At 42.6% G+C, this 144,179-nt stretch overlaps 2 protein-coding genes across 10 annotated transcripts in view; one reads left to right on the top strand and one right to left on the bottom strand.

Moving 5' to 3' along the window:
- The window catches only part of INPP4A (inositol polyphosphate-4-phosphatase type I A), a 220,965-nt gene extending 192,665 nt beyond the window's left edge, over window positions 1-28,300 (top strand). For 4 of the 6 annotated variants that reach the window (XM_068268175.1, XM_068268176.1, XM_068268174.1 and 1 more), the window contains 9 exons: window positions 6,466-6,495; window positions 8,783-8,955; window positions 10,087-10,210; window positions 10,620-10,746; window positions 12,722-12,862; window positions 13,184-13,281; window positions 13,372-13,484; window positions 15,502-15,656; window positions 24,296-28,300. In XM_068268175.1, coding sequence (XP_068124276.1) covers window positions 6,466-6,495; window positions 8,783-8,955; window positions 10,087-10,210; window positions 10,620-10,746; window positions 12,722-12,862; window positions 13,184-13,281; window positions 13,372-13,484; window positions 15,502-15,656; window positions 24,296-24,428 — 1,094 coding nt within the window. In that variant the 3' untranslated portion in view covers window positions 24,429-28,300. The remainder of the gene's footprint in view (window positions 1-6,465; window positions 6,496-8,782; window positions 8,956-10,086; window positions 10,211-10,619; window positions 10,747-12,721; window positions 12,863-13,183; window positions 13,282-13,371; window positions 13,485-15,501; window positions 15,657-24,295) is intronic. The other 2 variants (XM_068268178.1, XM_068268177.1) reach the window with 1 other exon arrangement.
- A 52,681-nt stretch (window positions 28,301-80,981) lies between these two features.
- On the bottom strand, window positions 80,982-142,845 carry UBE3A (ubiquitin protein ligase E3A). Of its 4 annotated transcripts, XM_068268171.1 has the most exons (12): window positions 142,305-142,394; window positions 135,278-135,373; window positions 124,635-124,679; window positions 113,992-114,299; window positions 108,024-109,270; window positions 93,294-93,438; window positions 92,644-92,849; window positions 88,512-88,676; window positions 84,336-84,491; window positions 84,167-84,240; window positions 83,116-83,259; window positions 80,982-82,234 (listed from the first exon to the last, which is right to left on the bottom strand). In XM_068268171.1, exons 2-12 carry the CDS (start codon window positions 135,331-135,333, stop codon window positions 82,114-82,116), a joined length of 2,667 nt encoding a protein of 888 aa, XP_068124272.1. In that variant the 5' UTR covers window positions 135,334-135,373; window positions 142,305-142,394; the 3' UTR covers window positions 80,982-82,113. The 4 variants fall into 4 exon arrangements, with proteins under 4 accessions (XP_068124272.1, XP_068124273.1, XP_068124271.1 ...); XM_068268172.1 differs by lacking the exons at window positions 135,278-135,373; window positions 142,305-142,394 and adding an exon at window positions 142,824-142,845; XM_068268170.1 differs by lacking the exon at window positions 135,278-135,373 and having other exon boundaries at window positions 142,305-142,784.
- Between the last annotated feature and the right edge of the window lie 1,334 nt (window positions 142,846-144,179).

Below are 144,179 nucleotides of genomic sequence, written 5' to 3'. Positions count from 1 at the left end.
GGATAAACCCAGGGGCCTCAGATGACGAGGCTGTGTTGTCACCCACATCATCTCCATCTCCTGCATGCCATCCTTCCCGGTTGACAAGTGCGTATGACTGTGACATCCCCTTCCCAGCATCTCTGCTCCTTCTGCACTAACCTTCCTATAGCAGAAAGGCTAACAGTGGTGAGCTCATTATGCTTCTAGCACAGAGCATTAGTCTGTTCTCAATGCATGCTGCCTAGTGATCATTTTGTTGTTCTAATTCACCATTGACGCTTCCAGTTGTAACTGTACTGCCCACAGCAAGTAATTCCTATTTAATCGAGTTACTTTTTTCCTCTGCAGTTTGTAAACTTAAAGGACAACTAAAGAGAGGAATATGGAAGCTGCCATATTTATTTCTTTTTAGGCAATACCTGTTGCCTGGCTATCCTGCTGATCCTCCGCCTCCAATACTTTTAGCCATAGACCCTGAACAAGCATAAACAGATCAGGCGTTTCTGATATTATTGTCGTATATGGCAAGATTAGCTGCCTGCTTGTTTCTGGTGTTAGTTAGACACTACTGCAGCCAAATAGATCAGCAGGGCTGCCAGGCAACTGGTATTGTTTAAAAGGAAATAAATATGGCAGCTTCCATATAGTTCTCACTTTACTTATCCTTTAAATGTTTGCATCAGTGGTCAGATCCATTTCCCCTCTTTTCAGTGACTTAGTGAATAACTCACTTGAAACAGAGACAGGTCCAGACTGCAGACTTCACTGACGCCATAGCTGAAATGGGTCAGTAACTCAGTATGCACTGAAGCCAAAGGTTTGGCATATCAAGGTTTTAGCAACTTGAAGTCATCAAGGGAATTGTCCTATTTCCCGAAGCACTAGCTCAATTTGTTAGGTCGAACACAGGCCCCAATAACATAAGTAATTTTTGTAATTTTTTTCATATGAATGTATCTGGGGAAGAAGAAATAAAAGCTGAACACTTTAGAGCAGTTGAAGAAGGAAAATGGAAGAATACAAAATTGAGTAATTACTCAAACACTCAACTCTCATTATGGCTACTAATGCTATACTGTATATATGCTAGGTTTCCACTTTATCCATATAGAATGCCTGTGCTGCTGCACATGTGAAACAATCACTCTAGTACATGTAGCCTTCCACTGATTTTAGAATGCAGCTGTGAGTAGGTATTGAAAAAACATTTCAGGCTTATATAGTGAGGTTTCTGCTTTCAGTTGTGTCTTGTGCTAGATTTGATTCCTGAATCACTCATAATCCATTTACCACCATTCAGTTATTACTGTGTGTGAGTTTAAGAATTGATCACATGTTATTATCACTTTATTGTACTGTTCATATTTATCAGAACATTTCTGTTTAATAGTTTTTAAAGAGATGTCTCACTTTAGGTAGTTTTTATAATGAAGCCTTATTACATTTTAACATGTCAGTCCATTTATAGAGCTCATCAGTATCCTGTGAGCATGGGTTGTTAAAAAAAATTTTCTTATATGGTTTATGGATTTAAATGCAACCAATGGCAGTCCTAGTGATCTGTTATTAGTGCGTGCGGTGTAGTTTAAGGCAGAGCAAGTGAGGAACACTGAGTGCTTGTGCTGCGGAGCCTGCTGCACTACTCTACAGCCTGATTTATTTACAATGAAGGTGCTTAAATTGTACATAACTGATGCAGTCTGGTGGTTTTTTTGAACTGTATAAGAAGTACTTTGGGAAATGAGTTTAAGAATGATTGCATAGATCATTCCATCCATTATTCTGATAATGTGTTACTCCAGAATCTTGCTTTTGAAGGGTCCATCCACTTGGTTTAAATGAAGGTTTTGAATCTACTTCTGTCATTCTAAAAAACAGCTGTATTTTATACCGTGAGGACTACAAATCCACTAATGCCCTCAAATGAGACAGCTGTTTTCTCATAGGCATTTTTTATATATGTCATAGGAGATCTGCTCTGAATTCTGTGTGTGAACGTTGAAAAATGTGTGCCAATGTGATTACAGGGTCAGGAACCAATGAAAACGGCTCCTAACCTGCTCATGGAGCTCTGCTGTCATAGCGATTGCAGGGCGATTTGTCTGCAGCAACGGGAGAGTGGTGTGATCAGCGGTAGTGGTTGGTCTGTCCGGGGTGCTAATTGAAATCTACGTCCTGGCAGGGATAACAGGTCCCATACAGGCTGTATATTTTAGCATTGTCCAGAAGTGGTTAAAAAGTAAAATGCTTGTACTGGTGACAAAACATTTTAGAACAAAAAGGTGTCCAGTGGATACTTCCTTATGTTTGCTTTGGATGTACTATGATCTAAATAAATGAGTTCCTTCACAGACCTAGTTCTAAGGTTTTTACCTCCTTCACGGATGCTAAACCAGGCATTTAACTGCTCATTAACTAACCTACACCTGCATGAAAGTGGTATTTGGCCTAGCTAGTATATGTAGTCTCGATCACCAGAAAGTAATGAAATTATTACAGTTGCTTTGTAGCATTTTGAACAAATGCTTAAAGATATAGTAAGATCAGAGTTGATATAGGCTTATCAGCTATTGAGTTCTCATGATGATGAGAGTGTTGGTGTTTGGATTCAGCATAATGAATTCAGAACACCTGAATAATGCTGACCATCACACTTCAGCACCATGTCAGTACTGAACAAGCGGACAGGGTAGGATGGAGTTCAGTACTTGCACCTCCTGATGCATTTCACAGGACTCTGATGCTTCCCCCTTCCAAGTCCAGATGGAGGAAGTATCTAGGTCATGTTAAGAGCAAGTAGTGACTAACTCCTGACCCTGTCTGTGGTGTTCGGAATTATTCGGGTGTTCCGAATTCATTTTGTCAAAATCCAACACCAACACTGAGTCAGTAACTCCGCACACATGTACTGTATAATCAGGAAACATTATTTTGCCACCAGAGCAGGGTTTTGGAAATGGAATGTGCTTTGGTGGTGTCTAAAACTAATCATATAGCTCACCTGATTAGTGGTGATGGTCAGTAGACTAATGCATCTGGTCTGATTCTTGAACCTTTTCTGTGCTGCACTTGAGCGTTGTATTTCTTTCACCTTTCTCATGAGGCATGCTATAATCAAACTCAAAACAAGCAAACTTGGCTAACCATAATATGCTGAACTCATTATGTAAAATGGTCCTGCCTAAATGTTAAATGGCTTTGTAGATGCGCTAAAACAAGCAATTATTGACAAACAGAAAGAGGCATTGCACAGCTCCCGATTCCTACTCAGCAATGAGCAATGAAATGCCGCAACACTGAGTAGTTCTCCAGTTTCATGTAATTGTACTCAGACCTGCCAGCGATATTATTAATGTATATTCACTTGCTGTATTCCAAGAACCATTGTTTGTGGACCTGATTCTGTTGGGAACACCTGACAAATAAAATCTGAAAACTGAGTGCCCTTTCCCACTATCGCGAATCCGCATGCGTTGTCCGCATGCGGATTCGCATAGGCAATACAAGTGGATGGCCCTGTTTCCACTTGTCAGTAATCATGAGCGTTTTTCTGTGCGGGAGAAATCTGCACGGAAGAGCCCGCAGAATTCGCACCCCGCACACTGCTATGCGAATCGCCGCTAATGTATTTAATAGGGAAATCGCATGCGGTTTTGGCATGCGTATTTTACCGCAATTTCGCATGCGATTTCGCATAGAAACTAATGTTAAATCACACAGGCAGTGACATGGTTAAAATCGCATAAATACTAACCTATGCAAAATCGTGGTAAAATACGCATGCGGAATCGCATCCACATGCGATTTTGTCAGCGGGGAATCAGCGGCGATTCCGCACAAGTGGAAACGGGCCCTGAAGCCCACTGCATTAATGCTTTCACTGTTTGGAAAGCACTCCACCAATCATAAACTAGTCTTCCTGTAAATAAATGATTAAAAAAAATCCTATTCACAAAAATAGGGAAAGGAAAAAATAAAATACAGCTGAGATAATTTGTGATTATCAACATACACACACAGTGAAGGAATAAAGTGTGTGATCCCCTGCTTATTTTGCTTGTTTGCTTTCTGACCAGGAAATAATCAGTTTATGATTGTACTGGTGGGTTGTTGTAGCTGTAAGAGCTGGTGCACACCAGAAAAGTTTTGCTAAGCGCTTGTGATTTTAAAAGCTCCTGCTAATGTTATCCAATGTGTGTGTTCTCACTGGAGCGATGTGGTTTTGTAAAAATCCCCCATAGCATTGCATTAGCAAGAGCTTTTAAAATCTCTAGCATTTAAAAAGCTCTTGAAGTGTGCACCAGCCCTGAGACACAGAACCCTCAAAAGCCCACTGTCCCAAAATCAGAGCTTGATATTCATTGTAATGAGGGAAATAAGGTCCTTTTGGCTTGTGTGACACTTGGTGATTGGTTAGTGTTACTGTACAGTTTGCAGCGTTTAGTTCTCCTGTTAATGATTTTATAATCCGAATGAACCTTTCTGCTAACCAGGTTCTGTGATTACTGGTATGCGTTTGTCTGTAGGCCAGTAAGTGGGTTGTTATTCCTTGATAATTTTACATACATGTTCTAGTCCTCGACAGTGGGTAGCTACCATCGGTAAACGTGTGCTTGTTTTTCTCTCTATTTTGCCAAAGCTTTTTCCTGTGATTTCCTAATGTCATTTCTTAAGCCTTCTTCTGAGCAGGACTAAGGGAAATATCTGCTATAAAGGCAAAATGTGCTAAAGCATTGGAAACAAAAACAAAAAATAGTCTTTCTGAAATTGTACCTTTAAAGAGAACCCGAGGTGGGTTTGAAGAATATTATCTGCATACAAAGGCTGGATCTGCCTATACAGCCCAGCCTCTGTTGCTATCCCAAACCCCCCTAAGGTCCCCCTGCACTCTGCAATCCCTCATAAATCACAGCCACGCTGCTGACAAACAGCTTGTCAGAGCTGGCTGTGTTTATCTCTATAGTGTCAGTCTGCTGCTCTCCCCGCCTCCTGCAGAACTCCGGTCCCCGCCTGCATCCCTTCCCTCTCTACTGATTGGAGGGAAGGGACGGGGGCAGGGACCGGAGCTATGCAGGAGGCGGGGGAGCAGCTGAGACTGACACTACAGATGTAAACACAGCCTCACAGCACTGCTGTGATTTATGAGGGATTGCAGAGTGCAGGGGGACCTTAGTGGGGTTTGGGATAGCAACAGAGGCTGGGCTGTATAGGCAGATCCAGCCTCTGTATGCAGATAACATTCTTTAAAACACACCTCGGGTTCTCTTTAAGACCTCATTCACGCTATAAACCATGGTACATGTTTTTTTCTATAAGGGTTTTTCAATGCATACAGTGTGTGTTCATGCACACATTTTCAGACCTGTTTTTGGATGCTGATGATGCATTTTAGTCCATAATGCAGATGGACTTGTGAAGTGACTGACATAATGTATGAGGCCTTAAAGGAAACCTTAACTGAGAGGGATATGGATGTTTCCTTTTAAACAATACCCGTTGCTTGGCAGTCCTGCTGATCTCTTTGGCTGCAGTAGTGGCTGAATTACACACCTGAAACAAGCATGCAGCTAATCCAGTCTGACTTTAGTCAGAGCACCTGATCTGCATGCTTGTTGAGGGGCTGTGGCTAAAAGTATTAGAGACACAGGATCAGCAGGAGAGTCAGGCAACTGGTATTATTTTAAAAGGGAAAAATCCATATCCTTCTCAGTTTAGGTTCCCTTTCAAGGGAACCTGTGGTGAGAGGGAAAAGGAGGCTGATATGTTTATTTCCTTTTAAACAATGCACATTGCCTGGTTGTCCTGCTGACCCTCTGCCTCTAATACTTTAAGCCATAGACCCTGAACAAGCATGTAGATCAGATGTCTATGCATGCTTGTTTCAGGTGTTGGACTTAGACGCTACTGACCAGAAAGATTAGCAGGACTGCCAGGTAACTGGTATTGTTTAAAAGAAAATAAATATGGCAGCTCCCATAGGTTTTATACCTCAGGTTCCTTTTAAAGTGCTTTTCAACTTTTTAACTTTTTTTTTTTTTTTTTTTTGCTGAGTGCTGACTTGTTTTGTTTTTAACAAATAAATTCCTTGAAAGTTTGAGATGCTGTAGTAAATTTATCAAAAATATGGGTTGGACACATTGTTGTTCCTATATGTCACAGTTAAGTGATGCTAAATAATCTCACTTCACTGATATCCGCTTTCCCCTGAGAGCTGTGCCTCCTTGCTTGCATATTAGCTGTATCAGCCCCTTTATGCAAACACAGACCTTGTAAGGAAGCAGTCTTACCATGCACTGCATGCAGCCACAGCTGAGTTCTGCAAACTTTGCTTATCTGCTTTCTACTTCTGCAAGCTTTAACCCAATGTGAGGCTTACACTTAATTTGCTTGCAAGTGGGATTTTTTTTTATTTATTTTTATTTTCTTGAAGAGTTTTGTTTGCTGCCCCTTAATCATGCATGTTGCACCTCCATTTCTGTGCAGATAGCTGCTTGACAGAAGAAGTCGGATCAGGTATGTGCTACTTTCCATTCATTGCTATTCTTTTCATTCTGTAATTCTGTTTTCTCCCTAGCTTTATTTGCTTCTGCAGGACCTGCTACTTTCATTGATTTTTTATGTATATTAGTTAATTTGTAAAGAGAAGAAGTGGCTGAAATAGCCCTTTTTGGTTGTGTCTGTATGGTAAAACTTGTCACATCCAATCTCCTATTTCCTTGTGAAGATTTAAAGAAGAATGGATTGCGCTAGTTGTGTGCAGTGGTGAGGTGCGATCAAGTAAGGGCAGCTGTTTTGCCGATCACAAGAGCACTGCGATTTGCGTGTAAATCAGGGTGCTCATTTCCCACTAGTGTGTGTCGCTTTTTCTCCACACGCAAATGTCGAGCTGCACGATTTTCGCCATGATCGCATTCCGTTCCTGGCGGCTACTGAGAAAACGCAAGTAGTGGAAATTTGGTTGCGATTGCACTTCCCAGTGAAAGAGGGCCCCAACACTCAGTCCATCAAAGCCCTTATTTAGTTGTCAGCAAGGATGATACAATCATAGTTAATTGTTTTGGAGATGAATAAAATCTCTTTTCTCAATGTAAAGTCAGCATTACAGTAATAAAGGGAATTTAGATATCCCCAAAATCGGCAGTGACTGTACCATTTTTGGTGATATATAAAGATGTATAAAGAATGGCTGTAAAGAGGACCTAAACTCTTGCACAGGACAGAAGGAAAACATAGAAAATTGCACCCTGTATGTATTTAGAGCGTTTACCCTGTCTAATTCCCCCTTATCTGTGTCTAATCACAAGTTGTAATTTGATCTCTTCCCTGTGTCACCTGACTGCCATGGCAGATAAGCTCATTTAAAAGCACAGGATGTTAACAGTATGTCTGCTTCCATGAAAGCAGGAAGTAGAAATTATGCAGACTTATTTTAGGATTTGTATCCGCTGTAACAAATAAATGCTTTTCTTTAAAGGTTCTTATGCGGTTGCGTATTTTGTAGAGCAGAGAGGAAGTGCTGAGTTCAGGTCCGCTTTAATAAAATAAATGTGTGGACCTTCAACTTACTTTATATGATTTAGAGAAACTGCATGCAGACTTGTTCAAGCTCATTGGGAACATTGATTTGTCATTTATCATCGACCCCCTGATATCCATTCTCTGATGAAACACATCTGAAAGTCTAGCGTCCCAAAATCAGAACCTCTGTCCAAGAGTATCTTGGCCCACACGCTGCCACCGCACTTCTGTTCACAGATTTAGTTTCTTTTGTCGTTTAGCCAATTGGATAGATGTTTGTCACCAGTTTCTCCTATGTTTTCCTACTCTTCTTGTGAAGTGACTTAGCCATTTCCATGGTGACATATCTATTCAGCAGAGGAGGGAGGGGGAGCAGAGAGAAGTCACCAGGCAGAAAGCTTATTACAGTTATTACAACTGCAGATTTGTACTGATCTCTGCTGTGAAAGTTAAAATTTTTATACACAGAAGAAAAGTTCAAATGTTCTTTTATATATCTAAGAGTAGGTACTTAAATTTTAGTTTAATCCCACCTTAACAAGACACATAAAGTAGAGAGCCCTGCTCTTACAAGCTTACAATCTAAAGGTGATGCTAATACCAGCACTATTTTAGTGAATAGTAAATCAATCTGCTACATTTGCTACATCCTTGCAGCAGAAGTTGTGATGTCCCAATAGTTAAAAAAAACTACAGTTATTCAGATAATCTGCCAGTTTTTTATTTATGTTTCAACATATAATTGACTAGTATCTGTAAATTTTGCTCCAGCACTGTAATAACGACAATTATAAGATACTGTATGTATTCCTTTGTATATGTTATTTCAGAATACAGGTACAGACAGTACCTTTTATGAAATTGTGAAAGGTAGTACAGTATTTAGTTGTAGCAGTTTGAACCTAAAGTGTTACTGCAGCGAGGAGGCTCTGAGAACTGCCATATTTATTTCCTTTTAAACAAGGCTGACTGCCTGGTTGTCCTGCTGATCCTCAGCCTCTGATACTTTCAGCCACAGACAGAGTGAGTATGAGACCAAGTCTCCTTACTAAAGTTTGACCACACAGGCTGCATTCTTGTTTTAGGCATGTGGTTCAGACACTGATGTTGCCAGAAAGACCAACAGGACAGCAAGGAAATTGGCATAGTTTAACAGGAGAGAAATATGGCGGCTTCCATATCCTTTTCATTACAGGGTCACTTTAAAGGAATTTTCATTGTTACATCCATATGGAATATGTATTTGATATTAAGTATGTTGACTCCTGTTTTCTTACCTTAGGGGAATGGAGTGAGGCACTGTACCCCTTGTTAAGTACATTGACAGACTGTGTAGCCATGATGAGTGATAAAGCAAAGAAAGCCATGGTGTTCCTCTTAATGCAGGACAGTGCTCCTACTATTGCCCTGTGCTTGAGCCTCCAGTACAGACGGGACGTTGTCTTCTGTCAAACGGTATGTCCCTATCTCTTTCCAAACAGCTTTTCTTCTAAATACAGCTACAGAACACAGCGCAGATTGCAGGGACTGGTGGAGTAGATGTAAACTGATTAACTTGGGATACTTAGAGGTATGTAGATGTGTCTTCTGTTCCGCAAAGCAGGTCCATGCAGTTTTCCACCTTGCACAGTCAGTGGCGTAGGTATGGAGCTCGGGGCCCCGGTGCGTGTTTTACATTGGGCCCCCCCCCCCCCAAGCACTCTATACTTAACACATGATACAGCGCAACAAAACCTGCCAAGGTCATCTACAGTATTAGAGGTGCAAGAAGGGGATGAGGAACAGTGTGTTAATGATTACTACCATTCAAAGCATCTATAGAAGTGATTATTACCACCACAGGACTAATAAACAGCTTATACTTTGGTTTAGTAAGGGCCCCATGGGGCCCCTCTGGCCCAAGGGCCCTGATGAGGTCGCTACCTCTGCAGCCCCTAATGCTAAGCCCCTGTGTACAGTGTATGTGAAATAAACATAGCTTTTTATAGCCATTATTATTAATTATTTTTTTAATTAGGCATGGTAAGTGAGATAGAAATAATACGGAGTTGATGCAGGTTTGTGCAAATGTTGTATGCAAATTTATGCAGCTTGAATATGGACCATTCGAATTCCACCTTGGTGGGATTCAATTGGTCCATTTTCAATCTGCATAGATTTACATATAATAATCCTAACATTTATATAGCGCTTTTCTCCTGACTGACTCAAAGTGCTCGAGAGCTGCAGCCACTAAGTGTGCCCTGCAGTGTTAGGAAGTCTTGCCCAAGGACTTCTTACTGCATAGGTACTGACCTTAGCCAGGATTCGAACCCTGGTCTCCCATGTCTCTGGTACATTACTTACCTGGGGCTTCCTTAAGCCCCATTAGGGCTGCTCGTCCCTCGCCATCTCCCTGGATGACTCCTGTCACCCACAATTGTCCCCGAAAGCCTGGCCGAGTCGTGCTGCGTTGTGCGTGCGTGGCCAGGCGCACTGCCCCTCCGTGCTCCCTTTCCTGGGAGCGATCTGCTCCTGCGCAGTACTTCTGCTTTTTTTTTAGATTTTGGAAAGAAATCTATGTAAGACTTTTGTTGTTGTTTTTAGTTAACAGCATTGATATGTGGCTTCATCATCAAGCTGAGGAACTGTCTTCATGACGATGGTTTCTTGCGACAGCTGTACACCATTGGCCTTCTGGCTCAGTTTGAAAGCCTACTCAGCACATATGGTAAGTCCTCTCTGCATACGTTGTCTTGTGCCAAGAACCTTCTTTACCATCCATTGTTCATCGCAAACTCTTGCAGCTTGCTTGTATGAATAAAGTTGCATAGTTATAAGGATAACTTATAGCTAAATGAGTATAAACAAAAGATAAATTAAGCTTTAGGTAATTAAATGATGTAAGGAGAAATAGTGCTTTGCTAGTTATGAATATTACTGTACATACAGAGGCAAAGAAGTCTGACCAGACCAGAATATGTGTGTGTGGCTGCTATCGGCATATTATGTTGGTATGCTAATGCACTGTTTGTATGCCTGAGAAGGTAAAATGAGGCCAATGTCATCCTATTTTTTTTTCTGCACTACGAAGGGTAAAATCAATAAGGTTATCCAATATATGTCCTTCTTTGTTTCAGGTGAAGAGCTAGCCATGTTGGAAGATATGAGTCTGGGAATTATGGACTTAAGGAACGTAACATTTAAAGTCACTCAAGCAATATCAAACGCATCAAATGATATGCTGCCAGTTATAACAGGGAATCGGTAAGCAGGTTTGCATTTGCTTGTTTACTTAGATTATGCTGATGCAATGAAAAAATCAGACATATGATACAGTCTGCAGAGTGTGTAAACTGAGAAGAAAAAAAGTCTTGTTTATCAGTTGTCTGCCCTCATGCTGATGTGCGGGGTCAGGTTTGTGGTCATTGGTTTTAAATGCACAACTTTTGACATTTATTTTCTGTGAACATGCTGCCACTTAGATTCCTAAAGGCGCTCATAAGAAGTCGGTGGAAAGGGCAATGGGGCTGTGCTGAGTGTAGCAGCCAACCAGCTTCAATTAAGTTGGTTATGTGAAAAATTAATTTTGATTGGCTGCTGAGAGTTATTGCATACACAGATTTGCTCTACTGCTATAGGTGTATAGCAGTAGCAATCACATGAGGGCTAGAAGGGTTATTGTGTAACCAGAAATAAACTGACCACATATGCACACAGAAAAAGCAATTGTACTTTGTAGTTGTGTAATTACTTTTTATATGAGTATCGCACTTTGGACCTTCTCATAAAGCTATTCTGATAATGTCTTGAGAAATATTTAGCATGGAAAAAAAGGAATCTGCACTGACACTAATTAGATTGGACCATTCCTCATTGGTAATATACGAGGGGTGTTTTTAATACACAGAGCAAAAATAGAAAAGAAGGGCAAACATTTCATGTATTTCCCATTATTGTCTATTCTTCAATAAACCAGACACGTTAACAAAAAAAAAACTAGAAAAAAGAAAGGATAAAGTGATGTAGGAGATGCTGGTTGGCCCGCTCTACTGCATTTTTTAAAGTAGATAACACTGATTTGCTTGGATCCATTTGTAAATCAGAGCAGCGTATTTGGAAGTCAAATCAGTGTTAGGCAGCAAACACACTTGCCACATTCGCACACATTTTGCATTTTAAAGCACAAGTAAACCCAAAACTTGACAGGACAGATGTAATCACATTAATGGACTTAATCTCCCGTCCCGTGCATCACGGCCACCAGAGCGGCGCAATATTACCACTGGCACTTTAACCTGTGCCTGGGACAGAGCAGATGGTGGATTGCATTTTAAGGGGGGGTTAGGGAGCATCCCCCACCCCCCCCCCCCCCCCCCCCATCCCTAAAGTAGGTAAATTCTTACAGCCCCAATAACCCACACCATTTGCCAATTTCCCTTAGGGGGAGGCTCGTCCTACCTAATAAAAGCCCTGGGATCTGAAGCAGGTGGTTATGACGCTCAGTGCCAAGCTCTGAAACTAGGTGTCGCTATAGCAGTAATGCTATAGTGTGCGGGGCAGGTAAGGGTAATTCAGGGTTCCGGCAATCACTGGACCACAAATTACATCTCCCTCCAAGTTGCTGCGACACGGAGGGGAAATAGTATTTAACGCTGCCGGGAATATGTACCCCTGGGATCTGCGTCAGTGGCCTGCATCTGCGTCAGGTGCTGATTGTGCAGGCGCAGAGCTGCGGCTGTTTTTGCTTAATGGACTAGTTTGTTATATTTTTTTATTCATGGTGTTAAGATCAATTTAACGCCTCCCCGCCTGTTATTTCACACTTTTCCTGTGAACTACAAAATTCCACCTCTTTTTAGAAACATGGTTTCCACCATGCAGTGAGTCTGCTAAATGTAGCTTTGTCCTCTATTGTTCTTCCTAGTTTGAGTGTCACGCGGTCATATTATTGACTCACCCAGCAGCTGAAACCTTAGAGGACAGAAAGCAACAGTTGTAGAAAGCAGTTTTGGCACATGAAATGGTTGTTCTTTCCAGATGAATGTTTATTATTACACTTTTTCATGCTGCTTCTCAGGCTTTTCTGATGCAGCTGTGCACCAGCTGAATCAAAAACAACCCACCATTGGGGATGTTTTTGGTTCAGCATTTAAAACAGAAGTGCAGATACTTTCCAAAAGGTTTTTCTTGGAATAAAAATGTATTTAACCAAGTTTTATCTTATTTCATATTTTCATAGGGATGGATTTAATGTTCGAATTCCACTGCCAAGCATTTTATTCGATGTTCTTCCTCGTGAAATTCAGAGCGGAATGTTGCTCAGGGTCCAGCCAGTCCTTTTCAATGTTGGGATCAATGAACAGCAGACACTGGCAGAAAAGTAAGGTCTTACTTGTTGTCCCATATATATATATATATATATATATATATATATATATATATATATATATATATATATACACATATATATATTGTTTTAGAAGACCTAGCAACTTTTAATGCCAGCTTTAGCAGTATGTTTCCTAGCCTGTACAGAGGATGCTACCAAGTTTTCCATGTTGATAAGTTCTGTTGTTCACTTGAAGAGTGAGCCCTGTGAAACACTAGTTCACACTCAGAATATTACGGATTGATTCCACTATGCTGTAAGTATAAATGCATTGCACTGTTTGTAGCGTTATGTTCCCATTTATCTTTACAGGTTTGGAGACACATCACTGCAAGAAGTCATCAATATTGAGAGCTTGGTCAGACTTAATTCATATTATGAACAGTTCAAAGAAGTCTTACCAGAGGACTGTAAGTTTACACCTAACAGTTTTGCTTAATAATTTTTATTTCATGCACCACCTATCTACCCTTTCAGTTATTTTTTTTTCCCCATTGTAGGTCTTCCTCGGTCTCGGAGTCAGACATGCCTCCCTGAACTGCTCAGGTTCCTTGGGCAGAATGTGAATGCACGGAAAAACAAAAATGTTGACATCCTTTGGCAAGCTGCTGAGGTACTGCACAGCGTCACTTGTGAGAAGTTCTGAAAATGTCCTGCTATAGTGCGTTATCCATTCTTATGTACAATGCCTTACAAAAACTTGGAAACGTTAGCCTTGATAGACAAGTATATACACCAATGGTCACATTTTGCACATCTAGGGATTTGGCTCAGTACACTTATGGATAAGGTTACAGTCTGGCCTATTCTTAGTTAAATGGATGATCAACATTGATCACTGAAGTGTGAGGAAGACGCCTATGACTGAATTGGGTCTACAGTGAAGTGTATGAACTGGGCCATGAATGTCCAGAAAGGGTTTACACCATAAGCTAATCATACTTCCAGTTCCCAGTGCATGGATTGTAATTTTCCCTCCTGGAATAGTCAGTTATTTATAAGCTTTATTACTGTTAAAAAATAGTTGCATATCCTTGCAGGCCTCATCCCTTTTATAAGTGGTGATTACCATCTTAATGGAATTGTCTTTACTGTCAGGTCACCAAATTGGCTGACAGGCAAAATGGGTGAGTCTGAAACTGGTCGCCTGTTTTTCTTTTCCAGAATTCTAATCAAAATATTTGTAAGAAAACTGTGTAATGTTTAGCATAGGGGTCCACAAACTTTAACACAAATTCACTATCCTTTCACATATGGGGGCTAAACACTGGCCCTCTCCTGGTCTTTGTGTCACACCACCATTTTAGTATTCCTTATTTACATTTTGTCTTTTTTTTTTTTTTTAAATCAACCTGCATATGGCCAGCATTCGTGTACCTTTCTTTAAGTGTGCTCAAGCTGTCTTAAAATTGGCCATTATACATGTATTGTTGATTTTTTAGCCATGGTTTAGGATATAAGCATTTAACTCCTAGTGCATACGTTAACAACTGACCACTGACTTTGCCCTTAGTGCTGAAGTGCTAATTACAATACTTTTTTTTTCTTTAGCTTTGGATATTGTTGCAAGGGGTTAAAAACTGTGTGTGCGCCCATGTCTGTGTCTGTGTGTGTGATTATTGTTGTCTGTTTCCCCATTAGAGAGATTTTTCCCACAGTCCCTCTTCCCCGATTATTAGAAAGTATGACTTAAAAACGACAGCTAGTATTCCCAGGAATAAGAAAGTGCAGTTGTGATAACTTGTCAGAGAACTGACAACATTTCTCGACTATACAAAAAATGTTTTTCTGATCCTTTTATGCTTCTAGAAATGTCTCCACCTCCTGTCTAGATAATAAAGGATATAAATTGTAACGGAGGAAGATGCAGGACCGTAATAAGAACCTGAAAGGGACTCTAACCCGCTACAGTATCCAAAGCTGAAATAAAAATGTAATGGATCTGGACTTCAAACTTCCACTAAAACAAATAAAGCATTATTGATCATTGTCCAGTTTTAAGACATTTTAACTACAGCTGAGTAAAAGTACACTACTGCCATAAAGACTTATATAATGTGGAACATCTGCTTCATTTGTAACTAATACTGTATGTTTAATTATGACTTTTAAAGGGAAGGTTCAGGGACCGTTGAAAAAAAATAAAAATCCGCATCCACTTACCTGGGGCTTCCTCCAGCCCGTGGCAGGCAGGAGGTGCCCTCGGCGCCGCTCCGCAGGCTCCCGGTGGCCAACCCGACCTGGCCAGGCCGGCGGCCAGGTCGGGCTTCTTCTGCGTTCCAAAATGCGCCTCACGGCGGCGCGCTGACGTCATCGGACGTCCTCCGGGCTGTACTGCGCAGGCTCAGTAGTTCTGAGCCTGCGCAGTACAGCCCGGAGGACGTCCGATGACGTCAGCGCGCCGCCGTGAGGCGCATTTTGGAACGCAGAAGAAGCCCGACCTGGCCACCGGCCTGGCCAGGTCGGGTCGGCCACCGGAGACCACCGGGAGCCTGCGGAGCGGCGCCGAGGGCACCTCCTGCCTGCCACGGGCTGAAGTAAGCCCCAGGTAAGTGGATGCGGATTTTTATTTTTTTTCAACGGTCCCTGAACGTTCCCTTTAAGCTCAGTTTTTCATATTTCTTATCTAGATATGCCGACGACTTAATGGTGTTCGCTTCACCAGTTGTAAAAGTGCAAAGGATCGTACTGCCATGTCAGTGACGCTGGAGCAGTGCCTAATTCTGCAGCATGAACATGGAATGGCCCCACAGGTCTTCACACAGGCTTTAGAGTGTATGAGAAGGTAAGGAAGGTTTCTGTTATTCGATGCTTCAGCACAAGAACTGGGTGAGCTACAGATGTGGGTTCCCCAACACAAAAATAAGATTAAACAAAGAAACAAAAACAGAGGCTTATTTTCTAACAGATCACTGTGGATACTTTTTAGAGAAGATAAAATGTCAAGATTTTTTTTTCCAAAACTCTTATTCATATGCATAACTATACCACATACAGCGAGAATTGAGTTTTTGAAGGGTACTCACTTTTCAATAGTTTGGGAAACATGTGACTTAAAATGTGAGCTGTGCTTCATATAAGCCTTAAAACTACCGGTAATAAAATCCAATTAAGCAAATGAGTCCATACCATATGATCATTTCAGTTGTTGGGGGAGAGGGGGGGGGGAATAAAAAAAAATATATATACAGTATTTGTGTGATACCCTGGGAGATTTCAAGAAATTCCAACAAATTCTCTCTTGCATTTGCATATATAATTCATAAACCCTCTGTTAGAAAACAGAACACCTGCCACTAAAAGCCACCCAAAAAAAGATGTCCATTGCCGGTTTGCCAAGGACTATGTAGGTAGGGTCATTTGCTGTTGAAATAAGGTTCAGTGGACCAATGTAGAACTTTTCTTGGTATGAATTTAATGTTCTGTAACATGACAAATACTGCATATTAAAACCAGAATAGGATTAAGATGAAATGGGGTCCTAGGCAAGATAGCAGATTTTTTTTTACCACTGATGATGATCATCTGGTTTTTTTAGCTAGATTTGGTGGGGGCTAGTATCCACCAGGCCCCTAGACTCTCTCCAGGCACTAGGCAACTGTCTTAGTTTGCCTTGTGGATGATCCGGCTCTAATTAGAACCCTTTCTATTAGCCTCAGTACTATGATGACTTGTCATCGCTTAGGCTCAATTCACATTTTGTCCATTTTACGGATCAGCAAACTTTCATGTAGACAAATCCTATATTATTATTAATATGATCTGTTCATGCGTGCCATTTTGCAACGGATCCAAGGTGATATGCTAAGCCCTGACCTGGACAAATTTTCAGGACAAAGGATACATTTCCAGACTCTAGATGGACCACAATAGACAACCAGAGGGGATACTGCACTGTCTGCTCTAGCTGGCTGTTGGAGATCCAGCACAAGTGTGGATTGAGCCTAATGGCGCTATGAATTCTGAATTGTAATAGAAAATTCAACAGGAAAATGCCAGTTTATCAGTCAGTGAACGGAGAATCAAGAGAAACTTGGTCATGCAGCAAAACAACAACCCTAAACACACAAGTTTACCTACCAAAGAATGTTTAAAGCCCTAGTTCAGCTATGTTCAACTCAGTATGTAAGGAAGCCCACTAACATGGGTTTTGAATTTGTTTTGTAAGAAGGTATGGGCTGAAATGCCTTAAAGCCAGTATGTTGAATAGATCAACAGATACCAGGAATGAATAAGTGCAGTTATTGCCACTCAAGTAGTGACATCTGCAACTGAGCTCGGTTGAACTCGATGGACGTATATCCTTTTTCAACCCAAATGACTATGTAACTATATAAATAACTATGAAGCTGCTGTTATCTACCCTTGTCACATACAGATATAACTTGACTGGAAATTTTCCTGAATAAATAAATGAACAATCACAACCCTCTGGACTTGTTTGTCTAATTGGATGCTCATTACTTACTTAGTTTTTGGACTTTAATGAAAAACGCCACATTTCAGGGTGTATTTATTTTGTAATATTGAAAATTTCACAAGGGTTCAGATACTTTCATGCACCACTGTACTTAAATCGATAAGGAGTTACAACTTTATGTCTTTAAAAAGTGTCACAAACCACTTTGACTTTTACGATCATTGGGAACACATCTGCAGATTATGCTGGTTCTTCTACGGCTACACCATAAAGCATAGGTTGGCAACCTTTGGTTTTCCACACAGTGTGCTAACATCAGACAGCCAATGATGCTGGGTCTTGAACAGTTGGAAAACCATAGTTTGCCTCCTTTTGCTATAAAACACTCCAGCTTTGACTCATTAGGACACCCCTGCTATGTGGATGTTTGCCATGACTTGCCCTCCCTCACCATGTCTCTCTGTTGGTATGACCTTCCTGCATTCATGTTTTATGTGCAGAAACAGCTGTGAAATATAAAAAACGTTAACAAAAAGCAGTATATTATTTCCTCTCAATGTGTTCATATGAACATAACATTCATATCTAACCCTGCACATCACATGCTTCAAGAAAGAATAATCTACAGTTCTGCAGCCTCTCCCCTGTGTAGACCTGAGATGGCCCTCCGGCTTTATTTCCTGTATTGTCTTTTTGTGTCTTTGTTCTCCTCCTACTACTCTGTTCCATCTTATTGTTTTTGTTCAGTTCTTTTGGTTGACCCTTTCTTAGATTTAGTACACAAATATAAAATACCAGCAGACCTGCAGAAGGTATAAGAAGCAAACATTTAGATTTAATAATTAAGCTGCACCTTGAACTGAGGTGACTGTCTCAGAATAAATTCAGTTTATTATATTCTTATAAACCTTCAACTCGCAGTCCAAGCACTTTGGGGTACTCACTGTATCTCACTGTATACTGATTAGTAATCAACTAGTAGAAAGGCCAGTTAAAAAATGTGCACTAGGCCTCGGCTAACTCCCCACCCACCCACAAAATGCGCACTGGGGCGGTCTGCCCATGACACCGCCTGAATGTGGTTTGGCAGTGACAGGAGAGCGGCATCCTGTCCGTCCTCCCTCCCTGCCGCTCGTTTTACCTTCAGAGTCAGCGGTAGCCTCTTCTAGGACAGTCCCCAGTCCTCCTCACTGCTACAAGACCTCAGATCATCAGCGACCTGCTGGCTCCGCTAATCTGTGGCAGAGCACTAAACTTCACAGGGCAGTAGTACACACTCTTCACAAATGCCTACGATTGTCACGGCTTACTGTTCTCTAGTTTGTGTATAAGGCTTATAGCTTCCAGAACCAAATCACAATGTTTGGGACAAATGTAGTGTTTTCCCGAACACAGACATTTTTATTACAAGAAGTGATATAGCATTTTGCACTAAACTGTGTTAAGCAGAATAACATGCATAAAGTCTTACCACAGGGTGAGTAGAGCAGACTGCATTATGCTCTACTCATCGCGTGTAAGACTTTACGCACCCAATTCTGCCTAAACGCTGTTGAGTGCATATACCCCATAGTCACATTCACTCTAGAGCAGAGGTGTCAAACTCAAAAATAAAATGGGAAATTGAACACTGAAACAGAGTCATGGACCAACCCCAATGTCTAGTGGCCACCTCCCTGCCTTATAAAGTTCCCTGGTGTCTAATGGCCCTCCTCCCACCTCTATACAGTTCGCTGGTGCCTAGGGACCCTCTCCTTCCTCTGTACAGTTCCCTTGTGTCCAATGCTGCCTCCCGCTCCTGTACAGTGCACTGGTGAGCAGGGCTTCCCCCTCCCCCCTGCCTTCCTCTATACTGTTCCATGGTGTCTAATGCCTTTCCCCACCCCTACGCAGTTCCCTGGTGTCTAGTGGTCCTCCCTTCCCTACACATTTACCTGGTGTGTAGTGCAGCCCTCCCTCCTCTATACAGTTTGCTGGTGTGTAGTGCAGCCCTCCCTCCTCTATACAGTTTGCTGGTGTGTAGTGAAGCCCTCCCTCCTCTATACAGTTTGCTGGTGTGTAGTGCAGCCCTCCCTCACCTATACTGTTCCCTGGTGTCTAGTGCTTTCTCCTCCCTCCCCCATATGGCTTACCTGATGATCTCGGGTATACCGCCAATATACTGTAGCTTCCCTGGTGATCTAGAGTGGGCTAAACATAATGTAAAGTAAAGAAACCAAATTTGATGGCTCTGTGGGTCACAGTCTGACATGTATGCTCTAGAGACATTGCAGTGCTATCAGTGCTATGTTGAATAACAGCAGTGGCAACATTATGGTCACTGCTTTTTTAGGACTTGTGAATGCAGATAAGCAACACAAGAGGCTAAATGGACTTTATAAATAGACCTGTTAGTCTAAAAGAGCAGAAAAGTACCAGTAACCCACCTAATGTTAAGCAGAATAATGTAGCAGAGACACCTTTATAACTAGTGTAATGTCCCTCATTAGCCGAATATTTGCTATTTTTAGCTAGGACACAGCAGTATCTTCTTATTTCACAACCAGAAGTTACAAATCTGTCATCTTCTGACTGAAAGGGTCAAATCCTGTAAAGGTTGATCATGTCCTCCTGCATTTCGGATTGCCACTTTTTGTCAGCATGTCGCTGCATGGCAGCATGGACTAGTGGCTGCTACAAGTAGATAAACATGAAAACCTGCCAAACGTCTATTTATTTTATTCTTCAATCACTAGTTTACAATGCTTTTTTCTTATGTTTTCTCTTTCTGTTCTCTCTTTTCCCTCCTTTTTACTCTGTATTGATTTGCTAACCTTATTTTATTTCTACCACTCCTGTGTGTTACAAATAAACTTTCTCATTTTTACCATGTTTTCTTTACGTTGCGTCCTCCCTTTTGCTTCTTTAATTGTCTTCATTGTACGTTACTCGATTTTTCATTTAACTCCCCTAAACCTTTTATTTTGCCACACCCTAAACGTTCTCCTCTTTGCAGCATTGGAACGCGAGAAATAGTCACCCAGAAGAACTTGAGTGGCTTGGTTCCGATCCGAGATCTGAGGCTGGACCCCAGCCTCCTTTACTCTCTCCCTTTGCTAGCATTCAGCCCAAACCTACTTATAGTGTGGCTGTTCCTGAGCATAGCATACCTGATGGCCAGATTTCGTTGCAAATGAAGACTGGGCAGAGTTCTTAAGGCCTGAAAATATGCATTTCCCTGGAGACAGGAAAAGTGACTCCTAACAGGAACAAATCAACTGTCCTATACCTATGCCTTACTATTTTACATATTGAAATTCTTCTTGAATCTAGGAGAGGGTAGAACAGACTGGAGCAGACAATTCTTGTACCTATAGCTTCCCCATAACCACTTACCTCATGTGTTGATGCTGCTCTGTAATTGCATAGTCATGCAAGTGAGTGCATACAGCTATCCATGTAGCAGATACCAGAATCAAATGGATTTTGTATCTCACACGCTGTTGCCATTGCATGTGACATCAGGCATACAGTAGTTCATAGTTGCTTGCCAAAGCAAAGTTTGCCAATCTTGGAAACATTTATTTTGTTTTAAATTGTGGAGCATGTTATGGCTCTGTAGATTTAATAGTGCTCTTACTTCAAATTAAACCCCCTTTCCTATGCATGCTGCTTTAGAATTCTCTTTTTTTCTAAACCTTTTTTTTTTTAGCATAAGGGATCAAGCTGATCTTCTCAGCTTCCTGTATACTGTGCTTCCATGTTTACTAGTATCTAGATCTAGTCCTGCAATGCTGCTCATACACCCTTGTGATTTCTCCACTTCATGGGACATCTGTGCTGTTGTGAGGTTCAGCACAGACTCACAAGGAATCCAATGTGAGATCTCTTGCTCTTGACGTGGATACTGAGGCCACGGTATGTTTCCCTACAAGTGCCTTCTGCACAGAACTAAATGATCATTCCAGCCTGTGATGTATTATTTCCATATTCCTAGAGGATGCCATAGTAAGCAATGACACTAAAAAGAATACATTTTACATATATATGCAAGCCAGCACAAATCTGAAAAGCCGATTTAAGTTGGATTTATATTAGTTGAGGGTTCATCTTTATAGCTTATGGGCAGTTTACAACAGCTATGTATTTCTCATCAATTTGAGGTAGCACTGGTCATAATGTGTGCTGCAGAGGTTAATATGTTTTTGTTTACATGCCAAGCAATGGTACGATGATGGGAATGTATATTATGCTTTTTGACCACACACAATGGAATACAAAGGGCAGATCTGATTTCTTGAGTAGCAACTCAGCAGCAGTTCTAGCCATGCAGCTGGGTGTATACTTTGTCATGCATGTGAGGTCTCGGGGATTAATTACATCATAAGATGTACTTAGTCACAATGAAGCAAAAAAGAACTTGAAGTGTGCTGGGCCCATAACCCAGAGGTTGATGGATCAAAACCATCCTCTGCTAGGCATGATTTCATTTTTGCACCTCGCTTTATCGCATGGGCAAAACGGTTTCCATAGCCCTGTAAGAGAAAGTGTTATAAGGGTCCTGCCGTAACATAGATATTACGATAACTACGACTACTCCTGGGCCTTTCTTGTAGTTGAAGAGAGTGAAGTGTGACACCACACTTAAAAACAAAACAAAAGAAAAAAAAAAGCAAACAGAGAAGCTTCCCCATATTGGAACATTGGATTTGGTAAAGTCTTAAGCAACTCACCACACAGCCCTGCACCCAGCATGTGTCTCGTATGACTGTCTATAGGATCATTCATCACACAGCCCTGCACCCGGCATGTGTCTCATATGACTGTCTATAAGTAAGCTGTAGGTTAGCAGGAATGGTTGCATGGCCACCTAGCTTTTCATCCTTCCCACCCTTGCCCTGGAATCTTCCAGACTTCAAAGTGCTGTCCTTTGCTGTGTGTGGGGTTGGTGGTATAGTGGTGAGCATAGCTGGCCTCCATGCAGTTGACCTGGGTTCGATTCCTGGCCAAAGTATGTGAGCTTGCTTTTGACATACTACAAATCTCTGAGAGAGAGAGAGAGATGGTGGTGGTCTTTTTGCCACCGAACTTGTAATCCGGATTCAGATAGCTGGGAGAAATCCGCGGATATCCGGGTAGGCCGTCAAACTATCTGCAGATAGCTATCCGGATCTCTGCCTAACTATCCGGAATCCGGATCTGGCCGGATAGTGGAAAAATGGTCGGATATCCGAGTTACCCAGATATCCGAAATCCGGATGAGCCTCACTGGGCAGAGGATCCGCAGGAGAGCGGGCAATGTGTATTGTTTAAAATAAAACCATTATGGTGTCCCTCTCACTTCAGGTGTCATTTAATACAGATCACAGCTTCTCTATATTATTTTTTTCTGTAGTCAAAATTAGTTAAAGCGCTTGTATGCATTCAAATCATCCCTATTGCAAAATTACCATATAGCTTAACGATAGGTAAGAAAAGGAAAATAATTGGAGGTACAGAGTTAGTGGCTGCTGTGCTGACTTTTTCTATTCAGAGAGTATTGATGTAATAGACTTGGAGTCAGGCCATGGATCACTTTATTTACAATATATGCAGTAATTTTATGAGCAAGAACTGCAGAATTTTTTGAAATAATAATAAGAAGCTACAGATTCTACCCTGACCACACTGAAAGCTGCACTGCCCCATCCCTGTGACTTGAGACCCTTTAACCTCAACTAAATCCAACATTGAACAAGGCAGATTCTGAAAGTAACCTTTTAGAACTAAACTTTTCCAATAAAAAATCCATGAAGTTGATTTACTTGTCTGAAACTGTGCTTCCATCCATACAGAATCCAGGCTTCTAGCGTTTGTTACTTCCTGTTACTAGAATTGAGGTCTTAAAATTAGTCAGACCTACTTCCTGTGAAATACAAAGTATGTCTGCTCATGTACATATGATTTCTATTGTAATGCAGTGAATCTGGTAGTCGGGAATCTATTTTTCCTACTAATAATAATAATAATGGCAGTATTTGTATAGCGCCTTTCTCCTGTCGGACTCAAAGCGCTTGCGAGGCAGCCACTAGAGCGCACTCAGTAGGCAGTAGCAGTGTTAGGGAGTCTTGCCCAATGAACTCCTTACTGAATTACTGGCTTACTGAACAGGCAGAGCAGAGATTCGAACCCAGGTCTCCCATGTCAGAGGCAGAGCCCTTAACCAGTACACCATCCAGCCACTATAGTGTAACATGATCACACATGACTGGCCCACCAGCAGCTGAGTACAGAGAGGACAGAAAGCTGGTTAGTAGGCTGGCCCCGGATGAATCTAAGGAGAAATACCAGAAGCCAATGGTGCACACTGCAGTCAACACCTAATAATCCTAGGACCAAGAGGTGTAAGCCAACTTCTTCCTCTCCTTTTTACCATTTTAATTGTTTTATCTTTTTGGGGTGCCTCCATCCACCAGTAATTTATAGAAAGCAGGTTTTACTGCAGTGACAAGTTAATGACACAGGTATTCTGTCCACTGCTTTGCTTCTGTACACAGTTTATATTCATTAATTGTTATTGGATTTTGCCATGTTTAATTCCGGGTTTAGTTGGGCTTTAAACCTTTTAAACGGTGTCTGATGAACAGGACGGAAGATCACAAATAATGTGCCAAAAATTGGGTCAGGTTGCATATGTTGCTGTTGGCTAATGTAACATCTCAGTATATTTTTTTTTTTTTTTTTCCATTTATATGCCAAGAATTTTGCTTTTTGGCCTAACACATTGATTTCTTTCTTTATTGCTCTGCTGTTGCATCATGGCTGTTTTCCCTTGCTGGTTTCATATGAACATAACACAACTCATCCCTTCCACAAGAAAACCAAACCACCCATAAGATTAGTCTGCACCTAATAAACCGCTACCTTCTAACCTGCATGCTTTAGCATCTTGATTTATTGTGCTTTTACACGCTGCTGCTTTTGCCCATGTGTCTTTGTTTTGTCCAGGTTTTATTTTTCTTTCTTTCTGCCTGTTTGTCCTTTAGTGAGGGCTGTCGTCGGGAAAACACCATGAAGAATGTGGGATGTCGCAAATACGCATTTAGCAGTCTGCAGCTGAAGGCTTTCCCAAAACATTACAGACCTCCTGAAGGAACTTATGGAAAAGTGGAATCTTAGGGCTGCTGAACATTGTCAGAGATTTCCTTTGGAACCGTTGTGTAAATATGAATGAGTTCATGCACATGACTTATTTTCTACTTTATGTTACTGGAGAAGATGCCGATGTAAACGGAGCATGCAACAGAAGATCATGTGGTACAGTATCTTAGCGTGACTTCTCCCCAAGTCTGCATAGAAACTGAACACTTGAATGAAAACTTGCTAGCAACGTCCTGAATGAGCTTGGAGGAGCAGGAGAAACTGAATTTTAGTGCCTCCCCACTTGAAGTCTTCTGTAATGATTAGAAGAATAATGCATAGCATGTTTGGACTGCAGCTGTCACCAGTAAATACAGTGAAGTAAAACTCGTTTAGCTTCATTTATGAAATAGACTGAAAGATCCCTTTCTAGTTACCATTCCGTCTTTCAAATATACTAAAGGCAGAGCTACATGTGATCATTTAAAACAGTTCTTCTTTCAGTCTTTTTCATACATGAGATCTATTGTTTTATGCATTCTAAGTAATTTGTTTGACATAGTTATTTATAGTTATATTAAAAAAATATAGTAATTGAGGAATTGGCTTCTTGCATTTTTCCACAACAATTAGTTTTGCTTCTACTGGAAAGGTCTTCTGGCTGGCATACATTTCTATCAGAAGTTATAGATCCCCTCAGCTTCTTCTTGTTCCTATTCTTAGGGTTTATTTACACCAGATTTATTATGTGTTTTCCTGCGCTTTCCAAAAAAGGAACATTGCATGGATATGAGAAAACTATTTTCGCTATGGACTCCAATAAATTGCATCAAGATGAAGTAGCATGCTGCATTTTTGGTAGGCTGACCTGGATTCCATTTGGATTGGTTAAATGGAGTTTTAGACAAATTTTAAATATGCATTAAAATGCATGTGCATTCACACATGATCAAATGCATAGTTCTGGTGTAACTAAACCCTATGGTGGAAGCCTGATCATAAACCAGTGTTCCTCAACTTTGCCTGAGATACTTGGCTTTATGCTTTCCTCGCCAGGACACAGGTGACTTGTTCACCAACTGAACTAGAGATCCCTGTGTTTATGTGAGGAGATCTACAAATAGTGGACTGTTAGTGAGCCATGGAAGTAGGTTTGAGAACTGTTTTGGTAAAACTTTATGTGCGGATTTAAAAATGGTGGTTTTCAGCAATGAGCTACAGGCTTCTGAATAACTCCTACCTATTTGTTTAATCTAAATTAGCAAATAATCCTTAACTCTCCAATCTTTAGATCTTGGAAATAGCCTTTAAAATTAGGGCACATTATACAGTATGTGTGAGTGCTTATTAATACATGGTGAACACGTGATTTCAAAGTCCATTTTAATATTGATTTAACACCATCACCTTCTGTAGTTGGGTAACATAATTCTTAAATTGTAACAACTGTCTGGACATCAAATGGCATCAGCAAATGTTTTATATAATTCTAGGCATGTGCAAATATTTATACTGTAATGCAGGATTTATAAGACAATAGAACATTGGAAATTCAAGGTAATTTATATGGGAAAAGGCTGGACAATCGGCTGTATTTTAGGAAATGCCCTTAATAGATCTCCAGCGAATAATATTAATGGACATATCAGAATAGGAATAGATTACCTACATCCAAGTTTGCATAAATTGATTTCCTATCACAATATGTCAGCGATATAGTTTGACCAGGTACGGTATAGTCCATTAGTTAAAGGCTTAATAGAGGCGCTCTGGGCTCACCTTTGGCACAGTATTTACCTCAGGAACTTAGCGTTTACCTCACAAAACACTTCTGATATCATGCAATAAATTTCTGTTTGCAAACACAAGGTTAGACATCTTTCTTAAGGTAAGCCACCTCTTGAATTTTTATTTTAGATACCTATATAAGTCAAACACTCTATTGTGCGCCTCTTATCCTCTTATCCTATGGAGCTTTGCCTAGGGAGCATTGCAGGAGAGTGATATAATCAGGGCCTTGCAAAGTCAGGGAGGGTAGACATTCCACATATAACCAGTACAAAGAAGCTTAGGCCCAGGGAGTAGGAGGACAACCGAAAAATAGTAACCTTCCAGTGATGCTATTTCATAGTCAACTTTGTGGATTTAAAAAAACAAGCATTAGGTTCCTCACCATTCATTAAAAATTATAATGTATTTTGATAGCTTGCATTTTAGCAAGTTCAATTATTTCCCATCCCATTCATATTTTGTACTTCTTAACTTTCAGGTTCCAAAATTTGCCACCAGTCCTAAGTGCAATCCTAAGTAATCACGCATTCAGATTTGCACAGTCAATTGAAGGGGAACAGAAGGAGTGATCAAATCTGCCTGAAACTGATAGAGGCCACTGCCTAGTGAGAATAGTTTGTTTTTTGGTCCTATTCTACCAGTTTTTAAGTAGCCCCATAACTTTTTAAACGCATATGGTCATGTGAGTATGACCCAACCACTGACTAGAAGGTTTTCGCAGCAGTACCCTTAACACACTGGTGTTATTTCCTCAGCTGATTGTAAAGGCTGATGCCAATGGGGTGGAGATGGAAGGACACTGCCAGACCCAATAGAATAGGTTTTCTTGTCTGCTCAATTTAACTTTTTCCGAGAGAGCAGTCCGCTAATAACATCTACCAATTTTCCTTCAATCTAAACAAAAATTGCCAGATCAGGGTGCACCATGTGTTTTTTTAAGATGTCTATGGAAACCCCTAACCTAGAAATTCTGCTATTCTTTATTGCTTTGGATCTCCTCTTAACCGTGCTACTGTAGAGTACAATTAAATAGAAAGAAAGGCTACTTTTCTCTTTGAAATACATGTTAACAATTAAGAATACAGGTCCTGAATAGATGTGATTTGGGCAACTGGTGAGAAATATAAAGGCTAGATAGAATCAGTTGCTCAGTTCATGTTCCCATGTTCTATATCCTCCTAATACCACTTTGGTGCAGGATGTGGGATTAATAGCTGAATATGCATGCTGTTGGAACCGCTGTAATCTTCCCATAATGACCTGTGTAGGTTTAAAGAGAATCTGTACTCTAAAATTCTTACAATAAAAAGCATACCATTCTATTCATTATGTTCTCCTGGGCCCCTCTGTGCTGTTTCTGCCACTCCCCACTGCAATCCTGGCTTGTAATTGCCAGTTTTAGACAGTGTTTACAAACAAAAGACATGGCTGTTACCGGCTTGTGATAGGCTGTGGAGAGGGTGTGTATAGCTTCTGCCACTAACAGCAGACAGCACATTCCTGCCTGAGCCCAACAGAGCTGACAGAGGAGAGAAGATTAGATCATATAACAGAGATAACACAGCCACTGTGCAACTAGAAAAGGCTGCAGTAAGCCAGACCACATTTGAACAGGTATAGGAACTTATAGGATAGAAGAAATAAGGCTGCAAATTTTGTTACAGAGTCTCTTTAAAGAGGCAACATAATTTGAAGTTTGTGAAACCTGCTCATGAATGACATATCCCTTAAATTTGTATTTTCACATTCGTTTTACAAAATCTAGGAGAGGTAAACAAACTGAGACGTTGCCATATCAACCACTCTGCAGCCAGTGGTTGCTATTAACAACTTTTCAAGGTTCTCATTTTTTTGTCTTCAGTTTTTTATGGTTCACCTCCACAAAGTTGGAGTTAGAGTCCTATTATAGAGTAAGAAGTGAAATTAAACTTGTTTTCAATGCATAAAACAGACTAAACCATAAGTAATTTATCTTAACCAGCAAGATAGTAAAATGTTAAACCATTGTTAAGGAGATTGTTGTTCTACAGTAAGAACTTACCGCAAAACGAAATCCATATGTTGTGGTGTTGCACTATGTTATGTATATGTACATAAAAAAATAAAAAACTTGTACTGGATGTTCTAGCTTCTCTTGACTTCTCTTAATTGACCCTTATTATGTAGAGAGGTTGGTCAGCCCACTGGCACACCAGATATGCCTAACTTTTGGGGAGTAAAGCGAGTAGAGCAACACTCTTAATCACTCAGCATTCCATCCACCTGTCTGTTAGTACCTGCATGTGCAGCCTGGGGGTCCGGAGGGTCTCGTACTGAAGAGACAAGATCAGCAGCATGACAAAAGGTCAGGCGCAGGGCATTGTTCCACATGGGGCACAAGTAATTTGTGTACTTAAAGGTGTAGATTAGAGCTTTGTCCTTGAACATCTTGTCAGGGGCCAGTAAACCCCAGCACACGTCGCAATAGACCCTCTGTTGTGTTACTTAGAAGAAATATAATGGTGATCTTCTTTTTCGGGTGTATTGAGTGACTAATCTGAAATTCTCTGAGCTCAGATTTTCAGTTGGTGAAAACTGATGTACTCGTGACTGTGACTCCACTGTGGTTGCCATGGTGAAAAATTACTGACCTAAATTAAGAGTTATAGCATTTAAGTCATGTGAGTAGTTAGCATATATCCAGCTTAACTAAAATATGAATTGTAAAACCTTCCTGTAATCTTGATGGTCATTATCAGTATCCTTATATTCCTTATTTCTTTGGAAGAATTTATTTTGATGAAAGCTTCTCACGGGTCTTAGATGTCTTTGGAAGACAGGTCTAATGTACAACTAAAATTGCCTTCTATTATTACAGTTACAGCATTATAACTGTATTTTAAGAGAATCGTATTTTGGAATTTAAAGTTGTAATGTGTCTTGCCCTTCTAAAACCTAGATGCCTTGAGCGATTGTTGCAATATATGGTTATTGTGACTATTTGCCTCTCTCTGTCCTTCTGTATGGTTCAGATGTGTAGTAGGTCCAGAATAGCATTGTAGCAGGGGGTATTTTATAGACCAGCCAAAAATATGTTTGTTCTTTACCTCATACAGATTCATATGTTCTTTTAGCAGATCCACTGGGGTCAATTAAAATAGGATGATGTAAGTGAGATGAGCCTATTTCCTTTTCTCTTCATCCCCTTCTCTTTCTCAAACACTATTTTCTCTTTCTCCTCCCATTTTTTCATCAGGAGCTCAGTACCAACCATGCTGTACAATGATCACATTTGATTTACCCTCTGTTGGTATCTGTTAATAGAGTGTCCATTTCCTAAAATTATTGGTACAGTTATTGTTAAATAGTGTTAATAGTGTGATAAATGTCAAATGTTTTTAATGTAAACTATGTAAATAATCGTATGGGGAAACTGGGAGGACACACTGTAAATCTTACTTCTATTGAGCCACATGACAAAAGCTTTCCTTGCAGTAGGCATAAAGTGGGTGATTTATTACAGGAGATCTGTAGTGATGCCAGTAGCAATTTCCACAACAGTTCTGTATATATGTTGAGACTACTCTGCAAACTCATCATTGGTGTACATTGGCCAGTGTTTGTGGGCCTTGGGCTGGTATCTATGTGGAAAGTTACCTGACTTTTCAGATGTTCTCATAAAGGTGGCCACTAATGGTCCAATTTTTTTCATTCAATTTTACCAAATCTATGTAGTATAAGGTTTAATTTCAACGAGCAGTTGAACTGTGATCTCAGCAAGCAGTTACCAGTCAGCAGCAAGCAGTTGTGAGCGTTTGAGAGGCATTTCACTACCTATCAACTGCCTATGGAAAAGAGGACTAAGGGTACATTTAGTGAATATATTGAATGGATAATTTAGACAGTCCCCCTATATTACATAGAAATTGTAAGATTGGATCATTAGTAGCCACCTTAAGTATAACACCACTTTGGCAGTCCATAGTTGCCATAGTGGAAAATATCAAATCTTCTGACTTGAATAAGGAGTTGTAGCATTTAAGTCATGAGTGGCTAGCATATACTCTGCTTCACCAAAATATGAATTGCAAAACCCACCTATTTTCTCACAAAAGCTTCACCGACATGAGGTAAAATCCACAGATTATTTTTTTTCAAAATAAGGGCAACTTTAGCGTATTCTTGTGCATGTTGTATACAGTGACTGACGTTTTTGCCTCAGTCTGTGGAAGGGGGTCTGTAAAGGCTGCTTATAAAACATTAATTTAAAGGAAACCTGAAGTGAGAGGAATATGGAGGATGCCATTGCTGACATTTGTTTAAAAATGCTATTTATTTGGATGTTGTGCTGATGCTCTTCTTCTTACATATTCTGAGTCATTGACTCAGAAGACTGGCGCTCTGACTCTACTAATTGCATGATATGTGACCCGGAAGCTAGGATCCTAAAAGGTCATCAGGGCAAACAAACCAACATCTTTTTTTTTTTTTATAGCAAGTAAAGAGGGCATCCTCCATATTGCTCTCTTCAGATTTCTATAAAGTCAGACTGTGTATAAGATCTAATGAACACAGAACCTCCAGAGGATTGCCCATTGTCTACACAGGTAGGAGATGTTGACCTGAACTTGTTTTGTAACCTTTGCTGTTGTAAAGATATTGTATGATAGACTTTTTTGTTTGTTTGATGCTTTTATACTTGCCAAGCACTATTCACATTTTCATGTAATTTAATTTGTGAGAAGTATATATATATATATCTGTATGGTTACTATTGTCGGTAATCCTTTTTTTTCCTTTTTGCTTGGTGTAATTGCTGTAAATGTGCTAATATTGAAATAAACAAATGACAAATGTCTCCAACTTCTATATATCACTGTTTTCATGGAATGTATAATGTGGTCTTTTTTTTGTTTATGCCTAAAATTGTCAAAAGTAAGAATAGCGCATAGAGGGTTGATTTAATACGTAGTACAGTGTAGATTCCTTAGACCCGGTACAGCAAGAATGCTTTTCAAATAAATGTAATGAATACTTCATCAGTTTACCACTTTAGTACCGAGTGACCTGTATAAGCAAGGCACAGCTGTAAGTTGTTTTTATAGCAGTTCCAAAGCTGTTTTGGGAGCAACAAATCTGTGGTTTCCAGGTCACGGCGCATCACATGGATAGAGAGCTAAACAGATGCTGTTACAGGACTGTTATCTCCTCTGTACTTTGCCGTAATGGAGAGAGAACAGATATCTGTGTGTGTGTATATATATATATATATTATAATTTATTTTTTTTTTTTAATAATACATTAATAAGATTTCAATGGAATGTCCATTCATAACAAAGAACGTGAATGAACGTAAAAAAAAAACTAAAAATAAACACTTCCTGGTAAACCAGGGATTGTTTCTAGCTCCATCTAGTGACTAAAGTTAAATTACACACTACAGATTTTTTTTCTTTAATTAAAAAAATATAATTAATCCACTTTTTTTATGTGTATGTCTTGAGGGTATATTACTGTTATTTTAGTACATAATGGCTTACAATTGATGGGACACACACACACACACAAAAATACACCTTTATTCCCACATAATATTTATTCCAAAATAATATACGCCATACATTGTACTAGGAACAGAACTTAAATGTTGTCATAGACTGGACTAATGGGCAAATAAAATGGATGGCTTTTATAGTAACATTGCTTATTTTAAAACTACAGGGGATGGATTTGGAGAAATAGTGTATTTTTTCTTTTCTTTTTTTTTGTATTTGCCTATAACATGCATAGAAAATGAAGAAAGGAAACACACTTCGCGCTGACCACAAATGTTGTGCACTGGATCGCCCCTCTGGAGATCAAAGATAAACTATAGCAATGCCAGAGGTAGGCGCTCACAGTGCCAGCAAAGTGTCTGGCTTTCGCCTGCCCAATTCTAAGGTGCGGATGGAAATTATCATCAACAGCATAAATAAACAAACAAATGTTCCAGGTTGCGGGGACAATGTTCCCAAATTGCACACAGTTCCAATCCAGGAGTCACGGATCTATACACATAGCATCACTCGCTCCACAATATTTTCCAGCATGTATGCTATCAGCAGCACAGTGAGTTCAAGTCCTTTAGGTGGCTATAAGTCTCCTCTCAGGAACAGATAAAAAGCCGTCACCACACCCCTGTGAGATACACTCACCAGATATTAGGACCTACTCATAGGTCATAGGAAGCCTTGGGACAGTCACCAGGTCGTCCCTCACCACATCGGCAAACCTTAATATACTTTAATCTTCCTCAGCCTTAAAACCTCAATAAGAAAAACTCCACATAGCGTAATACTGTTACTTTAATAAAACCTTTAAAAATCAGTTGCACTTACAATTTCCATGAAGTAAAAACAGCGTAGAGTTTTTATCGCGCGGGCTCTCCCCCGCTATGTTGGCCGGCTGGCACAGGTATCCCCCTGCTCTGGTGGACTTCCGACCGCCGCGCGCTCAGTCAGTTCCGTCCTCGCAGCTGCGAGACCCCGCCGTGCCGCGTGTGTGATCGTGCTGTCTCTTCCGCGTTAGGCCCCGCCTTACATGTTTCGTCACTACAGCTTCTGATGAGTCACGTAGTGACGAAACATGTAAGGCGGGGCCTAACGCGGAAGAGACAGCACGATCACACACGCGGCACGGCGGGGTCTCGCAGCTGGGAGGACGGAACTGACTGAGCGCGCGGCGGTCGGAAGTCCACCAGAGCAGGGGGATACCTGTGCCAGCCGGCCAACATAGCGGGGGAGAGCCTGCGCGATAAAAACTCTACGCTGTTTTTACTTCATGGAAATTGTAAGTGCAACTGATTTTTAAAGGTTTTATTAAAGTAACAGTATTACGCTATGTGGAGTTTTTCTTATTGAGGTTTTAAGGCTGAGGAAGATTAAAGTATATTAAGGCCGTTTGGACTTGGACTAAGGTTTGCCGATGTGGTGAGGGACGACCCGGTGACTGTCCCAAGGCTTCCTATGACCTATGAGTAGGTCCTAATATCTGGTGAGTGTATCTCACAGGGGTGTGGTGACGGCTTTTTATCTGTTCCTGAGAGGAGACTTATAGCCACCTAAAGGACTTGAACTCACTGTGCTGCTGATAGCATACATGCTGGAAAATATTGTGGAGCGAGTGATGCTATGTGTATAGATCCGTGACTCCTGGATTGGAACTGTGTGCAATTTGGGAACATTGTCCCCGCAACCTGGAACATTTGTTTGTTTATTTATGCTGTTGATGATAATTTCCATCCGCACCTTAGAATTGGGCAGGCGAAAGCCAGACACTTTGCTGGCACTGTGAGCGCCTACCTCTGGCATTGCTAATGCATAGAAAATAATTACTGAAAACAAGTATTGCCCACGAAAAGCTTAATTTGTGGCGGGGAAAAAAAGATATAGTTCATTTACGTGTGATGAGTAGTTATAAAGTTATTGGCGGATGAATTGGAATTTGCTTCCGTCCTGAAGGTGAAAACACCTGCGGACTGAAGTGGTTAAATGTGTTTGTTATGAAATCTGACTGTAAAAAAATAAAAATAATATGAATTTGGGACTTCCGGATCCGGCGCCTGCATGAACGGACGCGAGTGAAGGAAGCTCCGTGCAGCCGATCATAAAACAGTGGCTTGGCCACACTCAAACGCCCTCCAGAGACTAGAAGGGTGGCCCACAGTCCGCAGAAGCTGAACAGCACACCCTATGGACCGTCGCTTAAAGCCAGCGGGCAAAACAAACAAGGATAATCTGAAGCCTAACACTCAATCAAAGATGGCGCCGCCGGAAAAGAAGCAGGCCAGATCCCCGAGCAGTGAGAGAAATGATGATGCATGGGGCACTGACTCTGATGAGTTCGAGGAGAGACCTCACACCCAGCTTAAAGATGCTGACCACCAACACATAGCCAGAGAAGTGGTCAAACGAATCTCACCCGACTTGCAGGCAATAGTGGAGGCCGCGGTCACGAGGTCTCTGGCGGCCATCAACCACAAACTGCAGCAGCACTCTAAGCAGATCCGGGAGGCAGAGACCAGAATAGAGCGGTGTGAAACAGACTTGCAAACAGCCCAGAACACAATCAAAGATCTCACCGCAGAGAATAAAGGCTTCAAGGAGAAGCTAGACGATTTGGAAAATCGCTCCCGCCGGAACAACCTGAGAGTGGTCGGAGTGCCGGAGTCATGTAAGCCAGGAGACCTGCAACAACTATGTGAAGTAGACCTACCAGAAGCCCTGAAGTTTACTGCACCAATGAGGGTGGAAAGAGCACACAGAATAGGGCCTCCTAAAGACAACGAACCCAAAACACCAAGAACTGTAATAGTAAGATACTTAGACTACAACGACAAAATGAAGATCTTGAATGCGTACAAAGCTCTGCGAGAACCTTTCAAACTGCTAGGATTTACAATACGCATCTTCAATGACTATTCAGCAGAGGTTACAAAGAAACGGCAACTCTTTGGAGCAGCCTGCACTGAACTTTATAATAGACAAATAAAGTTTGCTCTATTATACCCAGCACTCCTTAAAGTGACCGAAGCTCAAGGTAAAGTTCTTTTCTTTCGAGAGCCAAAAGAAGCTCGCAGTTACCTCAAGAATCTCCCAACTATAGTATCGTCCGAGGGGGCTGAGGAAGCAGTTGGGTAAAGTATGAAAATCTGTACTAACTTAACCATACTCTGTTCATACCACCCTATATAGATTGGTGAACTTGGACTTGACTCTGTTACTTTAAAACTGGGGATCTCTCCCTTGAACTCTAAAAGTAAATAGTGCTTAATGTGGACGATTTGTTCTTTATAGAAGGCTGCAGGAAAGCCTAATGGCTAGTTAAACTGTGTTCATGCAGGAAAAAAGAGGAGTCTACACCGAAGTAATGGGAAATGTTAAGTATGATGCTGACACGAGATATGTAAACACTGATACAGCTTCTACTCTTATTAAGGGAAAATTTTTATTCCTCTGTCAGTTATATGTTCTTTATGCTTGGTTAATAAGGGGGGGGAGGGTTAAGGGTAAAAAAGGGAACTGCTCACTATTTGCTAATTGGTATCTATGGAAATGTGGAGTGAATGCAAGACGACATAAGCCCTATAACTTAGAACCATGGTAATCAAAATCTATTCATGGAACGTTAAGGGCCTACGAACACCTGCAAAAAGGGGCCAAATTCTAAGGCATTTAAAAAGCCTTCATGCAGACGTAGCTCTCTTGCAAGAGACACATTTGGGGAGGGCGGAAATGTCATACATGAAGAAGAAATGGGTAATGCAGGTTATAGGTTCACCAGCGGTGGGGAAAAAGGCGGGAGTAATGATTCTAATAAACAAATCCCTAAAGGCGGAAATTATAGATTCAGCCTCTGATGATGAGGGAAGATGGGCCTATGTCACCTTACGTTTACCCGGGGAAACGTATACTATATTTAACATCTATGGACCAAATACTAATCCTAAAACTTTTATACAAAAATTACAGTGGAAATTAACAGAAAAGCCATTCCCTAACCTTATAATTGGGGGTGATTTTAATGATGTCATTAGTGTGGCTGAGGACAGATCTACCAAGCCTCCAGCAAATTACAAGTCTAAATCCACTCACTTAGCCACACTGGTAAAGGACCTAGACTTAGTGGACAGTTGGCGTTTCCTACACCCTTATGACCATGAATATTCCTTTTACTCATCAGTTCATGCCTCCTCGTCACGTATCGACTATCTTTTATTATCTTCAAATTTAGTTACTAAGCTAAGAGAGGCATCAATTCATGATATGATCATTTCTGATCACGCACCTATATCCATTTACATAGAAAAAAAAATACCCCATGGCACAGATATATTATGGAGGTTCCCACAGTTTTTATATGGAGATGAGAAATTCCATCAAGATCTTATATATTGGTGGCAGGAGTATTCCTCTGATAATAAATCATACAAAGATAAACCTCATATCTTTTGGGATGCATCCAAAGCGGTCATAAGGGGAAGGATCATTTCATATGTAACAGCAAAAAAAAAGCAGAGCTTATTAGAATATGAAAAACATGTGAAAAAGGTCAGACAAGCATACACTGATTACAAGCTAACACCCAATGAGGCTAACAGACAGAAATGGCTGAATGAAAAGAAAGAGGTTGATCTCTGGTGTAAGATCCGGGAAACCTTGTCAGTACCTTACAGACAGCTCTTTTATCATAAATACGGTGAAAAATCTGGTAGGCTCCTATCCAGAATGGTTAAGGCCCAAAATACACCTTCTAATATTCACTCTCTTAGAGCCAAAGATGGAAAGCTAGTTCATTTACCTAAGGACATCAATAAGATATTCTATGAGCATTATAAACAATTCTATGGGGACTCGGGACTTATTGATAAACCACTGGGAGAATCATTTATACAAAAGGTCAAACTACGAAAACTGTCAGAACAACATCTAGAGGAACTAAATAGCTCTATCACAGAGCAAGAAGTCCTAGCCACCATTAAAGGACTACATAATCATAAGTCACCAGGCCCCGATGGCTTACCAGCCGAATATTTCAAAATACTAAAATCAGAGATAGCCCCCACCTTGACCTCCTTATATAACTCGATACTAGGAGGTAAACCTATCCAACCATCAGGAAATGAAGCTCACATTAAATTGATCTATAAAGAGGGTAAAGACCCAACTGACCCTGCTTCCTATAGGCCGATCTCCCTGATTAACCAAGATCTGAAGATACTTACAAAGCTAATGGCGAATAGGCTAGCACAATTTCTACCATTATTGATCCACCCAAATCAAGTAGGATTCGTAAAAGGAAGAGCAGCGGTGACGAATATTAGAAAGCTTATGACAGTACTAGAACAAGTCAAAGCCTACCCCAAAACGTACAAACAAGCGGCAATACTGACGCTAGACGCGGAAAAAGCCTTTGACGCAGTCCATTGGACGTGGCTAAATAAGGTTCTAGCCAAAATGGGATTTCAAGGGGAATTTATGCAATTCATTAATTCACTATATACAGCCCCTTCAGCTAGAATATATACCCCAGGATTCCTATCTCCTGCTTTTCGGCTGTACAAAGGTACAAGACAGGGTTGTCCAATGTCACCGCTGCTCTTCAATATAGCCCTAGAGCCACTGGCCATTTACCTTCTTAGCTCCTTAGAGGGAATTCAGATAGGGGAGAGACGGGTGGTGTCTGCACTTTTCGCGGATGACATCCTACTCTTTTTAAATAAACCACGATCACAAGTACCTCTTGTACTGGAAACTATCAGGGAGATTGGCCTGGAGTCAGGGTTCAAAATTAATGAACAGAAAAGCGAGCTACTCTACCTCTCAAACCAGTTACCCAGGCAAGAACAATTAAATTTAGGAGTCAAAATAGCAAATGGATACATCATGTATTTAGGACTCAAAGTTCATAGAGACCCCTCATTCTTATATATAAATAACTTCACCCCACTAATTACAAATATCATCCAACAGCTAGACAGATGGGCCAATATACCTATGGGTCTAACAGGAAGGTCAGCTTTGATAAAGATGATCAGCTTTGGGAGACTCTTATACCCAATGCAAACCCTTCCGCTTCTGATAAAACATAAAGACATAAATAGTCTTAACACAGCCTTCTCCAAATTCCTCTGGAGAGGAAAAAGAGCCAGAATACAAATAAAGCGACTTCAAATCCCTAAAACATACGGGGGCCTAAATCTCCCAGACGTGAGAAAATATAACTTAGCTTGCCTAACGCGCCATGTAAGAGATTGGGTCTCAGCCACCAATTTCTTCTCCAACTATAAACTTGAGAGCTCCCTAGCCGAACCGTGGTCCCTAGTAGGCCTGCTTCATACACCCTGGGCAAATTTGCCTAGGCGCATGAAACATAGCCAAGTTCTTAGAGATACCATAGTGACGTGGAAGGAACTAAGAAAGATGTTTAATATGCCATGGAGAATATCAAAATACACCCCCCTATGGGGCTCACCAACATTCCTACCAGGTATGATGCACAAGGAATATGCGAAATGGGAATCTAAAGGGGTTCTAAAGATTAGCAATGTGCTAAATCTAGATAAACATACCCTCCTGTCATTCAAAGAAATCCAACAAACCTATGGGATAAATAAGGCACATTTTCTAATATACGCACAAATAAAATCCTATATAAATAAAAATATTACTAATGTGGCTACTATAGCACAAATTACCCCATTTGACCGGTTTCTAAAGCCAGGAGGAGGGAGATTGTCACTTTCGGAGCTACAGAGTGCGCTAGCCCAGACACAGTGTGAGGCAATATCCAAAAAGAACTTCAAACCATGGGAAAAAATCTTTCCAGATTCAAACATTGAGAACAAAATAATAACTGGCAATAATCTCTTAAGATCGATTCTAGTAAGCGAGAAGTGGCGGGAATCACATCTGCTATTTATTTTTAAAGCTAAGTACGCCTTTAATATAAAATATAAAATCCCACCACCGCACTATGTCAATAAATGCCCAAAATGCAATCATATGGAAGCAGACCTGATGCACTGTGTCTGGGAATGCCCTGGTATCTCAAAGCTGTGGGATGACATATCTCATTTCTTAGGTAGACTCTGTAAAAGGCAGATCCCAAAAAATCCTATACTCTTTTTATTCCATTATAAAGAAGAAGGAGAAAAGGCAGGAGGCCCCTCCCATAAACTCTCTGATATAGGCCATTTGGTTCTAGCGGCTGCAAAGAAGGCCATATATAATAGATGGATATACCCGACAGTGCCCACTATACTAGATGTGCATGACGAATTATCCTTTTTATTTAAAATGGGGAGATTGGAAGCAACTTTAAATGTGGAAAAGGGCACAAAGACCTTTTTTAAAAGGTGGAAATCATATATGCTTCTGATGTATTCTGACACACAAATTGGACAGCTTATGGAGCCTTTCAAATATTCCTCTTGGTACGCCTATCAGCAACTAGCAGGTACTCTAGGACGCTTAGAAATATCAGGATCTCCACATAACTAAATAACAACACTAACTGAACGCTTTAGTTCATTGAGTCTATGGATACAAAATAAATGTAATCAAGATAAAAAAGAGAGCAGTAGAGGGGGGTGGGAAGAGGGGGGGGGGGGTCCGGGTGGGAGGTTGGAAATTTGGAAATTTACTTATCTGCTGAAATTGTTGTTGTTCCATGTCACAAAATGTAATGTTCTGTTATTAATGAAAAGCAGCTGCGTCTGCGTATCTTTAAGATATGATATGGTAAACATTATTTGTAATAGGGATAAAAACTTTGAAAACTTAATAAAATTTATTTGAAAAAAAAAAAATAATATGAATTTGTGTATGTTGGGTAAACTGTGTGAAGCTACAATTGGAAAAAGTGTCCACCACTAAAAGTAGAATAAATGCTTTGAGAGAGGTTTACCGTACTGGTGGTAGCAAAGTGCAGGAACAGGGAAAAAACATCCTTTACCCATATAAAACAGCGTCAGTTTTCCAAGCTACATCTGAGCAAGATTAACCTATTTTAGTTCCTGGACGTAGAAACTACGTCCAGGAACCATGCGCGCTCCCGCGGCCGATCGCGCGCATGCTCCCGGCCCGCGGTTCGTTAGCCAGGCAATCAGTGAATCTGGCTATGGTGCCCGATCACTGATTCCTCTCCCCCGCTGAAAAAGCGACAGCTTCTCTTGGAAGCTTTGCTTTTTCTGGCTGCAACGTCCCCCATGCGTCTCTCTAAGCGTATGTTACGCTTAGAGTGACGTCATGTAAACAAACTCATGTGGCCAAAAAGTAAAACTACAACTAAAAGTAAAAAAAAAAAAACTAAACACACATTTACATTATAAAACAATTGTTTACATCCCACCCTCCCAAAAATACCCAAATAAAATGTTTAATATAAAAAAAAAACATTACAATAAAAAAAAACATGTAAATATTTACCTAAGGGTCTAAACTTTTTAAATATCAATGTAAAGATGAAATATTTCTATCTTTTTTTTATTTTAAACTTGTGAATAGTGATAGATGCAAAACGGAAAAAATGCACCTTTATTTCCAAATAAAATATTGTCACCATACATTGTGATAGGGACATAATCTTAACGGTGTAATAACCGGGACATATGGGCAAATACAATATGTGAGTTTTAATTATGGAGGCATGTATTATTTTAAAACTATAATGGCTGAAAACTTTTTTTTTCTTATTCTTCCTGTTAAAATGCATTTACAGTAAAGTGGCTCTTATTAAAATGTACCCCCCAAAGAAAGCCTAATTGGTGGCGGAAAAAACAAGATATAGATCAGTTCATTGTGATAAGTAGTGATAACGTTATAGGCTAATGAATGGGAGGTGAACATTGCTCAAGTGAAAACGACGGAACGCAAATGGGTTAAAGTTGACCATTCATGACAATAGAATGGAGGCTGCCAATTTTTTTAAATGCTTCTTTCCTGGCATGATGTTCCTCTGCCTTTAATACTTGTTGAGTCACTGACCCAGAACAAATATGCAGATCAGGTGCTACTAATTTTGAGTCTATGCAAATCTTATGTTAAGTTTTTGGAAATACGTGCAGATCAGTTCTGGACTGATCAAATGCAGGGGTTAATGTTTTAAATTGGTCCTGTTCCAAACTGCACACATTTGCATAAAGATGGGGAAAAAAATGCATCAACCTGAAATTAATAACATCTCATTTACTATCACTGCATGCTGTTTTCCAAACTGCTCAAGCTGAAGGTTACACAAGACAGCGAAACACCGGACATTTTTATAAGCAAATGAAGATGGCAGCCTCCATACTCCCCTCCCTACAGTGTCACATTAATGATTTAGCAGGCATATAGTTCAGTGCTGTATTTAACAATTATAACAGATAGATGCTAAAATTCAACATAACAAGATAACAGTTTGGCTAAAACACAATTATTAAATCAAATAGGATCAATGTAGGGATGTAACTGTGAGGGAGAACCATGCTCTACTAAATTTCACATTACTGAAGACAGTTCAGTGCTATACAATGCCAAAACATTGTGTGGTCTGTCTGTATCAATAAGGGCTCTAAGGCTGTGTTCCCACAAAAAAAGGTGTATATGTCCAGTCCAGTACTGTCTTGTTAGTTCTGCATCAGTTTTCTATCGGTTTTACCTGACCAGACTGGAAATGTACACCTTTTATGTGTGAACACAGCTATAGAAACATACAAAACTGACAGGACTGGGCCGGATCAGAAATGTACACCTTTTATGTGTGCACTCAGCCATAGAAACGTACAAAACTGACAGGACTGGGCCGGATCAGAAATGTACACCTTTTATGTGTGCACTCAGCCATAGAAACGCATACAAAACTGACAGGACTGGACCGGATCAGAAATGTACACCTTTTATGTGTGCACTCAGCCATAGAAACGTACAAAACTGACAGGACTGGGCCGGATCAGAAATGTACACCTTTTATGTGTGCACTCAGCCATAGAAACGTACAAAACTGACAGGACTGGGCCGGATCAGAAATGTACACCTTTTATGTGTGCACTCAGCCATAGAAACGTACAAAACTGACAGGACTGGGCCGGATCAGAAATGTACACCTTTTATGTGTGCACTCAGCCATAGAAACGTACAAAACTGACAGGACTGGGCCGGATCAGAAATGTACACCTTTTATGTGTGCACTCAGCTATAGAAACGTACAAAACTGACAGGACTGGGCCGGATCAGAAATGTACACCTTTTATGTGTGCACTCAGCTATAGAAACGTACAAAACTGACAGGACTGGGCCGGATCAGAAATGTACACCTTTTATGTGTGCACTCAGCCATAGAAACGTACAAAACTGACAGGACTGGGCCGGATGAGAAATGTACACCTTTTATGTGTGCACTCAGCCATAGAAACGTACAAAACTGACAGGACTGGGCCGGATCAGAAATGTACACCTTTTATGTGTGCACTCAGCTATAGAAACGTACAAAACTGACAGGACTGGGCCGGATCAGAAATGTACACCTTTTATGTGTGCACTCAGCCATAGAAACGTACAAAACTGACAGGACTGGGCCGGATCAGAAATGTACACCTTTTATGTGTGCACTCAGCTATAGAAACATACAAAACTGACAGGACTGGGCCGGATCAGAAATGTACACCTTTTATGTGTGCACTCAGCTATAGAAACGTACAAAACTGACAGGACTGGGCCGGATCAGAAATGTACACCTTTTATGTGTGCACTCAGCTATAGAAACGTACAAAACTGACAGGACTGGGCCGGATCAGAAATGTACACCTTTTATGTGTGCACTCAGCTATAGAAACGTACAAAACTGACAGGACTGGGCCGGATCAGAAATGTACACCTTTTATGTGTGCACTCAGCTATAGAAACATACAAAACTGACAGGACTGGGCCGGATCAGAAATGTACACCTTTTATGTGTGCACTCAGCCATAGAAACGTACAAAACTGACAGGACTGGGCCGGATCAGAAATGTACACCTTTTATGTGTGCACTCAGCTATAGAAACGTACAAAACTGACAGGACTGGGCCGGATCAGAAATGTACACCTTTTATGTGTGCACTCAGCTATAGAAACACATACAAAACTGACAGGACTGGACCGTAAATACAGATTTATGTGTGAGCGCAGCCATAGAAATGCATACAAAACTGAGGCCAACTGTCAAAAACTGAGAACAGGACTGGACATTTTTTTTTACGAATAAACCAAGCCTAAAGCCCTCAGTTCCAAGGAAGACCGGTGTTTCCAGATGTGCTGTCCACATTCTTCTGCAGAAGAATGAAAACAAAACAGGAAACATGGAGAGGAAACTCATTGGTTAGTTAAGGAAACTTGGTGCAGCAGATGAAAGACATCCCTTCACAACCAGAATATGTCCATGGGCACTATCACCTCAAATCTACCAGAATGTAGTGGTAAATCTATATACACTCAGAATCAAAATAGTCAGAAGTAGACTTCATAGAGTAAGGTCACAAGGCTAAAAATCAATTCCAGTTGCCTAAATCTAAACAAAAAAAAAAAAGAACTGGTGTGCAGAAAAACAGCTGTGGGTGCTCTTGGCCGATGAGTTAATATTTACATATTTGGAAGTGGGAGGGATCACACTTTTTTTGTGCAGGGAATGCAGACAATTTCCCACAAGTGTTTTGCCGCATTTTGGGTTTGTGTTTTAACGAATGCATTTTTTTTTACAGTAGCCAGTGATTTTAATGAGAAAACGCATGCATTGGCCTCAATTCATAAAGGGCTGTGTGATTGAAAAAAAATCAGGCCATTAAAATACCGCATTCAGTATTTTAGACTTTTGTTTGATAATTCATAAAGATTTTGACAGGTGCAGTAGAAATTCAATACTTTACACCCCCAAAATGGGCTTCAATTCACAAAAACCTGTTTGGTAACAGTAGAAGTATGGAGTTGTCTCTGTTTTTTTTTGGTATGCTGTTCTCTGTGCAATGACGGCATTACAATAGTAAAAGACATCCCTTTAGATGTACATGTTTGTTATACTCCCTATGCTCCCTCTGAATCTTTCTATTAGTCTTAACACTTTTTTTTATTGCCACAGTTTATATGAACTTCTAAGAAACATTAACATGCCATGCTTAGGTGATTTCCCCACTTGCTCTTCCGCATCTTCAAACGGGAACCTAAAGGGTTAAACGTCTGAAGGGCTGCAGCGGAAATCTCTTTTGTGCCTGCTCTCTCTTCTGCAGCCCGGGGAGTAGAGAAGAACCTAGACTCTAAACCCTCGATAGAAGGTATTGGAGCGTATCACAGGTACTTGCAGGAGACAAGCTGTTCCTATTGGCTCTCTGCACCTGTCAGTCATGGGTTATCGCTCTCTGCTTCTGACAGTTATGGGCTATCTATTCTTTATGAATTGACATTTACTGACGTGTTGAGGTATTTACCGCACAAGTCAGTAATTTATCTCACTGGTCGGTAATTTCTGCTTGCCATGCGGTATCAGCCTGGAGCTAAAAGCTTGACTATCTACAGTCCTTAAGGTAGTCACACACAATACAATTTTTAAATATCTTTTCAATTCAAGAATTACAATCTATTTTTCTGACTGATTGTAACATTTCAAAAATCTGACCAATATACCACACACCTATGTTCAATGTTGCCCCAATTATGACAAAAATGATTGAAAATACAAAAAAAAATGCTTGGGGTCTGTTCATCAATTTATTGACAATCTACCCAACACCAACACTGATTGGAGGCCATTCGGAGGCGGCCTGGTGTTGTGCACGGCAGTCATGACAAGTGTCACAATTGTGACAGGGAAGGACACTTCAAAGCTGCCTAGGTGATGATGTCCTTGACTCAGGACAGGCAAGCACCCATCTTTCGGGCTGCTCGTTGGCAGAAAAGACATTGGTGACTCTGAAACTTTTAAGTAATTCATGCTTTATGAATTTATGGAAATGCTGTTTGGAATGAGTACCACACCCAATACCTTCCGGTAGGCTGTGAACAATCTGCTGGAAAGGATGGGGTGTGTACGATTTTTGCCATCAATTACCTGCAGTCATCCATGACCAAGCCAACAATTGCCAATCTGACAGGTAAACCAAAAAAGTTTTCTGTTGGCATGACTGATGCTTTAGTTCCTGGGGCAATGCATTAGAAGGCATATACTGAGACTGGAAACATTGAAGTCATCATGGCTAGGCCTACTCCTTAAAGGATACCCCAACTGAAATGTGACAAAATGAGATAGACATGTGTATGTACAGTTCCTGGCACACAAATAACTATGCTGTGTTCCTTTTTTTATTTCTCTGCCTGAAAGAGTTAAATATAAGGTATGCAAGTGGCTGACTCAGTCCTGACTCAGACAGGAAGTGACTACAGTGTGTCCCTCACTGATAAGAAATTCCCCTTTTTTACCTCTTTCTTGCTCTCAGAAGCCATTTTCTGCTAGGAAAGTGTTTTATACAGTGGAGGAAATAATTATTTGACCCCTCACTGATTTTGTAAGTTTGTCCAATGTCAAAGAAATGAAAAGTCTCAGAACAGTATCATTTCAATGGTAGGTTTATTTTAACAGTGGCAGATAGCACATCAAAAGGAAAATCGAAAAAATAACCTTGAATAAAAGATAGCAACTGATTTGCATTTCATTGAGTGAAATAAGTTTTTGTACCCTCTAACAATAAAATACTTAATACTTAGTGGAAAAACCCTTGTTTGCAAGCACAGAGGTCAAACGTTTCTTGTAATTGATGACCAAGTTTGCACACATTTTAGGAGGAATGTTTGTCCATTACTCTTTGCAGATCATCTCTAAATCCCTAAGGTTTCGAGGCTGTCTCTGTGCAACTCTGAGCTTGAGCTCCCTCCATAGGTTTTCTATTGGATTAAGGTCCGGAGACTGACTAGGCCACTCCATGACCTTAATGTGCTTCTTCTTGAGCCACTCCTTTGTTGCCTTTGCTGTATGTTTTGGGTCATTGTCGTGCTGGAACACCCATCCACGACCCATTTCCAGTTTCCTGGCAGAGGGAAGGAGATTGTCGTTCAGGATTTCACGATACGTGGCTCTGTCCATTTTCCCGTTAATGCGATTAAGTTGTCCTGTGCCCTTAGCAGAAAAACACCCCCAAAGCAAAATGTTTCCACCCCCATGCTTGACGGTGGGGACGGTGTTTTGGGGGTCATAGGCAGCATTTTTCTTCCTCCAAACACAGCGAGTTGAGTTAATGCCAAAGAGCTCTATTTTGGTCTCATCAGATTACAGCACCTTCTCCCAGTCACTCACAGAATCATTCAGGTGTTCATTGGCAAACTTCAGTCGGGCCTGCACATGTGCCTTCTTGAGCAGGAGGACCTTGCGAGCCCTGCAGGATTTTAATCCATTGCGGTGTAATGTGTTTCCAATGGTTTTCTTGGTGACTGTGGTCCCTGCTAATTTGAGGTCATTCACTAACTCCTCCCGTGTAGTTCTAGGATGCTTTTTCACCTTTCTCAGAACCATTGACACCCCACGAGGTGAGATCTTGTGTGGAGCCCCAGAGCGAGGTCGATTGATGGTCATTTTGTGCTCCTTCCATTTTCGAACAATCGCACCAACAGTTGTCACCTTCTCTCCCAGCTTCTTGCTAATGGTTTTGTAGCCCATTCCAGCCTTGTGCAGGTCTACAATTTTGTCTCTGACATCCTTGGACAGCTCTTTGGTCTTTCCCATGTTGGAGAGTTTGGAGTCTGTTTGATTGATTGATTCTGTGGACAGGTGTCTTTTATACAGGTGACTAGTTAAGACAGGTGTCCTTAATGAGGGTGACTAATTGAGTAGAAGTGTCTAAACACTCTGTGGGAGCCAGAACTCTTAATGGTTGGTAGGGGTTCAAAAACTTATTTCACTCAATGAAATGCAAACCAGTTGCTATCTTTTATTTAAGGTTATTTTTTTGATTTTCCTTTTGATGTGCTATCTGCCACTGTTAAAATAAACCTACCATTGAAATGATACTGTTCTGAGACTTTTCATTTCTTTGTCATTGGACAAACTTACAAAATCAGTGAGGGGTCAAATAATTATTTCCTCCACTGTAGTTGGCATTTCTTATCAGTGAGGGTCACACTGTAGTCACTTCCTGTCTGAGTCAGGACTGAGTCAGCCACTTGCATACCTTATATTTAACTCTTTTAGGCAGAGAAAGTAAAAAAGGAACACAGCATAGTTATTTGTGTGCTGGGCACTGTACATACACATGTCTATCTCATTATGTCACATTTCAGTTGGGGTATCCTTTAACCTCCTTGGCGGTAACCCCGTGTGCGACACGGGGTAAGCCACCGGAGGGTGCCGCTCAGGCCCTGCTGGGCCGATTTACATAATCTTTTTTTTCAAACACGCAGCTAGCACTTTGCTAGCTGCGTGTTTGGTCTGATCGCCGTCGCCCGCCGCCGATGCACCGCTACCCGCCGCGATACAGGCCACCCCCCCCCCATCCCCCCGCATACCCCTTGCGCTATGGGGTGGATCGGGATTCCCTGTGAAGTCGTCGCCGTTCAGAACGGGATTTCCTTATGGGCAAGCGGGGCTGGCGGCGATCGGAGAGTACGGGAGGACGCCGCAGGGAGGGGAAAAGCATGTAGCTAGCGCTAGGCTAGCTACATGCTTAAAAAAAAAAAATTTGAAAAAAACCCTCTCGCGGCCGTGCAGCCGCACTTATCATACCGCCAGGGAGGTTAAACAGAGTCCAAAGTCCTGTTTTTGGGGACAGCCAGCTACCATAGCAAATTTGAACCCTACTATATTATCCTGGCCATGGCACAACAAAATGAACCCAGAAGATGATCATTCCAGTATTTGTATAGCGCTTTTCTCCTGTTGGACTCAAATCACTTGCGAGGAAGCCACTATAGCGCACTCAGTAGGCAGTAGCAGTGTTAGGGAGTCTCCCCTATAAAATATTTGCTGCTGGCTTACTGAAATGGGAAGAGCTGAGTTTTTAACCCTGGTCCCTTATGTCAGAGGCAGAGCCCTTAACCAATAGGGTGCGTTTCCACTAACGCGAATTCGCATGCGTTCCCTGCATGCAAATTCGCATAACCAATAAAAGTGAAGGAGCTTGTGTCCACTTGTCAGGAAAACGTTGCGTTTTCTTATGCAGGAAAAATCTGCACAGTAGAGCTGTCCGAATTCGGACACCGCACACACTGCATGCGATTCGCATACAATGTATTTAATAGGGAATTCGCATGGCGTTTTTGTATGCGAATTTTCATGCGAATCCGCATACGATTTCGCATGGAATCAATGAAAAAGCACACAGGCACTGCCACGTCATCCATGCGAAATTGTATGCGAATTTGCTTTAAAATTTGCATACAACTGCATGCGATTTCGCTCCTGGATGCAAATTTGTCTGCGGGGAATCCGCAACGATTCCGCACCGCACTAATGGAAACATACCCTTACACTATCAAGCCACTAATGGAATCCACGGTAGTGAAAAGATGCGGAAGCCTTCTGGGGCTTGAAGCACTAGTTTTTAGTGCTGAAAGCAAGCCATCCACCTTGGTTAGGAGATGAACACCCTGTCCTCTGAGCAGCTCCCCAGAGAAGGCTGCCGACACCACTATTGAGAGAGTGCCTTTTGATCATGTAGGCATTGGAGAAGCTGCAATTGTATCTACAGACAAAACCTTATGGTCACTGATCAAACCCACTCAGCTGAAGTTCCGCTGCTGAGAACAATGGTCTGCTGGCTGGGCCTTCTACAGTAATACAATTTCACGGGTACTAGCCATGGCAACACCAATAATCTTTTCCGGTGGAAAAAGCCAGGAGGTAGGTAAAATGATTACAAATAAAAGTCATGCACACACCCATCCTTGACTGCTGCTTTAACCACTTGAGGACCCACCCTTTACCCCCCCCTTAAGGACCAGCGCTGGTTTGAGTGATCTGTGCTGGGTGGGCTCTGCAGCCCCCAGCACAGATCAGGGTGCAGGCAGGGAGATCAGATTGCCCCCCTTTTTTCCCCCCTATGGGGATGATGTGCTGGGGGGGTCTGATCTCTCCTGCCTGCTGTGGGTGGCGGGGGGGGCACCTCAAAGCCCCCCTCCGCGGCGAAATCCTCCCCCTCCCTCTCCTACCTGGCCCCCTCCTGGAGATCCAGCTGCACAGGACGCTATCCGTCCTGTGCAGCCAGTGACAGGCTGTCTCCTGTCACATGGCGGCGATCCCCGGCCGCTGATTGGCCGGGGATCGCCGATCTGCCTTACGGCGCTGCTGCGCAGCAGCGCCGTACAAATGTAAACAAAGCGGATTATTTCCGCTTGTGTTTACATCTAGCCTGCGAGCCGCCATCGGCGGCCCGCAGGCTATTCACGGAGCCCCCCGCCGTGATTTGACAGGAAGCAGCCGCTCGTACGAGCGGCTGCTTCCTGATTAATTAGGCTGCAGCTGGCGACGCAGTACTGCGTCGCTGGTCCTGCAGCTGCCACTTTGCCGACGCACGTTATGAGTGTGCGGTCGGCAAGTGGTTAAAGGACAACTGTAGCCAGAGGTATGTAGAGGCTGCCATATTTATTTCCTCTTAATACCAGTTGCCTGGCAGCCCTGATGATCTATTTGGCTGCAGTAGTGTCTGAAGAACACCACAAACAAGCATGCAGCTAATCTTATCAGATCTGACAATAATGTCAGAAACACCTGATCTGCTGCATGATTGTTCATGGTCTATGTCTACATGTATTAGAGGCAGAGGATAAACTGGATAGCCAGGCAACTGGTATTGCTTAACCGCCTTGGCGGTTATCTCGAGCTAGCGTCGGGCCGGAAAACCGCAGCTAAGAGTGGTGATCCCGACCTCTGCTCGGGGTAGCCGCCGGAGGGGGAATGCAGAGCAATGCGTGCAGCGGGGGCGTTTCTACATACCTCCCGGGGAGTCGGCTCTCCTCCGGGGCTCTGCTTCCTGCTGGTGAGATTGCCGGCTGTCGTGATGACGACAGTCGGCAATTTCACTTTAGAGTGGCAGCGCCACCCGGAGGATGGAGGCATACCTGCAGCGCTGAAGCCAGGGAGGTGAGTGATTGCTGGGGCTGCTGCAGATCTCCCTGGCAGCATGATTTTTTCCAGGTTTTAGGGTCTGAATAGGGTGCAATAAATTGCATTGCTTTTAGACCCTAAAATCCGTAAAGAATCAGAATGCCAAGGGGGTTAAAAGAAAATAAATATGGCTGCCTCCACTTACCTCTCACTACAGATGTCCTTTAAATTAGCTTCTTTTTAAGCTTTAAGGCCCGGTGCACACCAAAAACCGCTAGCAGATCCGCAAAATGCTAGCAGATTTTGAAACGCTTTTTCTTCTTTTTCTGCAGCGTTTCAGCTAGCGTTTTGCGGTTTTGGGAAGCGTTTTTGGTGTAGTAGATTTCATATATTGTTACAGTAAAGCTGTTACTGAACAGCTTCTGTAACAAAAACGCCTGGCAAACCGCTCTGAATTGCTGTTTTTCAGAGCGGTTTGCGGCAGCAGCCCGGGAGTATGCGTTTCTGCAAAACGCCTCCCGCTCTGGTGTGCACCAGCCCATTGAAATACATTACCCATGCGGATCCGCACCCGCAAGCGGATCGCAAACCGCAGCAGAACCGCTCTGGTGTGCACTAGGCCTAATTTAGCTTTAGAGTTGCAGCTTTTAAAGGGAACCTAAACTGAAAAGGATATAGGGTTTTCCGTTTAAAATAATACCAGTTGCCTGACTCTTGCGAATCCAGTGTCTCTAATACTTTTAGCCACAGCCCCTGAACAAGCATGCAGATCAGGTGCTCTGACTGAAGTAAGGCCTGGTGCACACCAGAGGAGTTTTTCTGAGCGTTTTGAGTTTTTAAATCTGCTGCTAATGTTATCCTATGTGTCTGTGCACACTGGTGCAATGAGGTTTTGTAAAAAAAAAACCCATAGCATTACATTGGGAAGAGCTTTTAGAGGTTTCAAAAGCTCTTCCCAATGTAATGCTATGGGTTTTTTTACAAAACCTCATTGCTCCAATGTGCACAGACACATAGGATAACATTAGCAGCAGATTTAAAAACTCAAAACGCTCAGAAAAACTCCTCTGGTGTGCACCAGGCCTAAGACTGGATTAGCTGCGTGCTTGTTTCAGGTCTGTGATTCAGACACTACTACAGCCAAAGAGATCAGCAGGACTGCCAGGCAACTGGTATTGTTTAAAAGGAAACATCCATATCCCTCTGTTTAGGTTCCCTTTAAATTGAAAATAAGAATGTGCTACTCCAGGAAAAATCTATTTATCATTAATACACATAAAATAAATTGGCTTCAATTCACTAAGACCTGCTCTGTAAAAATTTCATGTACAGTAATTTACCCCATGCAGTAAAAAATATTTTTGAGTACTCACTGAGGGCCCGCTTCCACTTGTGCTGCAAGACGTGCGGCGGCACTTCCGGGTCTGTGGGGACGCAGACGAATCCCATCAGCCATGCCATGCACGGCTATGGGATTCGCAGCCTCCCGCACCATTTCGGATGGAGATGCCGGCCGAATCACTAGCGCAAACGATTCGGCCGGCGGCACTATTCTTCCCTATGGCAGAGTTTCCCTGCGCAAGTTGCCTGCTGGCAAACTCTGCGGATTCGGCCCGGTATCTGCGCTATTGGAAACGGGCCCTAAGATTTTCACACATGCAGTAATAGTTTGGTAATAGAGGTAGTCTCTGGTTAAGGAACGAGATAGACTGTAGGTTTGTTCTTAACTGGAATCAGTTCTTAAGTCAAAACACTAAGCTATCTCTTTCCCCTGTACCTCCTCTATGTCCCCCTCTGTCTCCAGTGTCCTCCTCTGCGTCACCTCTGGTCCCTTGTGCCTTCAGTGTCCCCTCTGTTCCATCTCTGACCCCCTGTGCCCTCAGTGCACCGCAGAAAAACTTCATTTTACCAGTTTAAAAAACATTTTTTTCTTCAAATTTTCTCAAACACTACAAGGACTTTTTGATTTGTTTCCACAGAATCAAATTTCACATTTTCTGGCCGTTCATATCGGTGGGTTATTCGTAAGTTGGGGACTATCTGTATATCAAAAACTGCATGACTTTGAGGGCCAGTGCACACCAAAAACCTCTAGCAGATCTGCAAAACTCTAGAGGTTTTTGAAGCAGATTTCAGAGCGATTCTAGGCATGGTTAGAGGCATTTTCTAAACATGCCTAGCATTTTTTGGAGCATTTTTGTGTAGCATATTTTATATAGTGTTACAGTAAAGCTGTTACTGAACAACTACTGTAACAAAAACGCCTGGAAAACCACTATGGTCTAAAATTTTCCAAAGCGGTTTGAGCTCTTACTATACTTTACATTGAGACTGACACTCATCTGCAAACCGCAAAAATGCTGCAGGAGCCACGCTGGTGCAAACCGCTGGTGTGCACCATCCCATTGAGATACATTAGCCAAGCGTTTTCACATGCGGCAGCGGTTCTGAAAAACGCTACCAACAACGCTTGGTGTGCACCAGGCCTGACTGTGTATAAGAGATTGGATTTGATTCCTAGTCTGTTAATATTTTTGTTTTTCCTTTTATTTGCCATTTTCTTTTTTCTTGATGTCATTTTCTGTTATTTTTTGTTTGTTTTTGTCAACAGAGAAAATGTAAAAAGTGGAAATAAAAAGAAAGTTGAAAAAAAAAATGCATGACAATTCACTGAGGTATTTCCTCATGCAGTATTTCATTTGGTATTTGATAGATAACTGCAGTGGATGGAAAGTGGAAGCCAAAATTTGATACAGCATTTTTCTGTTATACTGGCAAGTAATGTAAGTTTGAGCGGCATAAGATTAACACAGAATTTGTATCAGCTGTATTAACCTTTTTCACTCCAATTCTTTTTTTTTTTTTTTACCCAGGCCCAACCACCACCAACCCCCCCTCCCCCTTTCCCCCCCCAGGGTACCAGTCGGGTCTCAACCTCCTTGCTCTAGTGTGAGGAGGTGACCCAGCATCCATGGGGGGTGGGTGCAGGGGGCTGGCGCCTGCTTACATATACTGTAGCTCCACCCCATTGCACCTTTGCTAGCGTAACTACATTATTATCTGGTGCAGAGTGGTTAGAAAGGGGATCCTTCTTCATTCACTACTTTGATCCATATAGCCTGAAGCAGTGCTGGACTAGATCCGGCAGCCGTGCAGGCAGCCCAAATGTGCGTACATAATACATATATAGTTATAGTAAACCTTGACATGGTAAACATTCAGGTATAGTAAACTAAATTTCCATGTCCCGACCAAGCACCATTATAAATATATGGTAATAACGCCTGGTATAGTAAACCTGGATATAATAGAACTTCTGTGGTATTCTGAATCCGGCTATAGTGGAAAGTGGGCGGGAGCATGCATCATACGTCGGAGACCCATGAGCTGTGGTCGGTGGGTAGGCTGGCAGCCACTTGTAGCCTGCTCGCTATCTGCACACTACTCTGGGCTTGTGTGGATTACCTCAAAAGCACCAGCCGGTGAGACCTATGCTTCCTGTGTAAGCTGCTGCCTGATAACTGAGGGAACTCCCTGTCACCTGTGACTTGCTTGTGCATAACTACAATGCTACAGTATTGTCCAGACTGTACAGAAATGTGGACAGAGGCGCACACTATCGGTACTGTATCTGAATTAACTGCTGAGATCTATGCTTGCTATGCAAACTCTTGCACGATTATTGCATGCAAATCCTTGCATATTGAACACTATGCATTTTGATCTAGCTTAAATATTTTCTGTGTTTGCTTGCTGAAGCATTGAAAAGAAAAAATGACTTCCAATTAGGGCTGGTTCACACTTGTCATTTTTTCAGCGCTTTGCTGATTGTCTTGCTACTAATGTAACCCTATGGATACAGTCACACTGCAACATTTGTGATTTCAATCAATCGCAAACATGCTGCATGCAGCGTCTTTGGGGCGATTGTGCTGTGATTCTCGTTCTTTCGAACAGGAATCACAAACGCAAATTGTGCAGAATCGAAAGATTTTGCCTGTGAATCACGATTCGCGGGGCAAGCACCGAATGTGAACCGGCCCTGACTGACTGAATTAAGAGCCAGTACTATAGTATACTTTATGTGCTCGAGTATGACAATTTCTGATATAAGAAAATTTGATACAGTAAATTACGTTTACTATATGTTTATATTACGTGGCGCAGCGTCATAGGATGGGGCTAGTGACAATCAACTTTGATCTAAAGAGGTGGATGCTGTGCTGGATTTTATCACCTAGTTTGGTAATTTACCTCACTGGACTGTAGTTTCAGCTTTCCATGCAGTAATAGCTGCTGTGAATTGACCATCCACAAACTGGTGAAATCAGTTGTGCATAGCTTTACCGCATGCGCTAATGCTTTGTGAATTGAAGCCATTATCTCTTTTATTTGCAGTTCACGTTGCAGGCAATCATGTTGCTTATGTTCATGAAACACTGCATTAACCTCTTGAGGACTGCAATGTTAAATCCCCCTAGTGACCAGGCCATTTTATGTAAAATGGGCCACTGTAGCTTTAAGGCCAAGCTGCAGGGCCGCACAACACAGCACACAAGTGATTCCCCCTCCCCTTTTTCTCCCCACCAACAGAGCTCTCTGTTGGTGGGGTCTGATTGCCCCCGTGTTTATTTTTTTATGCAAATATTTGTTTTGTTTTTTTTTAATAAATTGTACTATTTTTTAATATTTTTATCCTGGACCCTCTCTCCCCCCGCCAGCCATTCACTGTGATCAGCTGTCATAGGCTTCAGCCTATGACAGCCGATCACCTTCTGGTCTCCCAGGGGGACAGCCGTGTCAAACGGCTGTGTACAGCGATGTACTATGCAATTAGACGGCGGTTTCGCCGTCTTAACAGGCCCCCGACCAGGAGATGCACGCACAATCTCCTGCAAACTGCTGCCCCAGGACTTTACGCCGATCGGCGTTAGGTGGTCCTGGAGCCACCGCCGCGGCCATGCCCATCAGCGTGACATGGTCGGAAAGCAGTTAAGCAAACACATAAATGCGGTGTATTTGCGATTAGATACTTCTGCCCATTTTGTGCATATTGACCTTGCACATACAAATACATGAATGCAAGGTCACTGGGACCTTAAAGGACAACTGAAGTGAGAGGGGATATGGAGGCTGCCTTATTTATTTATTTATTTTTAAGCAATACCAGTTGCCTGGCACTGCAGTGGCGTAGCTAAGGAGCTGTGGGCCCCGATGCAAATTTTACAATGGGCCCCCCCAAGCACTCTATACATAACAATTGATACGGCACACCAAAATCTGCCAATGGCAACTACAGTGTCAGAGGTGCAAGAAGGGCATGGGGAGCAGTTTGTTAATGATTACCACTATTCAAAGCATCTATAGAAGTGATTATTATGAGCACAGGACCAATAGAGAGCTAATACTGTAGTTGAGGAAGGGCCCTTCGGGGCCCCTCTGGCCCAAGGGCCCCGATGCGGTCGCTACCTCTGCAATCCCTATTGCTACGCCCCTGCCTGGCAGCCCTGCTGATCCTTTGCCTCTAATACTTTTAGCCATAGACCCCGAACAAGCATGTGTTTCATACCTTAATGTCAGATCTGACAAGATTAACTGCATGCTTGTGATTCAGTCACTACTGCAGCAAAATAGATCAGCAGGACTGCCAGGTAACTAGTATTGTTTAAAAGGAAATAAATATGACAGCGTTCATATTCTTCTCACTTCAGTTGTCCTTTAACCTCCCTGGTGTTCAATTTCCCCAGGATTTCTGTGCAAAAAGTGATAAAATTAATTTGTATAACCTTTTTTTTCCTGTAACTTACCAAAATGTGTCAAGCAGGGGTCTAGTATACAGTGCAGGAGAGTATTGATGTGTATGCATGTTTATACTGTTCACAGCATGTTTTGTATGGACGGATATATCAGTCAATATTAAAGTAGCTAGCCTGCAGTTTAAAGAAAGCACCATTGAAACTGTGACATATCACAGCTTGTGGTAAACATAATGTATTACCTGGCATTACTGATTATCTGGTTACCAACAACAGAACATGTTTTCATTTGTGTAGCAGGTCTTATACTAAAATAGCAATGAATAATAATCGCCTTGTCCTGTCTGAGCCTTCACATTAGTCTGCTACAAGACAATTGCTACCTGCAGCCACTTTCACATGCTACCTATTTAACTTCCCTGACGACAATCAATAGAAAGCAGCCTCATTTCCAACAACAAATCTTTCTCAGGAGCTCTTGTCAAGTACAAGCAACGCAACCTGTGATATAGTAACTCTGCTGGCAAGCCGGTGTGAAAATGACAGAGAAGAAGTTGCGAGAAGCAGAAAAATCGCCACTCACCATATCCTTCAATGCAAAAGAAGAAAGTCTTCTTAAAAAGAAAATCCTCTCTTTGGATTCTATGAAGAAGCAAGCAGTGGACTCCATGATGCTTGATCAGAAGATCTTATACAATCAGTTCACACTAAAGCTCAGAAGGTCTGACTTGGCATTTGCAAGGCTTGTTGGAAATAAAGAGTTGCTTAATCACCTGTCCAATACAATGTTCTCCAGTCTGAATACCACAGTCAATGACGGGGCAGAAGAAGCCGTTCGAGCTATCTTGCAAAGTGGCAAACCTCCAAGAGCTATGTCTGCACCATGTAGGCCTCCATCCCGGATGTCTGAGAAAGACAGAAGCTGCATGGCAAGATGTGATCATTATGACTTTACAACTAGGAAAAAATACCAAAATGTTCAAAGTAGGTTCTCTTCAGCCCCCCCAAGACGGAAAACTGGGAACCAGCAAGTACAAGTTACATTTTTAGATAAACAAGAAAGCGAGAGCCTGGTTATACCTGCTACCCCAGCTTCACAAGCACAGAAACAAGTCGGTCTAATCCCAGGAGGGCCTGGCACAGATAGAATGATAGTCAAACCTTTCCCAAGAACTGAAACTAGGATGACAGCTGAAGGTGTTTGGCTGAAGAGTAACCCAGACTTTGCTAGGCAAAGACCTAAATCAACCAGTTTCCTGATAGAAAAAGGAGGTCTCCGACAGCCTGGTTCTTCAGTACTGCCACTCAGAATGACTGCTAATGCTCAAGAGAACTTTGATAACAAGGTCAAGCTGTTTATTGAGAAAGTAAAGTCTATGCAACATCATGACTCTGTCTTAAGAGACTATTATTCTCAGAGAATGCAGGATGGAGCAGGGAAAAAAGAGATATTTGTCCTAACAGGCAAAGATGAAAAGGAACATCACCATTGGATACTAGTTGGAGAAGAGCCACACCACCGAAGTGTGACCATGAAGAAACTAGATACAAACTATAGCAGAAGAGATGTGCCTTCAGATGTACTTTTCATGGAACAGTACAATTCTGTGCTTACAAATGAAAACTATTTTGTAAGGAAGTGGGTCAATAACAATCCATATACTTCTACTGAATAACTATTACTGTCCCATTGAGTATTTCCTTTTGCCTGAGAGTAGGTGATCCAAATTGCTTCTGTACAAAGTACAGTAACTGAAATGGTGTTGTCAGCATTTGGCCACTGGAGGAAGTTGTGCGGTTGGTAAAGTTCCATTGGTTTAAATAGTTTTGGGTTTGAGCAACTGCCAGGTATGAATTGCTGTTTTACTATTTTGTCACAAAAGGGTACCTAAATTAACCGCTTGCCGCCCGCGTCACGCCAGGAGGCATGGCCGCGGCGGCAGCCCCGGGACCAGCTAACGCCAATTGGCGGAAAGTCCTGGGGCAGCAGTTTACGGGAGATCGCGCGCGCGGTGCGCGCGCATCTCCCGCTTGGTGGGCGGAGCTGAGCTCCGCCTTTAGTCTGCGAGCGGCGATTGCCGCTCGGGAGACTGTTACACGGCGAAACCGCCGTGTATTTACATGTGCAGCGCTGCGATCAGCAGCAGCGCTGCACTGGGGACAGCCGTGTGACACGGCTGTCCCCATGGGGGACAAGAGAGCGATCGGCTCTCATAGGCAGAAGCCTATGACAGCCGATCGCCGTGATTGGCTGGCTGGGGGGAGGGAGGGGATTTAGAAAAAAAAAAAAAAGTCCAAAAATATTAAAAATACAAACAAACAAATATGTATAAAAAAAAAATAAACACGGGGTTGGGGCGATCAGACCTCACCAACAGAGAGCTCTGTTGGTGGGGAGAAAAGGGGGGAGAGATCACTTGTGTGCAGAGGTATACGGCCCTGCAGCTTGGCCTTAAAGCTGCAGTGGCCAATTAATGTAAAATTAGGCTGGTCACTAGGGGGGTTTACCACCATGGTCCTCAGGAGGTAAAATGTGTATGTAAAGTCCCAGTCTTACTTGGAACAAGGCTGGGCTTCTTTCCACACTGCAAAGCCTGGAACACATATCTAATTTTGATTTGCTGATTTTACCATTTACATGTAGTGTGAGAGCTTCCCTACACAATCTGTACATAGTATTCAGAGTCTGTTGGCCCTCGTTCTACACGGAGGTGGTAAAATTGATCATTTATTGGCCAATCAAAATTGGATGTGTGTGCATATACACACCTTAACCACTTGAGGACCGTAAGCTTACACCCCCCTAGTGACAGGCTATTTTTTTTTCAATTTAGGCCACTGCAGCTTTAAAGAGACACTGAAGCGAAAAAAAAATGATATCATGATTTGTATGTGTAGAACAGCTAAGAAATAAAATAATAGGAGTATAGACATAAGTCTAATATTGTTTCCAGTACAGAAAGAGTTAAGAGAAACTCCAGTTGTTATCTATGCAAACAGCCATTCAGCTCCACCACTTTCAAAGTTGCAGAGAGCTCCTCTTTTGAAGCTTGTTATCTCAACTGTCAGTTACTCTATTTTCTTTTTCTCTGCCAGAGGACAGGTCAAAAGTCCGCTGGGCTGCTCTGTAAAATCGTTTAGAATGCTGAGTAGTGTATAAACTGCAAATATTAGAGAATTATGCAATATTATAAAAGACACTATATAACTGAAAATAAAAATATAAGACTATTCTCTTTGCTTCTAATGTTCTAGTAATTATCCGTACTACACAACCAATTCATTATATCATATTTTATTTTATTTTTTTTGCTTCAGTGTCTCTTTAAAGTGAACCTTAAGCCAAATAAAAAAAATGAGTTTTACTCACCTCGGGCTGCCCTGCAGCTGTCCGGTGCCCTCGCAGCCTCGCTCAGATCCTCCTGGACCCGCCGGCGACCACTTCCGGTTTCGCCGTCAGGACCCGACAGGCTGGGAACGCGAGTGATTCTTCGCATTCCCAGCCACAATAGCTCCCTCTATGTTGCTATAGCAGCATAGAGGGCTGCTAGAGCAACATAGAGGGCGCTATTGTGGCTGGGAACTCAAAGAATCACTCGCGTTCCCAGCCTGTCGGGTCCTGACGGCGAAACCGGAAGTGGTCGCCAGTGGGTCCAGGAGGATCGGAGCGATGCTGCAAGGCCACCGGACCGATGCAGGGGGCTGAGGAAAGCCCCATCTGAGTAAAAATCATTTTTTTGATTTGACTTAAGTTCCTCTTTAAGGCCTCGCCGCAGGGCCGTACAACTCGGCACACAAGTGATTTCCCCCCCCTTTTCTGCCCAACAACAGAGCTTTCTGTTGGTGGGCTCTGATTGCTCCCCTAATGTTTGTTTTTCATTTGTAAATTTTTTTTGTTGATTTTTTAAATAAATATATGTATTTTATTATAATTTTGGTATCCCTCCCTCCCACCGCCAGCCTATGACAGCGATCGGCTGTCATAGGCATCAGCCTATGAGAGCGGATCGCTCCTGTCTCTCCCAAGGGGACAGCCGTATCACACGGCTGTGCCCAGTACAGCGTTGCCTTAGATCGCAGCGCTGTACTGTGTAACAGTCTCCTAGAGGTGATTGCCGCTGGGAGACTGTCGGCTCCGTCATTCAAGCGGAGATGCGTGCGCATTAGCGAGCACGATCTCCGGCAAAACCCCGCCCCAGGACTTGACGCCAAATGGTGTTAGGAGGTCCTGGGGCTGGCGACGCGTTTACACCTATCAGTGTGACGCGGTCGTTATCTAGTTAACAATGAAAAAAAAAATCAGGTGTCTACATATCAATTTCTAGAAGAGCCCTCACTGATAACTAATTAAGAGTTTATAAGACTTGTTGGCCCTAATTCAATTAACTTTTCTCCTAAGATTTCTCCCAGGAGATAATTTTTCATCTTCTCTACAAAATTGCTTTTCAGCATGTAGTTATTGCAAAAGCACTAAAATAGCAAAATGTATTGAATTTTTTTTTGCTTGTGGGGACTTAAAAAGGATTTTATTGAGAAGGTTGAAATCTCTTGTAAGACAACTCTGCAGAAAAGCTCATTCCGAGAGCGGCTGAACTGTGTGACTTGACACCTGTGATAAATTTCAGAATGTAATCGGAAAGATTTTACAATGGGAAAACACTGACTTAAAGGAGAACTGTAGTGAGAGGTATATGGAGGCTGCCATATTTATTTCCTTTTAAGCAATACCAGTTGCCTGGCTATTCAGCTAATCCTCTGCCTCTAATACTTTCAGCCATAGGCCCTGAACAAGCATGCAGGAGATCAGGTGTTTCTGACAAATTAGACAGATATGACAAGATTAGCTGCATGCTTGTTCCTGGTGTGATTCAGACACTTCTTCAGCCAAATAGACCAGCAGGGCTGCCAGGCAACTGGTATTGCTTAAAAGGAAATAAATATGGCAGCATCCATATCCCTCTCACTACAGTTCTCCTTTGATAATTTATGAAGTAATGTAAAAAAATACAGTGTGCCCTAGTGGCTGCAGCTCTGGTGCTTTGAGTCTGCCAGGAGAAAAGCATGATATAAATGTTATTTTTCTTTTGGATTGAGCATAAATTGTACAAGCTAGGCTAGCTTCAGCTAGAAGTGTTGGTGGTATAATGGATATGTTCGTTACCTACCATACACTGAGACCTGGGTTCAATCCCCAGCCACAGTATGTAAGCTGGCTTTTGAAATACAGGAATTCCCTGGCAGATGAGACCCTCCTCCCTCCGGTAGGAGGCCTCAGGAATCTTTTGCAGGTGTTTAGAGTTAATTAGTTGATTCAGATGATTAGGTTAATAGCTCGTTTAAACAACCTTTTCATGATATGCTAATTTTTTGAGATAGGAATTTTGGGTTTTCATGAACTGTATGCCAAAATCATCAATATTAAAACAATAAAAGGCTTGAACTACTTCAGTTGTGTGTAATGAATCTAAAATATATGAAAGTCTAATGTTTATCAGTACATTACAGAAAATAATGAACTTTTTCACAATATGCTAATTTTTTTAGAAGGACCTGTATAGTTTGCGGTACGACGTATATTTTCCTTCTATATATGGGCACGTTACGTCACCTCTCATGGATAAGGTGCATGTCAGAAATACCTATCTGCTGCTTTCACAAAAGGCACATGCGCAATACGATTAAAAAGTCACCTTTTTTTTTCAGACAAACTTGCATTGTCATTTGTTGACCGTGTGTCGTTGACATATATAACACACTGCATTGGATTCTGGATTGCAACGTACCTTTTTGATACATCACAACCCAGTAGGTATAGGCTGCTATTTGTAAAAAAAATAAAAAAAAAATCACATTGTGTTGCTATGTTAGTTTTAGTGCAATTTTACACAACATGATGCATTCGGTGTGTAAGGGCGAAAATGCCTTCCGAGATGTGCAAAAAAAAAACCTTGCCTTGCGCTCCAATGCACACCAACCACAGGCTCCTGACGAAGTGGTCACATGGACCACGCCACGCGTGGAGCGCTTGCTGTGCCTCCCTCCGCCCTTATTCCTTTGGCTGCCTTATAATCAGGGAATCCTGCCCAGGACTATGTATGTATCACGCTTTTTACTGGCATTGTTTGGTCCTTATAAGCTTGTCCATACCTCATGCACTTTATATTTGGTCACTTTGATTATATGTTCATGAGCATATTGTCCTTTGTATTACACATTGTAATTTGCATGCTTGCACCTTCTTGCTTGCACTTTCTTGTACCCCCTTTATTAGTACTTTAGCTTTGACAGATCATTCACCCAGGACCCGGGTCCCACTATTCCATTATTGGTTCATAAGAACCAAGGTGGATAAGTATAGCAGCCATCAGGGCTTACCCATTTCATTTTGGAGGTGAGGCACTTGTTATGATTTACATGTTCTTGATTTCCACATGACTGTGTTGTGGACGGTTTTAGTTTTAAATGTTTTTAGAATTGTTCAGCATTTTCAATAAAACTTTTTGTAATATTAATGGTGGTGCAGCAATTCTATACCAGGGATCTTTCTCTTCACTTGTTAAATTGGTTTGTCACTTAGGGCTGGTGCACACCAGAGCAGTTCTGGAACATTTTAAAAAAGCTGGCCGTTTGAAAACTGCTTGTGTAATGTATTTCAATGGGCGTGTGCATACCAGAGCAGTTCGTTTTTTTCACAAACGCAAACTCGGGGGCTGCAGCATTTTTTTAGATTTCTGAGGTGTTTCTGCCTCAATGTTGAAGTATAGGAAAGGGGAAAACCACTCTGAAAAACACCAGATCAGAGCGGTTTTCCAGGCGTTTTTGTTACAGAAATTGTTCAGCGACAGCTTTACTGTAACAATATATGAAATCTGCTACACAAAAACGCTAGGCATGTTTAGAAAACATCTCTAAACATGCCTAGGAATCGCTCTGAAAATCTGCTTCAAAAACCTCTAGCGTTCTGCAGATCTGCTAGAGATTTTTGATGTGCACTGGCCCTTACAGTAGATAGTAAATATCTGAAAGGTTTTGGACTAGTCTGTCCTCATGAGGGATTTTTCAGTATTTCCTTTATTTTGAATCTCTAGAAAGGATCCCAAGGATGCAGGGCGCCCTCTCTACCTGTCTGCACACTATTTTGGCAGTTAAAGCAGACCTCAACCAAACATTTTTTTTTTTAATTCAAAATATTTAGTTGCACCACTCTGACAGATACAAATGTCCCGGCAATATGAAAGAAGGGGGAGGGGGGGGGGGGGGTTCCTCCAATAAATGTAAAATATTTTATATTTGTCATCATGCAGCTGAAAAAAGGCTACTATTTATTATTATAATTTAGAAAATAATTTTATTTCTGAAATCTTGTATTTTTAATTTGGGTCCACTTTAAGACTAAGCAACTACCATTCAGTGAGTGCTTTTGAAAACAAAGAAAACCCTGAAGGTGGCCACACGCAATACAATTAAAAGATCCAATTTTATAATTACAATCAGTTGTCTCAAAAATCAAAAGTTTATTTCTCATTCGTTCAAGAAGTCTGATCGAATTTCCCATTTTTGATTGGGAGTGTTGGATTTTTCTGATCAATTTTTATCAAAATTGTATGGTGTGTGGTAGATTGTCAATTACTTAATGTACAGAACCAATTTTTTTTTTCATCATTGGGGGGAAAATGTATCATAGGTGTGTGGTACATTGGTCAGATTTTTGAAATGGTATAATCAGTTATAAAATGTTTTTGCAATTCTTGAATTGAAAAGATGTTTAAAAAATTGTATGGTGTGTGGCCACCTTGAGAATTAACCATGAGATGGACTAGTCCAAAACCTGACAATTTTTTTTTTTTACTACATACTGTAAGGGTGCATACACATATCCAATTTTAGTTGTGCAATCACTGACCAATTTTATCATCTCTGTAGTATGAAGGCCCAACTGACTGAAAATACTATGAACAGATTGACCACAATTCACTATGCAGTTTAGACTAGCCTACAAATGTTTTTTAGTCTACTGATGGTTTGGTGTAATGTTTTAGGGCTCATTTCCACTATAGCGAATTTGCATGCGTTTTTCGCATGGAAATTCGCATAGCAATACAAGTGAATGGGACTGTTTCCACTTGTCAGGATTCCTTTGCGTTTTTCTGTGCAGAAAAAATTCGCATGGCAGAGCCATCAGAATTCGCATACCGCATACCGCTATGCGAATCGCATACAATGTATTTAATAGGAAATTCGCATGAGGTTTGGGCATGCGAATTTTCATGCGAATTCGCATAGAAACAATGGAAAAGCACACCAGCACTGACATGGTTAAATTCGCATACATCGTCATCCATGCAAATTCGCATGAAAATTCGTATAGACCCGCATGCGAATTTTTACCGCGCCGATTCGCACCGCACAAGTGAAAATGCAGCCTCAGACCTGGTCTAACATTCAGTAATTACACAATTCACAAAGGCAAACAAGGAGTAACCACTCCCACTTTTTCTGACAGAGATTAGACCAGTTGATTGCTGTAGGTAAAGTAATTCTGTGAGGTATTTTAGATGTGAGGATGGAACCTTTTGAATTAATGATGTGGGAGTTTAATTGTATGCAGAGGAGAGCCCATCAAAGGAGAAGGATGTCAGTCATAGCTACTAGTTTGTGAATTGCAACTTTTGATCATTTCCCCTGCTTTACCCACCTAATTACCAAATGGTTTAGACCAGGTCTAAAACATTAGGTAATAGTGAATTCCCCTTTCATGCAACTGACCAATCCATCAGTAGACTAAAAACCATCAGTAGACTAGTCTAAACTGCTTAGTGAATTGAGGCCATTGTGAAGGTAAGCCCTCATACTACATGGAAGTGGTCAAATTGTCGAATCAAAATTGGATGTGTATACTAGTGTTGGGCGAACAGTGTTCGCCACTGTTCGGGTTCTGCAGAACATCACCCTGTTCGGGTGATGTTCGGGTTCGGCCGAACACCTGATGGTGTTCGGCCAAACTGTTCGGCCATATGGCCGAACTAAGAGCGCATGGCCGAACGTTACCCGAACGTTCGGCTAGCGCTGTGATTGGCCGAACGGGTCACGTGTAGTGTTGGGCGAACATCTAGATGTTCGGGTTCGGGCCGAACATGGCCGAACTCCGAACATAATGGAAGTCAATGGGGACCCGAACTTTCGTGCTTTGTAAAGCCTCCTTACATTCTACATACCCCAAATTTACAGGGTATGTGCACCTTGGGAGTGGGTACAAGAGGAAAAATTTTTTTAGCAAAAAGAGCTTATAGTTTTTGAGAAAATCGATTTTAAAGTTTCAAAGGGAAAACTGTCTTTTAAATGCGGGAAATGTCTGTTTTCTTTGCACAGGTAACATGCTTTTTGTCGGCATGCAGTCATAAATGTAATACATATAAGAGGTTCCAGGAAAAGGGACCGGTAACGCTAACCCAGCAGCAGCACACGTGATGGAACAAGAGGAGGGTGGCGCAGGAGGAGAAGGCCACGCTTTGAGACACAACAACCCAGGCCTTGCATGAGGACAAGAAGCGTGCGGATAGCAATTTGCATTTTGTCGCCATGCAGTCATAAATGTAATACAGATGAGAGGTTCAATAAACAGGGACCGGAAACACTAACCCATCACAGATGTTCATTGTTCATGTTACTTGGTTGGGGTCCGGGAGTGTTGCGTAGTCGTTTCCAATCCAGGATTGATTCATTTTAATTTGAGTCAGACGGTCTGCATTTTCTGTGGAGAGGCGGATACGCCGCCGATCTGTGACGATGCCTCCGGCAGCACTGAAACAGCGTTCCGACATAACGCTGGCTGCCGGGCAAGCCAGCACCTCTATTGCGTACATTGCCAGTTTGTGCCAGGTGTCTAGCTTCGATACCCAATAGTTGAAGGGTGCAGATGGATTGTTCAACACAGCTACGCCATCTGACATGTAGTCCTTGACCATCTTCTCCAGGCGATCGGTGTTGGAGGTGGATCTGCACGCTTGCTGTTCTGTGTGCTGCTGCATGGGTGTCAGAAAATTTTCCCACTCCAAGGACACCGCCGATACCATTCCCTTTTGGGCACTAGCTGCGGCTTGTGTTGTTTGCTGCCCTCCTGGTCGTCCTGGGTTTGCGGAAGTCAGTCTGTCGGCGTACAACTGGCTAGAGGAGGGGGAGGATGTCAATCTCCTCTCTAAAGTCTCCACAAGGGCCTGCTGGTATTCTTCCATTTTGACCTGTCTGGCTCTTTCTTCAAGCAGTTTTGGAACATTGTGTTTGTACCGTGGATCCAGAAGGGTATAAACCCAGTAATTGGTGTTGTCCAGAATGCGCACAATGCGTGGGTCGCGTTCAATGCAGTCCTAGGCCGAAGAGGTCATAGCCTAGGGTCACAAAACCTGTTTATTGGGCAATTTCAATGGTGGCGAGTCTGACGTACATAAATCGCAGCAATGGCCGTTAGCAACGTCTGAATCTCACGAAATGTCTTATGCAGGTAGAAGACATATTGTTAGACTTGGGCTCCAAAGATGGGTTCCCTACATCTCTGCAAACCAGAGTTACAGGGCTCCAAATTTGGTAAAATCCCCCATAGGCTTTCATTGGGCCTCCTATTTACAGTTCCAAAATCTCACATCTTTTCAAAGGGCAATTACTCAGCAGTGGCAAATTTTCTAGCATTGTAGGGACCCTTAGGGGGAACATGACTGGTGAGTTTCGGGCCCCTAGGCCAAAGAGGTCATAGCCTAGGGTCACAAAAACCTGTTTATTGGGGCTATTTCAATGGTAGTGATGGTGACGTACATAAATCGCAGCAATGGCCGTTAGCAAAGTCTGAATCTCACGAAATGTCTCATGCAGGTAGAAGACATATTGTTAGACTTGGATTCCAAAGATGGGGTCCCTACATCTCTGCAAACCAGAGTTACAGGGCTCCAAATTTGGTAAAATCCCCCATAGGATTTCATTGGCTCCCTATTTCACTTTCCAAAATCTCACATCTTTTCAAAGGGCAATGGCTCAGCAGTAGCAAATTTTCTAGCATTGTAGGGACCCTTAGGGGGAACATGACTGGTGAGTTTCGGGCCCCTAGGCCGAAGAGGTCATAGCCTAGGGTCACAAAAACCTGTTTATTGGGGCTATTTCAATGGTAGTGATGGTGACGTACATAAATCGCAGCAATGGCCGTTAGCAAAGTCTGAATCTCACGAAATGTCTCATGCAGGTAGAAGACATATTTTTAGACTTGGATTCCAAAGATGGGGTCCCTACATCTCTGCAAACCAGAGTTACAGGGCTCCAAATTTGGTAAAATCCCCCATAGGATTTCATTGGCTCCCTATTTCACTTTCCAAAATCTCACATCTTTTCAAAGAGCAATGGCTCAGCAGTACCAAATTTTCTAGCATTGTAGGGACCCTTAGGGGGAACATGACTGGTGAGTTTCGGGCCCCTAGGCCGAAGAGGTCATAGCCTAGGGTCACAAAAACCTGTTTATTGGGGCTATTTCAATGGTAGTGATGGTGACGTACATAAATCGCAGCAATGGCCGTTAGCAAAGTCTGAATCTCACGAAATGTCTCATGCAGGTAGAAGACATATTGTTAGACTTGGATTCCAAAGATGGGGTCCCTACATCTCTGCAAACCAGAGTTACAGGGGTCCAAAATTGGTAAAATCCCCCATAGGATTTCATTGGCTCCCTATTTCACTTTCCAAAATCTCACATCTTTTCAAAGGGCAATGGCTCAGCAGTACCAAATTTTCTAGCATTGTAGGGACCCTTAGGGGGATCATGACTGGTGAGTTTTGCCACTGCTGAGCCATTGCCCTTTGAAATGGTGTGAGATTTTGGAACGGTAAATAGGAGGCCCAATGAAAGCCTATGGGGGATTTTACCAATTTTGGACCCCTGTAACTCTGGTTTGCAGAGATGTAGGGACCCCATCTTTGGAATCTAAGTCTAACAATATGTCTTCTACCTGCATGAGACATTTCGTGAGATTCAGACGTTGCTAACGGCCATGGCTGAGATTTATTTACGCCACCATCACTACCATTGAAATAGCCCAAATAAACAGGTTTTTGTGACCCTAGGCTATGACCTCTTCGGCCTAGGGGCCCGAAACTCACCAGTCATGTTCCCCCTAAGGGTCCCTACAATGCTAGAAAATTTGGTACTGCTGAGCCATTGCCCTTTGAAAAGATGTGAGATTTTGGAAAGTGAAATAGGGAGCCAATGAAATCCTATGGGGGATTTTACCAATTTTGGAGCCCTGTAACTCTGGTTTGCAGAGATGTAGGGACCCCATCTTTGGAATCCAAGTCTAACAATATGTCTTCTACCTGCATGAGACATTTCGTGAGATTCAGACTTTGCTAACGGCCATTGCTGCGATTTATGTACGTCACCATCACTACCATTGAAATAGCCCCAATAAACAGGTTTTTGTGACCCTAGGCTATGACCTCTTCGGCCTAGGGGCCCGAAACTCACCAGTCATGTTCCCCCTAAGGGTCCCTACAATGCTAGAAAATTTGCCACTGCTGAGTAATTGCCCTTTGAAAAGATGTGAGATTTTGGAACTGTAAATAGGAGGCCCAATGAAAGCCTATGGGGGATTTTACCAAATTTGGAGCCCTGTAACTCTGGTTTGCAGAGATGTAGGGAACCCATCTTTGGAGCCCAAGTCTAACAATATGTCTTCTACCTGCATGAGACATTTCATGAGATTCAGACGTTGCTAACGGCCATTGCTGCGATTTATGTACGTCAGACTCGCCACCATTGAAATTGCCCAATAAACAGGTTTTGTGACCCTAGGCTATGACCTCTTCGGCCTAGGACTGCATTGAACGCGACCCACGCATTGTGCGCATTCTGGACAACACCAATTACTGGGTTTCTACCCTTCTGGATCCACGGTACAAACACAATGTTCCAAAACTGCTTGAAGAAAGAGCCAGACAGGTCAAAATGGAAGAATACCAGCAGGCCCTTGTGGAGACTTTAGAGAGGAGATTGACATCCTCCCCCTCCTCTAGCCAGTTGTACGCCGACAGACTGACTTCCGCAAACCCAGGACGACCAGGAGGGCAGCAAACAACACAAGCCGCAGCTAGTGCCCAAAAGGGAATGGTATCGGCAGTGTCCTTGGAGTGGGAAAATTTTCTGACACCCATGCAGCAGCACACAGAACAGCAAGCGTGCAGATCCACCTCCAACACCGATCGCCTGGAGAAGATGGTCAAGGACTACATGTCAGATGGCGTAGCTGTGTTGAACAATCCATCTGCACCCTTCAACTATTGGGTATCGAAGCTAGACACCTGGCACAAACTGGCAATGTACGCAATAGAGGTGCTGGCTTGCCCGGCAGCCAGCGTTATGTCGGAACGCTGTTTCAGTGCTGCCGGAGGCATCGTCACAGATCGGCGGCGTATCCGCCTCTCCACAGAAAATGCAGACCGTCTGACTCAAATTAAAATGAATCAATCCTGGATTGGAAACGACTACGCAACACTCCCGGACCCCAACCAAGTAACATGAACAATGAACATCTGTGATGGGTTAGTGTTTCCGGTCCCTGTTTATTGAACCTCTCATCTGTATTACATTTATGACTGCATGGCGACAAAATGCAAATTGCTATCCGCACGCTTCTTGTCCTCATGCAAGGCCTGGGTTGTTGTGTCTCAAAGCGTGGCCTTCTCCTCCTGCGCCACCCTCCTCTTGTTCCATCACGTGTGCTGCTGCTGGGTTAGCGTTACCGGTCCCTTTTCCTGGAACCTCTTATATGTATTACATTTATGACTGCATGCCGACAAAAAGCATGTTACCTGTGCAAAGAAAACAGACATTTCCCGCATTTAAAAGACAGTTTTCCCTTTGAAACTTTAAAATCGATTTTCTCAAAAACTATAAGCTCTTTTTGCTAAAAAAAAATTTCCTCTTGTACCCACTCCCAAGGTGCACATACCCTGTAAATTTGGGGTATGTAGCATGTAAGGAGGCTTTACAAAGCACAAAAGTTCGGGTCCCCATTGACTTCCATTATGTTCGGAGTTCGGGTCGAACACCCGAACATCGCGGCCATGTTCGGCCTGTTCGGCCCGAACCCGAACATCTAGATGTTCGCCCAACACTAGTGTATACTAGGCTTTAGTCACAGAAACATTTTTACTCTAGTACAAATGTACATTTTTATAAACAATGCCAGTTGCCTGGCAATCAATCACACACCTGAAACAAGCCTGTAGTTAGTCTGATTTATCTGCATGCTTCTTAATGGTACATGGCTAAAATGATTACAGGCAGCAGATCAAGACTGCCAGGCAACATGCATTGTTGAAAAGGAAATGTGTCATCCTCCATGTCTCTTACCTCTGGTTCCCTTTAACCACTTGAGGACCGTAGTGTTAAACCCCCCTAGTGACCAGGCCATTTTTAGTAAAATAGCCCACTGCAGCTTTAAGGCCAAGCTGCAGGGCCGTACAACACAGCACACAAGTGATTCCCCCCTTCCTTTTCTCCCCACCAACAGAGCTCTCTGTTGGTTGGGTCTGATCGTCCCCCAGATGTTCGAGGTTTTTTTTTTTTATAAATATTTATCGCTTTATTTTTTATAATAAATATTGACTTTTTTTGTTATCTCCCCTCCCTCCCCGTAGCTGGCCAATCATGCTGATCGGCTGTCATAGGCTTCTGCCTATGCGAGCCGATCGTTCTCTAATGTCCCAATCGCAGCGTTTTACTACCCTATTAGACGGTGGTTTCGCCGGCTAAATCGATGTTCGGAGACTGAAGGTGGGGAGGAGCACCTCCCCCCCAAGCAGGAGATGCACGCTCGCAGCCTGCGTGCGATCTCCTGCTAGCCCCATAGACGGCCGTTGACGCCAACCGGCGTGGGGCGGTCCGGGGCTGCCGCGCTGCTCATGCCAATTGGCGAAAAGCTGTCAGCAAGTAGTTAAAGTGAACCTCCAGACTAAAAATCTACTCAGCAGCACTGGAAAGGCTTGGCGTTTCCCTAGAGGTATCAGCAAAAAGATGCTGAAAGCGATATGGATGAGTCAGGCTCGTCCATACAGCCAGAGAGATTTGTAGCTGCTCTGCGCCGCCAGCTCCACTTTTTCTGCATGTGTGGGCTTCCCTGGGACTGATGGATGCCTGTCAGCACACTGTGGGTAGCGATCTGAACTACCCACAGTGTGCCAACATGTATCCATCAGTCTCAGAGAAGCCCAGATAGAGCCGGCGGGGCAGAACAGTGCAGCGAAATTACCCCATCCCTTACTTCCTCCTTTTTGATCCTCCTTCCGTCCACCTCGCCTCTCTTCCCATACCCCCTTTCCCTCCCTCTGCACGCTGTGAGAAGAGAAGGGGTGTTTTACTCACCCGAGGCTCTCTCCAGCGATGATTGCAGATTCTCCTCTGCTGTACAGCCCTGGGCTACTATATACAGTACCAGTGATGCAGCTGATGTCATCAGCTGTGTCTCCGGTACTGTAAAAAGCATCCTGGAGCTGTACGCGGAGAAGCTGCATTAATCGCTGGAGAGAGCCTCAGTGAGTAGAACTTCTCTTCTCACAGCGCTGCAGGGGTTCAGAAGGGAGAGGGGGTGGGGAGCTGCTGGGGAATCTGAAGGGAGGGGGGGGGGGGGGAAACAGATTCCTGGCTTTGCAGTAGCTAACTATATTGGGGACATTTATTCCTGACTAACCTATACTCACCATTGGCGTGCTGATTTGCTTCACTCTCGGCGATCATGTTCTCCTGCGATTGGTGTTGATGACGCCAGGGCCACGCAGTATCATCAACAGGTGACGGCAAACTATTTTTTTTGTATTGAATTCATCCCAAAAAAAAATTATTGCTTGAAAATTATTTGAAATTACTTGAATCACTTTTGCACAGAAATCCTGGGAAAATTGAAAGCTAGGGAGGTTAACACTTGCACGGCATCAGAACAGTTTTCCTTACCCAAGCCTCATATTTAGCTGCACAGAAGCGAAGCTCTGCCCCCATCAAAGAAATCTGCCCAGGCATTTTTCTCCTGATGCTGTGCAAAGCATGATGAGATTTCTAATGTTATTCTCGGTGCCTAGCGCATGCAGCTGGGAAGGGTGATCAGGGCACAGGACAGTTGGAACTGTGTCTCATGCTCGCTGTCACCTCCTTTCAACCAAAAAGATGGCTACCCTCATGAAATCACAAACATTTGCATGTTCTTTTAAAACAGGGTGGGTTAAAGATTGTATTACCTATTTTAATTAACAAAACTATTGTAACTTAATGACAATGTTTGTTTAGGCTGAAGTTTCTCTTTAAGTAAGTTTGGGCCTTCCAACTTTACCTCATCCAACCTTAAAGGAGACCTAAAGTACCTTAGGAGCCTTGTTTAACTTACCCAGGGCTTCTAACCCACTGTAGTCCTTCTGGTCCCTCGCTGTCATTTCAGTCCAATCCATTCAGCGGTAGTGCTCTCTAAAAGCTGCATGCCCAGCCCTGGGCCGTGGATGGTAGAAATATTTGTAGTTAGTAAAAGTGCACTTGCACCAAATGCTCCTGGCTACAGCAACACAATCAAGGAGGCACACAGCCAGAGCTGCGCATTTGTAGTAACATGTGACTGGCTCAGTCAACCAGCTTTTGGAGGCACACAGCTGGTGAATAGATTAGACCAAAGCAAGGACTATGGGGGAGGGGCTGAAAGAAGTACCAGGTAAGTTAAACTGGGCACCTTAGTTACACTTTAGCTTCTTTTAACCTCCTTAGCGGTAATCACTAGTTCAGCTCAGGGTGGAGAAAACATGCCAGGAGTCGTATCCCTGAGCTGAACTTATGGTGGCTGCCGGGAGGTTACTGCAGAGTATATCACACAGCAGGCGTTTTAACTCTCCTCCTGGAGAATCCCGCTGTCAGCCACCATTCTTCTTCCTCTCCTCCAAGGCTCTGCTTCCTCCTGGTGAGATCGCCGTCTATCATCATGACAACAGTCAGCAATCTCACTATGAGGTTACAGTGCCACCCGGAGGACGGAGGGAAACCTGCAGCGCTGGATCCCAGGGAGGCAAGTCTGTGCTGAGCTGCTGCAGAAATTCCTAGTAACATGATTTTTTTTTTCCAGGTCTTGCGGTCTAAAAAGGTGCAAAAAAAAACAACAAAAAAAGTCCGGCTACTAGACCCCAAAATCCAGAAAAAAAAATACAATCTAGGGGGTTAAGGAATTGTTGGCCCAGAGAAAACAAAGGTGTTTCTGGATTGTGTTTATACATTTGCAAATATTTGTACATTGGGCTAGGCACACTTCAGACAGTGGGGAGTGTATGATAGGTGAGCACAGAATGTGGCAGTAGGAATTGATTGAGAGCTATAGGACAGGTGGGAAAGTATAGATTGTGGGTAAGAGATGGATGAGGAATACACACTCTAAGTTGAAAGAGGGCACTCTGTGTTGAGGAGAGGGGGTAGGTGGGGCCCAGGAGAGGAAAAATTGAAGGATAAAGGGTGGTTGGATAGTAAAATAAAAATTGTTGTAAAATTTGGCTTTTCAATTTCAGTCATTGCACCAGAATTAGAAATAATAGGTTCTGGGACTTTAAAGGGAGCTATTCAGCTCCTAGGCTATGATTAGCTGAAAACTTTAATGTAACTGTGTGTACAGGTAAATGTAAAGATATGTGCAGAAAAATGTGCTTTAAGTGATATGAAACTCAGCATTTTCTCAGTTTTAAAAGATTTACAAAGTAAAATCTATCACCACAAAAAATTGTAGCAGAAAAGCACTCAAGCAATTGAGCATAGCACTTTTTTCCTCAGTGGAAAACTCCTAAAGGCTTCTGGCATCATCATCTGAAAAGGTGATAACATCTTTTGTTTACATTCATCTTTTGCTACAATTAAATCATCCAGCCTGCAGTGTGCTCAAATGGAATTGCACTGAGCTGAGAAATGATCACTAGATAGATTAATATATAAATACAACAGCTATAAAATGAAATGCAATGGCAGCTTTCAGAGCAGATAAACTGTACTTTGGAAACTTGCAATTTGTAAACAGGCAGTATTACCTAAAGGACACCTGAGATGAGAAGCATTTTAGGTTCTAAACTTACCTGGGGCTTCCTTTAGCCCCCCCTTAGTTCTTAATCTGCACCACTTTTAGTAAAAAAAACAAAACCGTTTTATTGAGAAAGTAAGTTAAAAGGGCATGATGTGAGGCAGCTAACTGTTTCAGGCATGTTGCCCTTTAACCACCTGCCCGATCCACCCTTTCTGTACTGTGGTCTGAATGGGAGCATGCACACCAGGAACACAGAAGCTTGGAGCAGGAGGTAAGCACAGATTGGACATACTGCGCAGTCTAGTATATCTGGGTTAAAGACTCCTATTAGACCTACCGGTAATGGAGTTTCTGATTGTCATCCGAGACAACCTGAGATCCGGCCCCGCCCAGGATCTGTGGAAACACAAATCCAAGAAGATTAAAAGCCCCCGCCCTCCCTCCATCCTCAGTGCGTCTGAAAGAATATAAGACTAGAAACACCAAGATGAAGGAAAACATTAAACACCAAAAGGTGAATGTACTAGATCCCAGTGATCTTAACTGAAAAAAGAAAGGTGCGCAGTCGAGATAGGGAAAGGGTTATAATGTTTGTCCCGGATGACAATCAGAAACTCCATTACCGGTAGGTCTAATAGGAGTCTTTCTCTAATTGTCATCCGGGACAACCTGAGAGATAAACAAGAAAGTCTTTATAATCAGAAAAGACTAACCTAGGGAGGGACCACCGTCTGGAGCACCTTTCTGCCAAACGATTGATCTTGCTGAGACAGTACATCCACTCTGTAGTGCTTGATAAAAGTTGATGCACTCGCCCATGTTGCCGCTTGACAAATTTGTTGAATGGTGGCTCCTGCTCTTTCCGCCCAGGATGTTGACAGAGAACGGGTTGAATGAGCCTTAATATTAGGTGGTAAGGGACAGTTACTATCTTCATATGATATAGATATGGTCTGCCTAATCCATCTAGCAATGGTTTGTCTGGATGCCTGCTGCCCCTTATTTTTACCCGAAAATAAGACAAATAGGCTACTTGACCTCCTAAATTCTCTTGATTTCGAAAGATATACTAGCAGAGATCTCTTTACGTCCAAACAGTGGAACTCTTCCTCCCTACGTCCAGAAGGGTTAACACAAAAAGAAGGAAGAATAATCTGAGACCTATGAAACTCAGAGACTACTTTAGGAAGATAGGTTGGATCTATTCTGAGCCTGACACTATCAGGGCAAATAATTAGAAAAGGATCTTTGAGATGAAATTTCTTACCTTGAAATTGGCATTTCTTATCGCAATTACATCAGCTAGACGTATAAGTGATTTACAGGCATTATCTATCAATCTCCTCAATGGGTTCGAAGGGCGCCTTTGTTAGACTCTTGAGAACCAAGGACAAATCCCACTGCGGAAATACTTTCTGTCTAACTGGTGTAGATCTCTGTAATGCTTTGAAGAAATTTTTTACCAACTCCTCCTGCGCTAGATGCCTGTCCAATAGTATCGAAAGTGCTGAACATTGAACCTTAAGGGTACTAAGTGCCAACTTCATGTCTGACCCTTCCTGAAGAAACTCTAAAACTGAACTAGTCAGATTCTGATTTCTAGTTCCACACCAGGCTAGATAAACTTTCCAAACCTTTCGGTATATCTTCTGAGTTACCGGCTTTCTACATTTCATTACAGTGTCAATTACCTTCTCTGAAAGACCCTTATTCCTCAAGATTACCCTTTCAGGATCCAGGCGGCCAGTTTGAATAACTGTGGCCTGGGGTGGATGAGAGGGCCCTGGATTAGCAGATCCGGCCGAGCTGGCAGAAGAAAAGGTGGACCCACCGACCACCGCCGCAGGGTCGCATACCATGGCCGTTTTGGCCATAGTGGAGCTATCAGGATCATGTTCCCTCCCACCCTTTGAAATTTCCCCAACACCTGAGGCAGCAGCACGGTTGGAGGAAATGCATAGGAAAGGTTGAAGTCCCAAGGGAGGCTGAGGGCGTCCAACCCCAGAGATCTCTGGCACTTGTGCAGGGAGAAAAATTGTTCCGCCTTTGCATTCGTTGGGGATGCAAAGAGGTCTACTTCTGGGATACCGAATTTGTCTGTCACCATCTGGAAAACTTCCGGATGAAGTTCCCATTCTGACTGATTCACCTGATGACGACTTAAAAAATCTGCCTCTACGTTGAGAGTCCCCTTTATGTGGATAGCAGACAAAGATAGAATCCGAGGTTCTATCCAGTCTAGAGTCTCCGAGCATAGGCGCATGAGTTCGACTGATCTCGTGCCTCCCTGTTTCGAAAGATAAGCCACCGTCGTGATGTTGTCGGAAAAAACTAACACGTGCTTTCCTTCTATCAGGGATTGAAAAGATAGAAGTGCTTGTTGCACTGCCAGTAACTCTCTGAAGTTGGACGATTTCTTTGCAATTTGCTGCGTCCAATGCCCCTGAGCATGATGGCCCAACACTGTTGCGCCCCATCCCCAAGAGCTTGCGTCTGTAAAAATTTTTATTGGTTCCTCCTGTCTCCAAAGACGTCCTTTGGTTAGATTCTGAGAGTCCAACCACCAGACCAGACTGGACCTCACTTCTGCTGGGATAGATATCTGTAAGTCCAGGGAATGTTTGGACCCGTCCCAATTCGCTAAAAGCAGAGACTGGAGATCTCTGCCGTGGTGTTGGGCCCAGGTGACTGCCGGGATGGATGCAGAGAACAACCCTAGAACTCGCATGATCTGGCGGAGGGAACTCCTCTGCTGACTGCATAACAGATCTACTTCCCTTTGGATCTTTACAATTTTCTCGGGTGGTAAGTAGATCTTCCTCTCTATAGAATTTATCCTGTACCCCAAAAACATAATCTCCTGTACTGGGTTCAGGGCTGATTTCTCATAATTTATTATCCATCCCACCTGGGATAAAAGAGAAATCACTGTATCTCTGTGAGCTCGTCAGAGCCTCTGTTTCTGCAAACACCAGGAGATCGTCCAGGTACGGGACAATCGCTATTCCCTGCAATCTCAAAATCTTCATGACCTCTGCTAATACTTTTGTGAATATTCGGGGTGCCAAAGCTATCCCAAAGGGAAGGGCCTGAAATTGGAAATGTCGAATCTGGCAATGAGACCTGATTGCGAACCTCAAAAATCTTTGATGGCTGGAAAAAATGGGAATGTGCAGATATGCGTCGCAAAGATCTATTGCACAAAATATTCCATGCCCTGTAATAGAGCTCTCACCGAATAAATGCTTTCCATCCTGAACCTCTTGTATGTCAGGAATGGGTTGAGAGACTTCAGATTCAGAATGAATCTGAATTCTCCATTCGCTTTCTTTACTAGAAAGACATGGGAATAGTAACCCTGGAATACTTCTTCCTGGGGTACTGGAATTATAACTTTCTTCTCTAAAAGTTTCAGAATTTCTATCTCCAGACCTCTGGCCTTTTCTGGGTCTCTTGGAATAGGATTCACAAATTTTCTTTGTGGAGGGGGGCTTAAAAACTGAAGACTATAACCTATCTTGATAATCTGAAAAACAAAAGGATCGGGATCTAACTTCTCCCATTCGGTCCGAAAATAAATTAGCCTCCCTCCTACTGGTAAATCGTCATTTACTCGGCTTGGGGGGCTCCGTCTTCCCAAGTGTGAACCCCCTTTTACCTTTCCCCCTGGGAAAGGACCATTTCCTCTGCACATTCCTATTTTTTGGAAGGTTAGAGTCCTGTTTCTTGGGGACAAAGGGTCTTTTCCCCTTAAAACTTTTCTTTTTGTTAGGAAATTGCTTCCCTTTTTCTGCTGAACAGGATAACACATCCTCCAGACCAGACCCAAACAAGAGATTACCCTCAAAAGGAATAGAACATAATCTGTTCTTTGAGGTCTGGTCCCCTTCCCAGGTCTTCAGCCACACTGCCCTCCTAGCCGAGTTAACGAGAGCCGTTGTACGCGCCGACATCCGAATCAGTTCCGTAACCGCATCTGCTAAAAAAGCGACGGCTTTAAGAACCACCGGCAAAGAAGCCGCATAATCCTTAATTGGAACACCCTTAGAAATCTGATCAATAAGATTATCCATCCAAATTCTAAGCTTTCGGGAAATGCAGGTGGCTGAAATACCTGGGATGAATCCAAAGGCAGCCGATTCCCAAGCTTTTTTGAGAAGCGCATCAATTTTCTTATCCATAACATCCTTGAGGACACCTGCGTCCTCAAAGGATAGATCCGAGTCCTTAGAATATTGAGACAGGGATGCGTCTAGTTTAGGACATTTAGTCCATCTGTCCATTTCTGACTGAGAAAAGGGATACTTTCTCTTTGCTGACTTGGGAATAAACAGCGGCCTCTCAGGACTTTGCCACTGGGAAGTAATAATATCCTGTAAAGTTTTGTGGATAGGAAAAACTCTGCCCGAGGACTGACCCAATCCAAGATACACCTGATCCTGAGGGGTAATTTCCGGAACCGATTCTTTGATCTGTTCCGTGGTGTATACTGCCTTAAGTAACTCAGAAGATTCATCGGGGGAAAATAAAAATCTAGGAGTTCTTATCCTATCCTCCCCTTCTGAACCCCCTGACTGAGGCTGCTCTCCCTCCTCCTGGGATACTGACACTTCCTCCCCTTCCTCTTCTCCCTCCTCTTCCTCGTCAGCTCCAAAAATATCAGAAAAGGAGTGATGGGAAGGAGCACCGGAAGAGGGTCCCGGCAGAGAATCATTAATTGGCTGCAAAAGGGACTCCTTAAATTTCTCTAACGTTTCCTGCATATTCTTGTTAACACAAACACAAATCCATGACTTCCTTTAGGATATTGGGAGTCTGGGAGGCCACAATAGCATCTATACAAGCCTGACATAAATTTCTTGGAGCTTCTAAGGCTATTTTACTATTACATAAGCTACATCTCTTGTATTTAGGCTGGTTGGATGTAGTAGTAGTAGTTTTAGGCTCAGATCTTGTCTGTAAATACAAAACAAAAGACAGGGTACTGAGATGCCATCCTATACATTCAAATGCCAAATGTGGTAGTAGGAAAAAAACGTATCCTCCAACTGGAGGCTTACCCCACTGGCCCCTGATGGCAGGACCTGCGAAGAGGATCTGGGAGCAGAGCTCGCCGCCTCCACTTCACGCTGCTGCTGAGGCTGCTCTCCCCTCTGAGACTGCGACATCTCACCGCCGCTTGCAGGTCTGATCGGAGACGCCAGGAGCACGCTGTTTTACTTCCTGGCTCTCCAAAGTTCCTCCTCCACGCCCACGTCAGACGCCACGCGACGTCTGACCTCACCCAGCGTCTAATCAGCTGCTCGGATGCGCCTTGCAGAGCTGGCGTCTGATGGAGGAGGCGCAGCGTAACGGCTATACACCACGCGGAAGCCGAACACCGCTCCAGGAGGTCTGCAGTCCGCGTTGCCTCCTGCTGTCCGCTAAGAACTGCCCAAACCTCCTGCTACATCACACTCATCCTCCGGGGAGTCCATAGAAAAACAAAAAAACGGGAGCTTTGCTTCCTAGGTGTTTCCGTGGCGGAAACACAGATGAACTGAGGATGGAGGGAGGGGGCTTTTAATCTTCTTGGATTTGTGTTTCCACAGATCCTGGGCGGGGCCGGATCTCAGGTTGTCCCGGATGACAATTAGAGAAAAGTTAATGCTAAGTTGCAGCTGCTAATGGGGCCTTTTGCAGTGGAACGGACCATCACAGGAAAGATCAGGAGCGGTAAGCCTCAGCCATTTTAATAGACCACTTTGGCTTGGGTATCCTCTTATGCTTCACCCACCTTCCCCCCCCCCCCCCCAAATTACCAAACTGGGCTCAAAAGCTTGCTCTCCAAGGTTTTGCAGGCTGAATGACATCAGCTAAATTGCCAATCTGTCTTAGGCCCCCTGCACATTGCAAATCCGATTTGCGATTCCAATTTTCCCTGGATGCTATAAACATAAGAAAAAAAATGCAGAAAAAAAAACTAAAATCGGAAGCAAATCAAAATCACTGATTGGAATCGCATGTAGTGTGCAAGAGCCCTTAGTGTGGACGTTTACTATACAATCAAATTGATCTTTCCCCCCCCCCCCTTCTTTTTTTTATAAAAATGTTGGAAAAAAATTATGACAATTGATTTTCCCATTTCTTTCAATAAAAAAAATATCTGATCGGCTGTGTTGGAAAATTTTTATTGCTTTGAATATTGAATGGTGTATTGATGAAATCTTAAATGTTATTAATTGCATTTATCTTTATAGATAAATAACTGTAAAAAGTCAGCACCTCAGCCCAATTTGTAGATGTATTCAATCAAGTGGCATAACATCTGGATTTTGTGCATTTTTGAAAAAAATATTCTGTATGGCAAGGGTTTTCATCTGCTGTAGTATACACTGCCCAACACTTTTTAGCTGTGTTTTTAACCTCCTGGGCGTTACGGACGAGCTCAGCTCGTCTAGTAACACCGCAGTGTATTGCTCAGGCCCAGGTGGCCCGATTTGCATAATTAATTTTTTAAACATGCAGCTGGCACTTTGCTAGTTGCGTCTTACCTGCTCGCCGCCGATCCACCGCGAAAGAGGGCCCCCCCCCCCCCGCAGCCTGGCCAATCACCGACAGGTTGCGCTATGAGGTGGATTGGGACTCCCCCTGATGTCACAGCATCGATGATGTCATTCCGTTCGTTGCCATGTCGATGGGGGAAGCCCTACAGGAAATCGGAAGGGTGGGAGGGAGCAGGGAGGGGGAATCATGTAGCTAGCGCTAGGCTAGCTACATGATAAAAAAAAACTAGCTGAAAAAAAAAAAAAAAAAAAACACCCACGGCCGTGGGGATTTAAAACGCCAGGGAGGTTAATAAATGTAGGTAGTGTCCATCAAACAATTATCTTCCTTAAAAAGAAAATCCTTAAAAGGATGGAAAGAGTTATGGAGGCTACTATATTTATTTCCTTATAAACAATACCAGTTGCCTGGCAGTCCAGCTGATCTTTGACATCAGTAAGATCTAAATCGCACCCTTGAAACAAGCATGCAGCAAATCCAGTCAGACTGATATCAGAAACCTGTGATCTGCAAGCTTGTTCAGGGTCTATGGCTACAAGTAAGAAAGGTAGAAAGCTCAGGACAGCCAGGCAATCTGTATTGTTTAAGAGAAAATAAATGTCAGCATCCATATACTTCTGAGATGAAGTGTCCTTTTTTATTGTTTTTTAAAATTTTCAAAGGACATGGTGAGATTCAGGCATATAACTCACCTCTTTACTAAGACATATACCATTTTTGTCACTGGTTAGAAATGGATAATCCCTTTATTTCAGATTGTAACATGAGAAGTTAACAATACACACTCAGAAATCCAGGAAAGGCAAACAAATACAGTCGGGTATAGGTGATGTGAATCATATGCTCTACATTGTAAAATGATGCAGAACAAGGGTAGTCTATTTCTAGATATTTATTTTTTCTTAATTAAAAAAAAAAATGAGTTGCAGATTGTATACATAGGTTTATGAGATGAGCCTGAACAGGACAGGACTGTGTGTTTTTGTCAGAGATGTTCCATCCCTTCTGCTCACATGTCTCAGGTATGGGAACTCAACCAGAATAAAACAAAAATTATTGACAATGCTTAGGGAAGACTTTGGATTGTCTATTTAAAATGTTTACTTAATATGCAATTAATAATCTTCATTTAAGTGCACTTCCACAAGCTTTGTTTAGGGTACAACAAATGATCAGATTTTCTGACAACCCACCCATCTACCACAAACATTTTGTCTAAAAATGCACTCAGTAAACGCAAGTTGAAAGATTTAAAACAGCGCTAGAGTCTACTGCCCTTTTTTTTCACGGACCCAGATATAAGATTTTCTAACGAAACACAGTATAATACCTTACAAGACGTGAAGACAACAAATTGTGAAATTACTTTATCTTTAATTTGTATACTTTTTTTGTGCTGTGGCTAAAGGAAAGAGCTTGCAAGGCTGTAGAATAACATTCCAAGTACTCCCTTCCAACTTTATTGACTACATTGTCACAGACACTGCGAGGGGCTAGAACAGCAGCAATTGCATCACACCGTTCTCCAAGAATTCAAGTTTCAGAAACAAACTCTTTAAAAAGAAAAAAAAAAAAAAAAAAAAACAGAAAAAATACAATTCCTGATTTGAGTAGATGCAAGGACATGAACAGAAGCTTTTTAACTGAACGTTAGTATGCAAAATGATAGTATATTTTATGAGTATCGGTAGTCAAAGACTCAAGTAGGTTCAACTTCAAGCAGTATTAAACACAAGCATAAGTGATTTAACCCTTAAAATAAATATTCAGGAAAACCTCTCTGTACATACATGTGAAAGATTGTACAATACTTTCACTCTAGGAGCAAAGGAGGGGGAAAAGACTTTGTTCATATAAGCAGCAGATATCTGCTGTTCCAGCCCAATGTCCCAGCAGAGAAGGGAGGTACACAGACAGGTGACTACATGTAGCTCACTATCTTATGGCCTTTGTGGACAGGGAAAACATCAACCATTTTCCCTTTGTGAAGCTTTCTTTGCCTTTTCATATTACAGCATGCCAAATCCCTTGGCATATGTGATCGCCTTCAGTAATCTCTCTTTCAGCTTCTCTTTGCTGGAGTACTCCGGAAGTAAAAGGACATTAAAGCATGTGTGAGATGTTGGTAACCTGGAGATGACAAATAGTGGGGTAAGAATTACAGCAATACATTGCACGTCATTCAGATAATATGGACACTCAAATCCACAGTGGTTACTAGGCACGAGTTCCCCTTCAGATTCCACATTTTGAACAAAACTGAGTCTTTAAAAAGGACAACTGAAATGAGAGGTGTTTGGAGGCTGCCACAATTTCTTTTTAAGCATTACCAGTTGCCTGGCAGACCTGCTGGTCCTGTGCCTCTAATAATTTTGGTCATAGACCCTGAACAAGCATACAACAGATAAGGGGTTTCTGACATTGTCAGTTCAGACAAGATTAGCTGCATGCTTGTTTCTGGTGTGATTTAGACACTACAGCAACCAAATATCAGCAGGGCTGCCAGGCAATTGGTATTGGTTAAAAGGAATTAAATATGGCAGCCTTCATACAGTCTCCATACTCTTCTCACTTCAGTTGTCCTTTAAACTTGCTGTGGAGGGAGGGCTGGAAGGTTGACTCACCCTTGTCACTGCCTATAGCTGAAGCATTCCATGTAGTGTTCAATCACGTTCCACAACACTCCAATACTTCCGAGTTTGAAAGAGGAAGTGCTGGAGAGATGGAACCTGATGTGGAATGCACTGGCTATAGGCGGTGACAAGGGTGAGATAACCATCTTGCTATGGCCACAAGTGTAAAGGCTCAGTTTTGTTCAGAATGAGTCATCCCAACTGTGGGGCTCATGCCTAGTGGTAACCCATGTAAACACATTTACTTGTATAAATCATGTGTAGCCATGGCTGAGGTCAGCTATCCCTAGCATAAAATATAAAGTGCAGGTCTTAGATCTAAATTGCTAGAACACAAAGTACAAAACTGTACAATTTGCGAGTTTCCATTTGGCTCACCTGTCAGTGTCTGGGCCATTTTTGGCTATAATCATCTTTAGTTTGCCTAGTCCTCCCACAGGCGCTCTGTCTGTGCCTGTTGTAAACTGCAAGAACAACCTTTTCTGTTCATCAGTAAATGCATGAACTATTTCCCAGAATTCCCTGAAAAAAAAGTAAAAACCAAACATTAATTTCACTACTAGCCAATGAGAATAGTTTTTAAAGGACTATTGCAAACAATTATGAGATTTGTAACGTGTGAACACATACATATGAGAAGTACATTTGGCCCAGAGCCAAATTGGCCCAAATGTTCTATGTTGCCGTCACTTGTAGAAGGTAGAAAAGAAAAAATAAATAAAATAAATCAGGGTTTGGACTTCTCATGGGGGATTCTCAGGGGCTTTCTCCAGCCCCTTGCAGCTCTGTCCCACGCTGACAGTTCGGTTCGCAGCCACCGGCCCTTGGTCCCCTCACGGTGCAGAGGACAAGCTCAAGGTCATCATTACTGTGCCTGTGTGAAGCGCAGCTGTCAATCAAGCCCACGTGGTCTGTGGCGTACTGCGCAGTAAGCTGCGGACAACGTGGGCTTGATTGACAGTGGCGCACGAAGGACGAAATCGAGGTCGTCCTCGGCACCGTGCAGAGACCCAGGGCTGGCGGCTGCAAACGGAACTGTCAGCGTGGGACAGAGCTGCAAGGGACAGGAGAAAGCCCCAGGTAAGCAAATCGGCTTTCCTATTATTTGCCTGATGACTCCTTTAAGGAAATAACTAGATCTGTTGTGTTTATTTGCATCTGATACATTTTATCTCCCCCCTTAAAATGCTTTTTTTTTTTTTTTATAATGTCCCTTGTATGTTATGGCCACCCACTCAGTGTTCCTCTCTTGATATGATGCAAACTTTATTTTAATTGTATGCAGCTTGGAACTGGTGCAAACACAATAACTGGTCTAAATTGGCCCACTACTATTCTGCATACATTTGCATCAGCTTGAAATAATAAGCGCATCATTGACCATCTTTACTACTCTGAGAGTTTAATAGTTTCCAATATCTGCACATACCGAATAATCTGAGATTCTCTGGTGTAGCCGCCGTCATATTCAGTTGTTTCTTTCAAAGCCTGGAAGTCTAAGTTCTGTAGAAAATATGAACAGTTCAACATTAATCCACACTACAAGACAGTAGTAATCTCTACATACAGAGCAAACAAAACATAACCCAATAGCTTACCCTACTTCCACAGATAAGCAGTTCTATTTCCTCAGGTCTGAAAAGATATTTTAGCGGGGACTCATTAGTGACCATGTGGAATCCCCTTCTGAAGGCCTTAAACTGTTTTTCCACAGATTTGTTTAAAGTATAATCTGCATAGAGACTAATGAATTCCTAGAGAAGACAAAAAGGCACAAGTCACTAAAAGTACAGTACACACAAGTTTTTCCTATTCTTTGGTCTATGCAGTATTTCCCAATAGTCCGAAAAGCATTGGTGCATATAGAGTACAGTATAAACTGTAGTGTGTAAAACAGTTATTGGTTTTTTAACAGTATAATAAACTGTAGTGTACAGCTATACTCAGCAACTCCGCAGTACAAAAATATAAACAGCCATCACTACACAAGCCATCTTGTAATAAATGTCGCCAAATATCTGTCACCTACCGACTAAACTATCTGACCTGGAAACTGGAAAGGTTTCTCATTGGTTCATGATTCTGCAAAAAAAGCAGGGACTACATTTCTCATTGTCATGAGAAATTATGAAAGCTGAAAAGGAGAGGTGTATAGCTCAGTAGAGAGATCACTACCATCTCACAATTGTCACTCATAGGAAATTTTGATAGGATTAACATCAAAACCATAACAGGTTTAGAAGACGCAGTCTATTCTAAAGCACAGTCACGGCACTGCAATATTCCTAACACTATTATCAATATAATTTAGCCACATTTTAATTCACAAACCAATAAAAAGAGGATTTATCGGATTTATCACTACAAGTCCCTTTGAATCATGCCTGACGTGTAGTAATGGCATAGAAGCAAAGTGCAAATCCATACAAGGACCTCATCTGTCAGGCAGAGGAGAAGGGTTGGGAAAAGGGATGAGTGAGCACCAGATCATGTTCGAGGAGGGGCTGCAACCAGGAGGCAGTCATACAGGTGAAAGGAATTTTTCTCCCATGGCCTCTTTTTTGAACACAAGCGGGTACAGTTATTGTGCTTCCCCAGTTAATCTTCTACAGATTTTTTTTTTTTAAGTACACTCAAAAATGGCACACACACTAGTGTACAATGTGAGACTATCAGAAATATTGTACCATTTTATTTTTATGATTTTCTTAGTTTTAAGGAGTCCTAACATTGTAGAACTACTGCATAACTAATTTACCGTATTTTTTAGACTTTTTAGACACTTTTGACCATAAGACACACCTAAGTTTAGAGGACAAAATACAAGGATAAATAAAATAAAGTGTGTGTGTGTGTGTGCGTGTGTGTGTGTGTCTCCTCCTGCAGACTCTCTGTTCCATGCCACACTGTGTCCCCGAACTCAGCTTCAAAAGGCTATGGCAAAGAAGTACAGTAACATGAATGACAATGGCAGAACCACAGCTCCATCATTGGGCCAATCACTGCAGTAGCTGAGTAGCAGTGACCCATCAGGTGTCAGTGGGCATCGTTCCTTTGTTTGAGAAACGACCCACACTGACAACCGATATGTCACTGCTACTAAGCAAGTGCAGTGATTGGCCCCAATGACGGGGCCATGGTACCACCCACGAGGCCATCGGCTCTAGTAAAAACACAGTAATTCAAGTTACTGTACTTCTTCCCCATAGGCTGAAGCTGCACTCAGGGACACAGCCCAGCATAGAACTGGGAAACAGGGGGACAGCAGAGGACTGCTGCAGGTTCGTACCGTACTTGTGGGGGGATGGCAGGCGCCAGTCTGGATTTAATTATTCAGACCATAAAACACACTGGTCCAAAAAATATGAAATATAAATGGTGTGAAACTAGCTAGCCAGCGAAAAAATGTGATGCATTTCCCAGACAGTGTGGGAATAATGGTTAGCAGGTAAACTACTGTATGACTCATATATAGTTTAACCGTGAGAGAAGACAGGAAGCTAAAATTAGTCAGTCTATTAGAGTAGACAGAAACCTGAGAATAACCAGTGTAATAGCAGAAACTATAAATGGATTCTTGCAATGGGTGTGGCTAAGTGTATACATATGCATCAAAGGAGGAGTGAGGCTTTTAACAGTATAAAGATAGCAATGCAAGATTAAGCTAGGGGCTGCTGAGTACAGATGATCATAGGAGACTTAAAAACAAAGAGGGGCTGGTAATGTGCGTTTATTATATTTTTCCTAATCTAAATTTGACATTTGTATCTGAATGCAGATTATAATAACTAGGGATAACCAATGAGATGCAAATATTTCCGAGCTCATGCAGAATTATGTAAATTTGTACATAAATGTATGCGGCTTGAAAATGGACCGATAAATATAAACCTGGGTAGGACTTGACTGGTCTATTTTCAAGCTGCATAAATACGGTATGCATACAAATTTACATATTGCTGCATGAACTTGGAAATATTTGAATCTCGCTGATCATCCACAGTAACCCTATGCTATGTAATTCTTGTATATTCTGTGTATCTAAATACAGAAATACATTTTTTCATAAAAAACGATTCTGTTCTAAGAGTCATTATTTCAATAGAGGGGTAACGGTTACAGGACATACATTGTTGGAAACCCATATAACTAACTCTGGGAGAAGTAATACTTTATAAGTTCCTATAGAAGTTGGCAAGCCTATATCGTATAGGAGCCAACAAGAATCTCTCCCATGTTTGGGTTACAGCTGTCGTCTTAGTGCATTACTGATGTAAAGAAGGCAGCTGTCCGCATGTTGGAGAGACTAGTGAATTGTGTGATGATTTGCGACAGGTTCTCCAACTTCTGGGAAACTTCCGTCAGTTTATGTGTCAGCCAAGTTCCATCCACTGAATGTACCAGACATCAGTCTATCCTACTAAGTTCAAGTCAGAGGTCCATATGCACTGTGATGCTGGTACAGTCATTGATCACTTGGAAAATACCAGCCCTGGTCTCTGTCAGTGCAGTCCCAGACCACCACTGACTCAATTTCAAACCTAGTCCCTTAATGTTATTAATGTGTATTGTGATACCAGTCCCTTCTCAAACCCTGGTCAAACTGCAGCCTCAGGTCCTGTCAGAGAAGGCCCACATTAAAAGAGGCCTCAAAAATCACCAACCATCAACAGAATTTACACATGTGTAAATTTACACACAATTTAAAAAATAAAAAAAAAAAAGTTAGAAACTGTCAACGTTCAGTGAAACAACTAAAGATAAGTGGGTCTATGTCTACCTATGTGGTAGTAAGGTAACACTCCAGGGCCCATAAGTGATTCACTTTTTTCCTGAGCTAAAAGAGAAGTTTTCAACAACTTTTCAAAATAACTTTTTTAGCTCTTTGCAATTGAATAAGTACCAAAAAAGTAGATAAAGTACAATCAAAATGTTGAGTATTTTCTCGCTTGCTGGTGGTTTTAAAGGCATTTTATTGACAAGGTGTTAACAAATCACTTAGAAGAAAACTCAGGAAAAAAGTTAATTGCATATGGGCTTTGGTAGTCTCCCTACTTGATCAGCAGCCTAGTCCACTACCCGCTACTTCCCGCTCTCCACATGACAGCTGCCTGGTATACCTCCATATCGGTGCAGAGGCCAGGTGATAACAGCACCCGAGGGGCTCAGAGGAGGTGTGATTAGCACTTGAGGGACATGGCAGGCAAAGACAGGGCTAAGCTTCTCAACCTTTAGATTGTAAGCCTCTGGCAGGGCCCGCCTCCCTAGTGTTTCCAGCTTGATTATGCAATCTTACTGTCCGCCACCGCTCTTGCGGACTAGAACAGTCTATTTTTGAGCTATGACACTGTACTGTTATCAAATCATTTGCATGATCTTGTTTTGTTGCGAGTTTCCTGCATGTCCTACCTTGTATGTTAACCCATGTATCTATTGTGCATCGCTGCGTAATATGTTGGCACTTTACAAATACAATAAATTATAATAATAACCAGGAAGTGCAAGCAAGCACCAAAACTCACAGCGATAATGAAACCCTCTATAGGTTTGCTTTAACGCAATTTCATGCCATTTGTAAATAACTGTCAGAGCCTCTTATTGAAAATACTCATGTTCTTTCTGCAGTATCTAGTGATATGAATCCACAACGCTACAGTTAGCCTGTACTTAGGATGTAAGCAACAGTCGTATATTAGGCAAGTAAAACATGAAGCTAAACTGTAGTGTGATTTTTAGAAGGAGGTGCTAAAATACAGATCAAACATCGCTAATACCTTTCTGTTTTCATTTGTAATTGGGATTGTATCGCCATTCTCCTTTAAATCATGCATTAAAGGATTTCCAAATAGATCAGTGTGTGAGATCTGAAATGTTATCATCATGTCATCTTCCACACTTCCCTCATACTCCAACAGTTCTTTTAAACTTTGGAACAGAACCTGCGAAAAAAAAGATATTTAAATCATTATGATGTGAAGATCTCTATCTATGGGAAATGCACAACAACTAGCAGCTAAGAAGCTGCATATAGGACAGATACGTGAAGTCATACTGCTCCTATAAACCTAAAGGTGCCCATTAACGTTTTAGTGAATGATTGTATTTTCAATCAGATTATTAAGAGCATATCACAGGAAAATAGAGAAGCGGAGGGGCTTAAAGGGAACCCAAGGTGAGAGGGATATGGAGGCGGCCATATTTATTTCCTTTTAAACAATACCAGTTGCCTGGCAGTCGTTCTCATCCTGTGTATCTAGTACATTTAGCCATAGACCCTGCAAAAGCATGCAGTTGATCAGGTACTCTGGCTCAGCCGACATTAGAAAACATTTTCTTTAACCTATTTTGGTTCCTGGATGTAGAAACTACGTCCAGGAACCATGCGCCCGTGCACGCGCGCTACCGCGGCCGATCGCGCGCGTGCATGCGTGCTCCCGGCCCGCGGTTCGTTAGCCAGGCAATCAGTGTATCGGGCTATGGTGCCCGATCACTGATTCCTCTCCCACGCTGAAAAAGCGACAGCTTCTCTCGGAAGCTGCGCCTTTTCTGGCTGTTCCCTACCCGATGCGTCACTCTAAGCGTGTGTTACGCTTAGAGTGACGTCATGTAAACAAACTCATGGCCACCATCTTGTGGCCAAAAAGTAAAACTACAACAAAAAGTAAAAAAAATTAAAATCAACACACAATTACATTAAAAAACTATGGTTTACATCCCACCCTCCCAAAAATACCCAAATAAAAAACCATTACAATAAAAAAAAAACCATGTAAATATTTACCTAAGGGTCTAAACTTTTTAAATATCAATGTAAAGATGAAATATTTCTATATTTTTTTTTATTTTAAACTTGTAAAGAGTGATAGATGCAAAACGGAAAAAATGCACCTTTATTTCCAAATAAAATATTGTCGCCATACATTGTGATAGGGACATAATTTTAACGGTGTAATAACCGGGACATATGGGCAAATACAATACGTGAGTTTTAATTATGGAGGCATGTATTATTTTAAAACTATAATGGCTGAAAACTGAGAAATAATGAATTTTTTCTGTTTTTTCTTATTCTTCCTGTTAAAATGCATTTACAGTAAAGTGGCTCTTAGCAAAATGTACCCCCCAAAGAAAGCCTAATTGGTGGCAGAAAAAACAAGCTATAGATCAGTTCATTGTGATAAGTAGTGATAAAGTTATAGGCTAATCAATGGGAGGTGAACATTTCTCAAGTGAAAACGACGGAACGCGAATGGGTTAATAAAACGCTTATAAAAACGTATGAAAACTGCATACTATTGCATTCCCATTGACTTTCAATATGTGCGTTTTTGAATTTTATGCAACAAAACCTGCATTTTTTATATGCGTTTCTTCCAGCGGCACATAGACTTCCAATAGCGGCAAAAATGCAGTTTTCTCTGCAACGCTAGCGTTTCAACTACAGTGGCTTGCAAAAGTATTCGGCCCCCTTGAAGTTTTCCACATTTTGTCACATTACTGCCACAACATGCATCAATTTTATTGTAATTCCACGTGAAAGACCAATACAAAGTGGTGTACACGTGAGAAGTGGAACGAAAATCATACATGATTCCAAACATTTTTTACAAATCAATAACTGCAAAGTAGGGTGTGCGTAATTATTTAGCCCCCTAGTCAATACTTTGTAGAACCACCTTTTCCTGCAATTACAGCTGCCAGTCTTTTAGGGCTCGTTTCCACTATCGCGAATCTGCATGCGTCCAACGCATGCAGATCCGCAGATGTAATACAAGTGGATGGGCCTGTTTCCACTGTAGCGTTGTTGAGGTGCGGTTTTTTTTTTTAGCATGAAAAAAACGCACAAAAGAGCCAACGATTTCGCCTGCGTCGGGAATCCGTGCGAATCGCCGCTAATGTATTTAATAGTAAAAACGCATGCGTTTGTTACATGCGTTTTTACCCGAGATTTCGCATGCGATTTCGCACCTTTTTCAATTTTATTTAGCCCTGGCAGTGTCATGGTTAATTTCGCATGGCACCCTGCCATGCGAAATCGCATGCGAAATCGCGGGTAAAAACGCATGTGGAAACGCATCCGCATGCGTTTTTACAAGCGTCGGAATGCGGCCGAAATCGCGTCGCAACAGTGGGAACGAGCCCTTAGGGTATTTCTCTACCAGCTTTGCACATCTAGAGACTGAAATCCTTGCAAAACAGCTCCAGCTCAGCCAGATTAGATGGACAGCGTTTGTGAACAGCAGTTTTCAGATCTTGCCACAGATTATCGATTGGATTTAGATCTGGACTTTGACTGGGACCATTCTAACACATGGGTATGTTTTGTTTTAAACCATTCCATTGTCGCCCTGGCTTTATGTTTAGGGTTGTTGTCGTGCTAGAAGGTGAACCACCGACCCAGTCTCAAGTCTTTTGCAGACTCCAAGAGGTTTTCTTCCAAGATTGCCCTGTATTTGACTCCATCCATCTTCCCATCAACTCTGAACAGCTTCCCTGTCCCTGCTGAAGAGAAGCACCACCAGAGCATGATGCTGCCACCACCATATTTGACAGTAGGGATGGTGTGTTCAGAGTGATGTGCAGTGTTCATTTTCTGTCACACAGTGTTTTGCATTTTGGCCAAAAAGTTCCATTTTGGTCTCATCCGACCAGAGCACCTTCTTCCACATATTTGCTGTGTCCCCCCCACATGGCTTGTGGCAAACTGCAAACGGGACTTATTATGCTTTTCTGTTAACAATGGCTTTCTTCTTGCCACTCTTCCATAAGAGCAAACTTTGTGCACAGCCTTGTCTTGGTAGGTTTACAGTTGTGCCATACTCCTTCCATTTCTGAATGATCGATTGAACAGTGCTCCGTGGGATGTTCAAGGCTTTGGAAATCTTTTTGGAGCCTAAGCCTGCTTTAAGTTTCTCAATAACTTTATCCCTGATCTGTCTGGGGTTTTCTTTGAACTTCGTGGTGTTGTTGCTCCCAATATTCTCTTAGACAACCTCTGAGGCCGTCAGAGCAGCTGTATTTGTACTGACATGAGATTAAACACAGGTGCACTCTATGGGCAACTGACTGCACTCAGATCAAAGGGGGCTGAATAATTACGCACACACCACTTTGCAGTTATTGATTTGTAAAAAATGTTTGGAATCATGTACGATTTTTCGTTCCACTTCTCACATGTACACCACTTTGTATTGGTCTTTCACGTGGAATTCCAATAAAATTGATTCATGTTTGTGGCAGTAATATGACAAAATGTGGAAAACTTCAAGGGGGCCGAATAGTTTTGCAAACCACTGTAAGTGTGCACCTAGCCTGAAGTGAGAGGGATGTGGAGGTTGTCATATGTGTTTCCTTTTAAACAATGCACATTGGCTGTTTTGCTGATCTTCTGCCTTTAGCCATAGACCCTGAATAAGCATGCAGGTCCGGTGTTCCTGACTGTGTGACTGGATTACCCACATGCTTGTTTCAGGTGTGCGATTCAGATGATACTGCAGCCAAAAGGATCAGCATGAAAGCCAGGCATGGTAACCCCCATATTGCTTTCATACCAGGTTCCCTTTAAACACTTCCCTAAAGCTGAGCTTTTGGCATTCTGAGAAAATGACTTCAAGTATGTAAGGTAGAGCAACAGTACAGACACCAGGCAACTGGCATCTATTTTTCTCACTTTAGGTTCCCTTTACTATGCTACAATGTCATAAATGCCTTTCCCTCTACATCTTATAGTGGGTATATATGAAATGATCTATATCAATGCTCCATCTGAGTGGGGCAACAGATAAAATTGGCACAAATCGAGTGAGTCGCACCAGTCCATCACAGATTTGGTTTAGTGTTTTAGATACACACATAGAAATACATACACACCCAGATAGATCAGTCCTGGTCTATATTGGAACTTACAGGGTGAGAGTCAGCCAGATCACGAAACGTTCCTTTTTTCCCCATCAGTTTCCGATAGACCACCATTGGAAAATGCACATCTAGTATGCAATTGTTATATATTGCCAAGCCCAACACAATTCCGATGAGCGTAAACTGGCCTTCAGTCTCAAATGATGATGGATTAAACCAAAACAGTTTTGTGGACTCATCATAGGTAAACATGCCTGTGGAGATAAGACAATAGATTAAATGGCTTCAAAGAGACTACAGGTAGTCCCCAACTTATGAACGCCCAGCCGATACAAATGGCATGGATTCTGTTTCCATGGGAACAAGTCAAAAACATTTTTTTCAGATTGAACTTGTAGCTTTTGAGAAAATAGATTTTAAGAATTCAAAGAAAAATGGCTTTTAAACTTGTTTAAGCAGGTACAGAGGGCCGAGGTAACAGAAAAACAAACAGGGGACAGAGATGGCACAATGTTCCGACTTCAGAACAGATTCAGGTTAAGAATGAACCTACAGTCCCCATCTCGTTTGTTAATCGGGGACTACCTATATATAAAAACAATTTTCTGTATATTGAAGCAACGTTCTCCTAAGTAATTAATAAAACAAAAGTAAACAAAATGGAAACATGCCACTGATGCCAAGAGAATGCCACTTACCTATATCAGGGTTAAAGATCTCTTCAACCACCAGCTGGAAAAACTCTTTGGATACTCCACCTTCATCTACTCCTTGCTCACCCTCAAACTCCACATACAACTGCTTCTTTAGGTCAGCTGGGTTTTCCATAGCAATCATTTCTAGCTGTAGAGGGAAAAGGCATTTAAAAAAAAAGGCAAATTCAAAGCTCCGCTTAAACTACTGTGATTCAATATTTTCACTTTACTTTCAGCTAAAATGTTTTACTAATAACTTTGCTCTCAATAATACCATGACAAAATCAAAAGCATCTTACTAAAATTATAATGCAATGTGCCAATATCTTTCCATAGAACTGCACTTTACAAAAAAACGGCTTATGGTGCACTTAGGAAATTCTATTCTGCAATACCAAGTTCAGTAGAAATGCACTTAAAAAAATAGTAATTTTAGGACCTTACAAAAATTGCATTCTTATGCCTTCCTGTGCATGGTGCGCAACTGCTTCACTTGATTTTGCAAGTATCTTTTCCCCAAAAAAACAGCTGTTAACAAATCCTGCAATAAATCTTAAGTGTTTCTACTTCCTGCTTTAATGGAGGCAGACATAGCGTTAACATATCCTGAGTTTACAAATTACATCTCTGCCATGGTGGTCAGGTGACACAGCTAAGGGATCAAATTACAACTTGTGATTAGTCACAGATAAGGTGGAGTTAGACAGGCTAAACTCTCTAAATACATACACGGTGCATTTCTCAGTTTTCCTTCTGTCCTGTTCAAGAGCTCAGGTCCACTTTAAGTGACATTGTGCCAGGGAGGCCTGTACATATTTAATTGCTAAGTTATCTGCAAAGGAATGTGCTTTGTTCTGAAGGGAGAAAGAGCAGGAGGAATACCACTGCACACAACTCAACAGTTGTAAATAAATGAAGTGAGATGGATTACAGAATATGCAGCTGTAAAGACAGTAGATGCTTGTTCAGACATGACATGGTCATCCACTACGGCCATCAACACTTGTTTGACGTGACAAAACTTACACCATTCAACAACTCACGCTGCGTAATATGTTGGCGCTTTAAAAATACAATAAATAACAATAACCCCAACATACAATGCTTCCAATCTTATAAGAGAAGGTGACCAGAGATTGGTCAGTGGTACATGGGAGAAGGGGACAAGCCATCTGTGGATGGTAGACAAATGATGATCGGACATTTGGGGATGGCAAAAAGAGAAGAGAACTAGACACCTAGGGATAGTATACAAGAAAAGAAGACCTCAGGAGAAAATAAAAATAAACAGATTTGGGGATAATGCGTAGGAGAAGGGGAACCTGGCATACTTTCAAACTAGTTACGTACCAGAAGGTTGTCCGTAAGATGAATTTGTAAGTCGAGTCAAATATACATAATGGTTAAGTGTACAAAAAAACTCAGGGTAAACCATGTGTTTCAGCTGTTTTCAATGTACTACAAACTTACAATTTAAACAATACTGTAATTAAATTAAAAAAAAAAAAAATAAAAAAAAAAAACCAGTACATTTTGCACATGGGGACATCTCTGTATGTGTGAAACATCTGTGAAACATCTGTGAATCAAGTGCAGTGTTCTCCCCAGAAATTTTTCCAGCCGGTTGGCATGAAAAAGTAGCCAGGTGGGACAAGATGAGAGAATGCAGGGCCGGGGCTTTTGTGCACAACTCTGCTTACAGCATAGTAGGTGGTGAACCCGGTTAAAAAAGCCTCGGGAGGACACTGAAGTGTTTGTAAGTAAGGAACTATCTGTAGTAGAAAATCCTACTTGATCAGTGCAAGTGAGGGTAATTCCCCAGAAAGATGTTCACATTGTTCATTCCAGTGGAATAACAGCAAAAGCAATAAAACAGATTGCACCCAGATGATTAAATTCTCTGAAAGTACTAATAGGAAAAGCAGCAGCACTAGTATAAAAGGTTTTCAATATGACCCTCCTAGGTAGAGAAGAGCCAGAGAGTCATTGTCCACCAGATACACAACCCAATAGATGTATACAAGTACAGGAGGAGAAAAGTGACCGGTCCAATTAAAAAAAAAAAAGTGTGGGAAAATCTTCGTATAGCAAACTAGTTTTCCGTGTTATTAACTTCTAACCTCCCTATGTTTTTCACCTCTTATTTTCTCCACTAACGTACAATCACAATCAAGTACATAAATGCATGAAATGAAAAAATGGATATATCACATACAGATTTTATATGTAGAGGGAAAAGAAAAATGCCTCAGGTGACAAACTCAAATATACAGGATCTTCTCAGAAAATTAGCATACTGTGATAAAGTTCATTATTTTCTGTAATGTACTGATAAACATTAGACTTTCATATATTTTAGATTCAAATACACACAACGGAAGTAGTTCAAGCCTTTTATTGTTTTAATATTGATGATTTTGGCATACAGCTCATGAAAACCCAAAATTCCTATTTCAAAAAATTAGCATATTTCATCCGACCAATAAAAGAAAGTGTTTTTAAAACAAAAAAAAAGTCAACCTTCAAATAATTATGTTCAGTTATGCACTCAATACTTGGTCGGGAATCCTTTTGCAGAAATGACTGCTTCAATGCGGCGTGGCATGGAGGCAATCAGCCTGTGGCACTGCTCAGGTGTTATGGAGGCCCAGGATGCTTTGATAGCGGCCTTAAGCTTATCCAGAGTGTTGGGTCTTGCCTCTCTCAACTTTCTCTTCACAATATCCCACAGATTCTCTATGGGGTTCAGGTCAGGAGAGTTGGCAGGCCAATTGAGCACAGTAATACCATGGTCAGTAAACCATTTACCAGTCGTTTTGGCACTGTGAGCAGGTGCCAGGTCGTGCTGAAGAATGAAATCATCTCCATTAAGCTTTTCAGCAGATGGAAGCATGAAGTGCTCCGAAATCTCCTGATAGCTAGCTGCATTGACCCTGCCCTTGATAAAACACAGTGAACCAACACCAGCAGCTGACATGGCATCCCATACCATCACTGACTGTGGGTACTTGACACTGGACTTCAGGCATTTTGGCATTTCCCTTTCCCCAGTCTTCCTCCAGACTCTGGCACCTTGATTTCTGAATGACATGTAAAAGTTGCTTTCATCCGCAAAAAAAGTACTTTGGACCACTGAGCAACAGTCCAGTGCTGCTTCTTTGTAGCCCAGGTCAGGCGCTTCTGCCGCTGTTTCTGGTTCAAAAGTGGGTTAATGCTTCCATTTGCTGAAAAGCTTTATGGAGATTAAGATTTCATCTTTCAGCACGACCTGGCACCTGCTCACAGTGCCAAAACCACTGGTAAATGGTTTACTGACCATGGTATTACTGTGCTCAATTGGCCTGCCAACTCTCCTGACCTGAACCCCATAGAGAATCTGTGGGATATTGTGAAAAGAAAGTTGAGAGACGCAAGACCCAACACTCTGGATGAGCTTAAGGCCGCTATTGAAGCATCCTGGGCCTCCATAACACCTGAGCAGTGCCACAGGCTGATTGCCTCCATGCCACGCCGCATTGAAGCAGTCATTTCTGCAAAAGGATTCCCAACCAAGTATTGAGTGCATAACTGAACATAATTATTTGAAGGTTGACTTTTTTTTGTTTAAAAACACTTTCTTTTATTGGTCGGATGAAATATGCAAATTTTTTGAGATAGGAATTTTGGGTTTTCATGAGCTGTATGCCAAAATCATCAATATTAAAATAAAAGGCTTGAAGTACTTCAGTTGTGTGTATTTGAATCTAAAATATATGAAAGTCTAATGTTTATCAGTACATTACAGAAAATAATGAACTTTATCACAATATGCTAATTTTTTTAGAAGATCCTGTACAGTGGGCTGAAACTGAAAACTGGGGCGAAGTCATGGACCACCTCCCTCCCTTATACAGTTTACTGGTGAGCGTTTCCGCCCCTCCCCTGTACAGTTCACACAGGTGCTTAGTGCCCCCCCCCCCCCTCCTATAATACAATTTTTACTGGTCCCCTCTCTTCCTCCACCATGTGGCGTACCTGGTGATCTAGTGTTTCACCTCCTCCCTCCCCAATATAGCATCCCATGTAATCTAGTGGTCCCAGTTCTGTGCTCCCCAGTCTCAATATATGCAGAGCAGCAGTAGTCGTACTCGTCTTCCTTCATCCAGGCTCGTACACAGCTAGATGAAAATCAGCAGAAGCAGACAATAATGACCTCTGCCTGGAATCTAGCATGAATACAGCGCCCCCCCCCCCCCCCGATGCCTCAGCCAGTTATCTGCCTGGGGGATCAATTCAGCCAAGAGCATTCTTTATGCCATTCACCCCGGCTCACTGAGCACCTATAAAGCCTCGGCCCTGCAAAGTCGCTCCAGGTATCGGGTCCTGATCCCAGGCATGTGTACAAGGCTTTACAGAGTTATATGCAAATCACTGAAGTAGTTGCTCTGACTACAGGGGAGTGTGGGCACAGAATATTCACCTATTCCCACTTATGGATTCCCAGGGAGGGGAATGGGTACGGAAGGAAAGACTGATGGTGATGGGTGAGATTCTGACCCTATGTACCTCTACAGACCAAAAAGATTTCAGTTATTAAAGGGAATGAGTAAATGTTCTGGTATTTCTAGAAGATCAAAACTGCACGAGACAAAGTAACTTCTACGAAAAATATTTCACTTTGCCTTGTGTAGAAAATCCATTTCATATCACCTGCATGACAGATAAAGTATCTCCCTGAATATTTCACATCACAAATTATATAATGAACATCATTAACTCAGTTCTTTATTTCAAAGTCTAATATCAGGTATATCTAAATCATCATGCAAACTATCTTTATGTGTAACAACTATGAAGATTAAAAAAAAAAATACAACTATCATCACCTTTTTATCCTACCATTTAATACACGTTTAAAAAGCAGTATGCTTGCTCAAAGACCTAGCTCAGACTCGTGTTTTTTTGTAATGCTAATTGTCTGGAATGTTTCATAATTTACATGCATACTTTTTGCTTAATTTTGTTTTTACTACCGGGCTGGCCAGGATTCAAATGCCAACTTCCTCTAAAGGTGCCTACTAATAATGGTACAATTTTCAGCAAAGAATCACCCGAGTGATCAGATAAATGGGACCAGAAATAAAATGGTGTAGTACACCAATTATTTCACCATTGACAAAGCAATCTGTGCTTCCTTTCCATCACAAACTATTATTAAAAAACTAAAAACCATTTTATGATCAAATAAATTGTCAATCACCTGTTAGAATTGTTTAGTTGATTTAAGACTAGGGTATTTTTTTTTCTCTGCCAACACAATCTTGTTAATCTGATCGCTCAGGCAAGTCTTCACTGAAAATTGTACCGTTGGTGGGCGCCTTTAGAGTGTCAGAAACTTGGCATAAGTTTCTCCTAATAACAAATAGAGATTTGGAAGAACACCGAGATGACCCCTCCCACCTCATCTTTTTCTTCTACGGGAAGGAGATCGAGTTGCTGGGTAAAGTCAGATGAGGGTTCTCTGCAGAGTAACAAACTCCCGGGGGGTTTGGATGAAGCATGGGAACAAAGTTAATTTTTCTGCAGCAATAGAGGTGGAATGGGTCAGCTCTGTTCACAGGGAAAGACTGGCATCCCCTCTTTAGCTCCTCCTTGAATAACTGCTTATATACAGATAAGTGGTTCATGGTATTTTTATTTATGTGTATGGGTTTTATTTTGTACTGCACAAACATTCTTCCACTAAATAGTGCCTTCCCACATAGACAAACTGAATCACAGCTTTCAATGTGGAAAAATAGAGTTTTAATTCTTTATACTTTCAATGAATGATCGTGTTCATTACAGAAAAGATCATTTGTTAATCAGGAAGTTTGATTGGTTTTGGGAACATAGATTCCCATTTACCAATCTGTGCTTTAACGTCCAGAGACAGGGACGAGCGTGCAGCCTTTAGGCAGCAGCAGCAGCTTATCTACTTCTGGGACTTTACATAAAGTCCCGTGTGGCGTAGATACACTGCCCCTGGAGCAACAAGTGGTTAAAGGAATCAGCGAGATTTTTTTTAAAAAGCCCAAAATTACTTACGGTAATTTCTTTTCCAGAAGTCGGAAGGACAGCAACCCTGAGATATGTCTCCCTCCACATTCACTGGACAGGAACTAGATTAAACAATTTGCATAATTAGATAGGCAGGGCATACACACACATATATATATATCGTCATGTCCTTACCCCCTCAGTTAATAAAAAAGACTCCGCACATAATGATGCTTCCAATAACTTTTAATAGAAATAGCGGTGGGTAGTAAGGGTGCTGTCCTTCCGACTTCTGGAAAAGAAATTACCTTAAGTAATTTTGGGCTTTCCCAGAACGTCTCAGGACAGCAACCCTGAGATGATAAACAAGAATAATATTTAGGGAGGGATTACAGCCTGCAACACTTTCCTGCCGAACGTTAAGTCGGCACTAGACAATACATCTAGCCTATAATGTCTCACAAAGGTGTTCTGACTTGACCAGGTGGCTGCCTTGCAAATTTGCTCAACTGATGCTCCTGCCCTCTCTGCCCAGGAAGTTGATACTGCTCTGGTAGAATGAGCTCTGACAGTCGAAGCCAGCTGTTTGCCTTGTTGAGCATAAGACAGAGATATAGCCTGTTTGATCCATCTGGCTATGGTTGATTTTGAGGCCTGTTTACCCCTGAATTTTCCGGCGAATAACACTAGTAATGCATTGGAAATCCTCCAGGACTTAGTACGATGAAGATACTCCAGAACACATCTCTTGACATCTAGGCAATGTAACTTCTGTTCTTTCTGATTCGAAGGGTTATTACAAAAGGAAGGCAGGAAAATTTCTTGAGACCTGTGGAATTTCGAAACCACCTTGGGTAGGAAAGAGGTATCTAGACGAAGTGTAATTCTGTCGTCACTTATAACACAATATGGTTCCAGAATTGACAGTGCCTGTAATTCCCCCACTCTTCTGGCTGATGTTATTGCTAGAAGAAAGGCCGTCTTGATAGTTAAAAGTTTATCAGAACTATCCGCCAGTGGTTCAAAGGGTGGCTCACATAACCCTTGCAGAACAGTGTTCAGATCCCAAGACGGTACTCTGTTATGAATCGTTGGTCGAATTCTCTTAAGTGCCTTGAAGAATCTGATGACTTCTTCTTCTGCCAACTTTCTGTCAAGAAAGACTGTCAATGCTGAAACTTGTACTTTCAATGTACTACTACTTAGACCTTTTTGGAAACCCTGTTGAAGAAATTCTAAAACTGAATTGGAATGACCAGTGTCTCTAGAATTCACCTCACACCAATTGCTGTATACCCTCCAGGCTTTAGAGTATATTTGGCGCGTCACCTTCTTCCTACTTTGTAACAGTGTTTCCGATAATTTATTCGAAAAACCCTTACTTTTCAGTATTTGCCATTCAGGCTCCATGCTGAAAGATGAAGAAGGCTCAGATTGGGATGCACCGCCGGTCCCTGAGTTAACAGGTCCTCTTGATCTGGAAGGATCAGATGATCCGAAGCTAATCGTTGTAGCAGAGCAAACCACGGTCTTTTTGGCCAATACGGGACAATCAAGATTGCTTCCGCCTGGTCTTGATAGATTTTGTTCAGTACTCTGGAAATCAAATGTAGAGGCGGAAAAATGTACATTCTGTGATGGCTCCAGCTGATCGAGAAGGCATCTACTATCCACGGCTCGTCTTGGGGACAAAGGGAGCAAAACCTCCGGCATTTCGCATTGTTCCTTCTGGCGAATAAGTCCACCTGAGGAATCTTCCAGTATTCTGTTAACTGGCGAAACACCTGGTCGTTGAGACTCCACTCGTCTTGGGACAGATTGAATCTGCTCAGGTAATCTGCTAGGCAATTTAGTGTTCCCTTTAGGTGAACTGCTGTTATGGATTTGAGATTGCGTTCTGCCCAATGCAGAATCCTTGACGCCTGCTATTGCAGCGACCTGCTTCTTGTACCTCCCTGGTGATTTATGTACGCCACCACTGTACTGTTGTCTGTACGTATCGTCACATGGTTTTCTGATATATGTACTTTGAATGCCAGTATGGCCTCCCAAACTGCTTGCAGCTCTCTGCTGTTTGAAGACCTGCTGCTGATATGGCTTGACCATTTTCCCTGAGCTGTCAGAGAGTTCAGGTGCGCTCCCCATCCCCAAGAGCTCGCGTCTGTCGTTATGATGCACTGGGTTGGAAACTCCCAAAGATTCCCTGTTATCAGATGTTGTGGCTCCATCCACCACAGTAGTGACTGCTTGACACTCCAAGGAATTATAACTCTCTTGTCCAGAGAGGAGAGATGCTTGTCCCATTTCGACAGGATCCAACTCTGAAGACTTCTGGAGTGTAATTGACCCCACTGTATTGCAGGGAAAGATGAGGTTATTGTGCCCAACAAGGCCATCGCTTTCCTCAGGGATATGGTTTTCAGATTCTGAAAGGAGAGAACAGATTTTAACAACAGAGAAAATTTTTTATCAGGTAGAAACAGTCTCTTATTAGTGGTACATATTTCAAACCCCAAAAATTCCATCTTTTGGAGAGGCTGAAAACATGATTTTTCCCAATTAATTAACCACCCCAGTGACTGAAGGAAGTCTATCGTGGACTGAGTCTGGGACCCCACCGATTCAACAGAAGGTCCCCATATAAGTAAATCATCTAGGTAAGATATCACTTGAACAGACTGAAGTCTAAGTTCTGCTAAGAGTTCTGCCATGATTTTTGTGAATAGCCATGGAGCCGATGATAACCCAAAGGGAAGGGCGACAAACTGAAAGTGTCTTACCTCTCCTTGTAACACCACCGCAAATCTCAGGAACTGTTGTGATTCCAGATGAATCGGCACATGCAAATACGCATCTTTCAGATCCAATGATGTCAGATAGCAGCTCTCTTGTAGTAGATTTAATACTGAGCGGATGTTGTCCATCCGAAACTTTCTGTATCTTACTGTGGTGTTTAGCTTTTTTAGGTTTAAGATGAACCTGTAACTCCCTTGAGGTTTCCCTATTAGAAAGACTGGGGAATAAAACCCCAGTTTTTCCTGGCATCTTGGGACTCTCCGTATGACTCTTTTCTCCAATAGCAAGTTTATCTCTGACTGGAGGGCATGAGCCTGAACTGGAGCTCTTGGGGAAGGGGTCACCCAGAATTGAGATGGAGGTGGGGCTACGAACTCTATTCTGTAACCCTGGAGAATAATGTCCAGTAGCCACTTGCTTTTGAATTTTAACTGCCAATGTTCGAAAAAATGAGCTAGTCTGCCCCCCACTGGAACCCTGGCGTCATTGTTTTGTTGGTTGACCTGCCGAGGTATATGGAGCATTGGGTTTGGAACGCTGGGACTTGTTGGGAATCCATCTTCTTCTCTGGTTCCCTTTGTTTTCCTGTTCGCTCTTTCCTGAAACACGAAAGGAACGGTTAGGGCGGAAAATCTTTCTTTTGTATGGGAAATTCTTCTTTTTATCAGCAGACCTCTCAAGTGTTTCCTCTAATTTGGTTCCAAATAACAAGCCTCCTTCACATGGAATACTACACAATTTTGACTTATAGGAAGTATCTCCCTGCCATGTTTTCACCCAGATTCCTCTTCTGGCAGAATTAACCAGGGCTGTGGTTCTTGCTGTGAGCCTAACTGAATCATCAGCAGCATCTGATAGGTAATTTGTTGCATGCAAAATTTTGGAAAAAAAATTCAAAATTTCCTCCCTAGATACCCCTGAGGCTATCTGAGACTGGACCTCTACTAACCAAATTTTTAACGATCTTGCTACCGCTGTGGATGCAATAGGGTTTGAAATTTAAAGATGCTGCTTCCCATGCTCTTCGCAAAATATTGTCCATCTTTTTATCGATTGGGTCCTTTAAACAACCAAAATCTTCGAATTGAAGATCTGATTTTCTGGATACTTTAGAGAGAGATGGGTCTAGCTTGGGTGCAGAGCCCCAAAACTTCTGGTCTTCAGGACTATAAGGATATCTTTTGTTTAGTGATTTAGGCCAGAAAGCCCTCCTATCCGGGTTATCCCACTCACTCCTAATAATTCCCTTAAGGCTACTATGTACTGGAATGAAAGTCACTTGGGGTTCTGACAAAGTTTCATACATCTGGTCTAATGGAGATAGGGTCTTTGGCTCTATAGTAATACCCATGGCTTCATGCATAGCTGCTAATAATTCCTTCATAAAGTCTGTGGAAAAAGCAAACTTTTGATTCTTTATAGTTTTATCAGCAGATTTTTCAGTCTCTGAGGGTATCTCTACCAGAGATGAAATATCCAATTCCCCTTCTGACATTTCTGAATCTTCAGAATCTGCATCTCTCCTCTTCCCTTTTAAAGTGGGGCCCTCCAAAGGAACTGAACCTGAAGGCCCTGGGATCTCTGACTCTGCTGGAACCGCAGAGACTGCTACCGGCACTGAAGACATTTGTACATTCGATACTGCCGCTTCTGGGGCCCTGATAGTCTGTACAGCGGAAGAAATTTCAGATCTAATCCATCCTTTCAATTCCTTTAACATAGTGGGGGTTTCCTCATTAACCACCTTTTTAGTACAATCTTGGCATAATACTTTTGAGGTAGATGACATATAATTTCCACATATAGCACATCTTTTCCCTGATTTATGCGTTGTTCTAGAACCAGCATGTGATGCAGTCTTGTCCGCTTTATCAGGTTTATCAAGTTTATCAGGCTTGTCAGGCTTATCAGCTTTATCAGTTTTGTCTTGTCTTGATCCGGATTTGGATTCAGACTTAGAAACTGGTCTTTCCATTTTAGACTGAAATAAAAACAAATACCAGCCATTAGCTCAGCCAAGCCTAATAACTCTCTTAAGGATATGTAAACAATCACCTCAAATGTTACATACCAGAGATGGTACGGAACTTGTCTCCACAGAGCCCTGGGAGGAAGATCCATCGGCAGCCTCCATAGTCAAACGCATAGTGAGACTAGGACATCAGCTTAAATAGCTGTTTAACATAATTGCTTAAGCCCACCCATTGTGCATTAACCTAATGCTGATTCCTACCTCCTGTGGTAATCCCCTTAGCGTTCCTCCCGGCAATCTCCTGCAGCTGAGACTGGTGTGTCAGCCGACGCTGATTTCCATGCTGCAATGGCCGCTGGAACGCACGCCGGGCCAGGAACTTCCTGCTTCCGGATTTCCGACTTCCGGTCACGTGAGGCGCCTGTCACGTGACCCTAGGGCGGGTAGTTTCCGGATCCAGACACCGCTTGTCCTCCGAACATAGCACAAGGGGAGAGGCCAGTGCGCACAGCATGATCCCGCGCTGAGCAACTAGCCAGCGCCGACAAACGGGAATCACACAAGCCGCGGCTCCTGTGGACTCACATGGGTGGCCAAGCCTTACCCCCTACATCTAACATCCTGCTGGACAGGAAAACAACTGAGGGGGTAAGGACATAACGATATATATATATATGTGTGTGTATGCCCTGCCTATCTAATTATGCAAATTGTTTAATCTAGTTCCTGTCCAGTGAATGTGGAGGGAGACATATCTCAGGGTTGCTGTCCTGAGACGTTCTGGGAAAAAAGCTTTACTCACCTGGGGCTTTCTCCAGTCCCTTGCAGCAGACTGTCCCACGCCAACCGCTCCGCTATCCGCCGCTGTCCCGTTCTCCGCGCACAGTGCAAAGTCTGACCCAGAGGTCGTCCTTACTGCGCCTGCACAAACCGCCGCTGGCAATCAAGCCCACATTGTACGCGGCTTACTGCACAGGCGCAGAACTACTGTGCCTGCGATGTAAGCCGCGTACAAAGTGGGCTTGATTGACAGCGCTGGTTCACACAATAAGGATGACTTCGGGGTCGGCTTCTGCACCGGCCTCTGCAGGACGACGACAGAGAGCGGAGCGGTCGGCGTAAGACAGTTGGCTGCAAGGGGCTGGAGAAAGCCCCAGGCATACCGCTAGCTGTCCCCAGGAGTCCCCCAGTATAATTTTATTAGCATAGCTGTAATAGCTTCAGCTAGCACTAGGCTAGCTAGCAGTGGTGGCCGGCATCCCCCGATTACTTTTGATCCCCCCCCCCCCCCCCCGATTGCCGCTAAATACATCCCCCCCCCCCCCCCCCCCCGGATCCAGCGATCGGCACAGCCTCCCTGCACATCTCCGGTCTTCTCTATGGGGAGGATCGGGTCTGCGCATGATGTCGTCCGACGTCATGTTCAATCCTCCCCATAGAGAAGAGCGGAGCTGTCCAGGGAGGCTGCGCCGTTCGCTGGATCCAGGCTGGGTAATGTATTTAGCTGCAATTGGCGGGATCAAAAGTAATCAGGGGATGCCGGACCACCACTTCTAGCTAGCCTAGTGCTAGCTGAAGATATTACAGCTATGCAATCACTTAAAATTATACTGGGGGCCTGTCGGCTGCAAACCCTCCGGCGTGCGTAATGTTCAGGAGGTTAAAGAAGATTTCCATAAAGCAACAAATGTGTCTTACAAGGTTTACCAGTTTTACAGTTTTCAAATGTTTTCTCTTTCTCCTATAATCTACTTTTGAGGTGTGATTATACTCCTAAAACTAAAATTTCATTAACTACTCTTAGGTGTAAAAACGTTTACTTTCACTGCAGAGAGCAGTACAAGATAGCTTACCTCTGGCTCATTGGCAAATGTAATCATTGCTGGCTGAAGCGCTCTGCCTGGTCTCTTCACTCTGCCACCCTCCTTTGCTGCTGAAGTGAATAAACTGTTGTCAGGGTAATGAGTCTGTTCAGCAGAGGGAGAGAGGAGGGAGCAGAATAAAGACACAGGCAGAAAGCATCACCTGGCCAGCAATGATTACATTTGCCTAGGACTCAAGATAAGCTAGCTTGTACTGCTCTATGCAGTGAAAGTATTTTTTATTTTTTTTAACATACAGGGAATGGAAAGCTTTTTAATATTCTTTTATGTGCCTAAAATTCTTTAAAGACAACTTAAATGTGCTTTTTATGGCACACTTTCAATGGAAACCGCACAAAAAAAGTCCATGATCATTTTAGGCACCTTTTCAAAGCCTACTTAATGGTTATCGGTAACTTTCCTGGTGCAACTTGCATCTGCTCATGTTTTCAGTAGGCTGTGCTTCAAATGGTCAAGCAGTGTGTTTGCATGCCGCCTTAAACGATCAAGCTTGATTGTGTCAGGTGACTTATAATGAAAGTTGTGTCCTTTGTTTCAATTACATGCCAGAAGGTGTTTCTGTAACTCTTGCTGTACTAACGAGGATAATTAAGTACTTCTAGGTGGAGTCTATTACACATTTATTGTCAACTAGTCCTGAAGCCTCTGCCCTGCACAAACACACCCACAACCCCATGAACGCATCAGCTTGCAGCCACGGCTCCACGCATGCGCACTCAGCTGACACGGACGCAGATACCCAGGGAATTTATTATTTAGGACTAGTAAAAAGGCCCGCCCGTTAAAAAAACGGGCGCTAGGTCACAACCACTACCCCCTGCAATGCGCGCACATACACATCCCGCTTGCTTGTTCCCCAACACTGTCTGAAGTATATGCACACAGGGAGCGGCTTCCTTGGCAGCTGGAAAAAGCTGTTATTTCCCCACAATGCAATGAGAACCTCTGTGAACCATACACAGCAAACTGTCAGTTCCGGCCCTGCGTCCTAACTGCCCTGGCTGCGCACATGCTCAGTACAAAAAAGCCAGGGACATACAACCATTCAGTTGATGACGCAGGGACACTTGCATTTTATTGTACAGGATTGCGAAGAGAAGTAAGGCTCATAGCCCCCAAGTTTGCATTTGGATGTTTATGAATAGTTCAGAGTACACAGTTTTTAACAGTATATAAAAAGGCTTTTAAATAAAAAGGGACAAGCCACCTGCAGGCCAAATCTTGGAACACATTTTTTACATAGAAGCCTTAGTGCACACTTACTGGATTTTTCATGGTTAGTAAAGGCAAGCACAGTTCTATACCATCCTTGAACAATTTTTACATTTGATGCAGCTGTTCCAAATGAATTATATTTGGAAAAGTCAGTTACATCTCCCAGAGATCAGTGTAGAGAGCTGTCTGAAGAGTGACAGTTCCTTTCCTCAAAGTCCTCATCTGACCTCATCCACTTCCCTCCTCTTGTACTACACAGGAAGTATGTAGGCAGTGACAGATTGGCTGGGGCCCCATCCAGATCCTCCATGACTACCCCTTTTGCGAGAAGATGTTATACGGGAAGGCGTTTGGACAGAACAGACTGGTCCTCAGTAAAGTCAATCAGTATCTGACATTAGGACATAAAGTTAGTATTGCAAAGCCAGCTAGTTATAAAAAGAGAAATGCAAAAATGCTTTATATACAATGTACAACACCTTGTGTATCACAAATTCAGGTATATTCCACATAAACATGAACGAAGGCTTTAGCAACAAACACACCATATTTAGGTTTGGGTCCCCAATCTAAATACAAACCTCAGACTCCGTTTAAAGAAATGGCCATTAATGAAAATTGGTAGCAATTTGAATTTTCAATCTAAAATCATAATCACAAACACGTTCTCAGCCAGAGACATCTCAATTTTGCGGCTGGACAGTTTGACAAGGAGAAACGTTCTTCTTATAACAGTAGCGGAGAGAAATTAGAATAAATTGATGATTAATCAGACAAGTATGCACTTTAAAACCAACAAATCATGAAAAGCAGTTGTAGATAAACTTTGAAGGAGTTTTTCGTACTTACCCTAACTAAAGCATCATCAATGATGTGATCTCGCCGGACTTTGAGCCTCAAGTATGGATTAAGTTGTTGTCCTTGTACTAGACTGTAAAGTACTGTGATTCGTCGTTCACTATACATGCGGATTCTGTTGTCATAGTAGAGGCCCAGATTCTTTGTTACAGCATTCAGGATAAAAGGACACGTCATAAAGGAGAATTTATTTTCAGTTTCTACTTTAAAGAAAGTATAGTCTTTGTCCATTTCAAGAACATCATTTAGTGGTTCATTAACAAATTCTTCAAATGGGATGAGAGGTTTCCTGCAATCAATAGTTTTTATACCAAGTTCTGTTTCTAGGGGGTCTACTCTAGGCCCTTTCTTATTTCTTCTCTCTTCGCCCAGCAGCTCTTGAAGGGTCAACTCACTGGATTCAGGGATGGGTTCATCATCTTCTTCTTCATTGTGATCTGTTTCAATCTCTCCTCCTACTACGTTTGCATAGTAAACCATTTTCAGGCATTTTGTGGCAGCCACGATGGCATCATCGTCATTAACTAGGTTGCGGCTGCTGAATTCATTACTTATAACTTTGTATGTAATGAGCTGCTGAAACGTTTCCATCATGCGTCGAATCTGTTCAGCGCTGTATCTTGACCAAAGTCGGATAAGCTTCGCTTGGGCTGCCAAAGGCAATTTACTCATTGCTTTGCAGAACAATGGTAGAGCCATTTCCAGGTATTCTGGGCTATGGAGATTACAATTCTCCATTACTATTATGAACAAATTGAGATAATTAGGATCCCGAGAATATACATTATGATAAGTTAAGTCACATTCCACATTTGGAGATAGGTAGACAAGTGCATTAAGAAAGGCAGTTTCTATTTTCTCATTAGAAAGTAACCTGTGATAGACCCGTCTTACTGCTTCAATGTCAAGAGACACCTCTTCTGGACCTAACCTGGGTATGTTGTTATCTCCTTGGGCACCATCACTTAACCTAGAAGAAGAAGCTGCCGATTCATCTTCCATAGCAGCAGCAGATGAAGCAGCTTTCTCCTTCTCATCCTCATCTTTGTCTTCATCTTTTTCTTGCAGGGATTTCAGCTCCTCTTTTGTGTGCTGTTTTGCTTTCCGGAAGCTCTGGACCAAGGCTTCAGCACTGGAAAACACTCTCCCAATCACACGAATTAGAGGAGAGTAGTCTTCTCTTGCTCGACATAATTCAAGAATTTCATACACCTTTTCTTCAGACAAGAAAGTCACATCTAGACAGAAAAACAAGGAAATTAGTGTACTGGCAATGTCATTCCAAATCTGAAATACATAGTAGGTCCGAGGGCCTCTGTGAGCAAAATTGCTGGAGAAGTGAGTCAAAATTATAAATGTTTAGGATCTAGCTCACACTACAAGTGATTCCTGGTATTTAGTAGAGCATCTATTCTGCGTACATAAACTTCCCAAATCTACTCATGATGCTGGATACACACGGTGCGTTCGTGCACTCGATTTTCCCATCGATTCGTTTATTTCCAACATGTCCGATTTGGATTTCGATGGATCGTTAGGTCGATTCGGCATACTTTGCATGCGAATCGACCTAACGATCCATCGAAATCCAAATCGGACATGTTGGAAATAAACGAATCGACGGGAAAATCGAGTGCACGAACGCACCGTGTGTATCCAGCATAACTTCCAGTTCAATCCCAAAAGCCTCAACTCTCCACTTGCATGTTTGTTCCAAACCAACGACCAATTGGTTAAATAACAGTTTTATCCCATTTACAAAACTTTAACTACATCAGCTCGAGTATTTTGGTGTCTACAATTTCCCTTTAAAGTGGCTTATAATTAAACAATGAAATATTTTAACCACTTTACATTCAGACCTCGCTTCCCCCTTATGGACCAAAGCAGTTTTGATGTTTTAGATATGTCCCCATTTAATTTTTTTTAACCATTTCTGCCGCCCGACCGTGAAGCTCACGTCCGGGCGGCTGCTCTGTTGTTGTTCGGCGCGCTCCCACGCCGCGGGTGCGCCCCCCGTGGTTTCCCCCGGTAGCACTGGGATCAGTGAACGGGAATATGGTTCCCGATCACCGATCCATGTCCCCAGCATAAAAACCGAAGCGCTTTTACTAGAGGCTTCAGTCTTTCTGCACGTAAAATTTTCCGCATCCCCTTGTGCTTCCGCTTAGCGAGAAGCACGAGGAGGAAAAAAAACTCAAGTTGGCCATCTTGTGGTCAAATAGTAAAACTACATCTACATATTTTTTACATTACAATTTACACGCATAACATTAAAAATTAACTGTTTATTTCCCACACCAAAATATTACCCAAATAAATTTTTAATGAAAAAAAAAAAAAAAAGTTACGTAAGGGTCTGATCTTTTAAAATATGCATCTGAAGGGGGTATACTACGAACAAGTTTTAAATTATAAGCTTGTAAATAGTGATGGACGCAAAACGGAAAAAATGCACCTTTATTTCCAAATAAAATATTGGCGCCATACATTGTGATAGGGACAAAATTTAAATGGTGTCATAACCGAGACAAACGGGCAAATAAAATACATAGGTTTTAATTATGGTAGCGTGTATTATCTTAAAGCTATAATGGCCAAAAACGGAGAAATAATTTTTGCCATGTTTTCTTATTAATCCTGTTAAAATGCATTTATAAAAAAATAATTCTTAGCAAAAGGTACCACCCCAAAGAAAGCCTAATTAGTGGCGGAAAAAACAAGATATAGATCAATAAATTGTGATAAGGAGTGATAAAGTTATTAACGAATGAATGGGAGGTGAAAATTGCTCTGATGCATAAGGGGAAAATGGTTAAAGACAAAATTAGGCTTTCATTGTATGGGGTTTTTTTTCTAACAATTTTGTGTTTTATGAATTTCAGTTTAAAAATAAAAAGCGCTACTGTAGATAAAACACCCGTTTTGTTTAGCTATTTCTACAGTTATCACAAAACTTAGATTATGTTCCTGTCAATTTATGGTGAGGATATTGGATTCTGACAATGCTACAGTGTGCATTTTTCACTATGCACTGAGAAAATAAAATCATTTTTAATGGTATAAATCTTACTGGCTCAGGGAACATATATTCCCTTTCACCAATAAGTACTGCAGCAGATAGTGCTGGAGGTGTGCACAGAAGCAATTCTTAACCATGCACATCTGTGCTATAGCTACAAGACTTATATCTACAACCTCATGGCCTATAAAGTCACAGAGGATGTAGATATACTGTAGTGGTGGATAAAGTGGTTAAGATTTAATTCCATACATATGTGAAAGTCATAAAGAAAGCACCTCCTTCCTTTTATTAAAGAGCCTCAGGGAGGGGGACACATTTGTGTAAAACCCTGGGGGTCTTATGGATTTTTTGCATTTTGTGCGTGCTTCAGCTATCCATAGACTGCTGGAATATGGGAATTTGGAAATCGTACGTGTGGGGCGAGTTTATTCGGTAGGAATTTTTTCCCCTTTAAAACGAGCACGTATTGCGCCCAAGAAATCACATACCTACGAACAACCATGTGCATCGCCAATGAAAGGCATTATGTACAATTTTGCAAAATCATATGCACTTTTAAACAGGTGTAGCCCCAGCCTCAATGTCCAAAAAATAGATGCGCAGCACAACCTGCTGGCGAGTAGCATTTCTCTCTTTGAGAGGGGGAATGCCAACTGGTTTACATTTAGGTCTCCAAGAACATACTTGCCTTGATACTGATATACAGTGTTTGAGAGGGTCTTACACTTTAACTGGGAGCAATCTTTGCTGGAGGAGAAATCTAATTTACACCTTCTCATTCTACTACTTTAAAATGCACCAATATGAACCACCAAGTCAACAGTGTACCACCCAGGTCAAAGCATTGGGGTAAGCACTTTGCAGCGCCTGACATAGGTGTCCATGTGAAGAGTCTTCTGTCTTCCCAGTCTACCATACAGCAGTAACTAGAAGTTGAGCAATTTAGGTCTGACTTGCTAAATAGTACAGTATAGGGGTTGCCTTGGTCAGAGGTGGGATGTCGCACGTCTATCTCTCTTTGTAGAACGAGCCACAGCGGCCGGCATGTTTTAAGATCTCCTCTACCACCCTCAGCCCAAACGCAACGGACCCGCTTCTCTAGCCCTTCCAAATAAGATGAATTAATGCAAAGTGAGCTGCTGCAGAAGCCATATACCTAGTCCAGCACCAGACACTGTGTCCTCACCTCTGTCACTCACACAGGTCAGCGTACATCAGCATCCCTCCAGTTTTCAATGCATTTCATGTGACATTGGGAGTCAGAGGGACACTGATGTAGGGGGGGGGGGGGGAATAATTTTAATGATGCACAAAAAAGACAACGCGTCTCACGAGTACTGGCCAGCTTCCTCAGGTCAATAAACAAGTGTCTAAGTCAGTAGCAGTCGTGAGTGTGGGTACCTTTTACCTGCAACGTTAAAAGAGGTGCTTGCACTTGCAACTGCTGTCTTTTTTTGTGCATCATAAAAATTATTTCTACCCATTTGGTTTGTTCATTGATGGAGGTAAGATCTAATTATTCCTATACCCCATGATTTAAAGTTAAGATATACTTTGGGTGCCTCCTACAAGTTTCCTTAGTTTGATGGATGAATGGGTAAGGTGGGGGGGGGGGGGGGGGGCTCAGTGGGGTAGAAGGTTAAATGAGGAGAAAGTGAAGCAGGCCATACACACATTGCCATAAATCAATTAAGTAATTTGACAGAAAATCTTGATCATTCGGTGGTGGGGTGGTTGATTGACAGCCCACAGCATTGCACTGCACTGAACAATGCAATGATACACGAGTACTGTAAGGTGTTCACCAATAAACCTAGCACAGTGATTTATTCTGGCATTTGGAACTCTCCAGTCGAAGTTTTTAAAGCAGCCTACACAATGATTTGCACTTTTTAGGTTTATCCCGTATGAGGTTGGATTGCAAGATATAAAGAGCGGGAGGCCTTATGGTTATTGGAATCTCATGCTATGTGAGCTGTCTGTGGGGTCTAGGCAGCCATAAATAAAGGTGAGAGCGGTTACCACAGGTGGTGGAACACAGAGTGGTGATACAGTAAAGGACAGCACTTAGTCGGTGCTAGAATTTATGGACTTACAGTCTATGCGATGACATTTTCCCTTGTCTCTCTTTGAGGTGCACTTGACTTTGAAGACGGAAGTGGAGAGAACACTTGCAAGTTGATATAATTTGGACATTTGTGTATCTAGTGGACTGTGAGGCAGCGCAGGTTTTTTTTTCTAATTTAATGCAATGCTACAGTTCAATAGGTTTTCAATACATTTCATGACAAACTATATTGAAAACCTATGTGCAGTGGGTAGAAGGATTAGATTCCTCTCTAACCAGATTCAGATCAGAGAGGGATAGATCTGTTTCCTACAATGAGTGGCAAACAAGTTTACCAGGAAGATGGCGGATCCCATACGGATTGGTGGCCAGAGGAGCAGCATCCCGTAGGTAAGTAGTGTGACGCTCACACCAACCCCCAAGGTCAAACTATCTAGACTGATTGACGCCATTAAAGGATACCTCAAGCGAAAAGGTACAGAAAATCATATGGTCGGTGTGCCAAGCATCTGCAGGATACCAGAGCCATTTGCAGAACAAACAGAGGGGGACGCAACCACATGGGAAGTGCAGTATGAGATTAGACACCTCCCCATCCTCCTGCATAATTTCTAGAAACCTAAGATTTTTCCCTCAGACGCTACTGATAAATCTGGCCCAGTGTATTTTATTCTAGCTACCCGGACATAGAACTGAAACAATATTTTCATCAGGAGGGTCAGAAAAAGATGGGGGTGCTGGTTGACAACTTAAAGAGGGGTGTTCGTGAACAACAGTGGAAGGAAGGAAGATTTACCTCCACTCCTGCCACCACAGACCTGTTTTGCTGGAAAGCTTATCACAACTTACAATGATGAAAATGTTACCTTTAAAGTCATCCCTAGGTTGCACTTCCTTCTTGTTCATCTTTCTCTCTGTGCACGAGTTGTTATGGGCACTTTTGGAGTTGTTCTCTAGATAAGACGAGCTTGTTCCTTTCTTGGAGGGATGAGGATCACAGAGTTTTGCATTAACCTTATATAAGTCGAGGGCCTTAATGGCTGCTGCATTGTTATCCATACGAAGAAAAGTAGGACAGGAAGCACAAAACTCATTCGTGCAGGAATCATTTCCACAACCCTCAGTTAACTGGTGGTAGTAGCGTTCTATTAGATGCTTTGCAGCTGCTCGCTTCCTGTAGCAAACATTCAAACAGGCATTTGGATTAGTACAGCTTTCAGAAACAAAGCTCATTCATATTGTTAGTAAAGCCGAGTTAGTTTAACACTTAAATAATAAACCCACGTTGAGTTGAAAGAATTGTAAAAGTTTAGAAGAGAGGTTATTTCCTAGCACAAAATATAGCACACAAAAAAAAAAAGTCGATTTAAAGGACAGATATAATGCACCCTAATCTAAAAGGTGCCCATCAAATGGTACAATGTTCAGAGTACAATCTTACCAAATCAATGTAGTAGAAGGGTAAACCGAGTGAAAGAACTTTGAATGGATAACTTTAGGTAGCCCCTCATATTACACAGAAGTGGCGTTATTATACAAAAAGATTGCATCATTAATGGGCACCTTACAAGAAATAAGTTAAATGACAACTGCAGTGAAAAGAATATGGAGGCTGCCATATTTATTTCCTTTTAAACAATACCAGATGCCTGGCAGCCCTGCTGATATATTTGGCTGCAGCAGTGTCTGAATAACACCATGAACAAGCATGTAGCTAATCTGATTAACACCTGACATGGTCAGAACACCTGCATGCTTGTTCATGGTCTATGGCTAAAAGTATCAAGCAGAGAGAATCAGCAGGATAACCAGTGGTATTCATTAAAAGGAAATAAATATGGCAGCCTCCAAATACCGTTGACTACAGTTGTCCTTTAATATTTTCAAACATGTAAAAGGAAAATGTTAACTGCTATTGAGAGTAATAAAACCTCACTAGAAGATTCCATCCTAACAATACAATAAAAAAAGGGCAAAATTACACAAAGTCGAAGATAAATTTAGCTATAGAACCTCACACTCACTAAAGTTTACCATAAGCATATAATTGGGTTAACAAAGGTTTTTGAAAACTTTTGTAATGTTTAAAACAATAAAAAAGAAACTTGCTGTCCACTATGAATTTCTGAAACTAGAAGCCCAAGCTGCATTACTTTTCTAGCCTGGAATCTGTACTTCAACTAGTTCAGCCCAGTATAGACAACCTAAGGATTGATTAAACACATACAATTTTGGCTGACCAATGAATATCCAATTTTACTACTGCCATGTAGGATGAAGGCCAACAGATTTTAAATACTATGAGTAAATTGTGTAGGTAAGCTTTCATACGAAACAGAAAAGGATCTGCAGACTTCAGTGGAGTTCATAAAAGCCGGTATTCTTTATTAGAAGAAAATCCATACAAAAAACATGTATACCCACAGGATCAAACTGATGTGTGTTGGACTTAACATGTACCTGAGAAAATTATACATCTCTAGGGCTTTCTCCAGCCCCCTCCAGGCTGATCGCTCCCCTCAGCATCTGCCTGCACCACCTAGATCCTCCGCAATTCTGGCCATAATGTCGTTCAGCTGGGCCGCGCATATGCAGTACGCCACAGACTAATGGACTTTACAGGCCGAACAGAGGAGGATCCAGGTGGTGCATGATGACAGCGAGGGAGCTATCAGCTTGGAGGGGGGCTGGAGGAAGCCCCAGGTATGTATAATTTTTTTTTTATATCCCCGTCTCAGGTTCCATTTTAGATGGACGGGATTTCCTCACTTGTGATTATACTGTGGTTGCTGGTCTTGTAAACCTTGTTTGCGAGTGTCAGCCATATCTTGCTTTGATGCTTTCATTGCCTTGCCATACTACACCATAAGGGGGCTTCCTGGTGTCTTTTTTTCTGGCCGCCTTTTGAAGATCAACAGGTCCCTTAGGAGTACTATACAATCCCTTACTGCATAGGCCAACCTGCACAGTGTGGCTGCACTCTCTCTTGTATGGAAGTAAACCGCAAATGTCTGAGGCCTCAGAGATGGAACTGAGGTGAATGGGGAGAAGCCTCTGGTAGATCCAGAGTCTTCCCTCTCTCAAGGTAATTATCTAAATGTGTGCATTTTCATTCATACAAGTTTTCTTTAAGAAAAAGATGGGTATAAAGGGGCCCATTCACTGGTCGAATTCAGCCTTCGATCGATTCAATCAAAATTTTGATCGATTGGCAGATCGATTTGCAGCCGATTTTGATCGATTTGATCTGACAGGATGGAAGGTCTAGGTTTCATCCTGAAATACATCAGATTTGACCTGACAGGCATCTGACAGAAATCTGATGGTCAAATCTGCTGCAAATCTATCAGTGTATGGCCACCTTAAGAGACTACAAAAGCAGCCATACATTTTTTGCAATTTTCATGTTGCTGAAAAATGTAACCATTGATTTATTTTTGTTGCTGAAAACCATTCACTATTTATTATTGTTGACAGCTGAATGAACCAGTCTGTATGTCAAACTAAGAAGGCTAATGTGCAGAATTCAGAGTTAAATTACACGTATCATTAATAATCTCACAAATGTATTCTCCTTTCAGGTTTGCTTTAAGAAAAGATTAGAAGAACTCTATGGGTTGATTCCACTACAGTGTTGCAGTTACTAGTAAATTGCAAACGAGCTTCCAGAAACATTTTCTGACTGAGCGTGAAGGAATGCTGCAAAAACAGCAAATTTCCTTCAAAATCACTTGGGAAATATTAAAGTAAATTGTGAACAAATCACAATCGCTTAGCATTTACAATTGCTAGTGGGACCCAGCCCTAACAGTGAATTGGTCATTAATTATGTTTTAACCACAATAATCAAATTACTGATGCAATTAAAAGAGTCTTGTGGACGCACCAATCTCCGGGGCTCTTTCTGTAGCTCAATACTTAGGGAATAATAAGACACCACTCAATGAGGCCTTTGAATCATGTGACCAAGATGATCACAGGGAAAGTTTGTTTTCTTTAATAAAGGGCAGGGAAGGGGTTAATGACTAACTGCAGATATATAATTCTTGCTAGCTCTCAGTGCATATTCCTCAGGCAACTGTTCCTGCCCAAGAGAGAGCTTGTGCACAAAAAGTTGACAAATTAATGTTAAACTGCAGCTGGCTAATGCAGCAAAACAAAAGTGCTCTGCACCATGAGGATTCCCCTTTTCAGAGAGCTGTAAATAATGATGCTGATGATGTGCAGTGCCACAAAAACATGTTCATGAACACTTTGATGCAGTGCCTGATATCACTGGAATGGAGTTGGGCTGTGCCCCACCACACAATTGCGACCAGCAGTGGTGCTGGGCCTGCTGCATTTGTGAGTGGACGTGAGTGCAACAAACAGGATAAATCAGGAACAGAACCACTTGTGTCGCGCCCCTCCCCCCCTCCCCCATTATTCCTTTAGATTGTAAGCTCGCAAGGGCAGGGCTCTCTCCCCAATTTGTGTTTTGGAATTTGTTATACTAGTTTTATTTGATGTTCCTTTTGTCACTAATTACCAATGATGTATTTGTTTCGATTCTGTATCACGTTACCAATTTTGTATACTGGTATGCACCATTACCCAGATTAGTTACTTTGTACAGCGCCACGGAATATGTTGGCGCTTTATAAATCAATAACAACAGGACATCATCTTCACATTGCTGCATGTACTCAGATTTCTTTCATAAGCCACTAAGTGACACAGGATAAAGAAATAAACGCTACACATAGTACAGTACACCTACAGAAAATGTATGTTTTGCATCAGGTATGTATAAATTATATGAGGGTTACATTAAGGATATGAAGTGACTGTTAGATTTTAAATGTTGCCATGGAAAGTCACATAGCAGGCACAGAGATAAGCTTTCTTTAAAGAGTACATTTGCAATGTCCGCAGATATGCAGAACATGGACTGAAGCCAACAGTTGCTTCTATAAATACACAAACTCAAGTATCACGTGCTTTGCTCACTTCAGTTTTTGACTTTTCAAGATGCCAGTCACTGCAATCTGTAGGACAGTCATGCTTGCTTAAAGCGCACAACATGCAGTGGAGGAAGATGCATAAAACTACATACTATACACATCAAAGCAGTGATGATCACACAAAGCAAGCAAAGCATAAACAGAAATAAAGCATCACTATACCCATAATAAAGAATGGCATATGTATTACTTGAAGGAACTACTTATAAATTGCACATCTGAGCATATTATAGTACCCATACCTATACATTTACTATGATTTAACATGTATGTAAAGTTGCTGTACAGCCAATTGTATGTAAACTAATCACTGGAAGTACAGTAATAGACAAAAATAGAAGTTTTCTTTTATTAGATATCTACCGTAAACAGACCTCGGCTGTACATAGAAAACCCATCATATAAAAAAAAAAATCAAAAAAAAAAACACTTGTGTGCCATAGCACAATTTTAACATAAAGCTGTCAATGATATGTATGCTGCCATTGTTTAGCTTCTATTACAATGCTGGTTGCCTGTCTGCAACAAAGACCCTGCTGGTTTTAAAACCAGACATATACAAATAAGTATTGTTAGAACACTTGATCTGAAAACTTGTCACAGGTGAGTGATTAAGAAAATATTATAGCAGAGAATCATCAACACAGCAAGCAAACCAGTTTTAAAGTCTGGTCAGTAATGGTAGTTTCCATGCTTCATGTCTGTTCTGTGTAGTGCAAGAACTTAGAGGCAACCGTTTCATGGACCCTTTGAAACCAAAGTATTCTAATGAACGCTAATTTTCCAAACGAAAAAGTTATACTAAGTCCTCCTCAATCCTCAGCATCTTTATGTTTGGACCATCACCACGATTAGGCATGAGCTTCACCGTTCAGATACAGAGTAAAACTTGCGGGCTGCGGCAGGAGGACAGTTTTTAATTTACTCTTGTAACCACCTATAGCTGATGAGCTCCACATCACGTTCTGGCTCTCAAATGCTTCTTATTTCAAGCCCAGATGGAAGTTTTGGGGAGACATGGAACGCGATAGAAGGCAACACGAGTATACGAATCGGCTATAGGCAGCAACAAGAGTACGTTGATTGCCCCCTGCCGCAGCCCACAAGTTTTACTTGGAATTCGGAATCAGAAAGGCAGAACTCCACAGAGCTCATGTCTAACCACAATGTGCAGTTTTATTGACCCACTGTGGTGATTGGGAGTGACATGGTCAGGCAAAACCATTTAGAGAGAAGTGAATACCTGCATACTAAAGCACCCTGGGTTAAAGAAAAAGATGGCCTAACAAGCAAGGGCCAATCCTCCACTGCTACAACACCTAGAAAATCCTTACAAGTGCCATTTTTTAGAGGCCTCATACCAAGTTTTCATAGGAAAGTATAGTATTCAGACAGATTTGTTTTTTTTAAATAAAGCTTTGGAAATGTATGACTGTTCTAGTACTCTGCACTGCAACTTGTAGCACATAAACTGACTGCCGAGAGAGAACTCACTGAAAGAACTGCAAATAACACCATGCTATATAGATGTATGCTAGAAAACATAAAACAAATGTTAGGCCTGGTGCACACCAGAGGAGTTTTTCTGAGCGTTTTGAGTTTTTGAAACCTCCTGCTAATGTTATCCTACGTGTCTATGCACACTGGAGCATATACAAGACTTTTTTGTAAAGAAAAAAACCCATAGCATTACATTGGGAAGAGCTTTTGAAACCTCTAGCGTTTGGGGAGCTTTTCTGGTGTGTCTCAGCCCTTACACTGACTTTTCTTCAGACTGTACAGTAACTTCTCTGATGGCAGCAACTGCTGAAGGTCTGCCTTCAGACTCAGGGCCACAAATTAGGCATCGGTTTTACAGACTTGTGCATTCTCACAGTATAGACTGTATGCAGGTCCCCTAGGAACCTGCATTCCATATAGCATATCAGTTTACATAGTGAGAAGGCACAAGATCAGTTTAACCTATGGGATTCCCTGCTCTGACTTAGAGAGAGTCTAAAGCCATTTAAATTACCTCTTTATTGCCCAGTTATCTTAAAGGACTTACGAGGCCAAAATGTCTAAAAAAAGCAAAGTACCTGTAAGCTGTTTAAATGCACGGAGGACGCCGTCCGCGCCCTCCGTGCAGTTCCGCCGGGTCCCCTTCCTGAGATCGCCCCCCGCGCCGACCCCGACCCCCCAGGCCGGGTCGGGCTCTCGTGCCGCTCTCAATATGGCCGCTTCCATTGGCCGCGGCTGCGCAGTCCGCCTGGCCGCGAGTGCGGCTGCGCAGCTCTACGGCCAACCCCCCGAACCACGCACTGTAGCGTGGATCGGAGGGGTTGGCCGTAGAGCTGCGCAGCCGCACTCGCGGCCATGCGGACTGCGCAGCCGTGGCCAATGGAAGCGGCCATATTGAGAGCGGCACGAGAGCCCGACCCGGCCTGGGGGGGTCGGGGTCGACGCGGGGGGCGATCTCAGGAAGGGGACCCGGCGGAACTGCACGGAGGGCGCGGACGGCGTCCTCCGTGCATTTAAACAGCTTACAGGTACTTTGCTTTTTTAGACATTTTGGCCTCGTAAGTCCTTTAAGCATAAACGAGGCATTTATCGCCCCAAAATCCTGGGGCAAAATTCCACTCCTTTCCAGGTCGTAGCTTTTGCTGTCCAGGGAGGCAGAGCCATGTGCAGTAGCTCTGCCTCAGTCCAGTCAATCTCCGCCTTTCCCTCCCCCTCTCAGTGAAAGAAGACTGAGGGGCAGGGAGAGGCAGAGATTGACTGGAACAGACGCAGACTGCGCAAAGCTCTGCCTCTTCCAGGAAGCAAAATTGTGCAATCACAGAATTTTGGCCCAGGGACAGGGCTGGAATTACCATAAGGCACTGTAGGCACTGCCTACAGGCCCCTGATGATGGAAAGGCGGCTAACTCCTCTCCCTGAGCGCCTCTCTCGGTCCTACCCTATACAGAGTCTTGGAGTATAAATGAGAGGTTACTCACCGGCCTCTTGGCATTCCACTGACAAGGTCTTCCTTCAGTCAAAGGCACATCTAGCTACTTAATACTGAGGTTCCTCTAGCTACCTATTACTTGGGGTCACCTCTAGCTACTTAATATTGAGGGTACTTCTGGCTACCTAATACTTAGGGGCATCTGTAGCTACCTATGACGGGCAAGGGAAGTAAGGGAGAAGTGACAGCCAGCACACTTGTGGTTCAGTGTTTGTAAGTTCATGGAGGGCGACACCTAAGGTGCCAGGACATCTGTGCCTATAGGCTCCTATAAGTTAAATCCAGGTCTGCCTGGGGAATTCAGGGGGGGATAAATACCTTGTTCTGCCCCGGGAATGCGGTGAATCAGCTATGATCTTAATGCTTAAAATAATTGGGCAATACAAAGGAGGTAATTTATATGGCTTCAGACTCTTAAGCTTTTATATAAGGTCCTACTACCAGTATTACATAAATCAACTGATAGAAAGTCTGAAATATAGATATGACCTCTTTATAGTTCTGCATATTCCACTGGCCACGAAAGAATGCAGCAGAAAGTATTTAACATAGTTTGAGATGACTTAATGGAGCAAGAGTTATGCAATAGGATGGCTTTTCAAGAAAAAGAATGATTCCAGGAACTGGAGAAGAATTGATGAAACAATAGTGAAAGTTTTGCTATACCTACATTAACTATGGGTAGTGTTTCCTTCTCATCACGGCTGGCACTACCATAGAAAAAAATGGGCAATTAGTCCCAGGGCCTCAGAGCCTGTAGGGGCCCTCAAGGTGTCCCTCCCCAATCTTAACTGTTGCTCCCCTAGGGACTCTGCAGAGTCTTTGGCAGAGTAGCGTCTCAACTGTGCTGGCGGGCAGGTGAGACACACTGAAAGACACTGCAGAGGTCCTAGGGAGCACAGTTAAGTTGGGAGGTGATTGGGGGTCAGCAGCCAGCTCAGAGGCCCAGGAGGGAAATTTGGCCACAACAAAGGGCCCCTAATGAAGCTTTTTGGTGGGGGTGGGTGTCTGTTGGGGGCCCCCGGATTTATTCTGCCCTGGGGCCCCACTGTTACTAGAACTGGCCCTGCTTCTCATGCCTACATTAGGTCAGGAGGGTTATGGTTCAATTACATCAGATCACAGTATTTGATCTCTTTTCACTAGATTCTATACCTTTCATCATTTAGCTGCAACTTTTAATAGTACAAACATGCTTTAAAGAGAGCTTGAACTCCCTGAACTAAAACGTAAGTACCTACTCTTATGTATATAAAATATTTGAAAAAAAATTTGCTGAGTCTAAAAATTAAAGTTTTAACTACTCTACCAATCAGTAAATTTAATTGCGGGCTAGAAGCTCTCTGCCTGCTCTCTTCACCCCCCCCCCCCCCACTCCGCTAAAGAGACTGAACTGTGGCTAAGGTGATGTGTATTCAGAGCAGGGAGGGGGAGCAGAATGAAGAGACAAGGCAAAGAGCTAATCCTGGCCGGCAACAATTACATTTGCCGATTAGTGGAGCAGTACAAGCTTTTACTGCTCTCTGCATTGAAAGTAAATGTAATTACACACAGGGAATGCTTTCTAATGTTCTTTTCAGGGCTGTGGAGTCGGTACAAAAATCGTCCGACTCCAACTCCGACGACTCAGTTTCTGAAACCACGACTCCAGGTACCCAAAATTGCTCAGACTCCGACTCCTCGACTCCGACTCCTTAGTCTAATACTTAACAGGGCTGTGGATTTTGTACAAAAATCATGCGACTCCGACTCCTCAGTTTCTGAAACCACGACTCCGGGTACCCAAAATTGCCCCGACTCCGACTCCACAGCCCTGGTTCTTTTATGTACCCAAGAGTAAGCACTTACATTTTTATAAAAGAATTGCTATGGCAACCAACTGTTCTGCAAAAGTTGTTCTGTCATTTTATGTTTAGCTTTCCATATCCGTTTGCAGAAAGCTATAAAAGTCTAAAATTGCTGAAGATCTCAAACAGCAATTTAAAATACAAAACAGAAATTAGTATTGTTGTATTCTCTACCATACTGCATGACACATTCCTTGCACAGAGCAGCAAGCATAGTAACGGAGTAAGCTCCAAATTCACACATCTACCAGGTATTATGCTGTTAGAGCATTAAGGTATACATAGATGAGCTAACTGCAAGTTTGGATTACTATAGCGTTACAAAACAGAGTTTTGCCTTCTTAAAACAGAAGGTATTGCCTTCTTAAAACAGAAGTTATAACAGAAGGCGCTTATTCACAGAGTGAGAATATGAGGTGTCCCACAGTGCATCACTGATGAATATGCAAATAGTCCCTTCTTTATCCCTGAAAGCCAAACACACCTCGAATCCCTTACACACTCCTAGAAGTTCTGGTTCACCATGAGCTGCTATGCAATCTGTAACTACAGCTTTACAAATCACCAATCCACAGCTAATTCATAAAATCAGTCTCCTCTCCCCAATCCTTAACATACATTTACAATATGGGAGGGTGAGGGTTGATTTCACTTCACGCCAAAAAGAGTTTCTAATTGACAAGCTTTATGAAGTTATGCTTGCATTTGAAAGACTGCACAGTAGTCTCTGGACTGAAGGGTCTCAAAAACAATTATGGCCTAACTCCAGCAACTCATTTGAACATTTGACAGTAAAAAAAAGGGTTACAACCCAGTTTGGCCATGGCTTTGATATGAATATTGGTAGTCCAGGGGACTGTTCACCTAAGCCAAGTTTAAAGAAGAACTGTAAAGTACCTGTAAAACAAACAGTTTCACTTACCTGAGGCTTCCCCAAGCAGCTGTCCTGTCCCGTGCCGGTCTTGCCCGAGCCTCCGTTCTCCCGCAACGGCTACTTTCGTTACCGCCGACTTGCAAGTCGGCGGCAACTGTGCCTGCGTGCCCCGGGCTACGCAAAGCTTTTTTCGCGTCCCAGCCCGCAATAGCATGCTGTGCTAATAGCGCAGAATGCTATAGCGAGCAGGAACGCATAGAAAGCTTTGCATAGCCCAGGGCGCACAGTCGCAGTCGACGGCAGTAACGAAAGTAGCTGGCGCGGGAGAACGGAGGCTCGGGCAGGACCGGCACGGGACAGGACAGCTGCTGGGGGCTTGGGGAAGCCTCAGGTAAGTGAAACTGTTTTACAGTTACTTTACAGTTCAGCTTTAAGGAGATCGACACTGATGTTAAGGTTTGTGTGATTAAGGACAGCAAATAACAATTGCTCCCTGGCCAGCATGTAAAGCAATAAAACAAATGTGGCATTGACTGCCAATGGAAGCTGATGTAATTAAGCTATACACTGGTTAACCTAGAGTAAACAAATTATCATGATAGGTAGAGTACTTAACATACAGCAGGAATCCGTAAACAATATGAAAAACAATCTAGAATGCCTTTTCTTGTTTATGGGTGATGTAAGACGACATAAAACAAATCAAGACAGTATGAACTATTTATTGTTATGCACACTACTTTTCATGCATTCAGTGTCATAACGGTCATTTGTAAAATAGTGCATCAATACTTACATTCGGCTATTTTCTAGGTTTTCTGAATTAAGATCTTCTGGTGATCTGTAAAAAATAAATCAGTGCTTATTCAGCAGCTGACACCTCCCCCATACTTTTAACACTTCTAATCATAAACAGGACAAAAACACAAAAACCAACGCAATGAAACCTCAGGCAGGTTTAACGAATGGGGATAGGTTTGACTTTCAGTGTAACATTCATGTTCAAACACTGCAAAGCCATTAAAATGATCAAGTGCAGCTAGGCACAAATAAAACCCAATAAATGAACAGGACGCCTGAGGAATCAAAATCCATCTACACATCCAACCATCCAATTTGATTTTCTGACCCACAGACTGCCACATAAACAAGTCATTTCCATCATTCTACTTACACCCATTCATGTTCCGTGGTTAGTACACAAGCTAGCATACTAAGTATGCTTCTACTTAATTGTAAGTGGCTGTGTATTTAATTCCTACTGATACCAGTTTAAGAAGCTCAGAAACACAGGAGCACCTAAAAAGTTGGTTTATCTTCTAAACAGAATCAGTAAGAGTTAAAGACATATGCTCTTGCAATTAAACAGACATTTTCAACGCACTTCTTAACTGTTTGTTTGTAGTAGATGGGGAAAATTAAGTCGTGGTTTGAGGCAACAGGGTCACTAATTAAAAAAACAAAAAAGACAAAGTAACGTAATTTCGGGGAATCTTAAGGACAGCACCCTGAGAGAGATGTTCCATCCCTAATTCACTGGACAGGCTCTGCACATTTAAATAAGATTGACAGGCAGTGATTGAGATATCTATCTATATCTCACTAGCATCAATAAAAAGACACCACAATGATGCTTCAAAAATATTTACAAGGGAGTGAATACCTGGGTGCTGGCCTTACTCCCGGAAAATACATAATCAGTAGGTAACTGTCTTTCCCTGATCATCTCCAGGACAGCAGCCTGAGAGGATAAACAAGACCTCAACAATTAGGGAGGGATAGCTTCAAGAACCTTTCTGCCAAAGGTCAGTTCAGAGTTAGCAGAAACATTTAATCGGTAATGTCTAGCAAAAGTGTTGGTTTTGACCACATAGCTGCCCTGCCCATCTGTTCTACCACAGCTCCAGCCTTCTCTTCCCAGAATGTAGACATCTGTTCTACCACAGCTCCAACCCTCTCTTCCCAGAATGTAGACACTGTACAAAGTGAGTGAGCCATGAGAGGAGGTGACTTATGGTGTAGTTCATACGCCAGTACAATTGCTTGCCATACACCATCTGGCAATTGTGGATTTGGAGGCCTGCCCGCCCCTATTTTTTCCTGCAAAGAGCTACAGTAATGCCTGCAATTTCCTACAACCAGCAGAACTTTGTAAGTATTGTCGGATCTCACATCTACAAATGCAACTTCTACTTTTCAGAATTAGGAGGATAATTAACAAAAAATGGAAGGTAGATTTCTTGAGATCTGTGGAAGGTCTGTGAAAGGTCCATGACACCTTCAGGAGGAAGGATGGATCTAATCATAAAGGGAATCTGAAGTGAAAACTTGCTAGATAAGGACTTGTATGTGTAGTACAGCTAAGAAATAGAACATTAGTAGCACAGATAGGAGTCTCGTATTGTTTTCAGTACAGGAAGAGTTAAGAAACTTCAGTTATCTATGCAAAAGAGCTTCTCTGAGCTCTCCAACTAATTTAGTCAGAGAGCAATGTTATATTGTGAAGCACTTATCTCACCCTCTCTCGCTGTTGCTTGTTTTGTTTAAGGTTTTTCTGCAGAGCTAATGACCCTTTGTTTTTTTAACGATGAAATAGAGCAGGAAAGTTCAGAGTATAGTTTGTAAACAGCAAATATTATAGATTGATGCAATATAATAATAATAAAAAGCTATACAACTGAAAATAAAAATATGACACTTTTCTTTGCTACTAATGATTTTTTTTTTGTTTCAGTGTCACTTTAAGGTTATTTGGTCCCCAGACAATGCTCCATAATTGATGGAGGCTGTAGTTCACCTACTCTCCTGGCAGACTATATTGCAAGAAGAAATGGTGCTGAGAGATCTCAGCTAACAGTTCAAAGGGTGAAGACAGGAAAGCCTGTAGAACAGTATTAAGGTCCTAAGATGGAACGCTTATCTTCTGAACTGGCCGAAGCCTAGCAGTGCTTTTGAAAAAAGACGTATTACAAAATCATCTTCGGCCAATTGTCTTTGTAAGAAAACACAATGCAGAAACTTGGACTTACAACGTACTCTCACTAAGCCCCTTCTGGGATCCTGCAGAAATTCAAACACAGACAAAGAAATACCTTAAAGAGTAACTGTTAGGCATAAAATACACAATAAGTTCTCTACTGTATGCTGATAAAGCAGTAGAATGGATGCTAACTAGGCAATTTAAAAGTTTAAAATCATTCTTACATGTAGATTTCTCTCCCCATGGCCACAGGCTCTGAGAGGGTACGCAGGGCCGCAGGAGAGAGGTGACAGGCATGCTGAATCAGCCTGATTTGCTGAAAGCCCTGTCACTCATCTCTCTGCGCTGCTATTGGTCGCCTGGTCTCCCCTTGTCTGCGCTGGTTGCAGTTGCTGTTAGAGGGCACGGAGGGGGACCAGAGGCTATCTCTTGTCACTGTCCTCTGCCCCCCTCCTCCAGTGGCGAGCCGCCGCGCCCCCTACCACTGCTACAGTGCGTGGTTCGGAGGGGTTGGCCCTAGAGCTGCGCAGCCGCACTCAGGGCAATGCGGGCTGCGCAGCCACGGCCAGCTCCGGCGGCCATATTAGGAGCGGCATGAGAGCTCGACCCGGCCTGTGGGGTCACGATTGGCACAGGGGGCGCTTTCAGTAAGGGGACCCGGCGGAACTGCACGGAGGGCACGGACGGCGTCCTCAGTGCATCTAAACATCTTCCAGGTACTTGACTTTAACGATTTTGGCCTCGTAAGTCCTTTAATGGACAAGAATCCACGCTTCAGGCTTTAGCACAGGTGTCAGGAACCTTTTTGGCTGAGAGAGCCATAAATGCCACATATTTTAAAATGCAATTCAGTGAGAGCCATATAACTTCAAACTGGGACAGTACGCATGCGCAGCAGAGGGCTCACGTCCCTGTTGCCATGGTTATGTGTATACAGTTTTTATCCGCCAGGCAGCAGGAGTGTCAGACACGTCTTCAACTTCTCTTGGGTTTCAGCAACATCAGCAATTTCCCCAAAAGCCAGACAGGAGAAATACCAACTAACAGCATGTACAATTAGCTAGCTGGCTTGGGGGTTTATTCACTTTGTAGGACGAGATCCTCGCACTTTGGCCCAATAGGCTGCCTGTCAAGTGGCAGGCAGCCTATTGGGCCAATCAAAGTGCGGGATCTCGTTCTACAAAGTCACTGGACCTGACAGGGTCCAGAGTGGAACAATTGGAGCAGCCGTTCGTTTTGGGGTAGCGTAAGTTAGTAGTACATGATGCTACAGCAGTAGTGTGCCTACTTTAGAAAGTTTTATTTGCGCTGCCACCAGGGGCGTAACTAGAAACCCCTAAGCCCCCCTGCAAAACATTGGATGGGGCCCCCCTCGCTTTCTGCACAGGTTAACTGAGAACTAATGTTATTCATTTACTCTGTCCATCTCTGGTGGAGCAGAACTGACTCTGCATAAAAAGAAACAGATAGCGTGCATCTTCCGTCTTAAGCATACATATTTATTCCCAGTGTTCAACATCAAAATGGATTCTGTGCATAGTATATTCCATGATTGCATATAAAGACTGCAAATATTGTGGATATGATACCTTTTGAATCCAGGTGTAGGCCTGTCAGCATGGGAGGTGGGAGTGTGGGACAGATGTGGGCCTGGCACACCATACTCGCACAGAAGCTGGATGCAGTACACCCCTTAAAGGAGAAGTGCCACGCCATTCTGTTTCTTCTTCAATAACGCAGAACTGACTCTGCAGACTTCTCCAGCATCACTACAGTACACAGCACTTGGGGAGGGGTAGAAAGGCAGGGGGTAAAACAGTGCTGTACAGAAGAGCCTGCTGCACACTGAATAGGGATTGCCTACAAATCTTTGCCTACAAAACTTTGTCCGCTTCCTTATCAGTGGATGAGCACTGAGCAGATGCAGTCATTTGGAACAATTGTGCAGAGAGAAGAAAGTTTTTTACTTTCTGTACCCTTAATTGTCTGCTTCCCAGGACAGGGAAAAGAAAATTCTCCCCCATGGGGCCCCCTGCAGCCTATGGGCCCCCCTGCCGATGCATCCCTTGCAGGGTCTATTGTTAAGCCCCTGGCTGCCACACTAAGCTGAGCTGCTTGAGTGTAGCTTAGTGAATCAATCCCTACAGATTTGTCTGTGAGCCAGATGTAGCCATCAAAAGAGCCACATATGGCTCCTGAGCCATAGGTTCTCTACCCCTGCTTTAGCATATATTCTTCTGGTCACTGGTTTTCTGTATCGCAACAAAGTACGCAAGCTACCGAAATACCCCTTACTTTTCAAAAGTCCCCACTCAGGTTCCAAGCTGTTAGCTGAAGCATTTAAAGTTGGGGGTAAATTATAGCCTAAAGAACTCCTGATAAAGGCACCACTCATCCTGCAACAATGTCTCTTTGCTAAAATGGTCTGCCACCTGGTTCAGGCACTAATGTAAATGAATGGACTTCAGAGGAGATAGTTTCTGTTCACTGCAGAATTACTTCTGGTTTGTACCCGACATGATGGACTCCTGCCCCCCCCCCCACAATTCCTGATCCCAAAGTGCCTGTGCTGGTAATTTGTCCAAATGAGCCTCCCACCCCCGAGCACTTGCATCCGTGGTGAGAAGTTTGTCTAAAGGATAGTTCCACAGCCTCCACGCAGGTAAGTTGGCTGGATCCCTCCACCAATTGAGTGAAATCTTAACATCGTGAGGAATCAGTACTTTGTGATTTAAATATGCATTCCTCCTGTTCCAGACCCAGAGCATCCATAATTGCAGGGTTCTTGAATGAAACTGTCCCCACTGAACTGCCGGGAATGCCGAAGATAGGTATCCCAGAAGAGTCATGCCTTCTCTGATAGTTGAAGTCTGAGCACTCTGAAAAGAAAGAATAGCTGTTAACTTCGCCTCTTTCTTAGCAGGAGAGAGAAACACTCTTTCCACTTCAGAATTATAAGAACGTTCCAAGTAATCCATAACCTTGGAAGGTGCTAATGCAGACTTTTCCCAATTAATAAGCCAACCTAGTGACTGCAGGAATTCTACCAAGAGAGGAGACTTAATGTGACAGCCTCAGGGGACGTTCCCCAGAACAAGAGATCATCGAGATAAGACACCACCTGTACAGATCTCTTCCTTCAAACTACCAATACCTCTGCCACTACCTTTGTAAAGAGCCAGGGCGCAAAAGACAAACTGAGCTATAAATTGAAAATCCCTTACATCCCCCTGGAAATGGATTGCAAATTTGAGATAGCTATGAAATTCCAAGCAAACTGATAGATGAAGGTAGGCATCCCTTAAATCTAGTGAGGCCCGGAAACAGTCTCTGAAGAAGATTCAATACAGGCATCAAACTGTCCATGCAGAACTTCCTGTACTAGACAAAGTTGTTTAGCTTTTTACACATTCAGGATAAATTTGCAATACCCCTGGTTCTTCCTTATCAGAAACACTGGAGAGTAGACTCCCTTTTGTTGTTGACAGTGAAGCACTATCCTGCAAAGCATTGCTAAATGATCTGTTCTTGGGGGGCTGGGGGGGCGGAGGTCACAGAGTCTGGTTGGAGGGCTTCTTGTAAACTAACTTGTAACCTTCCAGTATTATTGTTTTTAACCAGGTGTCCTGAAAAGTGTCCTCTCATTTCTCATAAAAATGGGAAAGCCTGTCTCCTATTGGAATTATTACTTTGTACTTGGGGTTTGATTAGTGTTGGAGGGGTTAAGAAGAAAAAGATGACCTGCCTCCCTTTCCCTTACTTGAATCCCATCTCTTCTTAGGCCCTACTTGTGTAGTAGAGGCTTGCTTCTTCTGACTCAGAATAGTAGATTTCAGGCGAAAAGGCTTACGTTTTCGAAATTTTTCTTGTCTGCAGTTTTCCCTATTGGTTCATCCAAATTGGAACCAAAGAGAGTCTGGACTTTGAGGAAGTATCCAGCTCCCAGGTTTTCAGCCAGATACCCCTCCTAGAGGAGCTGACAGAGGCCGAAGCCCTGGCTATTAAACTGATTCATCTGCGGCATCAGGTTAAGTAATTCACTACTGAAAAAGACTTCATAATTTTCTCTCTGGGGGTGCCACTAGGGATATGAATCTGAAGTTGCTCAAGCTAAACCTTTAAAGCGGACCCAAACCAAAAATGTTTTTAATTCAAAATATTTAGTTGCACCACTGACACATACAAAGATAAATAAACACTCCTTGAAGCCTATGAACATTTCAGTGCATGCTTTTCACCCTTCTCTTTTCATAACTAGGGTTATACAGGTGGCAGCCATTAGCAATTCCTCCTTTGCAGGACACCTCCTACTCCAGCATTTTGCCAGATTCTGTTTCAGCACTATGAAAGGAAGGGAGGGGTTCCTCCAATAAATGTAAAATATTTTATATTTGTCATCATGCAGCTGAAAAAAGACTGCTATTATTATTATAATTTAGAAAATTGATTTTATTTCTGAAATCTTGTATTTTTAATTTGGGTCCACTTTAATGAGTGTGTCATAGCAGTGGAGACTACTGCAGGTTTAAACACTGTAGTAGACACGTCTCATGCACTTTCGGTAAATGTAAGTCTCTTTGTCTATGGGGTCTTTTAGCAACCTCAAACTGCAAGTTCGCCTTCCTAGAAACCTTTGACAGTGACGGATCTAGCTTAGGAGCAGGATCCCAGTATCTTTTTACAGCAACAAGAAAGCACAACGTTTCGGGCTGTCTGCCCTTTCTCAAGAGCACTTGAGAAAGGGCAGACAGCCTGAAACGTTGTGCTTTCTTGTTGCTGTATAACCGCTGTTAAAAAAGCAAATAAAAAAGCTGAAATTTAGCACAAAAGGGTCGAGTCCAGATTGGATTGTATGTGACTGTATTGCATTGGAGACTTGATGTCGCTCCTACCTTAATCTATGACTGCCCGTGATCGATTGGACACAGTCTGAGGCCCGTGGACTTTTGTTGTATACCTAGCATAAGCCTCATGTTTCTGTTTAGCAGGCCTTGATGTAATCTTAAGGAGCCCATACACCTAACGATTTTCCCGCCGATATACAGCAGATTCGATCACTGTGATCAAATCTGCTATGAAATCGTTGCGCAAATGCTGACAGAACTATCGATTTCCATCCAAAATAAATCGTTCCCGTCGATCCGTCCGTGTGGAAGATTTTGCTCGATCACCGGCGGGTCGGGAGTGCGTCGAAAGCGGCGTTCGAATGCCCGACGACCGCCGCTAATGGCAATACATTACCTGATCCGGCCGGCGCATGTCCCCTTCTCCGTGCTCGGCTCCTTCAGCTTCACTGAACTTCCTGTCCCGGCAGGAAGTTTAAACAGTAGAGATCCCTCTACTGTTTAAACTTCCCTGGCAGGAAGTTCAGTGGCGCTGGAGCTGAGCACGGAGAAGGAACAGCGGAGACCAGGGGAAACGCGCCGGCCGGAGCAGGTAATGTATCCGGGCGCCAGAGGCAGCTTCACAGATTGCGATCGGTTTCATGCTGAAATCGATTCACAATCTGTTTGCAGTGAAGGCAGCCATACGATCCCTCTCTGATCAGATTCGATCAGAGAGGGATCTATCTCTTGGTCGGATCTGATGGCAAATCGACCAGTGTATGGCTACCTTTTGAAACTGAAGCAATCCTTCAAGGCCCAGCGTTAGATTCCTGAATAGATTGGAAAGTGGTAGATAATTCTGTCTTCATCCGACCCACTAAATACTAGACAAGATCAGAAGACCCAACAATCTGATTCATACACTTCTGAAAAAGGCTCCTAAATGAGGATGTAGTAATCTTTGTCAAACATATAGAACATTCTCTTCTTAAGAGCTCTAGCAACTGTTTCCCAGAACCCTTCTCAGCTTTGGGCGGCAGATAAAATAAATAATACCCTGTGTCAGATAACATAATATAGCACTAAGCTTTCTCAGTGAAAAAGCTTTTTACTAGAGGGGCTGTGGAGCCAGACTCCGCAGAACTCTGGGAGGATTGACCAGAAGATGGGGATGCAGCCTGTTCCATAGTCAGCCAAAGCTTACAAATGGACCATGAAACATTACATTTATAGGTGTGTGCCTGTTTCAGCACAGCCACCATTAAATGCCCCAACACCGAAACAGGAAGAACAATACTGTGCAAGTAGCACTCTCACCCTGCATGAGCCTAGGAATCACCGGCACCATCCCGGACAACTAGTCCCCGTTCATGGCAGAAGCTACCCTCCACCCTAATCTCCTGCTAGAACCTGTGGAAATGTAGCAAATTCCCAGCACTCGGACTAGCAATTAAAGGACGCTGCCGGTCAAGCATTTAAAATGTGCAGATCCTTTCCAGTGAATTAGGGATGGAACATCTCTCTCAAGAGTGCTGTCCTGGCGTTACTTCTGAAGGCTGCCAGTTCCATACTGCGCACGCAAGAGCAAGTCACACAAAGCAGTATGTCCCCAAGTACTTCCAAGGATCCCCAAGGGCGTATTCGACCAGTTATCAAATACGTGCAATGCGGGTAAGGGAAGCAGGAGAGGAAGGGGAAGGCTCTATAAGTTCCAGAACCTCCCCTCTCCAAAGATTAGTATCTCACTTTTGCAATGACTTAAAAAAAAAAGAACACACACACACTTGATTTCAGGCAGGCCTCGCTGAAAACCTGTTCCACTTTAGTGACTAGAGTTTAAGTTTCACCTAAACGAACATCCATTTTTTCCCCTTTTTTAAGGATGTAAAATACTAGATAAGAAGCGGACCATGCAGTTCTTGTACTGTGCAGTTTAAAAATCTACAAGGATTAGTTACACTATGGTCACTGAAAACCCTACATACTAAATCAGGAACCTCATGCTTTTGACAAATTGCACACTCTCATTCCTCCACCGTAAACTGATACAGACGTTACATGGCACTACTTCATGCTCGTCACCAAATCTGAACTGACAGGCGATGTCTGCTAGACCTAACTACAACAAGATGAGGCAGAACCAGCAGTAATCCAATGAGAAAACATTTTCTAGTAGGAATGCCTACTCCCTAGCATATTAACAAGTATGATAAACATATTATGATTATTTAATATTTATATAGCGCCGACATCTTACGCAGCGCTGTACAATATATATATTATCTTGTCACTTAACTGTCCGAGGTGATCACAATCTAATCCCTACCATAGTCAAATCTATGTATGTATTGTGTAGTGTATGTTTGTATCGTAGTCTAGGGCCAATTTTAGGGGGAATCCAATGAATTTAAGTGACACTGAAGCAGAAAAACTTATGATATATGAATTGTATGTGTAGTAGCGATAATTAATAGAACATTAGCAGCAAAGAAAAGAGAATCATTTTTACTTTCAGTTATATAGCTTTTTTTTCTATAACATTGCATCAATCTCTAATATTTGCAGTTTACAAATTACACTCTGTATTTTAAATGATGAAAGAGCAGAGCTAACACTTTGAACTTCCTGGAAGAAAAACCTTAAGGTACATACACACGTCAATTGGACGTCAAATCGGTCGCGTGTACAGTCGGCCGTTCAGCTGATAACGCTGATTTTGACGGATCTGCCTGGCGGATCCGTCAAAGCCAGTGTTATCAGTTGAACGACCGACTGTACACACGCCCGATTTTGGTCTTCCAAACGACGGGTCGTTTGGAAAAACCCGACGTGTGTATGAGCCTTTAAACAAGGAACAGTGAGAGACAGATTAAGATAAGTGCTTCAGAAAATAGCATTGCTCTCTGACTAAATTAGTTGGAGAGCTCAGAGAAGCTCTTTTGCATAGATAACTACGTTTCTTAACTCTTCCTGTACTTGAAACAATATGAGACTCATATCTGTGCTACTGATGTTTATTTCTTAGCTGCACTACACATACAAGTCATTATCTCATACACACTTTAACATGTGAACCAGCACTAAGGGTTAGATATTTGATTTGATAAACCCATCATGTACAAAGAAAAAAAAACAATTAAAAACTAGGGCCCAGTCATTTTTCGATCAAAATATTGACAGTTGGGAAAGGTTGTTGGCAGGGATAGCCTTCTGATCAATTTCTGAACAGATAAGGCTCGTACACACGTCGTTTTTTTTTTCAAACGACCCGCCGTTGGACACCCGGTCGTTCAGTCGTCCGGACGTCAAATCAGACGTGTGTACAGTCCGTCGTTCAGCTGATAAAGCCCAGCTGAACAACGGACTGTACACACGCCCGATTTGACGTCGGGACGACTGAACGACCAAACGACGGGTCATTTGAAAAAATCTGATGTGTGTATGCACCTATAGACTGACAAAACATTGTGCAAGGTGATAAGCTATAATTACTTATCAGTAGATTTCCGATCAAGGAGATACTGGTCGTTTGCTGGACTGAGCAAATTTTGAGTAGAACGAGGTGAGGTTACTGCCCTAGATCATTCCCCCATCCCTGGTGAGTAACAGTCCTAGTATGTGTATGAGGCTTACGTTCTTAGAAGATAATCTGAAGTACAACTTAATGGGTTCAGGTGGGCACAGGACATGTGACAGGTACCAACTCCCTAAATGTCAAGTCTCATGGCACTGCAATGAGAACACAATTGGACATTCATAAACACATAAAATGTTCCCAACAGCAATGAGCAATGGCCACACTTGATTATCTACTTAGTTTTAAGATGTTTATGATGTAAAACTCTGCACAAAACTGCTACAGTTTCAAGTCTATAGCCTCTATAAAGCTGTACTTGTTAGACCACACACATTTAGAGGAAATTAAAAGTACAAAAGGAGGATGGCTAATAGGACTTCAAAATCAAGTATTAAAAAAAAAAAGCAACCAAAACTAGTAGAAAATTATGTAAATGATTGATCCTAAATGAACTCTGAATTCAGGAACCCTGTCTGTCAACACAAAGAACCATAAAACACGATACCGATTTCAATCAGAAAACACAATGTATGCTTGTTTTGGAGATCTAAGTTCGACTAAACCTGTCCAAAGGAAATATACTAGGCTATGACATGTTAGAACTAGAGACTTGTCAGTGATAAAAAGCTAGCCACTGATAGAAATTACATTTCATCAACATGCCATAATTATGGAGTGGCCTTAACAGAAAACCATACAGAAATTCAGCCTCAAGGGTTGAACCCTGAAAAAGATCCTGCTTTAGGCTTCACTATAACCTTTAAGTCTGGTACACACCATGCAATTTTCAGATGGGTCGAATAGATAATTTCCATCAGATCTGATTTCCGATCGTTTTCCTGATCGATTTGCATAGAAGTGATCAAAAGAGCGATCTGTCTGATATTATCTATCAACCCATCTACCTGATGGGAAATTGCATGGTGTGTACCAGGCTTAAGACAGATGATTAGGTGCTTATTTCACAGTTTGTAGCAGATTTGTCGATAATAGCGTCAGGAGCTGCTGTGTATGACTGCTTCCATTTCATGTTGAATATCTGCAACAAATTACTTTTCTACCCAAGCAGTGCAGGCTGCTGTCACCAACACAGCTCTGCTAAGCTTTAGCGAGTCCTAGGGGGTTTGACTTGACTTCATGGTTTGGAAGCCCAGCCACAGCCTCTTTCATTCCTTCCATGGCCTGCATACATGTAAAATGGGCGCTGGAAAATCCAGGTGCAGGGGAAAGCCAAAAAACGGCTCACCTTGCTATTGCTAATTTCCCAGTGGTGCAAATTACTATCCCCCTTCCAGGCCGCCATGGACTCTGTTGGTCAGATATTCACAATGAGAAGCAAATTTTGACTTGCATTCAAATTTCATGTAAATTGTATGCAGCTTAAAACATGCATTAATCTGAATAACTTCCTGTTGAATGTGAATGATCCAGTTTCAAGCTACATATAGTTTATATGAAATTTTAAGGCAGCTTCAAATTATGTGCACCTTTACCACCTCGGAGCTGGCCATGGCACTCTCTTGGTGAGATCACCTGACTTTTGCTTGACTGCTGAGGCACTCATGTAGAGGCCAGGAGACATTCTTGACACGGTCACAATTTTCTCTATTACCCTTCCCCAGTTATCACATTAGGTTGGGGAATGAAGACAATAATCAAGTCAGTGTGATTCTTATGAATTTCATGACTGGGAGGGGTTCAATCCCCAGTCTGTGACAGGAGCCAGTGCAGCTGAGGTGATAAGAATACATACCAATATAGCCTTACTACCAAGTCGGAAAGCAGAGACTCAATACAGAGTTTACGGTGACTCTACAACTAGGCATTGCCTAGTCTAGGTTTATATCACCACCTTTATCTCAATATTTCCCCCTAATTTCTGCTTTTAGATTGGAGCTGTACAATATAGAGTTGTCCAGACCAATTACAATAGGCACTAGTCTACTTGAGGGGACCCAGCAGAAAACCTTACAGGGAACAATTTCCAATCACACAGTTCTAACAGACCACAATATTGCAATTGATCATGTTTTAAAAATAATAGGCACCTTTTAACACACAGTGGGCTTGATTCACAAAGCCGGTCGCGCCAGCGTTTTGCGCGCGCTATAATTTTCATGCACAAACCCGAATCTCCGTGTGAAACCGGTCACGTTTCGCACACGAAAACTTACGCGCGTTATAGCGCATGCAAAACACTAGCGCAACCGTGATAAGAGTTATCACGGCTTTGTGAATCAAGCCCAGTATGTGCATTGCGTTGTGATGTGTGCATAACACAATGTACATTCTGCATATTATGCACCCATACTGTGACCATAGCCTTATATAATATCTGGCTCCTAATGTTTGAAGTTTTTCGGCGTATGCCTCCAAAAAATTCCTGTTGCCAGGAAGAATTGGACAGATTGGTTTCTGAATTCATTATTAATTTGTATTCCCTGAATTCAAGCGATACCTGAACAAAGAGGGATATGGGGGTTGCCATATGCTATTCCTTTTAAAAAAATTACCAGTTGCCAATGGGATTGGCTCACAGTGTTTACAGGGTTAGGAGTAATGAAATTGGCTCCTGACCGGCTCACAGAGCTCTGCAGTCATGGCGATGGAGAAATCGGGAGGGCAGATCCGTGCGGCACAGTAACTGAAATCTACGTCTTGGCAGGACTAAGCAGCCATAAACAGAGCGTCTCATGCTGTTGCGTATAGAGGAGAGAGAAAGTTCTGTGTTCAGGTCCGCTTCAAAGTACCAGGGAGTAAAGCCCATCCCATTTAGTCGGTAGATAACAGTTCTCATGCAGGATCAGCATATTTGAGCACACATTAATTTTCCAGAGCCTGCCACCAGGTTTAGCACATCCCCAGTTAAACAACTGAAGTGAGAGGGATAGGGAAGCTGACATATTTATTTCCTTTTGGACAATACCAGTTACCTGGCAGCCCTGCTGATCTATTTGGCTGCAGCAGTGTCTAAATAACACCAGAAACAAGCATGCAAGATAATCTTGTCAGCTCTGACAATGTGAAACACCTGATCTGCTGCATGCTTGTTTAAGGTAAGACTAATAGTATTATAGAGGCAGAGAATGAGCAGGATAGCCAGGCAACTGGTATTGCTTAAAGCGGAACTTTAGATCGAAAATAAACACATTGTTCCACTTACCTGGGGTTTCCCCAAGCCCCCAGCAGCCGTCCAGTCCCGCTCCTCGACGAGCCTCCGTTCTCACGCCGCCAGCCACTTTCGGTTTCGCCGCCGGGCCACTGCGCCTGCCTCTGGCCACGCGTATCCTTTCTTCGCGTTCCCCGCTATTGCAGAGGGGAATGCGAAGAGAGGATACGCTTGGCAGGGCTGCGCTGGCCTCGACTTACAAGTCGAGGTACTGGACAGGGCGGCGGTGGGAGAACGGAGGCTCGTCGAGGAGCGACGCAGGACAGGACAGCTGCTGGGGGCTTGGGGAAGCCCCAGGTAAGTGAAACAATGTGTTTATTTTCGATCTACAGTTCCGCTTTAAAAGGAAATGAATACGGCAGCCTCCATATCCCTCTTGCTTCAGTTGTCTTAAAGGGGAACTGAAGAGATAGGTATATGGAGGCTGTCATGTTTATTTCCTTTTAATCAATACCAGTTACCTGGCGGCCCTGCTGGTCTATTTCTCTGCAGTAGTATCTGATTAAAACCAGAAACAAGCATGCAGCTAGTCTTGTCAGATCAGACTTATAAGTCTGAACCACTGAAACACCTGATCTGCTGCATGCTTGTTCAGGGGCTATGGCTAATAGTATTAGAGGCAGAGGATCAGCAGGGCTGCCAGGCAACTGGTATTGTCTAAAAGGAAATAAACATGACAGCCACCATATACCTCTCTCTTCAGTTCCCCTTTAAGAATCCCGTACACTCGTGCATGACAGTTACTTCCAGTAGCAAGTTGCATCACTTTGAAAATGCAGATGCAGTATAGTCAGGAGAGTTTCCCATTACTTGTAAAGCAGAGTGAGAGCTGGACCCGCTAGAAGCGCTTTTGCTGCGCTTGCCGATGCCTGCAGCATTTTGGAAGTGATCCCAAAGCGACTGCATCAGTGGCCACAGTAGTCAAATTGCAATCAGAATGGGAATTGAAGTACTTCCATGGTTTGCTAAATTACGGGGCACTTTGCAATTGCCGCAAAGTGCCTGTAATGGGTCCCAGCCCTTTCAGTAAGTGAGTTCTAGCAGAAATTGTGAAGAGGATCATGTACAGTATAACACCAGTGCTCATTGGCTTTGGATTGTTCCGTCTGGAAAGCGCCCCAGAGGAATAATAAATCTTTTCTAATTCAAAAAACAGGTTATGGCTATTTCATAATTAGCGTCACGGTCACACCTAGGGATGAGCTGAAAATTCATCTGTGGTGTTCTTGTTCTACAGGTAACATACTTCCCTGGGTAGAATCAGATTTGGTAACTATTAAGTACTTGACAAAAACTCATTACTTAAAGAAATTGTCAGGTAAAAAAAAAAAAAAAAAAAAAAAAAAAAAAGGTTTTACTTACCTGGGGCTTCTACCAGCCCCATGCAGCCATCCTGTGCCCTCATAGTCACTGACTGCTGCTCCGGTCCCCCGCCGCCACCTAGTTTCATTTTTGCCGACCTCGGGGTTGGCGGGCCGCCACGCGTACATTTTACGGGTTAGTGGTGCAACACGTAAAAATGTACGCGTTGCACCACTAGCGCTGCGTAATATGTTGGCGCTTTATAAATACAATAAATAAATAATAACGCGTAAAAATGTATGTTAATGTCCGCGATAGCTTCATGCACCAGGGGGAATGCGTGCAAATGTACGTGTCGGTCCGCCGACCCAGAGGTCGGCAAAAACGAAACTAGCTGGCGGCGGGGGACTGGAGCAGCAGTGAATGACTATGAGGGCACTGGATGGATGCATGGGGCTGGTAGAAGCCTTAGGTAGCCCCAGGTAAGTGAAACCTTTTTTTTTTTTTTTTTGCCCGATGATTCCTTTAATTAAATTGATAGGTACCAATTAGTTTCTAAAGGTAGCCATACATCTAGCGATTCTGATTCAATCAACAAACGCAATTGGCTTTATTGGGGAATTGACTTCAGTCGAATCATATGTAAACAGTAGCCGATTCCTGTATTTTCGACCGATACCTTGCATTCTGCTCCATCTGGTCGACTAAGCTGGTCGATCCGACATATCACTTTTCATCGATTGGGCATAATGGAACACACAATTCTCTTGCAATTTGATAAAATTATTTAATTGAATTGTCCATCGTACAGCAAAATCGCTAGATGTATGGGCACCTTAAATCAAATTACTACCCAGAACCATTTAGGCCACATTCACACTTAAAAGCGCAAAATGGCGGGTTTTGCAGGAGCGATTTTTCCGCGATTTCACACGGGGGAATCACTGGACACTGCGACTTTACCGTTATTGTGTTTAGCGCTTCTATAGCACTGAAACGCAATCGCGAGGAAATCGCCTGAAAATGGTGCATGCTACGCATTTGCGTTTGGCAATTTGCGCTAATCACCGGCGAGAGGGAATTAAAATTAGCATCAAACTCATGGGCTGCTTGTCTGGCATGAAATACTGCATCTTGCACGGACAGTCAACAACAAGTTGGCCCATTATTAGACATTTCATAACAAAGTCAAACTTGTCCCCATGATATCATGCATGTTGCAGTTACTATGCTTCCACTATTTCATTATACCTCCATCCTTCAGGTCATTTTAAAGGGAAGGTTCAGGGACGCTACAAAAAAAAAAAAAAATCCACATCCACTTACCTGGGGCTTCCTCCAGCCCGTGTCAGGCAGGAGGTGCCCTCAGCGCCGCTCCGCAGGCTCCCAGTGGCCGACCCGACCAGGCCTCTTCTGCGCTCCATTGTGCGTTTCACGCCGGCGCCCTGACGTCATCGGACGTCCTCCGGGCTGTACTGCGCAGGCTCAGTAGTTCTGAGCCTGCGCAGTACAGCCCAGAGGATGTCCGATGACATCAGCACGCCAGCGTGAAACGCACACTGGAGCGCAGAAGAGGCCCGATTTGGCCGCCGGCCTGGCCAGGTCATGTCGGCCACCGGGGCCTGCGGAGCGGCGCCGAGATCACCTCCTGCCTGCCACGGGCTGGAGGAGCGTCCCTGAACCTTCCCATTAATCAACTGAACTGATCTCTCAAAATTGCAGCAAATAATTCAATCCTGGGCAATAATCTACTTTAGGGGACCCAGCAGGAATACTCAAATTCCGCTGTGATTGCGTGGACAGCACCCTCTCAAACTTGGTTTTCTGATAGGTTGTAGTAAACTACGCCCAGACTATTTGGCCAATCACAAAGCTTCGTGCTGTACAGGGCGCTGGGATTGGAGATCTGCTCACACAATGAGATTTACTGCCACATAGATTTTATACACATATGATGGGATTTTAAACAATTTTTCATAGAAGTGAACAGAAAATCGATCAAAAATCAGATTGGACATTTTGGAGATAATCGATCTGGCAGATAATCTCTTCGTGCGGACCAGGCATTAGAAGCTTCCTGCTGGGTCCTCTAAACTAGACTAGTGCAGAACAGTTCAAAACTTCCACTCATTCCTAGCAATATAAAACGAACACATTTAGTACATTACAGTTGACAGCAACCCGTGCAACAGCTAAGCATTCACTTTTTCAGGACTAGTCAGACTCAAGATCTGCAAACTGATTATCCAGAAACTAGTTCACCAAGCTTCTAGCTAGGAACATAGTCACCAGCTGATTAGCAACTGAAAAAGTTTTGTTTCAGCCCCTGCAAAATCTGGCCCCTGCCCAACCTCAATTAGCAAATTCAACAATTAATTTGCCCATTTCTACTCATCACTAATAACCAAGCTGTTATTTTTTTCATTTCACAATTTTTGTTGCATGCTTTCACTGCATGGACTGAGTGATGTAAAACCATAACCATCTGAGCTATGTGTCCGACCACACATGCAGCACGCCTCCCCATGCTCTGCACGTTGTTGTTCCCATGTGTCTCTCCAGTCACAGCCCCCTCCCCCAATGGCACAGAGCAGCTGAGGGCACTGGCTAACCTGTCTCCCCCGGGACTGTGTTCCGGGCTGCTGCTGCTGCACGGGGTATTTGTCCTGTCCTCGGGCTCCGGGACTCCCTCTCTCTCCTGCCGCCGCCTCTGGTCCGGGGAACTCATGCGAGAACCCGGCACAATCCTGCAGCCACACAACTAGTCCAGCAGAGCAAGTCCCCGGGCCATGCACACATACGGGCTCCCCGTGTACACTGGACGTGACAATTGCCAGCACTGCTCGCAACCTATATATGAATGAGTGCGGCACCTAACACGGAGGCGGCTGCAGCCAGGGGACCGCACGCTGCACTGATTGATATGATATGGCTGTCTGCCACACGGGACAAGGACAGGAGCTGCTGTCTGCTTCTTTCTGTTCTTGTCTTGTCACCCCGAGCCCAGCTCCGCCATCTTGCTACAAGAGTCGGACCTCGGGCAGCGCAAACTGGGAGGACCACAGGGGAGGGCGGGGGTATCCCTGCGTGCACTGCGGCAGAGAACCATAGATTTCAGCAAGCTCACACACCAACCACTGCGGCCGAGCAGAGAAGACAGCGGAAGCGCACGCACAGCAGTCTCTATGGTTTGGGCTGGGTACCCCAGGCGCATGCGCAGAAGGAAGCCTGCTGCTTTCTGACAGCTTCCCAGAAGCCTCGCCTACTGTGTGAAGATGTCACGTTGCCTTTGCTTTGGGAGGTGTTGGTATGATGCTGGGAGCAAGGGTTGCTACTCGGTTGCCCAATGCTGGTTATACTATATTCAGTCTGCCTTCACATACAGGAGCTAAGCGTGTTTATCTTAAAGTGAAAACACTTTTTTTTCTTAATTTTTTTTTTAAAAAAAGTAATCCTGGCTAGCACTAAACTGCAAAGCGTTTAGAAATGTTTCTATTTACAATCATTTTTTTTGTTATATATCTTTATTCCATAGTGATTGTATCAGTCTGCTACAATCACTTGATCACTTCAGGTATGGAAAAGATGAAGGAGATGTACCGTAGTGTATTGCATTCCTAATTATTTATGCAAAAAGATAGTAAATTCTAAGCATTCTGTACACTGAATGGTGTTTTGTTGCTGTGGTTGTAAAGACTTGAAATATGAATTATCCTGGCAAGTTGCTCACAGTTGAATTATGGCAAATACCTATGACAAAATTACATTTAGCATAGCTTTTTAGCCACTTTAGCCTTCAGTCGTTTTTCACCTTGTGCATCCGAGCAATTTTCAACTCCCATTCATTCACCAACAACTTTATCACTACTTATCACAACAAATTAATCTCCATCTTGTTTTTTCCGCCACCAATTAGACTTTCTTTCTTTGGGTGGCACATGCTAAAAATTATTTTTTTCTAAGGCCCCGTTCACACTTGCGTTTTGCCATGCAAACGGACCGGATCCTGATCGGATCAGGACCTGATCCGGATCGGAACCGTACGGTTCCGATCCGGATCCGATCCGGATCCGGCCTTTTTGCATCAGGCATGTATCAGGCTGCCATCCGGATCCGTGGGCAAAAAATAGCGAAATTTTAAGAAAAAAATGTTGGGGTCAGCAGAAGGTGCACCTGTAGAATCAGGTTCCTCCGCTGTAGGCCTCACCTCCACCTACGACATTCTGCCAAACCGCTCCAGCACGTCTGTCACTGCTGCTCCACTCCAGACATGCTTGGCCCATGTGTCCCCATCCGAAATGGCCGCTTGGGTACGCATAGGAAGTGGGGTAGAACGTCAGGTTTTTGTAGGCAGTGTGTTCTGTGCCTTCCGTTCCCCATTGGTTTCTGTGTTCCGGATGGTGCTGTCAGGCTCAGGTCCGGCTCCGGTCCAGGTGCGTGGGCCGGAGATCCGGACCCAAAAAATAGCGCATGTTGGAAAAGAGTCC

Source organism: Hyperolius riggenbachi, chromosome 2 (genome assembly GCF_040937935.1).
Source record: "Hyperolius riggenbachi isolate aHypRig1 chromosome 2, aHypRig1.pri, whole genome shotgun sequence".
Taxonomy (NCBI): domain Eukaryota; kingdom Metazoa; phylum Chordata; class Amphibia; order Anura; family Hyperoliidae; genus Hyperolius; species Hyperolius riggenbachi.
This window is presented reverse-complemented; position numbering and strand designations above follow the sequence as displayed.

Excerpts from the sequence above, each read along its gene's own strand:
- UBE3A (XM_068268170.1), bottom strand. The coding sequence starts at position 142,420 with ATGAGTTCCCCGGACCAGAGGCGGCGGCAGGAGAGAGAGGGAGTCCCG. Across the intron at positions 114,300-124,634 it reads AACCTAGAAAATAGCCGAAT|GAAGCGAGCAGCTGCAAAGC; the intron begins GTAAGTATTGAT and ends TGTTTGCTACAG. Across the intron at positions 93,439-108,023 it reads TTGATGATGCTTTAGTTAGG|CTAGAAATGATTGCTATGGA; the intron begins GTAAGTACGAAA and ends TTCCCTCTACAG.